This window comes from Dama dama, chromosome 8, assembly GCF_033118175.1.
Source record: "Dama dama isolate Ldn47 chromosome 8, ASM3311817v1, whole genome shotgun sequence".
Taxonomy (NCBI): domain Eukaryota; kingdom Metazoa; phylum Chordata; class Mammalia; order Artiodactyla; family Cervidae; genus Dama; species Dama dama.
In genome coordinates, this window is record NC_083688.1 from 3,167,127 (window position 1) to 3,286,412 (window position 119,286).

The following is a 119,286-nucleotide window of genomic DNA, read 5'->3' on the forward strand; positions in this document are numbered from 1 at the left end:
ACTCCTCCCTAGACTGCTGCCCTGCCCCTCCTGGGGGCACATGGGTAGCTGCTGGGTTCTCGCTCAAGATCAAGGATGGGCGTTCCCTACTGTGGGCTCCCTTGGGCCTAGAAGGGAACTGTCTGATGAGGACAGAACCAGTCCCTCTCCCGCTGCCTTCTGGCCTGCCCTGGGGTCAGTAAGGGAAGCGGGCATGGGCACTGGGACCATCCCTGGTGCAGGCAGGGGCCCTGGGGGAGGCAGGTGGACTCTGGCACAGGACTTGTGTCTTTCTTTTTTCTGACGGGGAGCTCTTGGTTCCCAAAGTTCACCCGCTTTAGGTTCCTTTTCACGCTGAGGTTTTTCTTCCTCCATCGCCTGCCTCCCTCCCATCTTCCCACCCAGTTCTATCCACCCCAACCCCAGGGGCCTCCACGGGTGGCCTGGCGCCCTCCGTAGTGCTAAGCAGACTCCCTTCTGGCCAGGCCACTGACTGTAGAGGGGCCACGGTGCTTGTCCGGGCTCCCTCTCTACCCCAGGCCTGCCCGGCGGGCCCCGGCGGGCGCCCGAGCTGAGGCAGTGACTGCGATGTGGACTGAACCTGCTTGAAGGGCCACTCGGGCTGGAGAAGCCGCTGGTGAAGTGGGAGGAGACTCCGGGTGCGGCGCCCCGTGTTCTGCCCGAGCTTGCTCTGGGACCTCAGCAACGTCCTTTCCTCTCTCGGGGCATCGGTCTTCCACGGGAGACATGAGCGTCTGGACCAACAGCAGCAGGGGCTCTGTGAACATGTGCTGAAGGAACGAACACACACCCCGCTGTGGACCAGTTCCGCTCCGGCACGCCCCGATTCTCTCCAGTCCCAGCTGCCTCCCCCGGGTCTGTCAGTCTTCTCTGCTGGGCTTCGGGTTCCCCGAATGCACAGCGCGGGAGGGGGAGCGTCTCTGGCTCGGTCACTCAGGGCAGAGGGAGGCCCAAGGAGGAAGGTTGCAGGGATGCACTCATGGGCCCTGGAGGTTAACTGGCTGGGTTTTGAGACTGATCACCTGTGTGAGCTCGGCAGCTTCCCTAAACGCTCTGGGCCTGACAGTGAAAATGAAGGCAATGCTAGTACCTACCTCACTGGGTTGTTATGAGGGTCAACTGAGACAATCCATGTAAAGCGCTCTGCACACGGTAAACACTTAATAAACGGTAGCGATTATTATTATATATTATGATCATCACACCTCTGTTCCTGCCATAGGATATCCTGTCCCCAAATCCTTCCTTCTGGTCCCAGGCCCAGTCTCTGTCCACACTGCCTGCCGATCCAGCGTTTGTTCACCCTGCTCTGGAACAATTATATTCAGGCCCCCATGTGGCATAACTTCAGGGGGGCGGGCCTTCATGTTACATGTTTCTGATGGCCGCTCCCGTGGCTGTGCAGGGCTCAGCCTGGATGGCTGCATGCGGCACATCCCATCGGATCTCCTAGGGGCAGAGAGGGTAAGCTGTCCGCTTCCCCCGGACCTGCTCTGCAGGTGCTTCCGCGGTGCCTGTGGGCTGGAGTACAGCCCCGGACAGCGGCTGGAGGGGCGGCCGGACACCAGGCTCTTGAGGCTGGAGAGCGTGGCAGGGTGGCTCCAGAGAGCTCCGGGCGGGCAATCAGACCCCCAGCACTGACCTGAAGCACAGGAGGCGCCCGGCCGGTTCAGCCCCAGGGCTCCGTACTGTGCTGGCTTGACTCTGCGGAGCTCTGGCCTCCATTCCTCGGGGAGGGGACAGTGTCTCCTTACAAGCCCCCCCTCTCCTTCCAGTACGAACGTCCTCAACTTAGCAAAGGCAGTGGCGGAGATTCCCCATCTCCAGAGCTCGTGGCGGGGCAGCTGGTGGAGTGGGGTAAGAGAGTGCTCCATGTAGGGGTCTGGGACTCTCCTGGGGTCAGACCAGCCCTGGGCAGGGCCCCTGGGTCTCACTGGCACAGTCAGGGCAGCCCAGTGGGCTGGCGCCCAGGCCGTGGCTGCAGAGAGGGGGGCTCTCAGCAGGGCTGGTAGCAGCAGGAAGGGGGGCCCCTTCAGACTGGTCCAGTCCTGCTGGCACTTGGGCTTGGCTGAGGTCAGGGGGTGTGGCTGCTTTGGGGGTGTCTCTGGACATGGGACCCTGGGTTTGCCCATCCTGATTGGTGGTCTGATCTGATGAAGAGGTGGCTGCCGCCCGGCGGGATTCCTCTGGGGGCAGGCTGCCTGGGGCCAGCAAGAGCCCCTTCTCGTCCCAGCTGGGCTTGGTGCGGATGCCCACGGCCTTCAGGATGACGTCCATCTGCCTGGCGTAGTCCAAGTGGCCACTGACCTGCAGGAAGGCAGGAAGTGAGCACCGCAGAGCCCAGACCTCCCAGGACCCCTGGGCCCCTCCCTGTGTCGTCAGCCAAGCCACCGCCAACACCGTAACTCCAACCCTCAATGATTCTCCAATCCAGAGTGAGTGGGAAGCCTCTGGGTTCAAGGCTGCTCTAGAATTTATTAAATAAAAATAAATGAAGCTTGAGAAGACTCTAGAGAGTCCCTTGGACAGCAGGGAGATCAAACCAGTCCATCCTAAAGAAAACCAACCCTGAATATTCATTGGAAGGAATGATGCTGAAGCTCCAATACTTTGGCCACCTGATTTGAAGAGCCAACTCACTGGAAAAGACTCTGATGCTGGGAAAGATTGAAGGCAGGAGAAGAACGGGTGGCAGAGGATGAGACGATTGGATGGCATCACTGACTCAATGGACATGAGTTTGAGCAAGTTCCACGAGTTGGTGATGGACTTGGAGGCCTGGTGTGCCGCGGTCCACAAACAGACATGACTAGGTGACTGAACAACAAAAGGAAGCTTCTCTACAGAGTCTGGGTCCTGTGGGGGCAGGAAAGACCCTCCTGACAGAAGTCTGGAGTGGAAGTCCCCATTCTCTGCCTGCAGCTTTAGGTTACAGTGGGAGGGCTCTGTGGCTCACCAGCTGAGGGATCATGGCCAAGGCCTGTATCCCTCTGCCCTCCACTTGCCTCCGCTGTAAAGTGGGGACAGTGACCAGAGGGCTGCTCTGAAGGTTCCCCCAGGAACAGTTCTGAAATCGAAGATAGAGCTACGGCTGGAAAGACTGCAAGATGCTTTCCACAGTTCACTCTCCTCCTTCCCCTTGGTCATAAGAACAACATGTGATAGCTGGGCATATTCTCCAGCCTCCCTGGCCGGTGAGTGTACTGTGGTGATGCGCTCTGGCCTATGAGATGAAGCACAGCATTATTCGGTGCTCCTTGGAAGTCTCTTTAAAAGGGGGAGTGGCTCTGCTTTCTCCCTATGTCCTCTTTCCTGCTGGCTGGAATGCAGACGGGATGGCCAGGGCTCCAGCAGCCATCGTGAGCCACGTAAGGATGGTAGAGTAGCAAGACAGAGAATTTTGGCCCCTGAAGGCTGTGGCGCCTCTACACCAGCCCTGAAATGCCTCTTCTGGCCTTTTCCTCTGTGGCAGCATCACCTCTTGTGTGTTTCATCTGGGCCTCTATATGGACAGAATCTTACACAAGGGTCAAGAAGTAACTGCTCCCTTCCTGACAGAAGAGACTTCTCTGTTTTTGTATTGGGATATTGTCAGCGAAAAACAGGGGTGTAACAGGAGTGCCGATGCCTAACCGTGATGATGGACAACACCTGATACACAGTGGGTCCTTAATACATTGGAGGAAATACATTTATTGGCTATACGCCTTTGACGGGTATTGGCTGCTAACTGCAGATGAAGCAACTGAGGCAGAGAGATAAAGGGACCCGCCCAGGGTCACACAGATGTCAGAGCTGGGCTCTGAATCCATTCTCTCTTCATGGAAAATCAAGTGTGTGGTGGGGAAGACCTTAAAAATCATTCTCGTTTTACAGATGAAAGAAGAGAAGCCCAGAGAGGGGCGGTGGTTTGCTTAAGGACAGGCAGCATGTGACAAGCGCAGCTATGTGCGGTGGTTGAGAAGCTGAATGTGGAAGCTGCTTCGCTCAAATCTTCTCCCTGAAACAGAGCCTCACGCTCTCCCCAGCCAGCTTAGGGGGCCTGCTTTAGTGCCAAAGGCAAGCACAAGACTGAAGAGGAAGGTTTTTGTTTAAGAAGAAGACAGGAAAACAGAGGGGGAGGCTTACTGGGAAAACCTGAAGAAACTACACAAAGGCTCGGCTGGTAGCATCAGCGTTTCCATTCGAATCACAAGTCACAGTGGGTTATTCCAATGACTTTTCAAGAACACAAAAGACAATTCCCCATACAGTTTTGTTATTTTCTCATAATAACCAGAACCTGCCTACTTCTTGCTCTTTTCTGTACAACTGCTTTTGAAGACCGTTCAGTGAAAACACACACATGCATACACACAGAAGAGGCCTCTCAGATCCCTGGGTTCAGGGTGGAGGTCGAGGTAGGGAGGCATCCTTTCCTAGAGGGTGGACATTAGTGGCTGCATGGTGCTAGGAAGCACCTAAGTTTGGAGTCAGAGAAATCGGGGTTCTAGACTTGGCTCTGTCTCTTACTAGTAACGAGGTGAGTCTGTACAATGTTCTGAATACCAGCTCCTCTATCAGTAAAAATGTCATGGAGGAGGGTCCATGATACCTCACACCTTGAATATCTGCTCAAAGAGTTTAAGAGCCTGAGACTTTGCAGGAACTATTCTGCTCCATATATGACCCAAAACACTTTTAAAAAAGGGACATTACCCAGTTAGAGTTAGTGACACCCATCTCATGGGAGTGGTGGGAAGAAATAACGCAAACCATAAGGCGCAGCTCCTGGTACACAGTCGGTACGCCATAAATACTAGTTCCTTTAGTTTTCTCGGAAGGAGAGACAGAAGGTAGGGAGTTAGCTGGGCTGATCCATTTGGGAACCCAAAATGGCTGCTGAAGCTCAAGCCATCACATCTGAATTCCAGCCAGCAGAAACCTGGACCCAGAGGGATAAACAAGGATGTTTATCCTCCTTATACCTTTTCAATGTTGGCAAAGGGCTGGTACTAGGGCTGAGTGGAGGCAGGCAGGACAGGAAGGAAAGGAGGTATTTGTGGCCACAGCCAATGCCAGATAGAAATTCCACTGTGCAACTGCCCCAGAATGCACAGCTCTGGCCTTTCTTGGCCACAGGTTGGTCCAGGCCTCAGCCAACCCTGGCCCCTGAGCTGCTATTCTGCAAAGACAGGGAGGGAGAAAGAACTGGCTAAGTTCCAATTTTACAGGGCGCCGGGGGCACAGGAGAGCAGAAGTGAGGTGGGTGGGAAAAGACTCTTCTGAGCAGCAGAATATTCTGCTGTGGCTGACGCTGGATAAAGTTTTCAGGACTTCCCTGGTGGTCCAGTGGCTGAGACTCCGCACTCCCAATGCAGCGGGCCCGGGTTCAATCCCTGCTCAGAGAAATAGATCCCACATGCCACAGATAAAAAATCCGGCATGCCACAGCCAAGATGGAAGACCCCGGGTGCTGCAATTAAGACTCGGAGCAGCAGAAAGACAAGGTTGCGGTCCAAGACCGCCTCCCTGGCCACCTTGACTGAGGTGTTCCTCCTGCCTGGAGACGCCTGAATGTCCCTGGGGTTGCGAAGCCAGGGGGCCTTCCCACGCTGGTTAGGGACCCTCTCAGGGGCTCCCCTGTGACAACACTCACAACATGCCATCATTCTCATCTGCCGGCTTCGGTCCGTGTTCTGATAGACTGTGTGGGGGAGGGCAGGAGCCGACACCCCACATCCAGCCCTGAACCTTGTAGATGCTCAGGCTTATCCACGTGGGGTGAGGGGGCCTCAGGGCTTCCTGCTTCCTGCCTTGAGAGACACCTCGACTTCCCAAACCAAAGCTGCTGCCATCTGCCCAACCATTTCCAAGACTATCAGACCCCTTGGGGGCGCCTTTACCTCTCAGGCCTCAGTTTCCTCTTCTGTAAAATGGGGCTAATAAAGATACATACATCATGTGGGCTGGTTGTGAGGACTCAATGAGATAATCCACGTCACAGGCTCAATGGCTGAGGGCTGGAGGTCACTGACAAGAAGCCACAGAAATGTGTGAACACAGGCAGCATGAACGCAGTGGTTAAGAGTTCCAGCTCGAGGTAGGTTCTGGGTTCACCTGGCTCTGCTACTCACACGCAGCATGCCCTCCTGCAGCCTCAGTTTCTGTACCTGTACAGTTCAGTTCAGTCGCTCAGTTGTGTCCGGCTCTTTGCGACCCCATGGACTGCAGCACGCCAGCCTTCCCTGTCCATCACCAACTCCTGGAGTTTACTCAAAACTCAAGTCCATTGAGTCAGTGATGCCATCCAGCCACCTCATGCTCTGTTGTCCCCTTCTCCTTCTGCCCTTAATCTTTCCCAGCATCAGGGTCTTTTCCAAGGAGTCAGTTCTCCACATTAGGTGGCCAAAATATTGGATTTTCAGATTCAGCATTAGTCCTTCCAATGAATATTCAGGACTGATTTCCTTTAGGATGGACTGGTTGGATCTCCTTACAGTCCAAGGGACTCTCAAGAGTCTTCTTTAGCACCACGGTTCAGAAGCATCAATTCTTCAGTGCTCAGCTTTCTTTATAGTCCAACTCTCATATCCATATGTGACTACTGGAAAAACCATAGCTTTGACTAGACGGACCTTTGTTGGCAAAGTAATGTCTCTGCTTTTTAATATGCTGTCTAGGTTGGTCATAGCTTTTCGTCCAAGGAGCAAGCCTCTTTTAATTTCATGGCTGCAGTCACCACCTGCAGTGATTTTAGAACCCAAGAACATAAAGTCTCTCACTGTTTCCATTGTTTCCCCATCTATTTGCCATGAAGTGATGGGACCAGATGCCATGATCTTTGTTTTCTGAATGTTGAGTTTTAAGCCAACTTTTTCACTCTCCTCTTTCACTTTCATCAAGAGGCTCTTTAGCTCCTTTTTGCTTTCTGCCATAAGGGTGGTATCATCTGCATATCTGAGGTTATTGATGTTTCTCCTGGCAATCTTGATTCCAGCTTGTGCTTCTTCCAGCCCAGCATGTCACATGATGTACTTTGCATATAAGTTAAATAAGCAGGGTGACAATATACAGCCTTGACATACTCCTTTTCCAATTTGGAACCAGTCTGTTGTTCCATGTCTGGTTCTAACTGTTGCTTCTTGACTTGCATACAGATTTCTCAGGAGACAGGTAAGGTGGTCTGGTATTTCCATCTCTTGAAGAGTTTTCCACAGTTTGCTGTGATCTACACAGTCAAAGGCTTTGGCATAATCAATAAACAGAAGTAGATGTTTTTCTGGAACTCTCTTGCTTTTTCTATGATGCAACAGATGTTGGCAATTTGATCTCCGGTTCTTCTGGCTTTTCTAAATCCAGCTTGAACAACTGGAATTTCATGGTTCACATACTGTTGAAGCCTGGCTTGGAGAATTTTGAGCACTACTTTGTTAGCGTGTGAGATGAGTGCAATTGTGCGGTAGTTTGAGCATTTTTTGGGATTGCCCTTCTTTGGGATTGGAATGAAAACTGACCTTTTCCAATCTTGTGGCCACTGCTGCATTTTCCAAATTTGCTGGTAAACTGAGGGCAGCACTTTCACAGCATTATCTTTTAGGATTTGAAATAGCTCAACTGGAATTTCATCACCTCCACTAGCTTTGTTCATAGTGATGCTTCCTAAGGCTCAGTTGACTTTGCATTCCAGGATGCCTGGCTCTAGGTGAGTGATTGTGGTTAGCTGGGTCATGAAGATCTTTTTTGTACAGTTCTTCTGTGTATTCTTGCCGCCTCTTCTTAATAACTTCTGCTTCTGTCAGGTCCATATCATTTCTGTCCTTTGTTGAGCCCATCTTTGCATGAAATGTTCCCTTGGTATCTCTAATTTTTTTGAAGAGATCTCTAGTCTTTCCCACCCTATTGTTTTCCTCTATTTCTTTGCATTGATACCTGTACAATGGGGTTATTAATCCTATTTCACTGGGCAGCTATGGGGATCAGTGACATAAGGTCTGCATCCCAGGCAGAGCAGTGTCTGGCGTGCTGGAGGTTGTTACTATTGCTGAGTGTCTATCCTTGTGCCCTGGTGCCTCGGTTGGTAAAGAATCTGCCTGCAAAGCAGAAGACCTGGCTTCGATCCCTGGGTTGGGAAGATCTGCTGGAGAAGGAAGTGGCAACCCACTCCAGTATTCTTGCCTGGGCAATCCCATGGACACAAGAGCCTGGCGGGCTACAGTCCAGGGGTCACAAAGAGTTGGATACGACTTAGTGACTAAACCACCGCCATTTTGTGCCAAGCCCTATGCTAAGTCCTAGAAGTCAACTGGCATTTCTTCTGGGACACCAAGATTCCAGAAACCCTTGACTGGGTCTCTGCCCCATAAGAAGCCTCATGAGGTAGTCCCTGGGGAGGCAGAAGCCCCCCACTTGCTACAATGCAGTCCCCACACAGGAGAGGCTGCAAGAGCGTCAGGCGGCCTGGCCTCTGCCTGCTTCATTCCCTAGAGATGCCCTCTGTCTCAGACAGAGCCTGACTCCAGCTCACCTCTGCTCAGGCTTGTCCTGAGGTCAGGAGCCTCTGCAGACCAGGTCTGTGTCACGTGACTGCCGCTGGGCTGACGCAGAGGGCTGTGCCCACGTGGGTCCTTAGGTCTCAGCCCTGAGCACGGGGTCGGCACTGCTTGCCAACATCAGCCATGAGGACTCTGCTGCCAGCAACCTCTCCTCCAGCAAGAATTTTCAAGGAAAATAGGAGGGCGGCACGAAGGCAAGCTAATTACCTCTAATTACCCAGAGGAGGAAAGCACTGCTTTCTGTGATGCGTCCTAATGCGATAAAGAGCTATTATTAGGCAGGAGCTGGGAGGCTGCCATGAAGGCATCTGAGCCTGGAGAGGAATCTCTGCAGCTGCTGGTCTCAGGGGCAGAAGTGAAGGTGGAGACGGGGGCAGGGGAGGCGAGAACTAGCGTTAAACGCGGGCCTCCTGCTCACCAAGCATCACGCACGCGCCCTGGAAGGCAAGGGGTAGCCCTTGTCTCCAGGATGCGGCACCTGAGGCACAGAGAGGTTAAGCCACCGGCCTAAGGTCACACAGCCAGCATAGCAGCAGCAGAGGCCGAATTCGGAGCCAGGCCTCTCTGGCATCAAGGGCAGTGCTCTTCCCACTAAACCCCATTCGGATGCTTCCCAGGGCAGAATCGGCCTCTTTCAAGGGCTCTGTAGCATTTCAAGGAAATTTTCATTGAAACGGAAATTTCAGCCATGCTTTTTCACATTTGGTTCCTGTGGCAGAGGGAGACCCCTGGCGTGGTGGGGCATCCCGTCAAACAGGACAGAGACCCCTGGACGCGGGCCAGGGGGTATCAGAGTCTGGCGGTCTCCTGGTCTGGTTGGCCAAGCTCTCCTCACTCCCCCAGGAAGGTGGATCGCACAGACTCCGGACCCGGTTTCAGAGACCGGATCTACTCTCCAGTTCTGTGAGTCTCTCATCTCAAGCCTTGCTCAGTCATGTCTGACTCAGCATAGCCTGCCAGGCTCCTGTGTCCACGGAATTCTCCAGGCAAGAATACTGGAGTGAGTTGTCATTCCTGACTGCAGGGAATATTTCCATCCCAGGGATTGAACCTGGGTCTCCTGCATTGCTGGCAGATTCTTTACGGTCTGAGTCGCCAGGGGAGCCCATTGTCTTAAGCCTCAGTTTTCCGGTCTGTGACTTGGGGATGCCCACATCCTACTCAACGGGATTCCTGTGAGGTTGATATCGCATGAAGCAAGTCTCTCAGGGGTAAAGATGATCTAAAGAGACGACTTTAGGGGTTGACGCTCCTGTCTGCCCTGGGGCGACTGCCTCCCGAACTAGGAGTGATCAGTGTCATGGGTGGATGAGTCTAAAAACTCTTCTAATTCTTGGACCGACATCCGCATCCAAAGCTGCCAGTTAGGAAGACACGGGGCTGATTCACTTGCCTTGCTCTGGTGGGTCAGCACTTGTGAGCCAGGGCCCTGGGAATCTGGGGGAGTGAAGATATGAGCCAGGCCAAGTTGGCCCCCGCGAGATGGTGGCAGCCGGGTGAGAGACACAGGGGTCCTCAGGGCAAGGTCATGGCCCATGAGCTTCGGGGCTGGCAGTGCCTGATAACGTTCTAGTTTTGTTTTTGTGCCAGAACCTCCCTTCAGTCCTCAGTTCCGCTTTAACAAACATGCAACCAGGGACTTCCCTGGCGGGTCCAGTGGTTAAGACGTCACCTTCCAGTGCAGTGGCTGTGGGTTCGACCCCTGGTCAGGGAGCCAAGATCCCACGTGCCTTGCAGCCAAAAAACCAAAAGCATAAAACAGAAGTAACACTGTAACAGATTTAACAAAGACTTTAAAAATTGTCCACATTAAAAAAAAAAAATCTTTAAAAAGCAAATTAAAAAAACCCCCAAACCTCATGCAACCTGGTGTGAGCTGTGCTGGTGGGGGTCAGGGTGCCTGGCTTCCCCCACCATGAGGTACAGCGTGTGTGTGTGTGTGTGTGTGTGTGTGTGTGTGTGTGTGTGTTGGGGGGTGTTGGGCCAGGCTGGCTTCCCCCACCATGAGGTACAGCGTGTGTGTGTGTGTGTGTGTGTGTGTGTGTTGGGCCAGGCTGCTGCTGAAGCTGAAGGGAGGAGCCAAGGTCGTCCAGGGTACCCCTCCCCAGGGGAGTTTTCAGATGCCCAGGGAGGGGCCTGGTCTGCCTGCTTTCAGACAGGGTGATGTGGCTGGCTCAAACCACGCTCATGCAGTACCTGGGGCAACTGGTTTATGCTTGGGAAATGCTTGGCAGTTGATAAATGGCAGCCGGCAGTGCAGTAACTGGAAACTGAAGCTCCCGTTCTCGCGGGACTTCCCCTGGAGGAGTTTGCTCGAGGATGTAACTGCAGCCCACGACCCTCCCCTTCCTGGCAGCCGGCGGCTCTCCCACTGGCTTCAGACTGGGCTCGAGTCCTGCTCCGCCGTGTTCTGCCGTGTGACCCCGGGCACGGCCTCAGCCTCTCAAAGCCTCAGTGAGCCCATCTGTCCAGTGGGCATATGGACGCTGCAAAAGGCTCAGGGCAGAGCTGGGCATCATGTCGGTACATGAAGCTACTATTAACTCTAGGTAGTGGGGGGACGAGGTTCCTTCAAGCCTGAAAAATGGATCTAGAAACCCAGATTAGGTTTGTGTGGCTGCTGGTGTGGGCCCCCCCTCCACATTTCCCAGCAAGAATGCTTTGGACCGTCTGCCCTGCTTAGTCTGAGATGTGGAAGAGTCCTTGGGGAGTGTGTTTAATATGCAGACGTGCAGGCTCCACACCTAGAGATTGATGGAGGAGGTCTGGGCCTCAGGGCTCTGGGATCCGCATTTTAAATAAACTCTCCAGATGAGTCTGAGGTCAGGGGCCTTGGGACACACTCTGCCTTCCAATGCAGGGGGTGTGGGCTCAGTATCTGGCGGGAGAGCCAACATCCTACATCCCTTGCAGCCAAAAATCCAAAAACATCAAACAGAAGCAATACTGTCACAAATTAAACACCTTCCTAGCTCCCTATCCCAAGGTTTTGTGGTGTGTGCTAAAGTCATTTCAGTCGTGTCTGACTCTGTGCAACGCTATGGACTGTAGCCTGCCAGGCTCCTCTGTCCATGGGATTCTCCAGGCAAGGATACTAGAGGCGTTTGCCACGCCCTCCTCCAGAGGATCTTCCCGACCCAGGGATCGAACCCACATATCTTACTTCTCTTGCACGGGCAGGCGGGTTCTTTACCACTAGTGGCACCTGGGAAGCCCACTCCACGGTTTCACAGCCTGGCAGGCAGGCGCTTCTCTTCTGGTCCAGCCTGAATGCTTCCACCTGTGCTCTCTGGTTGTTCTGGTTACTTTCCGGAGAAACAGACTGTCCTGACTAGTAATCCAGGCTCGGGGAGTGAGTGAGGGCCGTGGGAGGAGGAGTTGGGGGAGGAGTGGAAAGAGGGCAGTGATGTAGGGGCGAGAACATGGGCTTGGCAGGTTCAAATCCAGGTTATCAGTTGTATGATGGGAACTTTCCTAAGCCTCAGTTTCCTAATCTGTGAAATGGGGATAATGATGCCTGGCCCTGAGACCATGTGCAGGTTAGAGAGGATGTGTGCCAAGGGCCAGGGGCATTGCCCTGGCACAGGGATGGTGCCTGTGAACCGGAGTTACCTCTTCCCAAGTGAGTTCTGACAATCTCTCTCGTCTGGGGTGGACCGGGCCGGGGCCGGTGTCCCTGGGACGTGGGTCGCTGGGCTGGAGTAAGATGTGCGCCCTCCCCAACCCCCACAGTCGGCCCCAGGGGTCACGGGGGTACTCACCACCGAGGACAGGTCCACGTTCTCCACCCTCCTGTCCTGCAGCAGCACAGGCTGCAGGCCGGCCACGTGGAGCCGCACGGAGGACGTGCGGTAGACGAAGCTCAGCAGCCAGTCCGCCCTGCGGGGGGAGAGGACGCGGTGAGACGGGGTGGACATCAGCCTCAGGAGGGCCCGGCCGGGCCCCAGTGAGCCTGGCGGGGTGGGCGCTTCCGCGGGAAACCGGGGCTCCCTGCGCCCAGGGAGGGCGGGGGCAGCTGCAGGCACCGATGCTTTGGGAGCAGCGCCCGGCCTGGCAGCTCTGGGGAAGCCGCTTGGTTCCCTGCCGGCTCCCCCGGGGCAGAGAACAGCGCTGACAAGCAACAGACAGTTATCTGCTGAGTGGATGAACGCGGGAACTGCATGCCGTTCTCCAGAAATCGGCACGAGGCTGGGAGGGACGCTCTCGGCTGGCTGTGGGCTTCCAGTTCCCCGGGGTGGCTGAGCCGGGGCTCCCGGGGAGATCAAAGAGAGGCAGCAGGACATCTGTCTTGGGGAGAGGACCACGGGGGTCTAGGACACATGCTCTGCAGGCTGGGACTCTGGGTGTGGGGGCCCCCCTCCACCTGTCTGTGAACGGGAGGGACTGAGACAGGCCCGGCCTGCAGCCTCCCGCCCTCAGCCGCTAGGAGGCCAGGGTGACCCCCAGGTGGGTCACAGCCCTGCAACACTCCTCCTCCGCTCTTGGGGTGCTGTGAACCCCGCGCTCTGTACCCCATCACTCCTAGCCAGACATCCGCCCTGCACTCCGGAGAGAGGATAACCCCGGACCCGCTGCAGCCCGATTCTCCAGGTACACCGAGCCGTGTCCACAGAAGGCCTGGTCTACAGGGTCCATGGGTCAGCGTTCCCCTGCGAGCCCCTGTGCCCTGTCTGGGGTGAAGCTGGGCCCTGTCCCCCAGCAGGTCCATGCGTGTGGACACTTCTGTTCCCCCTCGGCCTCCAGGACTGGAACTCTACTTAGCACATCAGGCTGTCTTTTGTCCAGATAGTCTGACCCTGGTTTGCAGGGTCCCCCGAGTCCATTATTTTTGTGCGCTTGTTTGAAAGCAGGGCTCTTCCTCCCTGCCATGTGGGGCTGGTCAGCTGAGAGTCAGAGCTCCCTGCCCTGCCTGTCTGACCACAGGCGAGGCCCCAGAGCTGTCAGGACCCACGGTGTGGCGGGCTCTCTAGGCTCCTTGGTAGTTTTGACCCTTCGGGGTCTCTGACCACATGGGTGCCTGTGTGGTTACCACCCGGGATACCCCTGGAAGGACTGGGTCCAGAGTTGAGGGGCTCTCAACAGACCCTTGGGCTTCCTAGGTGGCGCTAGTGGTAAAGAACCCACGTCCCAGTGCAGGAGACATAAAGAGACGTGGGACCGATCCCTGGGTCAGGAAGATCCCCTGGAGGAGGGCATGGCCACCCACTCCAGTATTAGTGCCTGGAGACTCCCAAGGACAGAGGGGCCTGGTGGGCTACAGTTCATGGGGTCACAAAGAGTCGGACACGCCTGAGTGACTTGGCACACTCGCATGCAGGCAACAGACCCTCCTGCTGTGTCCCCGCCACCCCCTGACTCCATCGTCTGAATCACCTGCCAGGTCCCTCAAGCAGAAGCCAGCAGGACCACGTCCCAGGTCCCCCTTCCCCGCCACGGCCACCGATCACTGAATCCCCCCGCCCCGCTCCCCCAGGACCTTCTGCTCCAGCTCTGAAATCAGGCAGCCCCTCCCCTTCCTTAAACTCTCACCCGACCACGGCCCTGTCCTCTCAGAAGCTGACCTTGACTCCCACTGCCCACCAGCTTTCTTTTCTAGAAAGCTCCTTAACTCCCCCCAGAGAGCAATGCTTGCACATCCCAATGGTTAGCCTCATACTGAAGGCCCAAGAGAGTGTCCCTCAGAATGATGGCTAATGGGAGGAGGGAGTCTGATCCTAGTTGTTCTATCAACTAACCATGAGACACGTGCATCAAACACAGGGTGTGGGGAGGCCCCTGAAATGGTTCTGACATGGAAAGTCATAAACGAGAGACTTGCCTGGGGAACAGTGGGTGAGAACCACCTGCCAGTGTAGGGGACATGGGTTAGACCCCTGGTCTGGGGAGACCCCACATGCTGTGGAGCAACTGAGCCCGAGCACCACAGTACTGAGCATGAGCACCACGGTACTGAGCCCGAGCGCCACAGTACTGAGCCCGAGCACTACAGTACTGAGTCTGAGCACCACAGTACTGAGCCCGAGCACCACAGTACTGAGTCTGAGCACCACAGTACTGAGTCCGGGTGCCTGGAGCCCGTGCTCCCCGACAAGAGAGGCCACCGCAGTGAGAAGCCTGTGCCTCGCAACTAGAGGGTGGTCCCCACTCACCCCAACTGGAGAAAGCCCGTGCCTGGCAACAAAGACCCAGGGCAACCAAAAAGATAAAACAGAAAGAAGGTCATAAAGGGGCAAGGTCAGCGTCGTTCCTGCCCACGGTCCCTCTTAACTATGACCACACTCTACTTAACGATATTAACTGCACTTGTTTATACACATGTATGGATGATCCAAGGACAGAGGAGCCTGGCGGGCTACAGTCCACTGGGTCCCAAGAGTTGGACGTGACTTAGCGATGAAACAACGACAACAGACAGGGCAAGATCATGTGTTAGACGGTTCCACAGCCTTGAAACTGTGCTGAATGAAACCAGCGCTTTTGTTTTTTTCTGTGGTGTTTGCAGAGGCCTGCCAGACCCTCTGCACTTGGCGTCAGCCCCCGCCTGGGACCGCACGGAGCTAGTCCTGCCCTCTCAGCCACCGGCTGTGTGACCTCGGGCAAGCTGCTTGACCCCTCTGAGCCTTGTCTCGTCACTGTGAGTTACCTCGTGGGGAGGGCAGGAGTGTGCCCAGAAAGGGCGCACTGTGCACCCAGCACTCACACACGATGGGTGCAATGACACCCCTCGCTCTGGGCCCTCGCAGGCACCCTGGCCTCTCTTGCTGGGCCTACTCCTTCCGGCTCTGACGGGCTCCTAGCCACCCCTTCACCCTGAGCCTGCACGCGCCCCCTACCCGAGCCCTGCGACCGGACATCAGTGGCTGCCGTCCCTCCGGGCCTGCCACGCGCTCCCCTCACGGTGTCTGTCACATGCTCTGTGGGCCCGTCCCTCGGCCTTCTCCTTTCCTGGGCAGAGAGCTCGTTGAGGGCGGGACCGGGCCCTGGACCTGCATCCTGCCTCCCGAGTGGAGTCGTGAACCCCCTGGGGGGTGGGGAGCCCAGCAAGCCAGGCCTTCGTGGCCTCAGGGCTCCAGGCCAGGCGGACACACGGATCACACAGCTGGCCTCTGACTGGCACCCCGGGACCTGGGGAAGGCCGTGCCCTGGGTCCTCACAGGCCTGGAGCCACCCGTGGGCAGGGGTGCCCCCTCCCGCCACCCGCTCCTTCGAACATCAGCCCCTCCCACACGGCGCTGGAGCAGAGACCACGCGGGGAGCGCCCTGGAGCGGAGAATGAAACCCTCTCACTGCAGATGCCCCGGGGGCCAGGGAGGCGGGCTGACCTGAGTTCACATCCTGGCTCTGCTGTGCGGCCGTGGCATCTGACCCTCCCTGAGCTTCAGGTTCCTTGCAGCAGCACCACTCAGCCCGGTTGGCTTCCCGGGAGTGTGTGCAAGCAGGCGAAGAACTTCCAAGTTTCATTAATGTACGTTATAAATTTATAAATGTATATAGCTTGGTAGCTTTGGCCTGAAGCTCCCCTCACCCCCTCACTCACTCTCCATCTTAAGTAAGTTCACTGCAACTAGAGAGTCCTTGGGGGCCAAGAACGTGAATGCCTGGCTGGAGCTTAATTTAATCAAGAAACTACAGTCATTGTTTTGGTCTGGACATTCCTCCCCTCTTCTCTCCTTCTTCCTCTTCCTCCTCCTTTTTTCTCTCTGGAGAGATGGCTCAGGATCTCACAAAATAATGGAAACCCAAGCTTATTAGCCTCAGGTTCTCAACAGAACAGATGGGTTTAATAAGATTTTGCTGCTTTCATATTGCACACACGCAACTTTAATTCTTTCCCTTTGCTGTTTATGAAACACACCAAAAAAAAAAAAAAAAAAATCGTGTGCTGTGAATATGCCCATGTTGCTTACTGGGCACCTACAAACTGCCAGTCCTCATTCTACATAATCTCATTTAATCTTCCCAGAACTCCTGTGCAGGACGGCCTCTTATTCCCATTGTACAGGTAGGAATACTGAGCTTCAGGTTTGTTTGTCCAAAGCCATCTGAGAGGTGAAGGATGGAGCCGAGATTTTAACCAGGGACTGTTTGACATCAATATTGTGTCCATTCTTTTTCTTTTCTTATTTCTTAAACTGTCCTTACTGAAAAGCCTCTCTTATAAATATATATAAAAGCCTCTTTTATTAAGAAAGGTATACATATATACACATATGGAACTAAATCACTTTGCTATATACCCGAAAGTAATGCAAGACTGCAAGTCAACTATGTGTCAAGGGAAACAAGCCTCTTTTTTGAGCCCTCCTTCCAAGCCCTGTGCACTCTTCAGGGGCAGCCACTGCTATTCATGTCTCATGGTCCCTCAGGACCTCCCTGTTCATTTCCAGACATACAGATACATATATGCACACACAGAAACTTCTTCTTTTGAAAGTGGGTCAACAGAATGTATTGTTGCACTTGCTTTTTTAAAAATAAATTATGCCCCTTTTTGTGGTCATTTAGGTCACTGGGTCGCTTTTAATTTTTAATTATAAATGAAGCTGCAAGGATCCCCTTTGTGCATCCGTCTCTGTGCATGTGAGTATCTATTTATGCAGGATCACAGAAGCCAGAATCTCTGGGATCAGAAGACTGGCATATTAAAAATTTGGATAGATATTGCCAATTACCCCCAAAAAGGATTTGCTAAATTCAACTACCACCAACAGCATATAACAGTGCCCATTTCACCACATCTTCACCAACCCTGATTGTTTTTCATGTTTCAGATGTTCGATGATGTGATAGATGATAAATAGTATTTTACTTACTTTAGTTTGCATATATTTCATTAATAATGAGGTTGGATATCTTTTCAAAAGTTTATTGACTGCATTTATCCCATGTTTATGTGTAGATATCTTTTAGCCATTTTCTCTTTTTTCTTTTTTAATTTTTTTGGCCACACCATGTGGCATGTGGGATTTTAAGTATCCCAGTCAGGGACTGAACCCATGCTCCCTGCACTGGGAGTGAGGAGTCTTACCACTGGATGGCCAGAGATGTATCTGGCCATTTTCTAATTAGTTTTTTTTTTTTTTTTGATTTGATTGAGCTCTTTACATATTATGGCCCTTTATCTTTGTGTCTTTGTTCTTTCTACCATATTCTGATTCTAAGAACTCAGCTTAGAATAGGAGTGATAGGGTTTGGGGGAGAATGGATACATGTGTATGTGTGGCTGAGTCGTTCGTTGTTTACCTGAAACTACCAAAACAGTTTGTTCATCGGCTATACCCCAATACAAGATAAAAAGTTTAAAGTTTGAAAAGAAGAAAGAATATGAACGATAAAGCTATACTAATTGGTTGAACTCTGGGGTCCAGGTTAATGCCCTCTATCCATGGCTAAAGATCATCTTGATCTTTAGCTCTGGACATAGGCTAAGTTATCAAACTGATAAAGACTTTGCAGATCTGTTCTATTCAGTTGCAGGTTCCACTTGGGATGGTTGGGCTTAGATCAAAACTAAAGTTAACTGGCCTTGTGACTTAACTTCTCTGAGCCTCAGTTTTCTCACTTGTAAAATGGAATCAATAATACGAATCCCTTAGGGTTTTGGGGTAGGCTCTTCCCTTCCTCCCCAGTGTCTAGGGCACCACCTTGGCTGAAGCCCCTCAAGTCCTTCTCAAATCCCCGGCCAGGATGCCTCCTTTTCAGCCCCACAGCCATCAGCCTTTGTAGCCCTCAGCTCTTGCGGGAGGATCTGCCGTATGCTGTGGGTGCTGGGACCCCAAGGCTGCCATCCCTGCCCCGAGACATTGTTCTGAAAGCCTGGACAATCCCCACTCCCTTCCTACCAAATAATGCACATGAGGGACTTCCCTGGTGGTCTAGTGGGTTAAGAATCAGCCTTTTGATGCAGGGGACATGGGTTCGATCCCTGGTCAGAGCGAGGATCCCACATGCCACGGGGCAACTAAGCCCGCGTGCTGCAACTACTGAGCTCATGCACCATGACAAGAGAAGATTGCACACCGCAACGAAGACCCAGTGCCGCCAGAAAATAACAAATACAGCACACAATGCCTCATCAGCCAGCATTACAGACCTCCCGCTTGGGCCTCACTCTGTGCTTCTCAGCCTCAGCCCACTCACCCACACACCTCTTGCCCCAGATCACGTGACCAGCCTGGCCTCCCGAATCATCCTATAAACTGTCCCCAGACACCTGGGGACACTAGGTGCTCAGTCAGGGTTGTCACCTCCCCAGGAGCACGAGGTCTGGACAGACCTGCAGTAGCCATTGACGATCCTTCCAGAAACCACCTTCCGGAACGGCTCCCACTGCTTGGCTTCTCCATCCACAGGCGCGCCCAGCAGGACGACGTCCTCAACGATCCCTTGGCAATCTGGAGAGAGACCCCAGAAAAGGTCGTCAGCGCCCCTGGCCACAGCGGGTCCTGCGAGGGACTGTCCAACAGTGGTGGAAGAGATGGATATCACACCCACAGGCACACACATATGCACTCACTGCTGTTCAGCCGTGTCCGACAATTTGCCGTCCCATGGGCTGCAGCAGGCCAGGCTTCCCTGTCCTTGCAGGCGCAAACACATTCATGCATACAAACACGCAAACGCACACACATACTGCGGCTTCTGTTCACCGAGTTTCAGGCCCTGGGTCAAGCCCGCTGGTGCCTGATCTAGTCCTACAAAGCCCACACACCGAAACTCCCGAGCCTGTGCCCCACAGCAAGGGAAGACTGCCACAACCAGGACCCAGCGCAGCCAAAAAGTAATGAATGAATAATAAAGCACGCATCATCCCCGTTTCAGAGTGAAGGAAAACCAAAGACATTTTCAGCATCACATAGCCAGTGAGTAGCACAGTCCAAGTGGGGACCCACGTCTATTTCCAACATCTGTGAAGCTCACGACTGACCGTGGACTCAGATGGAGTGTTTCCCTTTAGAAGGGACTCGTGGTCCCTGGCTCATTGCATGTGCCAGGCAGGAGATACCACAGCCTCCCTCTGCAACAGGTCCCTGGGGGTCTGTACGGCCTGGCGGTAAGGCGGGAGTGCAGAGGAGAGGGGGGCGAAAGGGTCCCGGGACGTGGAGTGGACGCATCGGCACTGACCTAGCGGTCCAGGGTATTTCAGGCAAGGGCTCCCTGCAGTGCAGCCCGTGGATGAGGGCTGGCCCGTGGCTGTCCATCCTCTAAGTATAGATCAGAGAAGCAGTGTCTCTTTGATCTCCCTGCAGACTGGAAACCCACAGCTCACCCAGGGGCGTGTGAACCGCACTTTGAGAGGCGCCACTCTCCACCCCGAGACAGCTGTAGGTTCCTTCTGGCCTCGTCTCACTTGTTCATGTGCCTCCTCCTCTAACCTCTGGGTTCAGGGAGGGCGGGGCTCCGGCTTGCCTTAGTCACAGTTGTATGGCACAGTGCCTGGTCTATCCTCGGGGTTCAGAGGGTATGAATGAAAGAGTGGGTGAACACACAGCCATCCCCCGGGACAGCCAGTATCTGCACTTTGTAGTTGCAAAGCTCTGGGTTCAAATCCCAGCTTAGTGACTTCTGAGCTAGGTCACTTAATAAGGCTTAGTGGCTCTAAGCCTACTAGTGGCTTCTCTGAGCCTACAGTGGCTATGATACTGCCCTGAGGGTCTCTGGACTGCAAGGAGATCCAACTAGTCCATCCTAAAGGAGATCAGTCCTGAATATTCACGGGAAGGACTGATGCTGAAGCTGAAGCTCCGATACTTTGGCCACCTGATGCAAAGAACCGACTCACTGGAAAAGACCCTGATGCTGGAAAAGACTGAAGGTGGGAGGGGAAGGGCATGACAGAGGATGAGATGGTTGGATGGCATCACCAACTCAATGGACATGAGTTTGAGTAAACTCTGGGAGCTGGCGATGGACAGGGAGGACTGGCGTGCTGCAGGCCATGAGGTTGCAAAGAGTCGGACACGACTGAGCAACTGAACTGAACTGAGGGTCTTTATGGGGATGAAGTCATGGTGGGAAAAACCCGGGACAGAGAATGCACAGCGGAAGCTGGCGGGCCTCCTGCCTGCCTTGCGCCCCCACCTCCCAGCACGTAGCTCCTTCTTAGAGTCCTGAGCACCCCTACACTTGGGGAGTTACCTGCTCTGTGTTATTCTTGGGGAGTGGGCCCCAGAGGGACAACTCAGCCAGCCCCGCCTGTCTCCTACTGAGAGACACAGGGCAGGTGCTTCCCCTTCCTGGGCGCCCGTTTCTAACAGAGTGCGTGTTTTCCATTTGAGCTGCGTGTCAGAGTTTGAGCAACGGGTTCCAGGCTAATGGGAGTCTGAGAACCCCTGTGCTCCTCTGGCTCTGACAGATAAGATTCCCTGGCACAGAATCCTGACGTCACTCCCTGGCTTCCAGGGAGAGGATAATCTGGCAGAAAGATGAAACTTCAGGAAGCTGGCGGTTTGTGTTGAATGGTGAGGATGACTCAGATACTCTTCCACGTAAGGGCTATTTCAGGGGCTTGGGTTTCCAGCGAGGCTGCAGATTTTATTCTGAACCCTGCTCTTGGCTGATGAGGAAACACGGGGTCTCAGAGGGGAGGGGGTGTGCCGAAGGCCACATGGGCAGTGAGAACACAGCTGAGCCCAGAACCCAGCGCGGGGAGCTGCCAGGCCCTGGGCTCCCCTCCAGCAGCAGCAACCCAGAGCACAGCGATCGCGGGGGGTTATCATCGCCCCCACACTGCCAACCGCTGTGGGCCGAGGACCAACGGCGGAGCTCTGCGCTCTCTGGGCGCCCGCCGCTCAGGGCACCTGCCCGCTGAATCTTCATCTCAGGAGCTCTGCTGCCCCGGGGGCCATCACCTGGCAGGCTGGGACCCCTTGTGGCCAGCAAGCAGGGGGATTGCGGCATTCCCCACCAGGTCGCCTAGGGCGACCAGGATGCCGTGACTCCCATCCGACAGCTGTGACGACTGCAAAGAGGTAGCTGCCTTTTGCTGAACTGAGACTAGCAGCTGAAACTCATAAAACAGTTCAGAACACAGTCAAATCCAGCCAGGGTGGGCAGCAAGCTGGAGACATATTTATGTATCTCTGAAGCCACAGTCAGCTTCCAGTCTTGTTTTCGCTGACTTTTAAAGAGCTTCTCCATCTTTGGCTGCAAAGAATATAATCAGTCTGATTTTGGTGTTGACCATCTGGTGATGTCCACATGTAGAGTCTTCTCCTGTGTTGGTGGAAGAGGGTGTTTGCTATGACCAGTGCGTTCTCTTGGCAAAACTGTATTAGCCTTTGCCCTGCTTCATTCTGTACTCCAAGGCCAAATTTGCCTGTTACTCAATGTATTTCTTGACTTCCTACTTTTGCATTCCAGTCCCCTATAGTGAAAAGGACATCTTTTTTGGGTGTTAGTTCTAGAAGGTCTTGTAGGTCTTCATAGCACTGTTCAACTTCAGCCTCTTCAGCGTTACTGGTCGGGGCATAGACTTGAATTACCGTGATATTGAATGGTTTGCCTTGGAAATGGACAGAGATCATTCTGTTGTTTTTGAGATTGTATCCAAGTACTGTATTTTGGACTCTTTTGTTGACTATGATGGCTATTGCATTTCTTCTAAGGGATTCTTGCCCACAGTAGTAGAGATAATGGTCATCTGAGTTAAATTCACCCATTCCAGTCCATCTTAGTTTGCTGATTCCTAAAATGTCGATGTTTACTCTTGCCATCTCCTATTTGATCACTTCCAATTTGCCTTGATTCATGGACCTACCATTCCAGGTTCCTATGCAATATTGCTCTTTACAGCATCAGATCTTATTTCTATCACCAGTCACATCCACAACTGGATGTTGTTTTTGCTTTGGCTCCATCCCTTCATTCTTTCTCGAGTTATTTCTGCACTGATCTCCAGTAGCATATTGGGCACCTACCAACCTGGGGAGTTCCTCTTTCAGTGTCCTATCATTTTGCCTTTTCATACTATTCATGGGGTTCTCAAGGCAAGAATACTGAAGTGGTTTGCCATTCCCTTCTCCAGTGGACCACATTCTGTCAGACCTCTCCACCATGACCCGTCCGTCTTGGGTGGCCCCACAAGGCATGGCTTAGTTTCATTGAGTTAGACAAGGCTGTGGTCCGTGTGATCAGATTGGCTAGCTTTCTCTGATTGTGGTTTCAGTCTGTCTGCCCTCTGATGCCCTCTCTCAGCGCCTACCGTCTTACTGGGGTTTCTCTTACCAAGAGAGTTCCAGAAAAACATCTATTTCTGCTTTACTGACTATGCAAAAGCCTTTGACTGTGTGGATCACAATAAACTGTGGAAAATTCTGTAAGAGATGGGAATACCAGACCACTTGATGGGCCTCCTGAGAAACCTGTATGCAGGTTAGAACCGGACATGGAACAACAGACTGGTTCCAAATAGGAAAAGGAGTACGTCAAGGCTGTATATTGTCACCCTGCTTATTTAACTTATATGCAGAGTACATCATGAGAAATGCTGGGCTGGATGAAGCACAAGCAGGAATCAAGATTGCCAGGAGAAATATCAATAACCTCAGATATGCAGATGACACCACCCTTATGGCAGAAAGTGAAGAGGAACTAAAGAGCCTCTTGATGAAAGTGAAAGAGGAGAGTGAAAAAGTTGGCTTAAAATTCAACATTCAGAAAACTAAAATCATGGCATCCGGTCCCATCACTTCATGGCAAATAGATGGAGAAACAGTGGAAACAGTGTCAGACTTTATTTTGGGGGGCTCCAAAATCACTGCAGATGGTGATTGCAGCCATGAAATAAAAAGATGCTTACTCCTTGGAAGAAAAGTTATGACCAACCTAGACAGCATATTAAAAAGCAGAGACATTACTTTGCCAACAAAGGTCCGTATAGTCAAGGGTATGGTTTTTTTAGTAGTCATGTATGGATGTGAGAGTTGGACTGAAGAATTGATGCTTTTGAACTGTGGTGTTGGAGAAGACTCTTGAGAGTCCCTTGGACTGCAAGGAGATCCAACCAGTCCATCCTAAAGGAAATCAGTCCTGAATATTCATTGGAAGGAGTGATGCTGAAGCTAAAGTTCCAATAGTTTGGCCACCTGATATGAAGAGCCGACTCATTGGAAAAGACCCCGAGGCTGGGAAAGACTGAAGGTTGGAGGAGAAGGGGACAACAGAGGATGAGATGGTTGGATGGCATCACTGACTCAATGGACATGAGTTTGAGCAAACTCTGGGAGATGGTGAAGGACAAGGAAGCCTGGCGCGCTGCAGTCCTTGGGGTCACAGAGAGTTGGACACAACTGAGCGACTGAGCAACAACAGGGAATCACCTGGCAGAGGTGCTGTGCTCAGTAAGTACTTGTGGGATGAATGAAAGAAAGCCATGACTCGGCAGTATGAACCCTTTGTGGTGAGAATACATGCAAAAAGTTTTTTTTTTTTTACATTTTCTTCCTGGTACAGCTTCTTCTGAGAGGTGCCAGTCGAGGGTCTCTGTAGACTGGATAATGAAGAGCAAGTGCGGACTCTGCTGAAAGTAAATGTAAGAGTATTTAACCACTGCTCTCAGCCTTTTGGGCTTTCCTGGTGGCTCAGTCACTAAAGAATGCCCCTGCAATACAGGAGACATGAGTTCCATCCCTGGGGTGGGAAGATCCCCCAGAGGAGGGCACGGCAACCCAGTCCAGTATTCTTGCCTGGAGAATCCCACGGACGGAGGAGCCCGGCGAGCTACAGTCACAGGGTCGCAAAGAGTCGGACACGCCTGAAGCGACTGAGCAGTCAGGCATGCACCCGGCTCTTTAAGCCCTGGTGTCCAGGGCTCTGCTCCAGGGGAGCGGCTGCTCCTGCGACTGGCCGCGGTCTGCAGTGGGCAAGAACACGCACGGTCCGCCTGACCCTGCCCTGACTGAGCCGACCCTCCCTCAGTCTCCTCCCGGCTTCTGGCAGTGTGAGCCAGAGGCTCGTGGTGACCCTCCCGAGAAGCACCTGACATGAGCCATATTTACAGAATCCCTTGGGCTTGGCCTACATGATAGGAAGGCTCGGGATCTCCAGACCCTTCAGGGGCTTCGTGGTGTAGCTGAAGGGGCCCCAGCTCTGGGGGCAAAGATCCGGAGCGGATTTGAGGGCCTGCACAACTGCAAACCACTGATGGCTGATTAAACGCCGCCTGTCTCACACGGCGGGTGTCAGGATTCGAAGACTGTATCAGAGGGCTGTTGCAACTCACAGATTTTCTGGATTCAGGTAGTTTTTTGTCATTACATGCTTTCTCCACCAGGAGACGCTGGAAGAGTGACAAGTGCCCCATGCAGGGCTGGGAAACGTTTGCCAGCAGAAAGGGCCCAGAGGCGCAGAAGGCTGGGAATCGCCGCCAGTCTGGGAGAAGTTGCTTGACCTTGAGCACAAAAGAAATCTTCAAATGCTGGTTTTGCGTGAATTGAAGTCAGTTATTTAGTAACTTGGAGCCTTAGCTTCCTCATGTATAATGGAGATAATACAATAATACTGACTTCCCAGGGCTGGAGTGAGGTTGTTATATGCTCAGGGTGGTGCCTGGCACATGTCCGGCACTATTTTCCCCACGCAGACAATCAAGTTGGCAACGAGGCAGCAACGGTGGGCAGCAGGCACTGTTTTTGGGGATGGCTTCGCCATTACAGTACCAGCGCCTGCTTCTAGCCAGCTGCTAACTGCAGGTACCATTTGAGGAGTCAGTGGTGGGGAGTGGTGATGCCAGGCATGTGGTCGGAGGACGAAGCCTCCGGAGGGAAGCAGCTGTACACTACGGTTAAACACTCCCTCATTTACTTAAAAACATTTTTTTTTTTGGCCCCACCACTCAGCTTGTGGGATCTCAGTTACCCAACCAAGGATGGAACCCGCAACCCCGGCAGGGAAAGCACAGAGTCCTAACCACTAGACTGCCAGGAAAGTCCCAAAATTTAAAAAAAAAAATTATGGTAAAATACTCGTAACATAAAGAGTTTTCATCTTAACCATTTAAAAAATTTTTTGATGTGGATCTTTTAAAAAAGTCTTTACTGAATGTTACAATGTTGCTTCTGCTTTTTTATTTTTATTTTTTTAGCTGTGAGGCTGGTGGGATCTTAGTTTTCCGAGCAGGGATCCTAACCCCCTGCCCTGGAAGGCTAAGTCTTACGCACTGGTCCTCCAGGGAAGTTCCTTAACCATTTTTAAGAGTACAGTTCAGTAGCATTAAGAAGGGCCACACTGTTGTGCAACCATCTTTGCTTTTTATCACTCAGGATTTAGATAAATCAGCTTCTATCTTGTCAACTGCTCTTATGATGCCAGATTCCTGATATAACACTTTTACCACCTGATGCTCCTGGCAGTCTGAAGATTGTCTTAGCTTTTAAAAAAAAACAAAAAACAAAACAAACAACAAAAAACCCCCCAAGAGCTGAGAATGGCTAGTTCCTCACAACAGCAAGTATCCTTCTACTCTAAAGCCTTGGTCTTTAAAATCCTCTGTGTTGTTGTTCGGTCACCAAGTTGTGTCTGACCCTTTGCGACCCCATGGACTGCAGCACGACAGACCTCCTTGTCCTTCATTATCTCCTGGAGTTTGCTCAAACTCATGTCCATCAAGTTGGTGATGCCATCCAACCGTCTCATCCTCTGTCACCCGCTTCTCATCCTGCCTTCAATCTTTCCCAGCATCAGGGTCTTTTCCAATGAGTCAGTTCTTTGCATCAGGTGGCCAAAGAATTGGAGCTTTAGCATCAGCATCAGTCCTTCCAATGAATATTCAGGGTTGATTTCCTCTAGGATTGACTGGTTTGATCTCCTGGCTATCCAAGGGACTCCCACGAGTCTTCCCCAGCACCACAATTTGAAAGATCAATTCTTTGGCACTCAGCCTTCTTTAAGGTCCAACTCTCACATCTCAACATGGCTAATGGAAAAACCATAGCTTTGACTATATGGACCTTTGTCGGCAAAGTGATGTCTCTGCTTTTTAATATGCTGTCTAGGTTTCTCATAGCCTCTCTTCCAAGGAGCAAGCGTCTTTCAATTTCATGACTGTAGTCACCATCCGCAGTGATTTTGAGGCCCAAGAAAATAAAACCTGTCATTGCTTCTACTTTTCCCCCTTCTGTTTGCCATGAAGTGATGAGACCACATGCCACGATCTTAGTTTTCTGAATGTTGAATTTTAAGCCAGCTTTTTCACTCTCCTCTTTCACCTTCACGAATCCTCTCTTCCCTTCCCCTTCACTTTCTGCCATTAGAGTGGTAGTATCTGCATATCTGAGGTTGTTGATAAATTGAGTTTCTGTCAAACTAAACATTCTTAAAATGTACCAAGTAGGGCTAGAGTCCCACAGAGAATCCTTTTTGTACAGAGAAGGGACCCTGCGTCCCTGGGAGTAGCCACTCCCAGCTTCATCTCTGACATTCTGTCCTCCCACGCCCTGTGCTTTCGGAAAGTGAGGCAGGCCCTGGCGGTGCCTGCGGTCTCTCCAACCAGCCTCCTCTAGGAGCTACGCAGAAATCTCATCACATGCAGGAAAGGCCACATCACATGTTCCCACAGGCCGATCACAGTGTCAAGTAATGAGATCCTCCCGGGCTGCAAAGACCACAGTTTGAGAAGCAAAAAAGAAGGATGTTCTTCCTCCTGGCAGGGGGTCGTGTCTGCACGGAGCGATAAGGTGGGAAATGAAGAAGCAAGTTATCTCCTGATGGCGGGTCCAGAAAACAGACCTTGAAGAAAATGCTGTGAACCGCATCTAACACAAATGAAATCCATGCCAAAGACACACGTACACGCATGATAAACCCACAGACGGGGCCAAGGGGAGAGGGAGGGCAACCAGGAGCCGGACGGAAGGGAGATGAAGGCAAGCTTTGACCGTCCCCCTCCTCCCAACCCTTCAGTGGAATGAGGTTCACACTAGAAAGATACGTTAAAGGAGGCCTGTTTGGATGGATTATAGGGATTTGGGATGATTTCTTTATGGAAGGAGTAAGCCTTCATCTCTCCCTTTTGATTCCCGTCTCTTCTATTCGGCAAAGTGGTAAGGCTGTTACTAGCATCCGGGGGCCTGAAAAATTAATCTGCATGCCTGACCTCTTGTCGCTGTCCACCCGCCTCCTCAGGGGAAGCTGAAGTGGGGTCTGGCTGCAGACAAAGCAACTGGGAGATGCGATTCCATGGAAGGGAAAGAAATCACATCAAAGGCGATGTCTGCCATCCTGGAGATGAAAGAGCCAGTTGACTGCTTTGCATTTCAACTGGTATCTAGTGACAGCCCAGACGCAGTTTTCAGCTAAGTGAGAGTTTAGGAATTCAAGGGTCAGGGTGTTTAAGTGCATCTCAGCTGAATAAGGAACTCTTTTGTCTTGGTTTTATCCTTCATCTATCACAGGCAGTAATGTTGGTCTAACTTCATAGGAGCTGGGAGAGAAACTGGGGAGAGACATCTTGCTGCAAAGGTTTTTCCTTTGTTTTCTTTTTAAACGAAGTTCTGGTATTCTGTTTCTTAACCCCCCTTCTTTTCTTTATCATCATCGTCACAGCTTACCTAGGCTAAATGCTTTATACATATATTGTTTCATTTTCTTCTCATAACAATCCTAGGCGGTAAGCAGGACTACTCCCATTTTATGATGGGAAAAACTTGCCTCAGAGACACTAAGTAATTTGCCCAAAGTCCCACAATAAGGGGCAGAGTGGAATTCAGTTATTCCTACATTTTCTCTCCTGTTCTACTCTTCTTCCCTACTTCCCTAATCCTGAACCAAAACACGTGTCCTTTGATAACTGTGACATCTTCTAAAACTGAATATTAAAAACAGAACAACACAACTTGCCAAGATAAACAGTTCCAATTCAGTTGATTCAAGACACACACTAGCATGCTGGAGTTTGCTAGAAGACTAATATCCTGACGTGGGCACCTTGCCTTTGGAAGGTACATGGCCTTCGCTTTGCAAATCTTGGGAACTCCTGCCAAACCAAGTGGGTGGAACAGTCATGCAAAGAAAGAGGGGTCTGCATGAAGCATGACACACGGTGCAGTTTTTGGTGGGGGGTTCTGGCTGTCAGTCCACACCCTGGCGTGTGCACTTAATTCCCCATCAGAAAGGTTAAACTGAGCAAGAGGGCATAACTTAGAAACACAGTTGCTGGTCAGCTTTAGGCTGTGAGCCAGTATAAAACCAGCAGTTTCATTATCTATATGCATATATGTAAATAAAATGTCTTATATATTCTATTGGTTAGCTACTGCTGTGTAACAAATAATCCCCAGACTCAGTGACTTGAAGTAACCATTTGTTATGTCTCATGATCCTACCAATGGGCTATGCAGTTCTGCTGAACTTATCCTGGCATGCTCGATCCCACTGGGTTCAGTCACATGTCTATGACCAGCTAGTGGGTAGGCTGGGGGCTGGCTAAGATTATGTGGCTTTGCCTCAGGTGTCTTCCATCCTCCAGTGGGCTAGCTTTGACTTGTTCTTAAGGCAAGGGTGAAACTCATGTGCAAGGCCTTCTGAAGCTTAAGTTTAAAATGATGTCATTCTCTTTACTTACTTTTTTTTCAGCAAATACAATTCACAAGGCCAGCCCAGATTCAAAAGGTGGAGAAACTGACTGCACTTCTTGATGGGAAGAGCTTCAAGGTCATATTGAAAAAGATGTGAAAACAGGGAGGGGTGAAGTAGGGCCTTTCTTTTTTTTTTTTTGCAATCTACCGCAGATATACACAATAAATCTGAAACACTGAAAAGTACTGATAGCCCATGTGCAATAAGCAATGGGTTAAAAATCCCTGGTGATACCAGTACTAGCTGGATGTTTCTTTGAATTCTCACCTGGTGAGAAGAGGGGTGGGAGGAACCCAGGGTGGGATGATGCCCTGGTGCTGGAGTGGCCCAGCCAGGGTGTCGGCAAGTGCCTGTTTTCAGGGATGTTGTTTTGGGACCCTGAATGAAGGCAGGATCCACCTAGAGATCTGGAAAATAGGCCAAGGCAGAATCCTTTAGGCAAGATCAAGGTGGGGTATTCAAGCATTGATTTGATCAAGTGCAAGATCAAGCAACCAGGTCCAGAGGGCCAGTGGTCAGAGCTGCAGAGCGGGGTCTGGAGGCTTTTATTCAATTACGATAAAGGCAGCTAGTGGTTACAAGCATGGTCTTGGATTCCGGGAACCGTGCTAGATGTTCTGTCTATATTATCACAGTAATATTCACTGTTTTTGGAAGTAGAGTTCCTTGAGTAGTTACTGCAGCAAGGGTCTCTTCAAGGTAAACTTGCTCAGTCTTTGAAAATATCTTTCAGCTTCCACCTCAAATGATAGTTTAGCTGGATGTATATACAATTTTAGATTGACAGTTTTTTTTTCCTTTTCTGGTTTCTATTGTTTTGAGAAGTCTCATCGGTCTAGTTGAGGTTTCTTTGTAAGTATTATTTTAAGAAATTCATTTCAAAAGTAATTAAATAATTTCTTTTTATCTCTGGAGTTCACTATGATCTGTGTAGGTGTAACATATTTATTCTGCTCAAGACTCATGTTCCCTGAACCTTAAGAATCATGTCTGTCAGTCAACCTCAGTCAATAAATTGTATCTCTTTCCTATTCTCTCCTTTTAGGAGTTGGAATTAGGCAACTGTTGAACATTAACTTCTCTTTCCTATCCTCTATCTCTTTATCTCTCCACAACGCATTGTGAGTAATTTCTTCAAACCAATCTTCCAATTCATTATTTCCCTCTTTAAGTGTAAGTAAGTGTTGGTCACTCAGTCATGTCCAACTTTTGGCAATCCCATGGCAATCCCAGAGGAGCCCGCCAGGCTCCTCGGTCCATGAAATTCTCCAGGCAAGAATACTGGAGTGGGTTGCCATTTCCTTCTCCGGGGCTCCTGCAGGGAAATTAGAATGGTACGTCTCAAGTCCAAGGGAGCCCCCTGGGCATGTGCATCATCAGAGTGATCCTCTCCTTTGTAAAGCGCTTCTGACTGCCAGACTGTTGAAATGCGAGCCATTCAGATGCCATGGCCCTTCTGACCTTAACATATCTAACATGTAACCCGGAGATCTTTCCTTTGGGAAAGATTTCTCTTGAGCTTTGTCTAATCTGTTTAACTTTTCCACCAAAGTTTTAATTTCAATGACTATTTTTTTTCATTTCTAAAGTTTCATTGGTTTCATTTTAAAATCTCCCTGTACTTTTTTTTTTTTCCCAACGTCTTACTCTTTCTACTTATCCTTCAATGTTTTAACTTACGTCTTTGATGATTGTAAGCATGCTTATTTTTTGAGGGGGACACTCCTTCAGGCCATTCTATTAAATTAAGGATATAATCTTGATGTTTGTTTTTTCACACTTTTCCCATATGGTGTTTTTTGTTTTTTTTCATGTGTTTTTATAAATTTTATGGAACAAGATCTCATCTTTAAAGCTGCTTTTACAGGAATCTGTGTAGTTTGGATTGAGGACCTGTATGATAATGCCTGTGGCTGGGGGAACCTGGCTGTAAACCCACAGTGGTTATTACCATTCTGCTAGTGCTTACACCCTGGTGTCCACAGCATTGTCTATAGTTTAGCAAGCCTGAGTCCACTAAACTTCTGAGGTTCTCTGGACTCCAACGTCAGGTTCCCGTTCTGACAGCAGTGTTCATGTTTCCACTGGGTAATTTAGTTAAAGTGCCTAGATCTGGGTTCAAAATAACATTTCCCCGTGGCTGCTTCCTCTTACCTGCTCCCAAGCTTTATAACTCTTTATTCCATTTCTGAAACAGACGGCTCAGTGATTGCTGGTCAGGAACAGTTAGGGCAGAGATCACTGATAAAGCTGCTGGCAGTAATGTCTTTATGACCAATGCTGCCATATTCTTGCATGAACAGCCCTGCCAAGCTGCACAGCCTCAGATCCCAGAGTGGGCCCAGTTCTGGCAGCAGCCCGCCTCTTTCATTGACCCTGTGAGCATGCATGTCTACGGGCCTGAGTTCAAGTTCCCGGTGGGGAAACTGGAGGCATATCATAAACTTGGTCATTGTGCTTTCTCTTCTCTGCCAATGACTTTCTCCACACGGGTCTGTACAGGGCAGGGGCCTCCCAGGGCCTGCGATGCTGTGGAATTCTCAAAAACAACCCCATCTGGGTTCCCTTCCATCTTTTACAGAAAGTGCCACAGGAACCTGATCTTGTATAGGCTTTGGTCATTAAAGACAAAGGGGACACCACTAATGGACTAATGGGATTTGATTTTTCATTCTTTTCTTAAGAGAAGTTCTTTTTCAGAACATTTCCTCCTGATTTTCATCTGGGGAGGGGAAAAAGTTCACTGAAATGACAGCACATGTTGGGTAGCTGCTGCCAGGAAAGCCCAGTGATGCTTAGGAGGGCAGACCTTCCGCTCTGATGACATGAGCAGGGGTCCAATGGGGCCACGGGAGCTGGGCCAGGCCACACCTGGCCATCTCCTCATCTAGAAAGGGCTGGAGAATCGCTAACCTGCAGGGCTGTTGGGAAGACTCTAAGAGATGATGTCAGGAAACCCCTTTCCCAGCAGGTGCTCTGTAAACACTAGACCCTCCCCCTCTTTGTATTCCCACCCCCCCCCCCACCTTTTTTTTGGGCCACACCTTGCAGCTTGTGGGATCTTAGTTCCTTGACCAGGGATCAAACCCAGGCCTCCAGCAGTGAAAGCGTGGAGTCCTAAGTACTGGGCCGCCAGGGAGCTACCCCCCTCCTTTGTGTGTCTGCTGTCTAACACAGGAGGATGTGGCTGGCTGACACGGAAACCTCTCAGAAAGCGAGGGCAGGGAGGGGCTCAGTTCCGCACAAGCCCTCAAGGGAGGCCGCTGGCCGACCCGCCCGGCCGTTGCCTGCTGGAAGCCCGCTCTGCGCTGGGCTCGTGAGGTGCGTGCTCCACAAGTCACCGCCAGGCGGTGCTGTGGCAACCACAGACGCTCCAGGTGTCTCGGGACACTCTGCCAGGACCTTCCTGGAAAGCCGCCTGCACGAGTGGGGCTGACCACACCCCAGAGCACCTGCCGTGCCCCCGGGTCCCCGAGACGAGCCCCGAGAAGGCGGCTCCGGCCCTGACCCTGCCTTTCACTGGCTGTGCAGCCTGGACAAGCTGGGTGAATACTCAGCTGCACCATTAGAGAGACAGGTCCAAGGTCCCCCTGGGGCAGTGGAGAGGACCGTGCCATGGGTCACGGGGCCTGGGCCCACCCAGGTTGGCTGGGACCATCAAAGAGACACTTCATGGGAAGGACCTGGCAGGAACGATGACTCAGGCAGCTGGCTTCATTCAGTGTGGTTCAACAAGCCCTCACAGGACTTCCCTTGTGGTCCAGCGGCTAAGACTCAGCTCCCAATGCAGGGGGCTTAGGTTTGATCCCTTAGGTTTGATCAGGGAACTAGATCTCACGTGCGGCAACTAAGACCCAGTGCAGCCAAATAAATAAATATTAAAAAACAAACAAACAAAAAACCGCACAAGCCCTCTTATAGGGTATCTAAGGATGGGCCAAGGTTGAAGACTCTTGAGAGTCCCTTGAACTGCAGGGAGATCCAACCAGTCCATCCTAAAGGAAATCAATCCTGAATATTCATTGGAAGGACTCATGCTGAAGCTGAAACTCCAATACTTTGGCCACTTGATGCAAAGAGCTGACTCGTTTGAAAAGACCCTGATGCTGGGAAAGATTCAAGGTGGGAGAAGAAGGGGACAACAGAGGATGAGATGGTTGGATGGCATCACTGACTCGATGGACATGGGTTTGGGTAAGCTCTGGGAGCTGGTGATGGACAGGGAGGCCTGGCGTGCTGCAGTCCCTGGGGTTGCAAAGAGTCGGACACAACTGAGCAAATAAACTGACTCCCTTGCTTTCTAAGCTGTGAGCCATGTTCAACAACAGTCCCCTGAAGCCTCCATCCCAAGCAACTGCTAAATTACTAAATGTAAAATTACCCCAATGAGAGTCCGACTTAAGACTTGTCGCCTAATTAACATCCTTTCAAGTACCCAGGTGCTCAAAGCTGGAGAAATCCTTGTCTCCCTGTCTGAGTTTCTGCAGACACTCCCGCTACTGCCCTCCTGACAATTAGGCAGCACCCTGGAGAGGTCATTCCCAGCCACGGTGTGGTCTTCACGGTTCTGGGTCTGTAAACCTTTCCAGCGCGCAGAAGGCAGAGCCGTTTGAGGCTCTGATGGCTGATTAAGCCTGAACTTGAGCACTTAGCTCCTCAAAGGAGAGCACGAAACTCTCAGACAGAGTGAGGCAGGTTGAAAAGGAAGGTCTTACCACCAGCAGAGCTGCTATCTCCACGTCCCCTTATGGAAGTGAGAAATAGGATCAATGCTTTCTGCTTTTGCTCTGATGGCTAGGAAGTCAGTAGCTGAAGCCACAACTCTGTTGTAGCAGCTGCGTAATAACAGGAGAAAGTGCAACCACAGCAGTAACAGGGACAAAGACAGCACTTACTGAGTGCCTGCGACTTGCCAGCCCTTTTTGCTAAGTGCTTTACATATATTACCCTATTCAGTTCTTTCAATCATGAGCTGAAGGAGGTATTACTAGACCCATTTCACAGGCGAGGAGACTGAGGCAGGGACTAGGGACATGTGCTCAGTCGGTGGCAGAGCTGAGGTTCGGTCTAGGCCTGCCTGCAGGGTCCACTCTCCTGCATTTGAGCTTCTCGGCTGGCTTGTGTCTCCTCTTCACATCTGTGCTTTACATTTGGTCCTGATCTTTCACATTTATCCATGTTTCCTGAGAAAGCCTGCAGATCCAGGAGATGGGTTTTGCATAAATAAATAAATGCAGGTCTGAGTACCAGTGAACCAAAGATGGAAGAAACAAAGAAGAAAGAAGAACATTCTAGAGACCTGAAAAGTCAGAGTTCACACAGGGACATTTATGCTGGGGTGGCAGGGACGGGGGGACCCCCAACTCAACCTCTGTCATTAAAATCTGAACTGTGGGGAATACACCACCCACAGGCAGGAAGGTTCTAACCTTCTTTCTACAAAACAGGCCTGGCGATTTTCTAAAAGACAACCATTCTGGGGATATTGGCTGAGCAGGCTTGCTAGTCACTGACATCTTAGATTCAAGGGAAAAAGAAACCCTAACGGTTTCCATTACGGAATGCTGTGAACTGAGATAGCCCATTACTATGTAAATTGAGGAGACGGAGGTGCTTCCTTCCCCTGCTGGGATCCCCAAACCCCCAGAAGGGCTGCTCCTTCACTGCAGAGGGTCTGGATTCTTCAGTTATTATCAACCAGACTCACGCAAGGGACTCCTTTATACAAAATTCTCAGTGAGGGGGAGACTCGGGAGGGAGGAAAACTGAGAAAGGTCCCTGGGGTGGGGAAGTGTTCATGAGGCTGGGGTGGGCACCAGGGCTCACCATGGCCGGGAAAATTCCTGGAGGCCGCCCCTCCCTCTGCCTGCAGACAGAAGTTGGCAGATAATCTGTTTCCCAGGAGCTCGGACAGATAGCATGGACATCTGCTCCATTTGCAGGAAATCGACAATTGCTGGTGGACCGAAATGAATCAGCGGTCAGTTCCCAACGCTGTCTCTTGTGAATGTGCTTAATAGGGGCTCTGATCAGCTCCAGGTTCAAAATGGGTAAAATCTTGCTTCTGAAAAGTCTGAGAGCAGGCCTGGGGCCAGGCTGGACACCCAGCACTGAAGCCCTCGGGGTTCTATTGCAGTGCCAGTGGCCTCCCTGGAAATACATGGACACAAGCAGCCTTGACAGATTCTTTGAGCAGGGCCTAGTGTTCCACAGCCCACAAGCCACCGACTCTCGGATTAAACTGATTCCTTCCTACGTTCCTAACCAACCTGGGCAGAGTAGTAAGCTTCCTGTCACTGGGAGCAAGTAAGCAGATTCTAGTAGAGACTTCTGATGGATGATGTCAAGGGGATCCTATATGTGTAGGGGTCTGAATCAGATGATTTCAAATTGTCTGTTGGAATCCTGAGTCCAGGAGTCCCTAATTTCCGATGTTTATGGGATAAAATGAGCACCGAAGAACGGATGCTTTTGAACTGTGGTATTGGAGAAGACTCTTGAGAATCCCTTGGACAGCAAGGAGATCAAACCAGTCAATCCTCAAGGAAATCAACCTTGAATATTCATTGGAAGGACTGATGCTGAAGCTGAAACTCCAATACTTTGGCCACCTGATTCGAAGAACTGACTCACTGGAAAAGACCCTGATGTTGGGAAAGATTAAAGGCGGGAGGAGAAGTGGACGACAGAGGATGAGATGGTTGGATGGCAACACTGGCACAATGGACATGAGTTTGAGCAAGCCCCGGAGTTGGTGAAGGACAGGGAGGCCTGGCATGCTTATAGGCCACAGGGTTGTAAAGAGTCGGACACGACTGAGCGACTGGACAGTAACAAGAAGCGCCGTGTGGTCATGTCCGCCGTCCTAAAAGGCAGCTGAGCCAGCAGACCAGGTCCCGGGCCCCCCACGTGCACGTTAGTGTCCTCTCCTCTGTGCCAAGCCCCCTGCCAGGCGCTGGGGACACATGGGAGAATGAAATGGATGCAGTCCCTGCCCCCAGCCTCTTCACTGGCAAAAGAGAAGGATCTCTACCTGCATCTTAGGTCCGTTTGCACATTAAGGGAGAACTCACAGGACTTCCCTGGCAACCCAGTGGTTAAGATTCTGCCTTCCAATGTAGGGGCTGTGGGTTCGATATCTGGTCAGGGAGCTAAGATTCCACAATCTTGTGGCCAAAAATCCAAAACACAACACAGAAGCGATATTGTAACAAACTCAGTAAAGACTTTAAAAATTAAAAAAAAAAAAGTCTTAAAAAAAAAATAAAGGACAGAAAACATGCAAAGCACCTAGCAGGGTGCCCAGTACAGAGGGTGTGAAAGCCGCTCAGCTGTTTCTGACTCTCTGTGACCCGGTAGACTGTTGCCCGCCAGGCTCCTCTGTTCATGGAATTCTCCAGGCCAGAATACTGGAGTGGGTAGCCTTTCCCTTCTCCAGGGGATCTTCCCGACCTAGGGATCGAACCCGGATCTCTACATTGCAGGTGGATTCGTAACTGTCTGAGCCACCAGGGGAGACTTAGGTACAGAGCAGGCTCACTAAATGCTTGTGTTTAAGCCCCGAGCAAGCCCAGGAGGCCTCCGAGTCCCATTTAACTCCTCAGCCTGAAGCTTAGAGGTAGAGTGGTTTCGCCTAAGGGCACCTGGACAGTGATGCACAGGGCCTGGCTTTGCACTCAGGTCACGGTCTCGTGTATCTTGAAGTCTCGAGGAGAAGCAATTGGATGGAGCCAACTTACAGATGCAGGATGGAAGGGGAGCCAGGGCTGACGTCATGGATGGGCTCGGGTGTCCAGAGGGCGGCAGGCCCTGCGGGCTCTTATTGGCAGAGTAAAAATACAAACAGGCGAGCCAGCATATCCCGGGACGTCTTGCCAACGGTGTGGACAGGGCCGCTGGTCAGAGACAATGTGCAGGGTTGCTAATGAATTCCCTTCACATCTTTGGAGAATGAAGAGAAGCATCAGTGCATAAACAGCTGAAGCAGAACGATTTCTCCGTTCATGTGGCCACTTCCTGGCTCCGCTTCCATGAGTCAGTTTGAATTGAGCTCTCTTTCCACTTTTTTGAGGCCTTTGAAAGTGAATGCATAGGAACAGTCCACTGGATCTGGGGCCCAGGGTCTCTCGTGCTTGGCTGGTGGCCCTTCTTGGCATCAGGCCCCACACTCCACCCCTCCGGCCACCTGCTGGGGCCAGAAATACCCTTGGTCAGAGGATTAGTCACTTCCAAAGCAAATTCCTCCTGTCGGCGGGCAGATGGACCATTCACCTGGGAATTCTGGCTACGTTCCTCTCCTGCCCGAAGTTTGGCAGACGCATGTTCTGTCTTGTTTCTGAGCGGGCGGATCCTGCACACGCCGAGCACGTGCTGGCTGACCACGCCTGCCAGGAGGTCCAGGAGTGGAGCCGCCTGGGTTACTAGGAGCCTTGGATGACCCGCTGGCTGAGGTCTCGGGGTCGGTGGGGTCCACGTGCTGATGTAGCTCCAGCCTTTCCCCACCCAAAGGCCTTGGCACCGTTCTCTGCAGGCGGCAGTCATGGAGAACATGAAACACGGGCTTCACGTCCCATATCACCTGACAGGTAATCAACTGCTGACAGGTGCCGGGTGCCTCATATGTGCCAAGTCCTGTGCCAGGAGCTGGTGATACGGAGGTGAGCAACACAGACAGGGCCTGACCCAGAGCCCTGAGTGCAGGGTGAGGGGGAGGAAGCAGGAGGCGGCTGCAGGAGAGGGACCCGGACCGAGGGCCAGGGCCAGGCGCTGGGCGTCAGCCTCAGCCCTGCCACCTCCCAGCTCCGACTCTGGGGAGCCCTCTAACTCTCTGAGTCTCGGAGTCCTTGTCCACTGTCTATAGAATATGGTGAGTCAGATGCCTGCCCCATGAGGAGGTTGCAAGGATCCGAGTTAACAAAACTGACAACATCAAGCATCGGCACAGACATCCGTCCCATCCGCAGTGACGGACAGCAGAGCAGAGACTTCTCTGGGGGACCAGTGGTGAAGAATCTGCCTGCCAGTGAGGGGACATGGGTTCAATCCCTGGTCCAGGAAGACCCCATAGGCCCTGGAGAAACGAAGCCCGTGTGCCTCAGCTACGGAGCCCTCGCACCTAGAGTCCACACTCCTCCAGGGGAAGCTGCCACAGCCCCACGGAGAGCAGCCCCTGCTCACTGCAGCCTAGGAAGCCCGCGCTCAGCAACGAAGGCCCAGCGCAGCCCCAAACAAATAAGTGAACGTAAAACAAGAACCACCAGCGGAAACGAACAACAAATCCAACTGGAAGCGGCCCAAAATAATATAAATAGGAGCTCTGGAGTCAGGGAAAGTTACTGAAATCTTAGTTTCAGGCCACAGCACTCTACCTTTGTCTAAATCTCACTGTTCTCACCTGAAAAGTGGAAGCGGGATTGCTTATCGCGTGGGACTGCTGTGAGGGTTGAAGAGGATGTACGTAAATCCCCGAGCAAGAATGAGGCAGAGACCTGGGCCTTCATGAGCGGCAGCCATTGCGGCTACCACTGCTCTGACAGCCATTCCCATCTGTGGGCAGTCCTGCGTCTTCCCTGGTAGCACAGACAATAAAGAATCCGCCTGCAATGCGGGAGACCTGGGTTCGATCCCTGGGTTGGGAAGATCCCCTGGAGAAGGGAATGCCTACCCACTCCAGTATTCTGGCTTAGAGAATTCCGTGGACTGTACAGTTCCGCGGTTGCAAAGAGTCGGACACGACAGAGCAACTTTCACTCACTCACTCACTCACTCCGTTGTCAAGGCTTCCCAGGTGGCTCAGTGGTAAAGAACCTGCCTGCCAGTGCAGGAGCTGCAGGAGACTCAGGTTCAATTCCTGAATCAGGAAGACCTCCTGGAGAAGAAATGGCAACCCACTCTAGTCTTCCTGCCTGGGAAGCCCCTGGGACAGAGGAGCCTGGTGGGCTACAGCCCATGGCGTCGCAAGGAATTGGACACAGCTTAGCGAGTGGGCACACAGGCACACACTACGTCTCCAAGGCGTTTTTATCAGCTCAGGTCTGACTCTCTGGGCCCTGGGCTGGAGCCAGTCCCCATCACCACAGCTCAGAGTTTTGTCTGCCTGGAGCCCGCTCCCTGCCGGACTGGACCCAGCTCTATACTGGCTTCATCTCTGGTCCTCTGGTGGGTAACCTTCTGGGGGTCATCCCTGCTTCTGTCTGTGTGGGGGTCCCGTGGCTGAGCTCCTGGGTACCATCGATCACTGGCGCTCTCATCCCAACATCCTCAGGGCCTGCCACACCCTGCCTTCCCATCAAGGGGTTCTTCTATCCTGCAAACTATGAGGCAGGGTAGGGGAAGAGAGGAAAGTCCCTATTTTGGAGATACAGAAACTAATGTTTCAATTGAGAATTAATTAGAGGCCAGAATCCAAGTAAGGTCTTCCCGGCTGGAGCCCATGGTGGAAATACTCACTGGCCTTTCCTGGATGTTAGAAACGTCCATTTGCCTTGCTCTAGCTGACGAAACAAGAGTGAAAGTCATGTGTTAGTTCCAGGTGAAACTGAAGAGCTCGTGTGTAATTCACCACAATCTCGACCTCCTACTGAGGGAGCTTCCAGTGGCCTGGACGGCTGAGTGACCATAAAGATCAGAGCCCCAGCCTACCCACAGTGGACAGGACGCACAAGTGAGAAATGAACCTCTGCTGGACGACACCTCTAAGGATGTGGGGGTGTTTGTCACTGCAGCGTGACCTCACCTGTCCTGACTGATACAACGTGAATGCTATGTTAGACGCTTCACTTACAGAGCGTGCACTCTGTTGGCTTCATCTCAGGTACATGAGGCATAGAGGCTGCTCACACACAATCCCTGCCCTCAAGGGGTCCGCAGTCCAGACACCTATTTGAAAGGCAGCTGCCCAGACTGAACTTGATGGAGGGGCAGGGCCAGGTGAGGGGTGCCTTGGGAATGGCTGCATATCCCCTAAGCAGTAACCCCCTGCTGTTTGCACCGTCACTCAGAAAGGAAACGAAGCTGAGAGATGGTTAATGCCACAGGCAGCTTTTCCTGGGGGAGGGGGGAAAGGGATGGGCCGTGGCTGGGTGGGAGCAGAGGGCTGGGGGAGGCTGGCTGAAGGATGCTGTGCTCAGGGTGACTCTGGATTTATTGCTACAGCTCATTACTTGGTCTCAAGGGAATCCGGAAAACAATTAGTACATTCAATTGCATTAGAGTAATTCCCTTTTTACATTCCCCCAACTCAGATAATGACAGCTTTCCTGCAATTAGGAGAGGGTCTTCTCTGTGTAAAGATTAATTGGGTGTTAAATGAGTGGGGCTGCCTGAAACCAGACAGCCAAGCTGGAATGAATTAGACATGAAACAGCAGCTCCGGGCAAAGGGTGAATAATTCATTCATGACCACAGTCAGCTGCAGACTTGAAGGTGCCCACCAGTAACACAGGCCAGCACTTGGGAGGGGTGTCAAGGAAATGGAAGGAAGGCGGTTGCAGGAACAGAAAGGAACAGAACCTGGGGTCCCCGCTCTGAGGAGAGGCCGATTTTTCTCAACTCGGGCCACGGTTAAGGTCACCCGTGTGTGTGGTGTTCTAATCCTCTGAGCCAGCCCCACCTCGCCTTTTTTCTTTTTTTGGCCTCACTGTGCAGCTTGTGGGCTCTTAGTTTCTGACTGGGGCTCGGACCTGAGTCCTCAGCAGTGAAAGTGTATAGTCCTAACCACGGGAATTTCAAGCCAGCTCCCTCTTATAAAGCTTAAGACAGACCTCAGTATAATATAAATGCTCAATAAGAATCAGCAGGCTCTCATATAAAGCATTTGTGTGCACTACTGCATTTAACGCTTATAGCCTTGATGACAATACTATTATTATTCACGGTGTGGCCTGAGTCCCCTCGAGTTCAGAAAGGTGAGACTTGCCTCGTAGTGGGTGTAGGGTTCAAAGGGGATGCCCAGACTCCGGAGCCTGCATACTTGCAGCAGCTGAGCTGGGGTCTCTTGGTGGGGAACTGAGCCCAGAGGCCTGCACCTGTGCGGTCCTTCCAGCGCTGTTTGCCTCCCGTCTTTGACGGGTGGGGACTGGGTCAAAGTGAGGGTCGCTCTGCGACCCCAGGGACTGTATAGCCCACGGAATTCTCCAGGCCAGAATACTGGAGTGGGCAGCCTTTTCCCTTCTCTAGGGGATCTTCCCAACCCAGGGATCAAACCCACGACTGGGTGCTAAGTGGTAAAGCCCTGGAGACCAGAGGCTCGCTGGAAGGCTGGAGAGAGAACGTGGGGAGGAAAGGGGAAAGAGGAAGATGAGGGCCCCGCTCGACATGCAGGCACGGGAGCCTATTTTTGTGAGTGTGTGGCCACGTTTTCATTCATGTTGCGTCATGGTCCCGCTGGCCGTGGGTCCAGGCCCCCAGGGAGGCTGTGCAGCAGCAACCAGCCCTCTGGGTTCAGGGTCCCTCAGCCCCCCTCTGCAGGCGGGCATGTGTTGTTCCCAACTTCCCATTTCTATGAACCATCAGGAGTCCCCTTCCTGCTCTCTGGAAAGGAAGAGAGAAACTGGGGACACACAGGACTCTGAGGCCTGGTGTCAGGGGCTCGCCGTCTGCCTGGAGGCGCTGAGGGGCCGGCAGGGCAGAAGGGGTCAAAGGGCATGGCCTCCCCCCCTACCCCAGCGTGTCCCACCTCCCACACGGGAGCGCAGCTGCCGCCCACGTCTGGAAGCAGCCTCGGCCACCACGGGCAGGCCCGTTCTCGGAGAGTCTTGACCAAGGTCGAGGCAAAGGGCGGCCGGGGTGCTCTGTCGCCTCCTGTCCGGACACGGTGGGATGGGAAGTTACTAAGGAGGGAAAACCACCAGGCTGACGGAGACGAGTCTCGCTCAGAGACTTCTGGCTTCAAGATTTTCCTCTAGGAGGTGATCGGGTGGGGACAAAACCAGCTGTGCTTTTGACCACCGGGCTTCTATTCAGATTCGGTCAAATTTCTTGTTATTTGGGAAGTTTCCCATCCTAGTTCCTTCCACATTTAAAATCTGCCCTGGACACAGAGGACAATGCGGGCGGCAGAGGTCCTTGGGCCTGGCCGAGTTGCTGCTCTATGTGTGTGTGTTAACATGTGTGAATACATGGGAATGTGTGCATGGGTGTGTGTGGGTGTGAACCCCAGGCTGTCCGGGGCTGACACCCCCTGCAGTGCCTCCCTCTGCAGGACCTGCTCAGCTCTTCATTCGCCGCACAATTCAGAGGCCGAGCGTCTAAGCGGTCAGTACCAACGCCTCAGCCTGTGCCCCGCTCCTGTCCTAACCATGACCGCCTTCCAGCTCAGTCCCCCTCTCACAGGCTGCAAGAACACCAGACTCAACTTTCCCAGACACCCCGAGAACCCTTCCTTTGTCCTGCCGCCTGGCCCGCTGGAATCCCCTTCCCCCCGGGGTCTCTGGGGGACTCCCAACCAAACTCTCCTCTGCAAAGTACAGCAGTGTCAGGACTGAGGGTCCTGAAGCCCGACGCCCTGGGCTCAGACCCCGGCTCCGGCTCTCAGGACCCGAGTGGCTCCTCTGTGCAGCCTCATTCCGTTTTCTCATCCCTGGAGCAGGCGAATAACCATCCCCCAAGGGTTGCTGGGAGACTGAGACCCTTTGTGGTTAGCACACAGGGAGTCTGTACCCGGCTCTTGAGTACATCAGCCCACGCTGATTCCCTTGCCCAACGTCAAGATCCCCCACCTTCCCCAAGCTCTCAGAGCATGCTGGGTGCCAGGGAGATGGTGGGGCATAGGCAGACCTTGTCCACCTGGAGTTCGGGGTCTAACATGTGTGCCAGAAAGTAGATGTAAAATGACAAGCACCGTGGGCTTTCCTGGTGGCTCAGCTGGTAAAGAATCCACCTGCAGTGCAGGAGACCTGGGTTCCATCCCTGGGTCAGGAAGATCCCCTGGAGAAGGGAAAGGCTACCCACTCCAGTATTCTGGCCTGGAGAATTCCATGGACTGTATAGTCCATGGGGTCGCAAAGAGTTGGACACGACTGAGTGACTTTCACTTTCACTTTCTACCTACTCGACACTCACCATTGTTCCCCATGTGTAGTAGGCCCTCATGTTAAAGTTTAGAGGAACAGGTGTTTACTAATGGAACCTAATCTGTGGACAACACAGGTCCATCTAGTCAAAGCTATGGTTTTTCCAGTAGTCACGTATGGATGTGAGACTAGGACTATAAAGAAAGCTGAGCGCCAAAGAATTGATGCTTTTGAACTGTGGTGTTGGAGAAGACTCTTGACAGTCCCTTGGACAGCAAGGAGATCCAACCAGCCCATCCGAAAGGAAATCAGTCCTGAGTATTCACTGGAAGGACTCATGCTGAAGCTGAAACTCCAATACTTTGTCCACCTGATGCGAAGAACTGACTCATTTGAAAACACCGTGATGGTGGGAAAGATTGAAGGTGGGAGGAGAAGGGGATGACAGAGGATGAGATGGCTTGATGGCATCACCGACTTGATGCACATGAGTTTTGAGTAAACTCCGGGAGTTGGTGATAGACAGGGAAGCCTGGCATGCTGTAGTCCACGGGGTTGCAAAGAGTTGGACACGACTGAACAACTGAACTGAACCTGTGGAAGGTACTTTCACATTCATGGTCTCATTTTAATCTCTCGAAGAGCCTCCAAGGTGAGTGTACCAAACCCCACATCAGATGAGGAACCTGAGGCTCAGAGAGGTTAAGTGATTTTCCCGAGGTCCCACAGCTCATCAGTGACAAACCTGGGACCCAGATCCAGGTCTGCCTGATACCAAAGCCCCAGTTCTTACTGGTTGGCAGTGAAGATCCAAGGGAGGAAGCAGTGACCAGGAAACCGGCCGGAAGGAAGCTGCTTTGGGAGCCAGCCCTGCAAAGGCGGAGAGGCAGAACATCTTCCTTCCCCTGGTTTCCAGCCTCACTTGCCAGAGGCAGCTGATGGTCGATCTCACTTCTGATAGCCTCGGACAAATGGTCAATGGAAATGAATCCAATTTGTCCAGCCGGGGAATTGAAGAGTTGGCTTGTATTAATGTTCTGAAGCTAACAAGTACTGATGCTCACTGGAGCCAAAGGTATACATTTCTCCTCTGAATTGAGAATCGGTCCTGTTAATAAGACCACGTCATCCAGGTGGCCTTGTTCTTTGATTACCTGATGCAAAGAGTTGACTCACTGGAAGAGACCCTGATGCTGGGAAAGATCGAGGGCAGGAGAAGAAGGGGGAGGCAGAGGATGAGATGGTTGGATGGCATCACAGGCTCAATGGACTTGGATTTGAGCAAACTCCAGGAAACAGCAGAGCACAGAGGAGCCTGGCGTGCGGCAGTCCACAGGGGCACAAAGAGTCAGACACGACTGAGCGACTCAACAACTGCTGAGTACTGAGCTGCTCAGTACTGAGGAGTACTGAGTACATCTAGGTACTGAGGAGCCCGGCGGATGGTCTGCTGCATGGGTTGGGGGATGGATGACCAGGAAAGGAGCAAGATGATGATGGCACAGAGGATGACAACCTCCCGGAGGGGCGGGCAGCAACTGCAGAGAGCAGGGGTGGGTGCACGGCCCCCCTGCACTGGCAGAGACATCTCAGCCTGAAGGCCAGGACAGGATCAGGAGCCAGCACTGGGCCGGCAGCCAGACTGCCATGCTCTCTGCCCTTTGCCACTGCCCAGAGGTGACATGAACCTCCCGTTACAAGTGGAGAGATGGACTAGCGAGGCTGCATCCTTACCCAACCCAGGTTCCCCAGCTGGGCAGAGGCAGGACCCGGACCCAGGTCTCAGGCCTGCAAAGCCCACGCCCTCCTAACCCCAGAGTCAGAGTCCAAGTCACCATTTGGCAAATGTTTGCTCCCCTCCTCGTCCACTGTGGACAGAACGCACTGCTCCACCCTGCTGATCTGAGCTTCCTCGGTGGCTGAAAGGGTAAAGAATCTGCCTGCAATGTGGGAGACCCAAGTTCCATCCCTGGGTCAGGAAGAAGCCCCTGGAGAAGGGAATTCTCAGGCCACTCCAGTATTCTTCCCATGGACAGAGGGGCCTGGCGGGCTAGAGTCCATGGGGTCCCCAGGGCAGCCCCGGCTGACAGATCTGTCTCAAACCAGCGTTCAGTCCTGGAGGCCTCACCCACCCAGGGCTGGGGCAGGGGCAGCCAAGCTTTCCGCTGCCGGCACGTTGAAAGCATGTCATTGAATGGCATGCCGCGCTCCCACAGGTGTCCGTGGTGGGCAGAACGGTGCCCCCTCCCCCACCGAGTTATGCGCTCAGAACCTGTGAGTGGGACCTGACTTGGACAAAGTGTCTTTGCAGAAGTAATGACATCACACACAGGTAATTGGACCAGGTGGCTCAGTGGCAAAGAATCTGCCTGCCAGTGCAGGAGACGCAGGAGATGTGGGTTCAATCCCTGGGTCAAGAAAACCCCCTGAAGGAGGAAACGGCAACCCACTCCAGTATTCTTGCCTGGAGAATTCCATGGACAGAGGAGCCTGGCAGGCTACAGTCCATGGGGTCACAGAGTCAGGCACGACTGAGCACGCACGTGCATGCACCTGAGACGAGGTCATCCTGGATTTGAGCAGGTAGCCCTAAAGTCACTGAAACTGTCCTTCGGGGAGGAGAGAAGACAAAAAGGAGAAGGTGACGAAGACGAGGCCTGGGCGCAGCGTCGCATCTACAGCTACAGGCCGGGGCACGGCCAGCACTGGAGGAGGTGAGGCTCCCCCAAGCCTTCGGAGGGAACGCGGTCCTGCCAACACCCCAACTGCAGAGTCCTCCCACCCCCTCCTCCCCCACTGTAGAACCCATATCAGGATTTCCCAGGCGGTCCAGGGGTTAACGGTCTGCCTGCCAACACAGAGGACACAGGTTTGATTCCTGTTCTGGGAAGATCCCACATGCCTCAGGGCAACTAAGCCCGTCTCCACAGCTACTGAGCCTGCTCTAGAGCCCGAGCCCTGCAACAAGAGAAGCCGCCACAGTGAGAAGCCCACGCACGTCAATGAAGCCGCAGCCAGAGAAAGCCCGCATGCAGTAATGAGGACCCAGCACGGCCAAAATCAATAAATAAGTAAAAAAACAAAAAACAACAACACACATCAGAAAACTAGGGCCAGTCCTGTAGGACTATCTCACATTCACTCTAGTTTACATACGGAAGAAATAAACAATTTTCCAAGTAACCATGTTTTCTTTTTCAAACTATTTTAAGCTTTTAACTAAGATCTGGGAACACAGTCACAAGACTTCAGGCCCCCGATGTGGAACCTTCAGCCTGGGGGACGGACTCAGGGAGGCTTTTCACCTGTAACAAGCCAGCCTTACCTTTCTCCTGAGCCATCTCCTGCAGACAGAAGTAGATGACTCTGGCTCCCAGGCTGAAGCCGATCAGGGTGACAGGCCGCCGGCCCTGGGGGAGAAGGGACATGGGTGTGCACAGCAGTTCCAGAAAAGCAGCCCTGACGACGGCGGCCCTTGCACACTTGTCAGCAGCGGCCTTGCACGTCATGCATCGTGGCTGTGCCGCTCCTGACCCCGGCCTCGGATGTCTCCACCAGGAGAGGCGTTTACGCAGGAGGGCCCCTGCTTGCAAACCGGCCTCCTCCAAGGCTGACAGGCAGTGTTTCACTGGGTTCATTCCGCTTTGTCTCAAACCATCACCCAGTCTCTCCTTCCCCGTCTACCTGCATGCAGCAAACGACCGCAGTGAAGGGGGGCCCTTCTGGAGCTGGGAAAGGGGGCGGGAGGTACCCCCGATGCGATGGAGAAGGCAGCAAAGGGTGACGTGGCAGGGGGAGAAAACTGTTCTGCTCCTGGATAGGAAAGCGGGGTGTGAAATGTTGGCCTTAAACTGGGAGAGGAGACAGGAGACTGCTACGTATAGAATGGAAGGCTAATGAGAACCTACTGTATAGCACTGGGGGTGGGGTGGGGCAGAAGTACATTCTGTTTGTAGGACATACATTAAGTTAACCTTAACAATGCATCGAGAATCCCTTGGACTGCAAGGAGATCCAACCAGTCCATCCTAAAGGAGATCAGTTCTGGGTGTTCACTGGAAGGACTGATACTGAAGCTGAAGCTCCCATACTTTGGCCACCTCATGCGAAGAGCTGAGGCCTGGCGTGCCGTGGTTCATGGGGTCGAAAAGAGTCGGACACGACTGAGTGACTGAACTGAACTGAACTGAACTGAAGAATGCATTCCAACATATGGTAGGTGCAGACAAGCGCTCTTTGAGTCTGCTTATACAAGGTGGGAGAGTCAGATTCACGGAGTCAGAGATCCAGGGGCCAGGGTGGGGGGCGGAGGGGAGGGGGGTGGGACTTAGTGTTTCATGGGGTCAGAGTTTCAGTCTAGGAAGGTGAAAAAGTCAGGAGCTGGATGATGGTGAGAGTTACACAACAGTGCTGAGTGCCTCTGAACTGCAGAGTTACATGTGGTTAAAGTGGTATGTTTCATATTATGTGACTTTTACCACAATAATAATAATAATAATAAAAAAACGTAAAAAGGGATTCCCCTGGTAAGGCTTCCCTGGTGGCTCAGATGGTAAAGAGTCTGCCTGCAGTGCGGGAGACCCGGGTTTGAACCCTGGGTCAGGAAGATCCCCTAGAGGAAGGGAATGGCAACCCACTTCAGTACTCTTGCCTGGGAAATTCCATGGACAGAGGAGCCCGGTGGGTTATGGTCCATGGGGTCCCCTGGTGGTCCAGGGGTTAAGCATCCTTTCCAATGCAGCGAGCATAGCTTTGACCCCTGGTTGGAGAACTAAGATCCCACATGTCTCAGAGCAACGAAGTCTGTGCAACGCGACTGCTGAGTCTGCGCACCACAACCAGAGTCTGCGTGCCACGATGAAGGATCCCACAGGATACAATGAAGACCCGAGGCAGCCAAATAACAAAAAAACACGTAAAGAAAAAAACAGGGGGCTCCAAGTTAGATGCACAGAGGAATTTTCTGACTAAAGAACTTGTAGAAAGGGAGACCTGGATAAGAAGGTCAGGAGAGGGGTGTGACTACAGGTTCTACATACATGGAAGCAGACAGCAGGAGCAAGTGAGTTTCATTGGACCAGCCGGCCTCAGCACTCTACGCCTTTCCCTTGTTTCTGGGCAAATATGTGCATCCAATCCTTGCTGCCCCACCTCCATTTACTTCCACCGAAGTCTCTCCACTGAATCATATTCCAGCCTCTGCGGTCAAGGCTGCCAGTCACTGCCCAAGAGCCACTTTCCCTTCACCCTTGGTAGCAAAACTCCTGAGTTTTTCTCGCCCCCTTTCCCCCATAGCTACCCAGCCCCAAAACTAAGTTTCCCCAACTTCCCTGTAGCCAGGGCTGGCCTCAGGACTGAGTCCTGGCCAAGGGATGCGACGGGCTTAGCTTCCCCGAGGTGTGTGGGATCTTCCTGGCCTTTCACTTGTACCTTCCTGCCTCTGACTGTCTGGAATGTGGATGGAACCCTGATGGTTTTACGTGGTATCTGGACCACCGGAGACATGCTCAGAGGGTAGCTCCGCAGACATCTTCGAAGGAAGAGCTGACCCTGACCTCACCTGCAGAGGCCTCTGACACTCAGTCCTCACCTGGTTACTTGTTAGAGAGGCATAGCCTGTAATTCTTACTGGCCCGTCCCATGATACACTTTTGCAGGGGGCAGACACACCATACATGATTCGGGACCTTCACTGCCCAACCAGGGATGGAACCTGGGCCCCCTGCAGTGGAAGCGCAGAGTCTTAAGCCAGGGCAGTCCTCCTAGGACACTTTTGTGACTTGAGCTGGAGGAGCAGTGCAGACCCTTTAAAGCCACCGAGCTATCCCCACGTGGGCTCATCTTAGGGATGACATCCGCCCACCAGTCAGCTCCCCCGCTCCCTCCCACCTCCGCTCCAGCCAGTCCCGGGTACCTGCTGCCGGGAGAGCAGAATGTGGGCCAGGTGCTTGCCGACCTCCGCCGATCGATGGAGGCACACGCCCCAGGGGTTGTCAATGACGTTGGCGACACTGAGGAGTGAGGCAGGCCAGGTCAGGGCAGCCACGATGCCTGGGGAGCAGGGGTACTGGTGATGAAGGCAGTCGGGGTGAGGGTCGGGGGGTCCTTCTGGGGAAGTGACTGGCTGGCTACTGGATGCCCGAGCGAACGCCTGCAGTCTCTAACTTGGGATCTGTAAGTTTGCCAAGTGCTGTCAAACGGCTCAATAGCACAGAAAAAAATGGAAGCTCACACATTTCTGACATGTGGACTAGATCTCTTAGGTTCAAACATCTGCCATGGGTGAGATTCCAGAGATGGCCCCAGTCCATCACGCCACCCTGAATCCCTCCCACTTTGCCCATAACCCCGCCCCCGCCCCCTGCCCGTCCACACCAGGCTCCATCACGTGACTTGCTTTGGCCAATGAGACGCTACTGGACGAGAGGCCTGAAATGGACTTGTGCCTTTGGTGCACTTCTCCTGGGGGTGTGGGCTAGCCTGTGACCCCAGGAGGGGAGGAGAGACGAATGGGGCAGAGCCCGGTCACCCTGGTCGCCCCAGACAATGCCACATCGGTGGGTGGCCAGCTGACACACAGATGCATGAGCAGGCCCAGCAAAGATCAGCCACAGGAAGCCGCAGCACTCCTGAGCCGCTGTGATGAATGACCGCTATTTTAGGTCACTGGGTTATGGGGTGGCTTGTTACATGGCCGCTACTAACTGATACACCAGGAGATAATGTGATTGGCTGTTTACCTACTTCCTCCCTATGAAGACCATAGTGACCATGTCACAGACAGGGTCACCGAGGGGCTGGCACAGTGCCTGACTCCCTGGGGGCCTCAGGCAGGCAAAGGCACAGAACCAGTGTGGGGCTTGGGAGTGGTGGGCATGCCGCTGGTGTGGGAGAGGGAGGCTCACCAGACAACACCGTGTACTTCAGGGCCTCCTGGGCCACCATGTTGGCAAGGCCGCTGAGGATGGTCTCCAGGGCGTTGCCGAGCTCCATCAGGTACTTGGCTTCCCAGGCCAGGCAGTACTGCTCGCGGCTGCGGGCCAGGGCAGCCCAGGGGGCGCTGAAGGTGCCTGGGGAGAGCGTGGGCAGGTGGGGTCTCTCCTGTCTGGGCTGGAGGGGGCCCCCACTTTCCCTGACAGGCAGGGACAGAGGCCCACTCACCCTTGTGGGGGAGACGGGAGGACCACCCCTGCCCACGGGCAGCAGTTGACAGCAGAGCAGGTGTGCTCCCAGATGGAGCACAGGGCTGCCCTGTGAGCGGGCGGGCTGGGGTGAGACCCAGTTCCTGCGTTCCTCAGCAAGGTCGTTGGTGACCTTGAGCACCGGGGGGCCCCCATCCCCGGCTGAGCCTCGCTCTGCGGAGCAGTCCAGTGGGGAGATCACTACTTATCTCCTTTCACTGAGTAGCTATAAGAATTAAGTATTCCAATGATGATGCTTGTAAAGGGCTCTTGCCTTGCTCTCTGCAGTAACTCTGGCATCAAGGGGCTGAGGGCCTACAAGAGGAACACACGGGCCACACGGGCTCGCTCCCTGAACCAGCTGCCTCGCGTTCACACCACCTGGGGAACGCTCTGCAAACTGCAGGCAGAGGGCTTTGAGGCCAGCTCTGCCATGAGCTCCCTGGCTCCCCCGGCTTTTCTGAGCCTGAATTTTCTCACCGAGGGACTGGAAATGGGAGGGTGATGAGAGCACCACGTGCCCAGCGCCAAGCAGGAGATAACAATGACGCTGGCATCCCTCCCCCCTTCTGGTCCTCCCTCGGCCTTGAGGGTAGCGGCCCCCTCCAGCAGGACACTCAGGGCCCCCGTAACCTGGCCCTTGCCTTCCTCCCAGCCTCACTGTTCATCATGTTACCCTTTGGAAACACAAGCTTTTGATTCCATTCCTTTGTTCTGTTTCATTCCTACACAGACAGTAACCGGGGACCTAGACTACGCCAGGCCTGGAGCCTGACCCTGAGGATACAGACCCTGATCACTGCAGGAAATGTGCAGTGAGCAGGTACCAAGTGCTGGGCAGCTCTGCACTGAGGGTTTTCTCATGGAACTCTCTGATTTAATCCTCGACGTAGCTTGGGAAATGGAGCCCCACAATTACAGGGGATAATTTTATATTATTTTACAATGCAGGAGACTGAGCCACCCAGATAAGCCCTCAGCCCAGGGAGGGAGAGGACTGTGCAAACCTCACGGAGTCACTGGTTTGTGGGCCATGGGAGCACGGAAGAGCCCTGTGCATCTCTGCCTGTGGCCCAAGTGACCTTCCATCCTTATTTTTCTATGAGCTTCCAGCTCGCTTGCCTTATCTCCAGGGAATCTCCTCTGGCCCTCTGATGGGTCTCACACACCCTGCGCTTTCCTGCCCTGAGTTCTCATCATGGTCTATGATTATCCATTTATTTTTGCCTCATCTGGTGTCTGTCTCTCCCGCAGCCCGTCTGCCAAGCACTCGATTCGCAAAGTTTCACGAAAGCAGGATGAATGAAAGAAGGGAGGAGGCAGCTTCCCACTGCCTCCGGGTTCCAGCTCAGCCAGGTGTCTCGACCTGCCCAACCCAAAGCCCTCGTCCCTACCTGGGGGGGCTCTGCTGACAAAGACCCCTGCGGGGCTGCTCCCCCTCTCTGCAGGGACCCAGGCAGAGCTCTGCAGCAGCTCAGGGATTAACTGTCTCTAGTTACGGAGGAGAAGGAGGCCAGCCCTAGGAGAGGATGTGGGCAGATTGTGTGCGTGTGTGCATGCATGTGTCTGTGCGTGTATATACATGTATGCATGTGTGTACATGTATCACACAACAGTATGTACATGTAGGCATGTAAGTGTGTTCATGCGTGTGGACATGTATTTGCGCACACATGTGTGCATGTATGTGCAAACATGTATGTGCATGCACATGTGTGTACCTGTGCGTAAATATGTGCACGTGTATGTGTCTGCGCATGTATATACATGTATGCATGCACACATGTGTGTACATGTATTACACAACAGTGTGTACATGTAGGTGTGTAAGCGTGTACACGTGTGCAGGCATGTATTTGTGCACACGTATGTGCATGCACATGTGTGTGAATATGTGCATGCGCGCGCATATGTGTGTGTGCATGTGTGTGCGTGGTGGGCTGTGATGCTGGCCCAGGCTTTGGACCCAGCTGGGCAGCTTGCTGGTCCCAAGGCTCGCAGCAGGGCACACTGCCTTTCTGAGCCTTGGGTTCTGCAGGTGTCAGAATGGAAAGCGGGCATCTGACAAACGAGGGTCATGGGGATCACATGATAGGCTGCGTGAAAGCATTATGTAAACCATAAAGCGCTCTCCTGCATTCTCTCACCCTGTGGCCAAGAACATGGGCCACAGAGCCAGACAGAAAGCGGGTGAGCCATGCCTTAGTCCTGGACTAGCAAGGCCACTCTGGGCAGCCCTCATCAGCCTCGGTTTCCTCATCTGTAAAATGGGGGTGCTAATGATGCCCATCTTTGTGGCTTGACATGAGGGCCTACGTGAGCCAATGTGTGCAGAATGCCTGGCTCAGCGGCGAGCTACTAGGCCATTACCCTGATTACACACAATCCTGTTTAACAAAGGGGCAGACCTAGGAAACCCTGTTTGTTCCCATCACAGGCAGAAGCAAGCCTGTGAGGATATGAGACTTCCTTCCTGGCGTCAAGGAGGCAGGTGATATTTCCCTCCAGAACTTCGTCTATCTAGTTCGGCTGCATTTCTTATAACCGCCCCCTCTGCCGGGTTGCATACTGCACGAGGCTGCTGCAGGACAGCACTGAAGACAATCTCCTCCCCTCCACCCGCCCCAGATGAGCTTGACTTTGACCTGGAGCCAACTCACCCAGGGGGTAAAACCATAAAAGATTTGCTTTTCACATTGGTGAGAGCTGCAAATTCCTTCCCTTAGACTCTTCGTCCTTCCTTCCTATCGTGGTCTTTCCGTGGCACAGACAGGACCATGAAACAAACGAAGAGGAGCCCGTGAACCCTGGGTCGGGAGGCCCGGGGTGGAATCCTGGGTGCCACCTGCCTGCCATGTGACCCCTCTAGGTTTCCTCTTCATCCAGATCAGGGAAAGAAAAGCTCTGCCTCAGAGGGTCATGGGAGGTAATGAACATCAGGCTCCTGGCGAGTGGGTGAAGTGCCTGACTCAGGGCGCTAGGTGTGCCAATGCCAGAGGCTGCCGTGCAAGGACTGGCCGGGGTGAGCCTCACCAGTGAGACTCTGGGGCCCAGGAAAGCCTCTCAACAGAGCCTGGGCATTTTCTCGCCTGCTTCCTGCTATGTCATTCAGAAGAACTGTGGCTTCCCCCCTGGGAACCCACCAGGCTCTGAGTGTATCTGGTTGGGATGCTCCAACCTCCCGGGCCCACCCTGCTCGCTCCCTGGATGACAAACTGTTTGTCGAGCCTCACATGAGCATCTGCAACAGTGAGCCAGCAGGAAGCAGACCTTGGACTTTTACTCCTCAGGGCCACCCTGGCTGGAAGTCCCCCAGATCACACATGTTCAAATTACAGCAGCAAAGGGAAATAAGTAATGCTTGTGGAATGTCACTAAAAACCTCCTACAGGTTACCTTGTTTGATCTTTGTGAGTACCCTCAAAGGCAAGGATAATCTGCTTTGCCTCGTAAATGAAACAGGCAAGGCACAGACAGGTTAAGTAAATGGCCTGAGGTCACACAGCCAAGATATACTGATTTCTCACTTACATGCTAAAAGTCCTCTGTTAACCTCCATTTGTTCCGAGGAGAAGTCCAAACTCCCGGCCACAGCTCACAGGCTCCTGCGTGATTTGCCCCCACCCAAACTCCTGTCTTCCAGCCCCCTGCTCTAGCCATCCTGTGCTTCTTTTACACCACCAGGCCTCTCGACACGCTGCCCTTTCACTTGGTATTCATTGTTTTCTTTCTTTACCTCGCCAATTCCCAGCTAGTCCCTAGCCTAAAAAGTTACCTCTAGTGACTTTTCCCTCCCTCCCCAGAACACTCTGTGCTCCCCTATTGTGCCACGCACAATAATTCTCTGCTCAGTCATCTGTCTCCTGCCTTGGACCACATGTTCCCTGGGAGCAGAGGCCATGACTGCTGCTCACCACCAAACTCCTAGGGCCTGGCTCAGCGTCTGGCAGAGTGTGCTCTGTGAAGCCTGCTGAAAGGATGGACTGATGGGTGGATGTGTGCGTGGACGGATGGATAAATGAATGGATGGATGGGTAGATGGATGATGGATGATGGATGGATGGATAGACGGATTGATGGATGGATGGATGGAGAGATGGATGATGGATGTGGATGGGTGGGTAGATAGATGGGTGGATGGTTATATGGATGATGGATGAATGGATAGATAGATGAATGGATGGATGGATGACGGATGGGTAGATGGATGGATGGATAGATGGCCAGATGGATGTGGATGGGTGGGTAGACAAACAGATGATGGATGGATGGGAAGACTATGGGATGAAGTTATCTCACCACTCTGAGCTTCAGTCTCCTCCCCTGAAAAATGGGACTCTCCTACCCTCCCCCGCCAGAGACACACACTGGCCCACAGCAGCAGACCCAGCTCAGCCAGCACCCGCCCACTCCGCATCCTTCTCTGCCCCCGGTCCTCACGGTATTTTCCGGATGCCAGCCATCCCGTGATGGCGATGGTGATGTGCAGCTGCCTGCCTTCCGTCAGGGGCAGAAACGCGAACTCCTCAATGGCCCCAACACGCTTCTTCATCTTGTATCCTAAAGACCCAGGTACAAAAATGAGGATGGGGGTGACTGGGGACCCTGGGGAATGCTGGTCAGCGTGGCTCCGTGTACTCACACACTCACACCCTGCTCCTCAACAACCATCTCATTTTTGAACTCATTAATGATGCCATGATTGTCCCTAATTACAGATGAGAGTATGAGGCTTCCAAAGGCTGGTGAGCCCCCAAGTGGCAGAGCTGAGGTTGAAACTCAGAGCCCAAGTTTATAAACAACTGCTCTGTCCTGATTCAGTGGGTACTATATCTTTTTCCTGCCCATGGACTTCAGGAGTGGAGTGCACCCATCTTAGTAATAGTGGTGTGAGCTGACCAAGATTTTTTATTTTAAGATTTTTTAAAATGTAGACCATCTTTAAAGTCTTTATTGAACTTGTTACCACACTGCTTCTGTTTTATTAAGGTGTTTTTGGCCACAAGGCACATGGGATCTTCACTCCTGGACCAGGCATCAAACCCTTACCCCCTGCATTGGAAGGCAAAGTTCTTAACCACTGGACCACCAGGGAAGTTCCCATAACCAAGATTCTTAATGTGGGAAGCTACAGGCCACCTGGGGAGAGGAACAGGAAACTGTGTGATGAGGGGCCTGCTGACACATGTGACTTGGAAAGACTCCCTCCCTGCCCCCGCCCAGGTGATGCTGGTGGATGAAAAGTAGCCATGTGTCTCTTACACGGGGAAGGTCCAGCACCTCTGAGGCAGCCCGCCTGGAAACTTCCTGGATGGCAACAAGAGGTCCCGGACGACCCTCCCTACAGAGTCTACGCTGGGGGCAGTTTCCCAACCTCGGCCTTTCCCCTGACCTGTGCGGAAGCCTGACGCAAGTTCTGGAACTCAGAGAAGAGGAAAGCCACATCCTCTTCCTCCTCCTCCGTCTCCCAGGGAGTCCCCCTGGTGAGAATCTGGGCATGTCCCTTACGGGGCTGGGCCACCCGGGCCGCAGACCCCTCACAGCCGCCGTTCCTCTGGAGCCTTACCTGTCAGGCCGGCTCCAGCTGCGCCGAACAGCGAGGTCATGATGGCGATGCCGGCTGCTGAGCCCAGAGCCGCGGCCCCGGCGCTGCCGATGATGGTGGCGGCCCCAGCTGCGACGAGAGGAGCGGCCAGGCCCCCAGTGACGCCTGCAAGGACAGCCGCCCGTACGGGGGAGATGGGGGCGTGAACGCATGGCCTCCCGACATACACGTGAACACACTGCCTCTGCAAGCGGCAGGGAGGCAGCCCCCCCGGCTGATCCCCCTTGTAGTGGACACCAAGAGAAGGGATGCGGGGGAAGGCCTAGCGGTGCCGCCGAAGCACAGGATGGCTCGAGCAGGCGGCTGGGAGGCAGTGGTGTGCGGGGGACCCAGACCACACAGGAGCGCGTGAGCTGCGGCAAGCAGTCTGCGTTTCTCCCCAGAGCGAGTGGGAGAGGACAGAGGACTTTTAACACGCAAGAGAGCAAGCAGTCCATCGTGACTGTGCGCCCTCCAGCCCGTTTCTACCCTCGCCGGCCCGGCCACGTGTCACCAGCCCATCTTACCAATCGCAGTCCCGCCTCCCACGGTCGCCAGGCCTATCAGCAGGTAGCGCTTCCACTTCCTCCTGTTCTCCTTCTTCTTCCGGGATGCCTCGGCCGTCCTGCGGGACAAGAGGTTGCTCTCTAGGGCCAGTCGTGCCTGGGCAACATTGACACCACCCCTCCTCCTCAGCCCCCCAAACTAACATCCGTGCCGCGGGCTCTATCACGCAGAGCGAGGCACCAAGGTTACCCCAGGCCCATCCATCATCGACGGTCTTAAAAAGCTGAAAAGGTTCTAAAAACCCAGTATGTGGGATATGCTACTTACCGAGTCGATCCGTCCTAACAGGGTTGCAATTTGAATAATGAAAAGACAAAGAAGTAATAACAATGACAGCAAAAGAAACACAAAGGTATCTTTACACAGATGGACTCGGGACGAGTACCAGATAGTTACGGACTCCATCACCTCACTCTTCCCTTCCCCACCCCACACTCTGCCATCTGCGCCTATCTCCCTCTGTGATGTTTGGAAAGCAATTTCCCTTGAGAATAACCCTTTCAGACATGGGTTAGAGAAATGTCTGTGCTGAAGACCTTGGCTTTGGGGCAACAGCTAGAACCATCTGGACTTGAAATTTGAATGCGACAAAACGTAGCAAAAGGGAAGCAGTGATGGAAACTGGGGTCAGGTGACTCCTGAGAATCCTTCCCACCTCGAAGGCCAACTTTCCTGTCTGACGTTGGGCCCGCAGTGCTTTGGGGCAATAGGGAGCAGGACGGGAGACGGGAGTGGGGGGTGGGTGCAGAGATTACCAGGGTGAACTCTGAACTGAACCTGGAGTTTGGACAACAACTCAGTGTTGGAGCAATGGCAGATGACGGTGATAATGAAAGAAGGGTTAATATTTACCGAGGACTTTTAACATGACTGCCACTGTGCTTTGCACTTCGAATGGCTTATCTTATCCCAGAAGCAGTTTTCCTCTTTATTGTCCGCGTATCACAGACGAGCTAGGGGATAAGCGTCCCCGGCTTCTGAGTGGCAGTGGGGATCAGCTCAGGGAACGTCTGGCAAACAGCCGGACAGCTGGCCCTGCATGTGGGGACCCAAACGGAGGCTGCTCCCATGAAGCTCCATCTCCCAAAATTCAGTCCGCCCTTTCTACAAAAGGGGGATAAGAATGTCTCCCGCCTGAAGCTGTTGGTTTGTAAAGATTTTTAAATTCACTGAGGAATTTAAGTCTCCTGCTAAGTCTCCTCCTGCTCTGTCCTGAGACCAGCAACACTGTTGACCAAGATCACTCTGTCATCCTGGGACCCAGAACCAAGACAGTATGGACTACATTTAATTTAATTCATGCCTTCGATCGATAGACTTTTATGGAGTGTGGACAGCGGGCGGATACTTCTGTGTGTTGGCAAACAGGCTCACGCGGTCCTCAATCAGAACTGTTTCCTTCCCACCTCATGCCTCTTGAACCACGTGTACTAGCAACACAGTTCATCCTCCAGTTAGCGAGGAGAAGTGGGGTTTGAGATGGGCATTCAGAGACCTGCTGTGCATTTTGGTTATCAGCCCGCTCACCTCAACCAACTGTCCCCTAAGCTCCTCCTGGGGGTACAGCCCAGCTCTTCTCGGTTGCTTCACTACTGAGCGGAAACCAGTTCTCCATGACTGAAACGCGTGCCCCCAGATGCTCGGGAAGAGGCTGAGCTGCACGCGTCGACCATCACACGATGGTGATGAAGGGCCTGGGTTCTGCAGTCAGGTTTCAAACCCTGCACACTAGGCCTGGAGCCTCCCACTGCTGTGGTGGGCCATCACTGCTCTCCAGATGTTTGGTGAAGCCCTGCGCTGGTCCCCTCTAAGGAAAAATGATCCTTCTCTGCCCTGCTGGGCTGAGTGGCCCCATGACCCGCTTCAGCCAGTAGGGGGAAGGGCTCTGTGCCACTTCCTGCTAAGTCCCCTTCTGCTCTGCCCCGAGACCAGCAACACTGTTGACCAAGATCACTCTGTCATCCTGGGACCAGGTCAGTGTGGACTAAAGCCACAGCTGACCTGAAAGAAATGCACCTCTTTCTTGCTGTAAGCCATTGACACACGGAGGTCATTTGTTATTGCAGCAAAACCTAGCCTATCCTGACGGACAGAGCCACTTACTAACCTCGGGATTAGGTACAAATAACTCATCCTGTCTGAGTTTCCTCATTCATGAAGAGGGGATAATAATAGCCCTGAATTCCCAGGGGTATTGGGGGGGCTAAAGGAGAGAGTCCACACACGGTAACTGGTAAGCTGTAGTGATTCAGTGTGTTTATTGCTCTCATCGTTCTTTCCACGGTTACGATACTTTCCTCAACATAGGCTGGAGATATACTTTGGCCCTGAACTGCTGGCACCATCTGGGGCAAATGGGAAGGCTGGAAATGAGTTGCTTTCAGCAGAGTTCAAGGCCTGAGGAGGAATTCCAGCTGCTGGGAGAACATACAAGAGGAACACTAAGGGGTCACGAGCAGCTGGCTCTGCAGACCGACCAGCAGTATCTGGTTCAACAATTGCTGCCTGGGAAACACTCTGCAAACTGGGGGCAGAAAGGTTTCAGCCCTGCTCTGCCAGGAGCTCACCAGCTCACCCGATTTTTCTGAGCTTCAGTTTTCTCACTTTGGGACTGGAAATGATGATAGCCCCAGAAGGTGACCAACGTCAAGCAGGAGGATAATATAACCGTGACCGTCTGCCCGTTTCTCCCTCCCTCCTAGCTCCTCCTCTGCCTTGAGGATGGGGTCACCTCTCCAGCAGGACACTCAGGCCCCCTGTGACCTGCCCCTGCCCTCCTCACAGCCTCAGGGTTCATCAATTCACTTTACCCTCCAGAAACACTAAACTGCCTGCAGGCACACCTCCTAAGCCTCGGTCCTGCGTTCCTGCTGCCCCTTGGCTGCCAAGGACCTTCTCACCTTTCTTTGTCTGGATAAACACATTACTCACCGTCCCAGAGTCGTCTCCTCCAGGAAGCCTGCCCTGAGCCTCAAGGTTGCCTAACTGCTCCTACTCCAAACTTTCCTAACCCTCTGTACTGTATTAGTCTGGAATTCTAGACCATTGATTTTCAAAGGGTAGGTTCTGGATCAACCACATCAGATCCCCAGTGGGGAGTTGTTAAAAGCACTACTTCCTGGGTGAGGGAACTACTTGCAACAAGCTCTCTGGTTATCTCAAGTTTGAGAATCACAGGGGTGAACCTTCAGGACACAGATCAAACCTTTCCTGCACTCCACCCTCAGTGGCTGGCCCTGGGACTGGCACCAGGATGGGGCTCAGAAGATGCTCCTCGGAAAGAAAGATTTGGAGGTGAACATCTCACTGCAGTGATCTATTCCCCCGCTCATCATCCATGTCTATGAAAACCAGAGGGCACATACATTTTGGCTAAATAAAATATTTAGCCAGAGTTCAGGCCACTCACCATCAAGAATGAAACTTCCGGGATATTAGAACAAATCCCAGGGAGGTGCCTGCCTGACTGAATTTAAACAAGAGGAGATACTGGCTGTGAGTCACATCTACTATGCTCCCATGCTGGGAAGTGAGAATTCAGAGCACGACATTAAATCCAAACAAAGCCTTGTTCCTATTCCTGACTTTGCCTGCTAGTGAGGTGCCATGGCCATCTGTGCCATCACAGAGCCACTGGCCACACTCACGACCTGGGATGCCAGAAGTGACCTTGAGCTGGAATTCAGGCCAGCCTCCCAAAGACAGAAGCGAAAGTTGCTCAGTTGTGTCCGACTCTTTGCAACCCCATGGACATGGAATTCTCCAGGCCAGAATACTGGAGTGGGTGGCCTTTCCCTTCTCCAGGGGATCTTCCCAACCCAGGGATCGAACCCAGGTCTCCTGCATTGCTGGTGGATTCTTTACCAACTGAGCTGTCAGAAGCTGAAGCCAAAAGTGCAGATTGGGGCTAAATCCCAGGCTGAAGTCACAGCTACCTTGTGAGGAGCAGACAACCACACTGCTCATCTCACGGCCCCACAGAGAAATTTCCCTCATGGCCAGCTTATCTCCCGTGAGAGGGGGTTCCTTCCCCTTTTCTGTCCTTATCGTCACCCTTCTCGTTTTTTTCCCAGAATTATTTCTTTATGACCGCACTGGGTCTTCATTGCTGCGAGCGGGCTTTCTCTAGTTTCGGAGAGCGGGGGGCTACTCTCCAGATGCGGGGCGCAGCTTCTCACTGCAGCGGCTTCCCTTGCTGCGGACCCCAGGTGCGAGCTTCTAGGGGCACTGGCTTCAGTAGCTGCGCGGTACTTGCGGCTCTCGGGCCCTGGAGCGGGCTGAGTGAGGCACACGGGCTAAGTGAGGCACATGGGCTTAGCTGCTCCGCAGCACATGGAATCTTCCCACACCGAGGACAGAACCCGTGACCGCTACGTTGGCAGGTGGATTCTTATCCAACGTACCACCAGGGAAGTCCACCCTTTTCTTTTTTTTTTTTTAATTACTTTCTCCAGTCAACAGAGAGGGGGTGCTTATCTCTGGGGAGTCTAGAGATACATTCCGAGTAAAAGCTCAGAAAGCCCATAGAAGAATGATCTTTGCTGGCTTCTTCAGAACTAAGGAGGAAACTGGGGGTACCCAGCCACGCCCGGAGGGGATGCAGTGAGTGACGTTCAGACTGGGTAAGGAAGCTGAATCGGACGGTGTCTCCGATCACCTGGGCACCCTGGGCGAGTGATGTCACTCTCTGACCTTCTGTTCCTTCCTCTGCCAAAGCCTCAGGGGACTGCAGCGAAAATCCAACGAGCCGGTATCTTGTGCCGGCATCTAGAGAGCACTCAGTAAAGGTCAGATGTGGACCACGTTACTATGATGGGCTCGGCATCAACCTCCAGCCTGGCATTCACTGTTTACTACGTGCCAGGGACTGTTCCAAGCTTTTGATAAGAATGAATTAATTTAACCCTCTGGACACAGCCCTATGACGGAGATACGATCACTCTCCCTGTGCTAGAGACGAAGACACTCAGGCACAGAGAAGTGAAGTTGCCCAACCAGGAGGGGTGGCTCAGACGGCCGCAGGGCTCAGACAGGCCCCTAGAACAGAGAGGCATGACATCGCACCCTGAACCCCAGCTGCAAAGGATCGCCCCTGGGTGCCAAGAAGCTCACCTTGCAGAAACACAAAACCTCAGGGGTAAAAGACACCTACATGCAATTCGATCCTCTTCTTGGAAAGGTGAAAACACGGGTGCTGATGCCAGAGAGGGAAAGCAGTGGGCCCAGGGCCAGAAAGACTCAGCAGCAGAGTCAAACAGAGAACCAGGCTGCTTGGCTGACCAGTCCCTGGGCTTTCCCTGGGTCCCAGATTCTTTCTGAGACCACAGATGGAAACTAGAGGTCACCAAAGTCCCTAAAATTTAGTTTCAAAAATGACACCTGTGGAGTATTTCCCCAAGAAGGTGGCCCCACACTGACATAACAGCAATGTTGCTGCTCAGTCTCCAAGTTGTGTCTGACTCTTTGCGACCCCACAGACTGCAGCACGCCAGGCCTCCCTGTCCTTCACCATCTCCCAGAGCTTGCTCAAACTCATGTCTATTGAATCGGTGATGCCATCCAACCATCTCATCCGCTGTCATCCCCTTCTCCTCCCGCCCTCAATCGTTCCCAGCATCAGGGTCTTTTGCAGTGAGTCGGCTCTTCGTATCAGGTAGCCAAAGGACTGGAGCTTCAGCTTCAGCATCTGTCCTTCCAATGAATATTCAGAGTTGATTTCCTTAAGGATGGACTGGTTTGATCTCCTTGCTGTCCAGGGGACTCTCAAGAGTCTTCTTCAGCACAGTTCGAAAGCATCAATTCTTTTGGTATGGTAACAAATGCTGATATTTATCAACTAGTAACTTTGTGCAGAGCTTCCCAGGCCAATGCAGGAGATGTACGAGACATGGGTTCACTCGCTGGGTCATGAAGATCCCCTGGAGGAAGAGGGCATGGCAACCCCCTCTAGTGTTCTTGCCAGGAGAATCCCTATGGACAGAGGAGCCTGGCAGGCTATAGTCTGTGGGGTCACAAAGAGTCAGACACGACTTGGCAACTGAACACACACACACACAACTCTGCAAGGCCTGCTCGAAACACTGTACATGAGGAAACTTCACTTAAGCCCCACACGAACCCTTTGAAGAGGGTGCTATTATTATCCCTATTTGCATGTGAGGAAACTGAGGCTCAGAGAAATTAACTTGCCTAGGATCACATGGCTGGTAAGTGGCAGAGGTGGGCTGTTTCACAGCTCCTGATCTGGCATGACTGGTATTCTCGGAACAGAACCTCTGGGTAATACGCTTCTTTCTGACAACAGATTTCCAAACAATCCTTAAGAGTTTCTTTCATTTCAAGACATACTTGAAATGGTACAAATGTCCAACATATCCAAAGGTTCTGGGCAGCCCTTGTGACTATGGTCACTGGCCTGGGTCCAGGTCTTTCTTTACTGACACAGCTCTGGGAGTCAAAACAAGGCTATTTTGGGGTTATTTCAACAGATTAACTTTCCTTCTTTCTCAAGGAAACAACCCCCTCCCTTTGCCCTACAAACCCGGGGCAGGGGCAGGGCAGATCCAGTTCTGAGCTTGGCTTCAAAGCTAAATTCTCAGCTGGGTTGAACTGGCATAGTCTGGCTGCTCAAAGAAAGCCTTCGTGGCTGAACAAAACTCAAGGCTGGGAGATGTGCCTGGCTGCAAGGAGCACGCAGTTAGGCTGTGACTGGGACTGATCTATTACTCTGGGATCAGATCCTGCGTAGGGTGTTTGACAAAGAGCTGAGCTCTGGCCAAGTTTGCCAGGAAAATTTCCCTCAACACACACCTGACCATTCAGAGAGCAAAGCCCATCAGCCTTGGCAGGCATGGGGGCGTGTGGGGAAGGTAAGGACTCCTGGGTTTGGAACCCTTGCCGTGTGCCAGCCCTGAGCCAAGCACTTGATATTAGTTGTGTGTGTTTTCCACAAGGACCCTAGGAGGGTGTTATTCTCATTCCTATTCTGCAGATAAGAATATTACGGCTTAGAGAAAGGGGGGCCACCTGTCCAAGGTCAAAAAATAAACAGGTGTCAGAAGCCCGGCCACTCTGACCCCCGGACAAGGCGCCATAAGAACTGACGCGGTGGGCTGTCAGGGCCACAGGCTGTTAAAGGCACAGACTCAGGGCTCTGAGTGATCATCCGCTCGATCCCCCTGTCCTACAAACGAGGGTGGAGGCCAGAGAGGGCAAGTGACGTGCTAAGGTCACCAGCAAGTCTGGGCTGCACCGGGATTCTCCATTCAGGGCCTCTCAATGGGTGGACATCTCAGAAGTCCACTGGAGTGGAAATCCGAGATTCCAGATGGGCGGGAGGAGGGGCAAACTGGACTCTGCTATCTCAGAAGTGGAAGGCCTCTATTCCCGACAGGCGGGGCCAGGGCCACCGGGCTCCCTTACTCAGAGTCCTCCTCTTTGGTTTCCTTCAGGCTCTCGAGGAAGGTCTCTTCCAGGAGGTCCAGCTCCTCCAAGGGCGCTCGGAGGAGGGAGGCCATGTGGCAGATGAGGACGCGGGCCCGAGCATCGTAGTGTCCTCGAGAGAGACAGAAAGAGTAGGGGGTCAGTTCAGCTCCCAAGCACAGAGATGTTCACCGCAGTACGATGGATGACACCCAAACCCGAGACATGTCCCAGACGCAGGGCCCCCCGACAGCTGGTCCATTTAACAGAAGCACAGCTTCTGGGGCAGAGCAGTGTGTAACTATTACAAATGTGAACCAGAAGCAAGGTGGCATTTTTCACTGGCCAAATTAGCAAAGATCAAATGTTCACGTCCCAAAGCTGTTTAAGGAGGTGATGTCATGATTAAAACCAAATCCCATTCCACACTGACTGCAAGGCGCCTGGCCCACTCCACGATCTCACCTTCTAGAATGTTCCTGCTACAGGGCCTTTGCTCTTGAGCTGTTTCCACCACTTGGGAGGCTTGTTCCCCTGATCTTGTGGGTCTCCTTCTCCTCCTTCAAGTCTCTGTCCCAATGCCTCCTCAGAGTGGCCTTCCTGACCCCAACACACATCACTCTACCCCTCAGCCTTGTATATCGTTCCACACAGAGCTTGCCCAAGTCTGACATCATTTACTTTTGTTTTGTCTCTCCCCGTGAAGTATAAAGCCTGTATGTATAAACCTGTGTGTTCTCTAGTCCTTAGGAGAGCACCCGACGTAAAGAATAAATGTTCAGTTAATGACCCAGGTAGGGGTCATTCGCCTTCGCTCAGGTGGAAGTAGAAATTGTGAGAGTCATCTCACAAAGTTTCAAGCAGAGGACCCGGGGCCCAGGAGGAGCCCTCCACGAATACCGCAGAACCAGCCCCCTCTGCTGGGCGTCTGCAATGCTGCGTGGAGCTCTGCAGTCCTCCCCGGAACGAGGGGCCTCAGAGCGAGCTGCGGTCTGGCAGCACTAGTCCCATTGCCCTCAGCTGCCTCCCTGGATGCAGATCTGGCTGCATGCTGGGAAACAGCAGGTCACGTCTTGGGGTTACTGATCAGCTGATGTTCCAAGAATAAGGGAGCTCCCTGCTCCCTCCTAGGATCACAGACCATTGAACGTAGCTCATAACAGAGCTGTGGAAATTAATAAGCCTTGGCCACGGTGATTAATTGCTGGTGATGATAATCAGCCATTAATTCATATTCCACTGGTCAAGGCTGCTGTGATTCAGTCTCTGGAATATAAACTGCCAGGTGCCAGGTGATTAAAAGCTTCCAAGGTATTCTTGAGCAAGGGACTCTGGAATGTCAGCCTCGTGGAAAGGTCATATCAAGGACCTTGACAGCCAGACTGCTGGACTTGGAGCTGAGTTTCTACTTCAGGCAGGTGGTGAGTGGTGGGGGGGCGGGGGCGGTGGGCAGGAATCCCGGGCTACCCAGGACAACTTGCCAGGCAACTAACTGACTCCTTAAGGGCCAACCCATCCTGTCTCAATAAAGAGCCCAACCTGGGGCTCAGGCCAAAAGCCTGGGCATCATTCTTGATTTTTCTTGTTGCCCTTCCCCTGACACCCAGGCTACCAGCTAATACTGACAGCCGCCCCTCCAAAACGTACCCCGAGTCTGAGCGCAGCGCCCCATCTCTGCTGTCATGGCCACCGGGACAGCCACCTCACTTTCACCCTTGTCCCCACACTCTACTTGCCACATAGAGCTTGAAAGATAAAAGTCACAAATGTGGGAGGTTCTCTTTCCCGACTTGAAACTCCACAATGCACTTGGAATAAAATCCACATTTTTTCCCCCATGGTCTGCAAGGCTGTACACCATCTGACCCCTTCCTACCACCCTCTCCCACCTCACTTTCTACTGGTCCCTATTTCACGCACCAGGGTTTGTCCCACCAAGAAGACAAGCTCATTCCTGCCCCAGGGCCTTTGCACTTGTTCTAACTAGCAAACCCCTGGTCTCAGAAGGTCTGGGGCACTCATGACTGGAAGCAGCAGTATGATGAAGACTCCTTCTCCTGCGACCTCTGCAGGGACGGAAACCAGCATCCATGGTACTCCTGAAAATGCCGGGTGCCACCCGACAGGCTTGCAGTCGTGACTGCTAATCCTCCCAGTTGTGAAATTAAGAGACACCTGCTCCTTGGAAGAAAAGCTACGACACATGTAGACAGCATATTAAAAAGTAGAGACATTACTTTGCCAACAAAGGTCTGTCTAGTCAAAGCAAGGGTTTTTCCAGTAGTCATGTATGGATGTGAGAGTTGGACCATAAAGAAAGCTGAGCACCAAAGAATTGATGCTTTTGAACTGTGGTGTTGGAGAAGACTCTTGAGAGTCCCTTGGACTGCAAGGAGATCCAACCAGTCCATCCTAAAGGAAATCAGTCCTGAATATTCATTGGAAGGACTGAGGCAGAAGCTGAAGCCCCAATACTTTGTCCACCTGATGTGAAGAACTGACTCCTTGGAAAAGACCCTGATGCTGGGAAAAGTCTGAAGGCAAAAGGGGAAGTGGGTGGTAGAGGAAGAGATGGTTGGATGGCATCACCGACTCAATGGACATGAATCTGAGCAAACTCCAGGAGATAGTGAAGGACAGGGAAGCCTGGCATGCTGCAGTCCATGGGGTTGCAGAGTCAGAAGTAACTTAGCAACTCAACAATACCATGCCAGGCATAGCCCAAGGCTATGGGCCACAGGCACACATACATATGACCCTGCACCCAGGCAGTCTATTCTCTGGAAAATCTTGGAGGGGGACATGAACTCTGCCCTGAGCCGAGCCGGAGTAACACCAGCCTTCAGCTGCTGGGCAGCCCCAGTGCCCACCCCAGTCTCCACCCTTGGAGTCCAGCTGGTCCCTCTGGCCTAGGAGGAGCAAGGGACAAGTCCAAAGTCACCCAGAGTGTCTGGACAGACCCAGGGTTAGAACTCACACCCCTGGGCTCCTTCTCTCACCCTTATCTCAACAGAGAAGCTACTGTACTTTGAACTTCACCGTCTAACACCGTGCTGTGCACTAAAGGGTGAACAGCACCCATGCAGCGTGGCACTCAATGCCAGGTGCACCCCAGGCACCATGATAAGCCCCACCTTCCCTGCATAGCCACAGGTGCCTCCTTGGGGGTACAACCCCCACCGCCAAGCATTGAACCAGCCCCTGCTCCCAGCATGGCTGGCTCTGAGTTCGGGAGCTGGAGTGACCAGCCTGGGGTTGACCTTGCCTCCCCGTGGAGAGCAGCGGCATCCCAGACCTTTGGGAAGAGACCACTGCCAAGCCCTTCCCTTGGAGGCGGGGTGGCGCTGCCCTCAAGACCAAAGGAAAGGAACTCAGGCAGTTGCCACACAGGCTGGCATTTGAAGGTTCATCTGATTACCTTTAGAGCTAAACGGCTTCAGACAAGTTTCTTGACCTCTCTGAGCCTCAGTTTCCTCATCTGTACCATGGGGGCAAGACTATCTTTTTAGTCTGGCTTTTGTTGAGACGCAATGAGAAGACACATGTGATGAACCTGGCCAGCACCTAGGATGCAGTAAGTGGTCAAGTGTGAAAGCGAAAGTGTTAGTTGCTCAGTCATGTCGGACTCTCCGTGGCCCCACAGATTGTAACCCACCATGCTCCTCTGTCCGTGGGGTTTTCCAGGCCAAGAACACTGGAGTGGGTTGCCATTCCCTTCTCCAGGGGATCTTCCCGACCCAGGGATCGAACCAAGGTCTCCTCAACTGCAGGAGGATTCTTCACTGTCTGAGCCACGACGTGGCTCTATAAATTAGTCCTCAGATAAAGGTGGCTGGAAAGTGAAAGTGTTCATCACTTCATCTTGTTCAGGTCTTTGCCACCCCACGGACTGTGGTCAAGAAGGGGTGGCTGACAGTACCCTTTTCATGATAAATCGTCGTGTTTCCTAGATCCTTAGATGCTAGGAAGCAAGGACTGCTGGGGTGAGGCTGTGAGCTGCTGAGTCAGCCTGGGGACCTGTCTCACCACTCCCTTAGGGTCCGAGGTCACTCTCAGGCCACGTTCACACAACCACTTACCCAGCCCACCGCACTGCCATCCCTCGATGGACCAATTTTTCTTTTTCTTCTTTTCGCTGTGCTGTGTGGCTCGAGGGGTCTTAGTTCTCCAACCAGGGATTGAACCTGGGTCCCAGCAGTGAAAGCGCTGAGTCCTAACCACTTAACTGCCAGGGAACTCCCCCAACTCTTCTCTTCTTGTTTTCTATTTATTTATTTACTTGGGCTGAGTCTTAGCTGTGGCATCCGGCATATAGGATCGCGTTTCCTTGATCAGGGATCGAACCCAGTCCCCCTACATTGGGAGTGTGGATTCCTTGCCACTGGACCACCACGGAAGGCCTCCCCCTAACTTTTCTAATTGTACATGTTACATAGCATTCGGAATATCAATACCCAGTTTCACCCTCGGTGAATTTTTTTCATACAAAGAAACCACACCTACCTCCAGTCTCATGCCCCCCGGGCCCCCACACTGGGTGCTGGGCTGAGTTTCAAGTCAGGGTGTTCACACTGGTGGGGAGAGCGTGGCTGGAGGGTGGGGCTTCTAAGATGCACCCTGACTCAGGGCAGGACTTGACCTCAGATGGTTCCGGGTATGACTCCTGCCTATTCTCGGCTCGTTCTGGGGGGACAGTGAAGGACGCTTGGCAACAAATGTAGTTCAAGGCCAGTGGTCGTGGGAGCTGAGGGGGCTCTTCTGAGACCTTCCTCCAGCTCCACCTTCTTAGATGCCGGCCTGTCTGGCCGCTCCTCCGGACCCTGCCACATGGGGTGCTCGCTCTTGATTCTGGCCTCATCGAATCCCCTTAAAGGCAGCTGTAAGGACGAGGGCTCTATCATTTCATCCTCTCATGGGAAGGAGAACACCAGTCAAGAGTGCATGCTGGGGATCTTCCCTGGTGGGTCCAGTGGTTAAGACTCCAAGCTTCTACTGCCGGGGGCATGGGTTTGATCCCGGGTTGGGGAACTAAGATCCCACATGCTGCATGGCCAAAGATAGGAGTAGACTCTGGAACCACAATGCCTGGCTTCAACTCCTGCCCTCCTTCTCCCCAGCGGTGTGTCCTCAGGCAGCAGATTTCCCTTTCTGGGCCGCCGCGGCCTCGTCAGCACAATGAGGGGGCAGGGGGCAGCAGCATCTACCTCCCAGTGCGGTTGAGGGGTTGAAATAAATTATAAAGCGCTCTGCTCAGGGCTGGCCCACAGTAGGCACTCCATGAGCATTGGCCCTGGGGAGAATTCCTCCCGGCGCCCAGCAGACGGCTTGGCACGCACAGTGGGGCTCAGTTCTTAGTGGCTGAACGGGTGAATCAGTTCAATACTGATAACAAGCTTGCCGAATCTTGAGAATCCTGACGGAGACCCTGGCCACCAGGTGATAATGTGTGCATTCCAACACGATCGAAGACGACCTCTCAGGCTTTTCTGATTCATCGGCGAGGTCAGCTTTGCAGTTCAGTCATAAAGACAGGGTCAGAAAGCGGAGCTGAGTTTACAGTGAAGGTGGTTCTGTCTCCCGCGGCTGCACCTCCTTGGGTCCCAGCGCCCGGAGCTAACGCTATCTTCGGATTCAGGGTACAGAGGGCGAGAACCATGATTCAGCTATGTCTCTGGCTCATAATTCACCATGAGACTCGCTGCCTTAAATGGAATTTGAAACTTATTTTGAAATTTCACCTCTGGTTACCTAACCTCCTGAGCCTAATTTCCTCTCAATGGCGATAACAGTTATCTATTCTAGCAGTTGATCTAAGGATTATATATTATACAATGCAGTCATTCACCATCTGTGTGCATGACCCAGGAGAGCAACCGGGTAACTTTTATCTGTTTGTTTATTTGTGTAGGCTGCATCGCACCTTAGTTGCGGCATTCAGGGTCTCTGAGGCATCACGTGGCCTCTCTAGCTGCTGGGTGTGGGCTCAGTTGCCCTGCAGCATGTGGGATCTTAGTTCCCAGACTAGGGATTGAACCCACGAGTCATGCATTGCAAGGCAGGTTCTTAACCACTGGACCACCAGGGAAGTTCCTAGCTCACTTATAAAGACCACCACCTACTAGTAAACCAGCCCCACCTGGCCACCTGTGGGTCCTGGACCAATGGTTCTCCACCGGGGACGATTCTGCGCCCCACCCCCCACCCCCACCCCAAGAACATCTGGTAAAGTATGGAAACATTTCTGGTTGTTCCAAGTCAGGGAGTGCTATTGGTGTCCTGTGAGAAGAGGCCAGGGATGTGGCTAAACCTCCCACAAGACACAGCGGGGCCCACAACAAAGATTTATCCAGTCCCCAATGTCTGCAGTGCCACCACTGTGAAAACTCGGCTTAGTGAGCTCAGATTCACTTTAACCTTCAACACATAGAAGGCTTATTCTTCCAGCCAGGTGGGCCAGAGGCTTCGTGGGTTGTTACTGGGTGAGGAGAAGAAAATGGTTAGTGTGCAAAGAAATTCCACCCTACTGCTGCCAAGACAGCGTCGTTCCATGACTAAGATCCCAACATCGTCAGTAAAGGTCAACCTTCCAGGAAGTTCTGAGACGTGCAGCTTTTCGTGTTGATTTCTTGGGCTGATTCTGTGACTAATCACCCTGCCTCACACCCAGAGAGAAACGCAGCCACACAGACAGACAGCTTTCTTCTGTGCTGTCTGTCCTACCCCCTCAGTCTCTGCAGAAAAAGATGGCTTAACCCTACAGTTCAGACAAACCACCTTGCTAGTGTCTAAGCTTGTGGTCTAAGGAAAGACCATCCATTCTTCCTTCTATCCATCCATTCTACTATCCCTCCATCCAGCCAACAAACACTAAATGCCCACCATCTGTCCATCAGCATTGCAGACGCTGGGAAACAACGGTGAAGAAGCCAGACAACAGCCCTACCGTCATGGCGCTTACGAGAAAGGCCTTGAACAACTGGCCCAACTATGACACTGACCTTCTCCTTATAAGATCCTTGACTGTGTTCTTAGGACCAAAGACAGTTTTGTTTTGCTTTGAAGTAGCACTGAGCTCTCGCCTCTTTGTATTTGAAATTAAAGTTCAGAGAAGTTAGGTGACTTGACATCACAAGTGACTTGGAGACAGGATGAGAGTCCAGGTTGCCCGGTTCCCAGGAGTTTCCCATTTCCCCACGACCACCACGGCCCTGCAGCACTCAGGGCCCGCGTCCTGTGTGCCCCTCTGTTCTCAGCACTTGACCTGGGTTATTCCACTCAATCCTCATCACCGCCCTATGAGGGAAAGAGTACTGTGGTTCCCATCCGATGCCCAAGGAAACTGAGGCAGAGACACTCAGCAACTTGCCAATGAATTTAACACCAGGCAGGCAGACCCCCCAACGCTCCCAGGTCTTGGTCCTTCAGCTCAGTTCAGTCGCTCAGTCGGGTCCGACTCTTTGCAACCCATGGACCGCAGCACGCCAGGCTTCCCTGTCCATCACCAACTCCTGGAGCTTGCTCAAACTCATTTCCATGGAGTCGGTGATGCCATCCAGCCACCTCATCCTCTGTCGTCTTGGTCCTTGGTTCTTCATTAATAAGGACAGAGCTGGGCATGACAACAGTAGCCACCACCACCCTGGGCGTCATTTTCTCAACCACAGGCTTCCGCTTTACCCTGACGGCACTTTGCCGACAATGTGCTGTTTTATTTGTTGGTTTTCTGTTTGTTTTTTACAAATTGAAGGTCTATGGCAACCCTGCATCCAGTGTCTATCAGTGCCAATTTTTTCCAACAGTATTTTAAAATTAAAGTTTGTCCATTGGATTTTTTCAGTTCAGTTCAGTCGCTCAGTTGTGTCCGACTCTTTGTGACCCCATTTTAGACATGGTGTTATTACACACTTAATAGGCTACAGTATAGTGTAAATATAACTTTTAGATGCACCAAGAAACCACAAGTAGTCATGTGACTTGCTTCATTGTGGCGGCTGGAGCTGAACCTGCCATCTCTCTGAGGCCCACCTGTGTCTGATGAGGGCCATCTGGATGGTTTGAGGGGCTACCTACCTCTGCCTTCTGGGGAACTTTTGAGCTCTTCCACCTGCTCCCATGGGGAGTCCTGGTGTGTCACTGACCCTGCTCCTATTTGTAGACGCCAGCATCTGGAGGGGCTTTGAGACAAACCAAAGGCACCCCTCAGATGCTGTCAGAGACTGGTATGCTTTAGACATGCGTGCTCAGTTGCTGAGTCATCTCTGACTCTTTGTGACCCCATGGACCTCTCTGTCCACGGAATTTTCCAGGCAAGAATACTGGAGTGGGTTGCCATTTCCTCCCCCAGGGGACCTTCCCAACTCAGGGATTGAATCTGCATCTCCTGAGTCTCCTGCCTTGGCAAGCAGGTTCTCTACCACTGCACCACCTGGGAAGCCGGCATAGACATGAGGGATTATTATATTCCTGTGGGGATGCCTCTGCATGCCTCCAACTCCTAGGGGTAAAATCTGAGAAGGTTTTTGTTAACAGCACTTATTTTAGAATCTCGGCTCTGCCACTTAACAGCTTAGGCCAGTGACTTTACCTCTCTGAGCCTCAGTTCGCTCATCCGTGAAGTGGGAATGTCTACATGAAAGGATGGTGATGAGGGTACTGTGAAACAATGTTTGACAAGGACCAGGTACAGTCACCAGCATGAACAGGTGCTTAGCAAGTGGTGGTTACTCTCAAGAGAAATTTAAAAGGCAATGCCAGTCTGAAACTACAATACTTTGGCCATCTGATGCAAAGAACTGACTCATTTGAATAGACCCTGATGCTGGGAAAGATTGAGGGCAGGAGGAGAAGGGGATGACAGAGGATGAGATGGTTGGATGGCATCACCGACTCGATGGACATCAGTCTGAGTAAACTCTGGGAGTTGGTGATGGACAGGGAGGCCCAGCGTGCTGCAGTCCATGGGGTCACAAAGAGTCGGACACGACTGAGCGACTGAACTGAACTGAGCTGAATGCCAGTTTAGAGGCTGCCTACGAGAACGCCCTGGGAGGGCCTGAAGTACCAGATGACAATAGTACAGACAGGCCACTTCAAACCCACGCTAACTATTCTGTGAGAGCCCGGCCAAAGTCACCCACAGCAAAGGGCGGTGAGGTAAGGTGTCCTGGGTGCTCACGGGTGCTCAGAAGGGCTGTGATTGGCAGGTGCAGGCAGGTGGCGGGCTAAGATACACATGGGTCTGGGAGACGGAAGGGAGAGTTCGGCACACACAGGAGCTGCTTCCCCCCGTGATAAGGCCACGGGACAGAGAGCTGGCCCGGGAGGCCGGAGACCTGGTTCCTACCGGAAGGCCACCTGCCACTGTGTGCTTCTGGGAAAGTCCCTCTCCCTCTGGGGGGCTCAGTTGCTGGAAATATGAGTCTCACCCAAGAGGGCCCTGACCCGCAAGATGGGAACAAAGGCCCCCAGTACCCCTCAGGGGACAGGGAGGACTCCAAGTCTGCATGGCCCCCGGCAGCCACCTGGGCTCACAGCAAGGGCTCGGGACCTGGTGCTCTGCCCTTATCATGACGATCACGTGAGCGTGTGTGTGTGCGTGTGTGTGTGTGTGTGTGTGTGTGTGTGTGTGTGTGTGTGTGTGTGTGTGACCGGCTACCCTGCTCTCCAGAAACCTGTGCCCCAGACCTCTGGGCAAACCACCCCTCATGCCAAGAGTGTCCAGGACGATTGAATATTATTACTCTTCCCTCATTGCAGTTTGCAAAAATAAAAGGGATTCCGCTGAGGATTCTCAGACCAACTCCACCACATCCTCAGACCACAGCTCAGCCACAAGGCCTCATCAGCTAAACAGAAGCATTTCTTCAGGGACTGCCCTGGTGGTCCAGTGGGTAAGAACCTGTGCTCCCAATGCAGGGGGCCTGCGTTCGATCCCTGGTTGTGGAACCAGATCCTGCATGCTGCAGCTAAGACGCCCCTGTGCAGCGAAGATCATGAGAGTCCCAGGTAAGACCCAGTGCTGGGCTGTGCTGCACTCAGCTGTGTCTGACTCTTTGCGACCGCCAGGCTCCTCTGTTCCTGGGGATTCTCCAGGCAAGAATACTGGAGTGGGTTGCCATACCCTCCTCTAGGAGATCTTCCCAACCCAAGGACTGAACCCAGGTCTCCCAGTGCAGCCAAAATAAATAAATAATCTTTTTTTAGAAGAAGACGTGTTACTTCAGGCTGTGCCCCACTGAAAGTAGGGGCTGGGCCAGATCACCCTTGGGTGATCCCCATTCAGCGCTGAGATACGGAGTTAAAACTTTCGCGTGGCTGGAAAAGGGCTGGGCTTTGAGCTTTAGAGCTGCGCTTCTCAGACTGTAAACGCCACGGGAACCGCCCAGGACCCTGTGGATGTGCAGAGCTTGTGCGGCTCCAGGCCCCGTGGCCCTCCTCTGAGCGCTCTCTCCTGCCCACGCTCCTGCGTGTGCTACACCTACTAGTGAAATTCTGTTCTCCTTCCTCCTCCTCTTACCCCTGCAATCCCCCACGAGCCAGAGTTTCAGTGGGGACTCGGGGAAACTTCTCCTATTTTTAAAAAGTGTTTATTTGGCTGAGTTGGTCTTAGTTGTGGGATGTGGGGTCTTCTGTTGAGGTGTGCAGGCTCTCTAGTTATGGCAAGTGGGCTTAGCTGCCCCATGGCATGTGGGATCTTAGTTCCCTGACCAGGGATTGAAGACATGTCCCCTCCATCACAAGGCCAATTCTTAACCACTGGACCACCAGGGAAGTCCCTGAAACATCCCTTTATTACATGGTGCGGAAGCTGTTAGAATGTCATTTTCAATTCTGTGTTCCTTCTCCCTGATGTCAGCAGAATAGATCTTGGAGGGCAAGAGCCAGGCTCCAGAGCTACTGAGAAGGTGAGACTGGAGGGTGTGGTGAGGAATCAGTAAAACCGCAAGAAGCATCACGCCGCTGGCGCTTGGCGTGAAAGGAGAGCTCCCCAGGCCCCCGCGCTATTGGCTTCCTTCTCCTTTCTTGCACTGAAAAGGCCACAGCATGGGACCATAGGGGCAACACCCAGCCCTGGCTTCCCTGGCTGAGGTGCAGACACGTGCCCACAATTTACAGAACTTAGAAACTATCAACTCACCATCCTTGAGTGAGAAGCTCAGAAGGTCCTGAGGGAAAAGTAACAGGAATTAGCAATAGGTAGATATGTAACCAGCCTGCTCATTGGACATATATTTACTGACTCTTAACAATAGGTGGGAAAACAAGGCAGACAAAACACCTTTGCCTCACATTTGAGTGGCAAGCCAGACAAACAAGCAAGCACATAACCAAATACATGTGTAAGAATTTCAGGGAGTCAGATGAAGGCGGGGAAGGGCTGTTTCAAATCTGCTCTGTTGGCACCGAGAGCCTGGGTCAAGTGTCTGCCTGCTTCAAATGCACACAGAGCAGGCAGGTGAGTGACATGCCCAAGGACACACAGCAAAGTTGATGCTTTCGAAAAGAGGCACCGCAGCTTAATGGTCAGGAGCACGGGCTTTGGAGTCAGATGGCCGAGGTTCAAACCAGCTGTGTGACCTTGAACAAGTTACTAAACCTCTCTGTGCCTCAATTTCCTCGTCTATAAAATGGGGATGATCACTTTACCTACCTAATAAAATGGCTTTGAGAATTAAATGAGTTCATATGAGTAAAGGTACTAGCATATAAGAAGCACTGTTTAAGTAATAAATCAATAGTAAATATTCAATAATGATAATTCAACACTAGCTATGATTGTCATATCATCAGATATTATGATGCAATATTTAATCTTTGAACTCCCCCCACACAACAAGAAGTGATATTCAGGCTGACTCTGAGGGGAAGATGCCTACTTTCCCCAGCAGCTGCTACCTGGGCAGTGGGTGTACCTGAGTGACCACCAGTGGGTCATCCTTCAAGACGGGGTCCTTCAACAACACCTGAGCAAACACGTCTGCTCCTTCACCTCCCAGACCACTGGCAAAAGCAGTCATGGTAGGCAAGACGGCTTCAGACAGGTCCAGCCACTTCACCAGGCCAGCCACAAAGTCCGTGCAGAAGGACCTGCAAGACAAACCCAGCTGAGACCCTGGACCACGCAACTCACAAGATGAGACACATTAAGGGATGTGAAGAGCTGGCATCTACAAAAACCATGGCAACTGTGGCCCACGGAATATACGGAGAGCCAAACCCGATTTCAGGAGAGTGGACCTGAGCTCACTCCACCAACACTTTGACCACAGGAGCTGATAAACCACAGGAATGAGGGCAATGAGCAGTTAGTTCCTGACCAAACACCCTGAGCCCAGCCTGCCCTGAGGGCTGTGAAATCAAAAATGAGCAAGACGGGTCTTGGATGAGAAGCTCATCAACGGGTAGAGACCCAGATGGAACTAACTGACCTAGCGCCGTGGGATACGCTAGGACAGAGGCAGGAATCCAGCCCTGATGAGCCCAGAGAGGAGGCCCCGAATCCACCTGGGAGGTGAGGGGCAGCGACCAGAAAAGGCTTCGTGTAGATGGAGACCTCCTGCTGTTGGAAACGGCCACGGACAGGCTTTCTAGAAACACATCGGCTGCCACAGAAGTGGACAAAGTGCGGAGGAAGTCTGTCCTCGCACTGTGCCCACCACCAGCGTGGGGATCTCTGTCCATGGTGAGTATTTCAGCTGAGTCCCGTGGGGTCCCTGAGTGGGGGATGGATGGGGTACTCCAGGGCAGAAGGGACCCCAGGAGATGCAGGAAGCCCACAGCATCTTGGGGGGACTTCCCTGGTGGTTCAGACAGTAAAGAATCTGCTTGCAATGCAGAAGACCCAGGTTTGATCCCTGGGTGGGGAAGATCCCCTGGAGAAGGGAATGGCTACCCACTCCAGTATTCTTGCCTGGAGAATTCCATGGACAGAGGAGCCTGGTGGGCTACAGTCCACGAGGTCTCAAAGCGTCAGACGTGACTGAGTGACTAACACTTTTTCACTTTCGTGGCATCTTGGGGACACTGGCAGAGCCCACATCAGGCTTTGATTCCAAGCTACCACTGGGATGTGGAGCAGGAGAATCAGACAGGAGGTGATTAGACAAGTTCTGAGAAAAGGTTTCCCAGAAACAAGCTGAGTTCCCTGGTTGTGGGGGTGACCTTAGGAGGCACCCCACTGGCCCCGCTTGGCTCTGGTCTCCATGGATCCCAGGCAGCGCACCCAACCCACTCCTCAGAGCCACTGCCGCCAAAGCCCGAGCAGACAGGTCTCTGCAGGGTGGGCCGTGCGGGTGGGCGCAGGACTCAGGTGCAAATCCTGGGAACACCACCGTTTTGGTCCAGCTCCCCAGGAAGTAGCTCTGAAATGATTACTGGGGATTCCCCGGGGTCAACACCTGTGGATGGGCAGGGAGGATGAAGAACTTGGTGGGCGGGAGGGAGCTGAGATCCAGTCTCAACAGAAGTCTCAGCTGACCCTGTGGGGAGATCTGAAGATGGGGTGACCCCTGGGAGCTGCCCCCAGTGGGGCGAGAGGGCTGGGCCTTCACCCTCACGTCAGAGAGTCATCGGACAACAGCTGCCCCAGGAAGCGGGCAGAACCCTGGGCAGGGTGGCTCTCTGCAGCTGAGGCAGGCCCAGGCCACACGGGCAGCCCCCGCAGTGGCCGGGGGAAACGTCCCTCACTGCTGAGTGAGGCTGTGAAAGTAACTTGGCCTCTCTGTGCCTTGGTTTCCGTATCTGCAAAGGGGTGTAACAGACCAACTTCGTAAAACTGCTTGAGGATTAAATGAGAAGCTACATATAAAGTACCCCAAGCAAGGCCTGGCATGCAGTAGATAATTAATGTTGGTCAGCATCACTATTTTATTTAAAATTAAAGGAAAAAAAATTTATTCATTTGGCTGCACTGGGTCTTAGCTGCAGCGTGTGGGATCTGGTTCCCTGACCAGGGGTTGAACCTGATCCCCCTGCGTTGGAAGCGCAGAGTCTTAGCCACTGGACCACCAGGGAAGTCCCAGCTTCACTATTTTATTTACAAGGTGACCAAGGGAGGCAGTGAAGAGGGCTGAGCTGGGCTCTGAAATCTGACCCCGGGGAGAGCCCGGCTCCCTCGGTGACTGGCTTCACGGCCTACTTCACTCCTCCTAGCTTTGTCTTCCTCTGTTGTAAAGTGAGGATGATGACAGGGCTGCCTCAGAGATTGGCCGGAAAGATTAAATCACAAGATAAAAGCACCTGGCACACGATAACCCTCAATAAATGTCAGCTACTGCTATTACAATCATTATGATTTACCCCGCTGGAATTACTGGAATTACCCTGGGGTGATGTGTGGGTGTGAATGGGGGGGCAGGGATGACTAAGTGAATCAAGTATTATTTATGCATCAACATGTATGCAGAAAGGGCTTGGGGCTGAGGGCAGCGGCGTGGCCTGGCCCTATGTCCACGGAGAAAGTCTTGGATGTAGAGAAGCATCTCATCACAAGAGTGGAAGGGTAAAGAACATGAACTCTGATTCAAATCCAGCTTTGCCATGAGCTATGTGATCTTGGGAAGTTACTTAGCCTCTCTGTGCCTTGGAAACACTGGCGAGAAGGATGAAACCCATTTCATAGGGTTGTTGAAAGGATTAGCTAAGTTAATAGGTGTCATGCGCTTAGAACAAGACTGGCACATGCAAAGCCCTATTTGGTGTTTCTTTGGATAAAAAATGAATGAGAATATACGCAAAGTGCCAGTGTAGCAATCTTTAAATAGGAAAATAGCACTGCTCAGCCACCAGGGAAGCCCTGTAGAATGGCAGGGTCTTGGTAAATGCTTCTCATGTGGTTGGTGAAGAATACTGGGGTGGGTAGTCATTCCCTTCTCCAGAGGATCTTTCCGACCCAGGGATTGAACTTGGTCTACTGCATTGCAGGCAGACTCTTCACCATCTGAGCCACCAGGGAAGCCCCAGTCAAAACATATCAAAACAATCAATGGCAACATAATTCATGGCGATCGCAGAGCAACTATCCGCCAGCCCCTGTACCTGGTGCTCCATACACATGGGCTCGCTGACTTCCGGATACAACCCCACAAGGGCGGGAAGCACTATTTTTACCTCCATTTGAGAAAAAAGGACGATACTCAGACCCACAGAGGTTAAGTGACAGCTCCAGGGTTCAAGCCCCCAAGTCTCAGGCTCCAGAGGCCATGCGGGACCACTGCAGAGACCGCCCCCTCCCCAGTGTGTCTTGGGCCTTAAGACGACCGAGATCAACCGTGTGGAAAGAGGCGCACGTGCAGCCCACTGCAGTATCCTTGCCTGGAGAATCCACGGACAGAGGAGCCTGGCGGGCTACACAGGACCACAGAGAGTCGGACAGGACTGAAGTGACTCAACACGCACACACGCTCAGCTTTCAGGAAGGAAGCATCCCCGAGGCAACTGCTTCCGGCTCAGCCACAGACACGCGCGTGCTTAAGACCAGACTTGGGTCTGGGGGGCAGTGGGCACACCCTCCCAGGTGGTGCCCAGCACAGGTCTGGCACACAGTTCAGGTTCATAAATATTTCTTTATGTGAACAAAGTACGCAAAGCTCTTCCCCGGCGTATCTACCGGCTTATCAGGTAGGGATTTATCAGATCAGGGAAGCTTCTGGGAAGATAAGAGCTTCCTAAGTATGGCAGAGGTATGGGCTGGAGCAGGAAGAGAGCTGGACCCTTGCAGGAGTTGGACCCTTGCTTGCTCGGGAACAGAATACCCAACGAGATACATTCTAACCTCCAGAAAGAAAGAAGGAAAGAAAGAAAGAAACCAGGACTTTCCTGGTGGCTCAGACAGTAAAGCGTCTGCTTTCAATGCGGGGGACCTGGGTTCAATCCCTGGGTTGGGAAGATCTCCTGAAGAAGGAAATGGCAACCACTCCAGTACTCTAGCCTGGAAAATCCCATGGATAGAGGAACCTGGCAGGACCTGGGGTCGCAAAGAGTCAGACACGACTGAGCGACTTCACTTTCCTTACTTTCTGTGCCAGGCTCTGCAGGGGCCATCCACACATTCCTTCCCCAGGACTACCCTCTCTGATGGATGGCCGATTCTTAGCAGCAGTGATTCCCCAGCCCCTTCTTCTGGGCCAGCAGAAGCCCCCTCCCATGATGGAGACACAGAATGATAAGTAGTTTTTCTGTGCCTCACTTGAAGGCAAGGCTAGTGTATCTGACTGGCTCTAACCAGTGACATAAAGGGGGAAGCCTTCGCAGGGTATCCTGGGAAAGAGCTCCTCTTTAATGAGAGAGACTTGCAGAGCATCCTTGTCCTCCCCTTTCTTGCCTTGAGTCTTATTCTGGAGGGTGTGATGTACGGCACTGCAGCAGCTGTTCTGTGATCAGGAGAGGGAGGCCAAGAGAACTACAGAGAAGCCAACCCAAAGGCTTTTTGAGCTGCTGTATCAACCCTGGAACTCTCTTCCTTTTGATTTCTCATCAAGTGAGACAAACCTCTTATTATTTAAATCTCTTTTAGTACAGTGTCCTGTTACTTACATCCCAATACTCCCTGACTGGTAGGGTAAGTTCTAGTTCATCTTATAGATAAGGAAACTGACCAAATAAAGTAAGTCACAGAGATAGTAAGCATTAACATTTACTGAGTGCCTACTGTGGGCCAAACACTGTGCTACATGCTTTACCCACATTATCTCATTTGATTCTGGTAACTACCCTGCAGGGTGGGCATTATTGCCCCCTTCTACAGATGAAGACACTGATGCTTCAGTTCAGCTCAGTTCACTCGCTCAGTTGTGTCCGACTCTTCGCGACCCCCTAAATCGCAGCCCGCCAGGCCTCCCTGTCCATCACAAACTCCCGGAGTTTACTCAAACTCATGCCCATCGAGTCGGTGATGCCATCCAGCCATCTCATCCTCTGTCATCCCCTTCTCCTCCTGCCCCCAATCCCTCCCAGCATCTCTTTTCCAATGAGTCAACTCTTTGCATGAGGTGGCCAAAATATTGGAGTTTCAGCTTCAGCATCAGTCCTTCCAATGAACACCCAGGACTGATCTCCTTCAGGATGGACTGGTTGGATCTCCTTGCAGTCCAAGGGACTCTCAAGAGTCCTCTCCAACACCACAGTTCAAAAGCATCAATCTTTCGGCACTCAGCTTTCTTCACAGTCCAACTCTCACATCTGTACATGACCACTGGAAAAACCATAGCCTTGACCAGACGGACCTTTGTTGGCAAAGTAATGTCTCTGCTTTTTAATATGCTATCTAGGTTGGTCATAACTTTCCTTCCAAGGAGTAAGCGTCTTTTAATTTCATGGCTGCAATCACCATCTGCAGTGATTTTGGAGCCCAAAAAAATAAAGTCTGACACTGTTTCCACTGTCTCCCCATCTATTTCCCACGAGGTGATGGGACCAGATGCCATGATCTTGGTTTTCTGAATGTTAAACTTTAAGCCAACTTTTTCACTCTCCTCTTTCACTTTCATCAACAGGCTTTTCAGTTCCTCTTCACTCTCTGCCTTAAGGGTGGTGTCATCTGCATATCTCAGGTTATTGATATTTCTCCCGGCAAACTTGATTCCAGCTTGTGCTTCTTCCAGCCCAGCGTTTCTCATGATGTACTCTGCATGTAAGTTAAATAAGCAGGGTGACAATATACAGCCTTGACGTACTCCTTTTCCTATTTGGAACCAGTTTGTTGTTCCATGTCCAGTTCTAACTGTTGCTTGCTGACCTGCATACAGGTTTCTCAAGAGGCAGGTCAGGTGGTCTGGTATTCCCATCTCCTTCAGAATTTTCCACAGTTTATTGTGACCCACACAGTCGAAGGCTTTGGCATAGTCAATAAAGCAGAAATAGATGTTTTTCTGGAACTCTCTTGCTTTTTCAATGATCCAGCGGATATTGGCAATTTGACCTCTGCCTTTTCTAAAACCAGCTTGGACATCTGGAAGTTCTCGGTTCACGTATTGCTGAAGCCTGGCTTGGAGAATTTTGAGCATTACTTTACTAGCATGTGAGATGAGTGCAATTGTGCAATAGTTTGAGCATTCTTTGGGATTGCCTTTCTTAGGGATTGGAATGAAAACTGACCTTTTCCAGTCCTGTGGCCACTGCTGAGTTTTCCAAATTTGCTGGCATATTGAGTGCAGCACTTTCATAGCATCATCTTTCAGGATTTGAAACAGCTCAACTGGAATTCCATCACATCCACTAGCTTTGTTCGTAGTGATGCTTTCTAAGGCCCACCTGACTTCACATTCCAGGATGTCTGGCTCTAGGTGAGTGATCACACCACTGTGATTATCTGGGTCATGAAGATCTTTTTTGTACAGTTCTTCTGTGTATTCTTGCCACCTCTTCTTAATATCTTCTGCTTCTGTTAGGTCCATACCATTTCTGTCCTTTATTGAGCCCATTTTTGCATGAAATGTTCCCTTGGTATCTCTAATATTCTTGAAGAGATCTCTAGTCTTTCCCATTCTGTTGTTTTCCTCTATTTCTTTGCATTGATCACTGAGGAAGTCTTTCTTATCTCTCCTGACTATTCTTTGGAACTCTGCATTCAAGTGGGAATATCTTTCCTTTTCTCCTTTGCTTTTTGCTTCTCTTCTTTTCACAGCTATTTTTAAGCCCTCCTCAGACAACCATTTTGCCTTTTTGCATTTCTTTTCCATGGGGATGGTCTTGATCCCTGTCTCCTGTACAATGTCACGAACCTCCGTCCATAGCTCATCAGGCTCTCTATCAGATCTAGTCCCTTAAATCTATTTCTCACTTCCACTGTATATTCATAAGGGATTTGATTTAGGTCATACCTGAATGGTCTAGTGGTTTTCCCCACTTTCTTCAATTTAAGTCTGAATTTGGCAATATGGAGTTCATGATCTGAGCCACAGTCAGCTCCAGGTCTTATTTTTGCTGACTGTATAGAGCTTCTCCATCTTCGGCTGCAAAGGATATAATCAATCTGATTTCGGTGTTGGCCATCTGGTGATGTCCATGTGTAGAGTCTTCTCTTGTGTTGTTGGACTGATGCTTAGGGAAGCTAAATAACCTGCCAGGGGTCACATGTCATCGGAAAGTGGCAGGGATAGGATTTGAACCCAGATCTAAGTCCAAATCCCGTGGTTTGTCTCCTGTGCTAACAGAGTCTGTATTTCTCCACTCCTTCCTTCCACAAATCTTTACTGTCTTTGCTCCACCAAGATGTGTGCAAGGCAATGGGAACTCGGAGATGAACAGGGCAGTTCCTGCCCTCCAGGGACAGGTCGGGGGTTGCCCGGATGGGCAGAGCTACAGTGCAGTGTGACGGCGGTCATGGTGACAGGTCCCTGGACAGACAGGCGGAGACGCATCCCGTCAGGGAGGTTGGGAGGGTCTGGGAAGGCTTCCTGGAGGTGACCCCCATGGACATGAATACGCGCAAGTGTTTGTTCTGGTGAGAATGACAAAGATTTAAAAAAAAAAAAAGCCCAGCTAAGACTCAAGGCACAGAGGAGTTTACTCACAGGGGTCCATGCTGGGACTGAGGGGGCGCGGTTCTTGAAGAAATGCAGATGCGAAAACTTCTTGCCATTTCCTGTCCCCCACAACCCACCACTTCCTGTTTTAGCAACACTATCTGCGTCCTCTGAGGCCCTCCGCCCAGTTTGGGGCCTCCGTCTGCCCCTCCACAGCACCCGAGCTGCCCTCAACACCAGAAAAGGCCGCCTCACCTTTGTTCATCCACCTCCGGATCACTGTCCTGGCTTCTCCAAACAGCTTCACCAGCTTTCCAACAACCGGCCCTCCAAACTCTCCCCCCTGTAAATCCCTGAAGGCCAAGCCCATGCTCTTAGCCACTCTGCTATTCCAACTCTGAACACCAAGTCTCACTGAACTTATCCCCCATCGTGGCACTTAGCCCATCCGTTTGCTCTTAAAACTAGTCATCTGGGGACTTCCCTGGTGGTCCAGTGGTTAAGAATCTGCCTTCCAATGCAGGGGACACAGTTCGATTCCTAGTCCTGGAATATTCCACATGCCAGGGCTTCCCCGGTGGCTCAGCTGGTAAAGAATCTGCCTGCAATGCAGGGGACCTGGGTTTGATCCCTGGGTCGGGGAGATCCCCTGGAGAAGGGAAAGGCTACCCACTCCAGTATGCTGGCCTGGAGAATTCCATGGTCTATAAAGTCCCTGGGGTCTCAAAGAGTTGGACACGACTGAGTAACTTTCCCTTTCACTTTGGGGAATGAAGCCCGCACACTGCAACTACTGAAGACGGCACGCCCTAGAGCCTGTCCTCGGCGATAGGAGAAGCCGAGGCAATGCACACCGCCGTTAGGGAATAGCCCCCGCTCCCCGCAACTAGAGAAAGCCCAGGCGTAGTAACGAAGACTGGGCACAGTCATAAATAAATAAATAACTAAACAAAAATGAAAACGAAACAAAACACGAAAACCCAGGCACCTGGTTTTAGCCCCCTGACTGTCAGCACCAGGAGGACAGGAGCCAGGCCTTGCTTTCTTTTGCTTTCTCCACAGGGCCTTGCACAATCCTCAGTACACAGTAGGTGCTCATTGAATGCACAGACATCTTGTCCCGCTATCAGGGGGCGTCCTCCTTGAGTGCGGGGCAGAGGAGGCCCTGTTGATCTTATTCACGTACACTTTCCATGTGCTTCAAGCAGTGCCTGGTCAAACAGGTGCTCCTTAAATGCCTTGTGAAGGTACAAATGAGTGGGTACCGAATGAGGGAGTGCCCGTCCTCCTACGATGCTGCGAGTTCCTTAAAGGCAAGGACAACGGCTTTCTCCTCTTTGTACCGTCTGGTAGCACCTGGAAGGCTGCCTGGCTGCCAGAAATCCTCTCCTTGAACAGCACGACCATCCCTCTGTGAGACAGAAGCACTCACCTTTGCTCGGGCTCTGGAAAGAGCTCGGACAAGGAGATGCCGCAGAGGGCAGCGTAGGTGAAGCGGTTGGCCTCGGTCAGCTCCCGGCGCGCGGGCGGACGTGGCTCCCCCTCCACACCCGGCTCAGCCGCCCGGGGCAGCCTCAGGCCCGACCCGTCTCTTGCGGCCATTTCCAGTCCTGCAGGGAAAAACCCCAGTGAGAAACTGCTTTCAGCAGGTTGGCAAAGCCTCCTTCAACAGGACACAGAAACTACCCATCATAAAAGAAAAAATGGATAAATCAGCCCTCATTCAAATGATAAACTTCTAGTTATCATCTTTAAGAGACTGGAAGGTAGCTGTGGGGGAGGGGGGAAGGGGGAGATATTTTCTTTCTTTTTTTTTAATACATTTTTTTCCCATTTATTTTTTATTAGTTGGAGGCTAATTACTTTACAATATTGTAGTGGTTTTTGCCATACACTGACATGAATCAGCCATGGATTTACATGTATTCCCCATCCCGATGCCCCCTCCCACCTCCCTCTCCACCTGATCCCTCTGGGTCTTCCCAGTGCACCAGCCCCGAGCACTTGTCTCATGCATCCAACCTGGGCTGGTGATCTGTTTCACTCTTGATAATATACATGTTTCGATGCTGTTCTCTCTAAACATCCCACCCTCGCCTTCTCCCCTGGAGTCCAAAAGTCTGTTCTGTACATCTGTGTCTCTTTTTCTGTTTTGCATATAGGGTTATCGTTACCATCTTTCTAAATTCCATATATATGCATTAGTATACTGTATTGGTCTTTATTTTTCTGGCTTACTTCACTCTGTATAATGGGCTCCAGTTTCATCCATCTCATTAGAACTGATTCAAATGAATTCTTTTTAATGGCTGAGTAATATTCCATGGTGTATATGTACCACAGCTTCCTTATCCATTCGTCTGCTGATGGGCATCTAGGTTGCTTCCATGTCCTGGCTATTATAAACAGTGCTGCGATGAACACTGGGGTGCACGTGTCTCTTTCAGATCTGGTTTCCTACGTGTGTATGCCCAGAAGTGGGATTGCTGGGTCATATGGCAGTTCTATTTCCAGTTTTTTAAGGAATCTCCACACTGTTTTCCATAGCGGCTGTACTAGTTTGCATTCCCACCAACAGTGTAAGAGGGTTCCCTTTTCTCCACACCCTCTCCAGCATTTATTGCTTGTAGACTTTTGGATAGCAGCCATCCTGACTGGTGTGTAATGGTACCTCGTTGTGGTTTTGATTTGCATTTCTCTGATGATGAGTGACGTTGAGCATCTTTTCATTTGTTTGTTAGCCATCTGTATGTCTTCTTTGGAGAAATGTCTGTTTAGTTCTTTGGCCCATTTTTTGACTGGGTCATTTATTTTTCTGGAATTGAGCTGCAGGAGTTGCTTGTATATTTTTGAGATTAAACCTTTGTCTGTTTCTTCATTTGCTATTATTTTCTCCCAATCTGAGGGCTGTCTTTTCACCTTGCTTACAGTTTTCTTTGTTGTGCAAAAGCTTTTAATTAAGTCCCATTTGTTTAGTTTTGCTTTTATTTCCAATATTCTGGGAGGTGGGTCATAGAGGATCCTGCTGTGACTTATGTCAGAGAGTATTTTGCTTATGTTCTCCTCTAGGAGTTTTATAGTTACATTTAGATCTTTAATCCATTTTGAGTTTATTTTTGTGTATGGTGTTAGAAAGTGTTCTAGTTTCATTCTTTTACAAGTGGTTGACCAGTTTTCCCAGCACCACTTGTTAAAGAGGTTGTTTTTTTTCCATTGTATGTTCTTGCCTCCTTTGTCGAAGATAAGGTGTCCATAGGTTCGTGGATTTATCTCTGGGCTTTCTATTCTGTTCCATTGATCTATATTTCTGTCTTTGTGCCAGTACCATACTGTCTTGATGACTGTGGCTTTGTAGTATAGTCTGAAGTCAGGCAGGTTGATTCCTCCAGTTCCCTTCTTCTTTCTCAAGATTACTTTGGCTATTCGAGGTTTTTTGTATTTCCATACAAATTGTGAAATTATTTGTTCTAGTTCTGTGAAAAATACTGTTGGTAACTTGATAGGGACTGCATTGAATCTATAGATTGCTTTGGGTAGTATAGTCATTTTGACAATATTGATTCTTCCAATCCATGAACACGGTATGTTTCTCCATCTGTTTGTGTCCTCTTTGATTTCTTTCATCAGTGTTTTATAGTTTTCTATGTATAGGTCTTTTGTTTCTTTAGGTATATATACTCCTAAGTATTTTATTCTTTTTGTTGCAATGGTGAATGGTATTGTTTCCTTAATTTCTCTTTCTGTTTTCTCATTGTTAGTGTATAGGAATGCAAGGGATTTCTGTGTGTTAATTTTATATCCTGCAACTTTACTATATTCATTGATTAGCTCTAGTAATTTTCTGGTAGAGTCTTTAGGGTTTTCTATGTAGAGGGTCATGTCATCTGCAAACAGAGAGAGTTTCACTTCTTCTTTTCCTATCTGGATTCCTTTTACTTCTTTTTCTGCTCTGATTGCTGTGGCCAAAACTTCCAAAACTATGTTGAATAGTAGTGGTGAGAGTGGGCACCCTTGTCTTGTTCCTGATTTTAGGGGAAATGCTTTCAATTTTTCACCATTGAGGATAATGTTTGCTGTGGGTTTGTCACATATAGCTTTTATTATGTTGAGGTATGTTCCTTCTATTCCTGATTTCTGGAGAGTTTTAATCATAAATGGATGTTGAATTTTGTCAAAGGCTTTTTCTGCATCTATTAAGATAATCATATGGTTTTTATCTTTCAATTTGTTAATGTGGTGTATTACATTGATTGATTTGCGGATATTAAAGAATCCTTGCATTCCTGGGATAAAGCCCACTTGGTCATGATGTATGATTTTTTTAATATGTTGTTGGATTCTGTTTGCTAGAATTTTGTTAAGGATTTTTGCATCTATGTTCATCAGTGATACTGGCCTGTAGTTTTCTTTTTTTGTGGCATCTTTGTCTGGTTTTGGAATGAGGGTGATGGTGGCCTCATAGAATGAGTTTGGAAGTTTACCTTCTTCTGCAATTTTCTGGAAGAGTTTGAGTAAGATAGGTGTTAGCTCTTCTCTAAATTTTTGGTAGAATTCAGCTGTGAAGCTATCTGGTCCTGGGCTTTTGTTTGCTGGAAGGTTTCTGATTACAGTTTCAATTCCCTTGCTTGTGATGGGTCTGTTAAGATCTTCTATTTCTTTCTGGTTCAGTTTTGGAAAGTTATACTTTTCTAAGAATTTGTCCATTTCTTCCAAGTTGTCCATTTTATTGGCATAGAGCTGCTGGTAGTAGTCTCTTATGATCCTTTGTATTTCAGTGTTGTCTGTTGTGATCTCTCCATTTTCATTTCTAATTTTGTTAATTTGGTTCTTCTCTCTTTGTTTCTTAATGAGTCTTGCTAATGGTTTGTCAATTTTATTTTTTCAAAAAACCAGATTTAGCTTTGTTGATTTTTGCTATGGTCTCTTTAGTTTCTTTTGCATTTATTTTTGCCCTAATTTTTAAGATTTCTTTCCTTCTACTAACCCTGGGGTTCTTCATTTCTTCCTTCTCTAGTTGCTTTAGGTGTAGAGTTAGGTTATTTATTTGACTTTTTTCTTGTTTCTTGAGGTAAGCCTGTAATGCTATGAACCTTCCCCTTAGCACTGCTTTTACAGTGTCCCATAGGTTTTGGGTTGTTGTGTTTTCATTTTGTTTCTATGCATATTTTGATTTCTTTTTTGATTTCTTGTATGATTTGTTCATTATTCAGAAGCCTCCATATTATTATTATTAGCCTCCATATGTTTGAATTTTTAATAATTTTTTTCTGTAATTGAGATCTAATCTTACTGCACTGTGGTCAGAAAAGATGACTGGAATGATTTCAATTTTTTTGAATTTCCCAAGGCTAGATTTATGGCCCAGGATGTGATCTATTCTGGAGAAGGTTCCGTGTGTGCTTGAGAAAAAGGTGAAATTGATTGTTCTGGGGTGAAATGTCCTATAGATATCAATTAGGTCTAGCTGGTCCATTGTGTCATTTAAGGTTTGCGTTTCCTTGTTAATTTTCTGTTTAGTTGATCTATCCATAGTTGTGAGTGGGGTATTAAAGTCTCCCACTATTATTGTGTTACTATTAATTTCCTCTTTCATACTCGTTAGCGTTTGCCGTACATATTGCGGTGCTCCTATGTTGGGTGCATATATATTTATAATTGCTTTATCTTCTTCTTGGATTGATCCTTTGATCATTATGTATGTCCTTCTTTGTCTCTTTTCACAGCCTTTATTTGAAAGTCTATTTTATCTGATATGAGTATTGCAACTCCTGCTTTCTTTTGGTCTCCGTTTGCGTGAAATATTTTTTTTCTAGCCCTTTACTTTTAGTCTGTATGTGTCCTTTGTTTTGAGGTGGGTCTCTTGTAGACAGCATATATAGGGGTCTTGTTTTTGTATCCATTCAGCCAGTCTTTGTCTTTTGGTTGGGGCATTCAACCCATTTACATTTAAGGTAATTATTGATAGGTATGGTCCCGTTGCCATTTACTTTGTTGTTTTAGGTTCATGTTTATACAACCTTTCTGTGTTTCCTGTCTAGAGAAGATCCTTTAACATTTGTTGAAGAGCTGGTTTTGTGGTGCTGAATTCTCTCAGCTTTTGCTTGTCTGTAAAGCTTTTGAATTCTCCTTCATATCTGAATGAGATCCTTGTTGGGTACAGCAATCTAGGTTGTAGGTTATTCTCTTTCATTACTTTAGGTATGTCCTGACATTCCCTTCTGGTCTGAAGGGTTTCTATTGATAGATCAGCCATTATCCTTATGGGAATCCCTTTGTGTATTATTTGTTGTTTCTCCCTTGCTGCTTTTAATATTTGTTCTTTGTGTTTGATCTTTGTTAATTTGATAAATATGTGTCTTGGGGTGTTTCACCTTGGGTTTACCCTGTTTGGGACTCTCTGGGTTTCTTGGACCTGTGTAACTATTTCCTTACCCATTTTAGGGAAGTTTTCAGCTATTATCTCCTCGAGTATTTTCTCATGGCCTTTCTTTTTGTCTTCTTCTTCTGGGACTCCTATGATTCGAATGTTGGGGTGTTTCACATTGTCCCAGAGGTCCCTGAGGTTGTCCTCATTTCTTTTGATTCTTTTTTCTTTTTTCCTCTCTGCTTCATTTATTTCCACCATTTTATCCTCTACCTCACTTATCCTATCTTCTGTCTCTGTTATTCTACTGTTGGTTCCCTCCAGAGTGTTTTTGATCTCATTTATTGCACTATTCATTTTTAATTGACTCTTTTTTATTTCTTATTAAACATTTCTTGCATCTTCTCAATCTTTGTCTCCAGGCTATTTATCTGTAACTCCATTTTGTTTTCAAGATTTTGGATCATTTTTATTATCATTATTCTAAATTCTTTTCAGGTAGATTCCCTATCGCCTCCTCTTTTGTTTGACTTGGTGGGCATTTTTCATGTTCCTTTACCTGTTGGGTATTTCTCTGCCTTTTCATCTTGTTTAGATTGCTGTGTCTGGAGTGGGCTTTCTATATTCTGGTGGTCTGTGGTTCCTTTTCATTGTGGAGGTTTCACCCAGTGGGTGGGGTTCGATGATTGGCTTGTCAAGGTTTCCTGGTTAGGGAAGCTTGTGTCGGTGTTCTGGTGGGTGGAACTGGATTTCTTCTCTCTGGAGTGCAATGGAGTGTCCAGTAGTGAGTTTTGAGATGGGTTTATGTGTTAGGTGTGACTTTGGGCAGCCTGTATGTTGACGCTCAGGGCCATGTTCCTGCGTTGCTGGAGAATTTGCATGGTATGTCTTGCTCTGAAACTTACTGGCTCTTGGGTGGTGGTTGGTTTCAGTGTAGGTATGGAGGCTTTTGGATGGTCTCTTATTACTTAATGTTCCCTGTAGTCAGGAGTTTTCTGGTGTTCTCAGGTTTTGGGCTTAAGTCTCCTGCCTCTGGATTTCAGTCTTATTCTTCCAGTAGTCTCAAGACTTCTCCAACTATACAGCACTGATAATAAAACTTCTAGGTTAATGGTGAAAAGATTCTCCACTGTGAGGGACACCCAGAGAGGTTCACAGAGTTACATGAAGAAGAGGAGAGGGAGGAGGGAGATAGAGATGAGCAGGAGGAGAAAAAGGGGGGACTCAAGAGGAGAGAGACAGATCTACGCAGTTCTCTGTTCCCTAAGTGTTCTCCGTAGCCCAGACACCCACCAAGATTCACAGAATTGGATTGAGAAGAGAAGGGGGAGGGAGGAAATAGAGGTGATCTGGGGGAGAAAAAGGTGAGTCAAAAGGGGGAAAGAGTAATCATCACACTCCTGAGTAAAAATGGGTACTGAATATTGGATTCTTAAATGTCCAAAATTTATATCACATACTGAAAAACAAAGATTAAAAATCTAGAGTAGAGGTTAGACTCTTAAAAATACAATATTAAAAACAAAAACACAAAAAAGTTTAGAAATATATATGAAGTTCGGTTTAAAAATAGGGCCTCTTTTTTCCAATTAAAAAACTAGTAAAAATATATGAAAATGAAAATGAAAGTAAAGGAGTAATGGAGGAGTAATAGGGAATTTTAAAAGAAAATAAAAGAGAAAAAATTAAAAAATAAAGAAAAGAAAAAAAAAAGTAAAAACATATCTAGGAATTTCTCTGGAGCTGTTGCGGTCAGTGTGGGTTCGGTTCAGTTTCAGATAGCTCCTCGTTCCAGCTTACACTTCTCAATATCTACAGGGCCCTTCCGGTGTACTCGGTGTTACCTACAGGGATTTTAATCTGTTGCACCGGTCCCTTCTGAAGCGGTTCCCTTTGTTTATTTGGCTTCTGTTTGCCGGTCTCTTCAGTGTCTAATTTCCGCCCTGACACAGGCGGGTGGAGGTGATCTCTTGTTCAGGTTTGCTTGTTCAGTCCTGCTGCGGGGAGGGAGGGGCGCTGCAGGCAGATATCGCTGTGTGTGGGGAGCACTCACAGCTTTCCGGCCACACTGGGTTTGCCCCGCTTACGGGTGTGTGCGCTTGCCCCGCTCACGGGTGTGTGCTTCCCCGTCCACACTGCTCAGGCTCCCGGCTGCTCTATATGGAGCAGGCCCTGCGTGGCGTGCGGTTCCAGTTTTCGGGTACTCCACAAAAGCGTGGACTCGGTTGGGCCTGCGTTTTGTGCCTTCCCCGGCCTGAGCAGCTCAGGCAGCCAGGAGCTTGACGAGCGCACTCTCCCGGGGTGCAGTGCGCCTTATCCCCTCCGCGATCCCTGCCTCAGTATCCACGCACGCCAGAGGCGTGCGCCTTGTGTCTGTTCTGGGGAGCTGGTCTCTAGCCGCAAACCTCCCGGCGGATGTCGGCCACCCAGAATCTCAGGAAGTCTTTGGTTAGAAACTGGAGGCCTGTTTGCAGTTTGGTAAGGGTGCCATCTCTGGGGCCGAGTTTGCCCCTTTCCCCTCCCTCCGTCTCCTGCCTCCAGCGGGGATGGGCCGGTCCGCAGCCAGCTAGTTCTTCTCTGGGATCACTCAGTCCCTTTGTTCTGCGAACGGCCAGCAGTGTGTTCGGGCCGGTTAACTTTCTCTCTCTCTTGCTATCCCACAGTTTAAGTTGCTATCTCACGTTAGCTCCCTCCGATTGCCCTCAGGGCATTTGGGCCCGGTCCTTACCCTAAGCAATGCCGCCCGCTCCTCTCTGTTCTGCCCCCACTTGCTGGTGGCGGATGTGGGCATCTGGGGTACTTTTCTGCAGGGAGTTGCTTTTAGGCATGTAACCTGTGGGTTTTATTTATTTTTCCTCCCAGTTAGGTTGCCCTCCGAGATTGGAAAACTTCCCCCAGACCCGCCAGTGAGAGGGTTTCCTGGTGTTTGGAAACTTCCTCTGTTACGACTCCCTTCCCGGGACGGGTCTTCGTCCCTAGCTCTTTTGTCTCTCTTTTTATCTTTTATATTTTGTCCTACCTCCTTTCGAAGATGATGGGCTGCTTTTCTGGGCACCTGATGTCCTCTGCTAGCGGTCAGAAGTTGTTTTGTGAAGTTAGCTCAGCGTTCAAATGTTCTTTCGATGAGTTTGTAGGGGAGAAAGTGGTCTCCCCATCCTATTCCTCCACCATCTTAGCTCAGGTCTCCAGGAGATATTTTCAAATGTGTTTATCACAAAGGCTTAGTATCCCCAGAATAATAACAACTCTTCCAAGTCACTAAGAAAAAGAAACAAAGCAAATTTAAGATCAGCAAAAGACCTGAATAGGTACTTCACAAAAGATATCATGTATCTTCACAAAAGTGGTCTATAAGCACACACAGAGGTGTTCAACATCATCATGTATCAGAGAAACGGAAATAAAAACCCTGGTTAGACACGGCTACTCACCCATGAGAATGGCTAAACTTAAAAACCTGACTACACCAAGTGTTGCTAAAGATAAAAGACAGACAGGACCTGCAAACATACTGGCAGGACTGTAAATAAGCCACTGAGGACACGGAAATTAAAAACTCCAGTGAGGGACGTCCTTGGTGGTCCAGCAGCTTGGACTCCACTCCCCCAGGGCAGGGGGCCTGGGTTCAGTCCCTGGTTGGGGAACTAGATCCCACATGCTGCAACCAAGGGCTCGAATGCTGAAACTAAAGATCCTGCAACTAACACCTGACCCAGCCAAACAAATTTTAAAAGGAAAAAAAGCCTGAGTCTAATGAGACACTACCAATCGCCTATCAGAATGGTTAAAACTGAAACAGACCTATAATACTAGAGAATAAGGAGCAAACAGAACTTTCATACACAACTGGTGAAAATGTAACTTGTTACAACCATGGGCAAAATGGTCTCACTTTATCCACTAAAGCTAAACAAATGTCTTCCCTACACCCCAGCAATTCCACTCCTGAGAAATGAGGGCTTATGTCCCCCAAAAGACATGTACATGAATGCTCAGAGAAACTTCACTCATCATAGTCCTAAATGAAACCACCCACATGTTCACCCACAGTAGAATGGACAGCCTATGTCTATTCATACCATGGAACGCTATACAGCAGCTAAAAAGAACAAAGTCTGAGTCACAGACTTCAACATGCGTGAATCTTAATGATAAGCAGACAGTCATTCACTAGAGTATATACTGTAGAATTACGTTTATGTGAACCTGAAGAATAGGTCAAACCAATCTATAGTGAGGAGGGTCAGAAGAGGGGTTGCCACTGGGAGGAATATTGGCTCAGAAGGGATATAGGAAGGCTTCTAGGTGATGACAATATTCTATATCTTGACCCAGGTGTTGATTACACTGGTATAAATGTATTTTAAAATCCACTGAACTGTGTACTTAAGATGTGTGTATTTGGGGCACTTCTCCGGTGGTCCAGTGGTTAAGCATCTGCTTTCCAATGCAGGAGACGTGAGTCCGACCCCTGATTGGGGAACCAAGACCCCACATTCTGCAGGGTAACTAAGCCCACACTCCGCAACTACTGAGCCCGAGCTCTTGGGAGTCCACGTGGCACCCGAGAGAAGGCTGCATGCCACGAAAACCCAGTGCAGCCACGAAAAGGGGCAGGGAGGGAGAAAGGTCTCCCTGCCCTCCTTCTGCCCCTCATTTACTCCGTTCTTCTCTTCCAGGGGCTGAAGTGGATGGAGGGAAGGCAGGGTGGGGACAAACCAAGCCAAGCCAGGCCTCCAAGCGTCCTGGGAAGGGGGTACCGGGAAGGGTGGCCAGCTGTGACCACAGGTACTGTGGATGCAAAGGCAGGCCCAGGACCAGACAGACGGTGTGAGCCCAAGGGGCTCCTTCTCACAGGCGTGGGACTCTGGGAAACTCAGTCTTTCTGCACTTAGATTCCTTCACCTACAAATGGACTATGATAGTAGGTGTCTGGAAGATCTGTGCAAGCAACAACACCGCCATGCAAGTCAGCATCTATACGGCACTGAAAAGAGAGCTTGGCACCGGGCTCATACTACATAAATGCTAAAGAAATAAATGTGTAAAATAATCAATAAATACACACTCAGCACAGTGCCTGGCACACAGCAAAGGTGCATAAATAAGAGGAAGAGGCAACAAAATGGAGCTGTTGCTGGATGCCAGGCCCCAGGACTGCAGTTTTAACGCACATGGTCTCAGCTGGCTCTACAAGACAGGTACTAACACAGTGTTGAGTTTCTCCCTGTTCCTGGGGGAACAGGCTCAGAGGAGAAGGATCTGGACCTGGTCATGTGCCAGAAAAAGGCAGAAAAGGACCCAAAGCTAGACATCTTAGCCAGGCACATCACCCACCATCTCTTGTTATTTTCTGTTTTGCACCATCTCTGTTTTAAACATTCATCTTATTGCCCCGAGATTTCTAGTCTAATATCCATATGCCATACTGAATTTGGCCCATAAATTCATTCTCATCTAGCTGAGCAATAAAATCTTTTGTTCTCAAAATATTACATCTATGGAGGGATTATTAAAAAGTTAGTCGGCAACTAATATTGCATCCGTTTTTCAAAATAACTCTGAGCTAGTTAAAAGCCACAGACCAACATCTGGACAGCAGGTAACAGTTTGCAAAACACTTTAAATCCCTTTAATTCTTACAATTACCATGGAAGGTTAAGTAGCATGTGAGGCATTATGATTCTGTAAGCTCAGAGAGGTCAAGTGATTTCCCCAGGGTCACACAATAAGTATGTGATGAAAATCAAGCCAGACTTTGGCTCCAAACCTCATGTTCTCTACTTTGCATCAGGCACAGGGATTCTCCTCCCCTTATGTCAGATGGAGAAACTGAGGCCCAGAGAGGTTAAGACCTTGTCCAATGTCACCCAGCAAGACTGGCCTCCAGTGGTTGCTCCAGGAACCCAAGTTCGAGATCTGTTTGTAGCGGATTTCCCTGGCTCCTTGTAGTCCTAGGGGCTCTCAAGAGTCTTCTCCAACACCAGAGTTCAAAAGCATCAATTCTTCAGCACTTAGCCTTCTTTACGGTCCAACTCTCACATCCATACATGACTACTGGAAAAACCTTAGTTTTGACTAGACAGATCTTTGTCGGCAAAGTAATGTCTCTGCTTTTTAATATGCTGTCTAGGTTGGTCATAGCTTTTCAAGGAGAGCAAACCAGTCCATCCTAAAGGAAATCAGTCCTGAATATTCACTGGAAGGACTGATGCTGAAGCTGAAATTCCAATACTTTGGCCCCCTAAAGCGAAGAACTGACTCATTGAAAAAGACCCTGATGCTGGGAAAGATTGAAGGCAGAAGGAGAAGGGGACGACGGAGGGTAAAATGGTTGGATGACATCACTGACTCAATGGACATGAGTTTGAGCAAGCTCTGGGAATTGGTGATGGACAGGGAAGCCTGGCGTGCTGCAGTCCATGGGGTCGCAAAGAGTTGGACACGACTGAGTGACTGAACTGAACTCCCTGGCTCAGATAATCAGCACAGACCATGGCAGTGGACAAAGGAGACAGCAACAAACCATGAACTAAGACCATGACCAAGGCAGTGCCTGGCCTTGATGTCAGCAGACTTGGCAATTCCGACTACCTTTAATCAATACCACCAAGTGCCGTTTGGAGACTGCAGTAATTGCTGCTCTTACCCAGAGGAGCCCAAGATGGTATTTTATTGGGCTTGTATTTGGGAAAGCCCATGTTAGTTCTCAGCTCAAGAAGAAACAGCCTTCTAATCAGAGAATCCTAAGCTGGCCTGCCTCTAACCACGGGGGAAGGAGTGTGTGCTGAGTGCACGAAGAACTCAGCTCAGGCCAAATTCATCCATTCATCCATTCGTTCATTCATTCGTTCAACAAAATACACTCATGACGCCCCTATAAACCCATTCTCTGCAAAATAGGCCAGGCGGCCTTGTCATACATAGCGGTCATGTCACTCACCTGCTGAAAGTCCTCCGGAGGCCTCCCATCGCCCCAGCATGAAGGCCAGTCCTTTCATGGAAGTCTACACAGTCCTGATCTGGCCTCTGCCCACCTCTAAACCCCAGCTTGTACACCCCATGACCACCTTGTTCACTGCACTATAGCCACACTGGCTGTCTTTTCACTCTTCAAATATGCAAGCTGGTCCTCCCCCTGGGCCTTTGCATCTGCTGTCCTCCCAGCCCAGGACACTTTACATTTGTCCTTCACATCATTCTGGCTTCAGCCCAAATGTCACCTCCTCTGAGAAGCCTTCCCTGATCCCCCAGGCCAAGCTACTCTGCTTCTCTAACCCAGCACCCCTGTTCTATTTCTGTAATACTTATTTCCATCTTAAGTAATATATTTTTAGATTATTTGTTGACTTGTGTACATAAGTAGAATGTAAACTTCTCGAGGCAGGCCCCTGGTTGTTTTTTCACTGCTGTACCCCTAGCTTTCTGAGCCAGCCGTGGATGTATGGTAGGTGTTCAATCGCTACTTGCTGGATGAATGAAGAAGGGTATATGATGCAGCATGCCCTGTTCTGGGCAGCCTTGGGGCAGATCACGGGACAAAACTGACAAATTCCTTGCCCTCAAGGGGCTCACATTCAGGTTGGAGACAGGCAACACTACACTGATACGGCATAGTTATAATAGTTTAAGTAACTTGCCCATGGTCACATAGTTACTAAGTGGTGGAACTGAGATTTTTTCACTCAGAGGAACTGAATGCAGGATCCATGCTCTTAACAGTCCACTAAATAAGTAATAAGTGAAAGTAACTCTATGGACTGTAGCCTGCCAGACTCCTCTGTCCATGGGATTCTCCAGGCAAGGATACTGGAGTGGGTAGACATTGCCTTCTCCAGGGGATCTTCCCCACCTGAGGAGTGAACCCAGGTCTCCTGCATTACAAGTGGATTCTTTCCCATCTGAGTCACCAGGGAAGCCCAATAAGTAAGTGAGTAAATAAATAGATAAATATTCAGTTGGGCAGTGACTGTCAGGGGAGAGCAACCAGGGTGAGGGGAGAATGAAGTGATGAGGAAGGAGGGGGTGACGATGGTATCAGATGAAAGGGACCGTTCCAGCAGAGGCCTGCAGGAGATAAGACGGACGGGAGAAGATAATCTAGGGGAAACAGGAGAGTGGTGGAGACAAGACAGGTAAACAGACGAAGACCAACCAGTGGGATAAATGCTGCGGCAGAGGGAACAGACAAGACAGACAGACAGACAGAGGAGAGCCCAGAGCTGGCTTCCCGGAGAAGGTGCCCTCGGACGGGTGGGGTCAGTGGGTAGAGAATGTTCCCGGCAGAGGAGACGTGTCAGTCCCAAAATGAGAAGAGAGAAGATGCTTTTGAAGAACCAAAAGGATGCTCAGTGTAGGCAGGGCTTGGACAATGGGTGCGTGTAGTGGTGGGGAGGGAAGAAATGAGGCTGGAGGGAAAGCTGCCAGGGGCTACACCCTGTGGAACCAAGTCCGCCTGGCTGAGGAGTCCAACCTAACCGTGAAGGCCGGGGCCACGTGCAGAGCTGAGTGAGGGCGCACTGGACCTCTTAGTGGTATTTCTGCAACTGCCTGTGAGTCTATATTCAATTAAAAAGAAAAAAGCAGTGGGACATTGCTATAGAGTTTGAGAACTTTGATGGCAACCCACTCCAGTACTCTTGCCTGGAAAATCCCATGGTCAGAGGAGCCTGATAGGCTACCGTCCATGGGGTTGCAAAAGAATCGGACACGACAGAGCAACTTAACTAAGTTCAAATAAACCCAAAATAAATATTCACCTCCACTCCAAATCAATCAGTTAATTTACCAAACACGTACCAGATAAGTACAATAAATATGTACAGGTGCTGTCTTACACGCTGGGGACCCAGCAGTGACTAAGACACACAGACAACCACCTTCCACCATGGAGATGCCCTGCAGCAGGGAGTCAGACAATACGTAAACTCAAAACATTTAAATTAAGATCATTCTATTTGACACAACGAGTTTGAAAGAAAATGGAAAGAAAACACTGAAAAAGAAAGATCATTTTAAATAACAACGAGGGTTCTGAAGAGAAAGAAACCTTATATAATACTTACCCAGATTTCAAGAAGCAACCTTGGGTTTCCCTTCTCTCTAAGTCTGAAAACAGGCTGTCCAGCTTCTTGGAAGTTCTTCGGAGAAATACGCAAATTGCCCTAGAGGAACAAACCAGAAAAACCAGCCCGTGGGTCCATAGGGTGTGGGACCCTGAGGAGGCCCTGTGGGCAAGAGGGAGGTGAGCCCCAGGGCTGGGGAGCCCTGACCCTACTTTTGGCCTTTGCCCCCCAGGTCTGTAGGCATCGATCATTCATCGAGTGCAGCTCTGGCTCTTGGCGTGAATTGTCGGTTCTACGTCTTCATACCCTGAGCCATGGGTGCTGCACCCACTCCCTGGTTAGCCTGGCGGTAGAGGGCTGGCACTGGATCTCCTCCGTATCAGTATTTCAGTGCCCAACTGTTTGTGTGCCCCAGAGTAAGTGTTCAGAAATTAAATGTGACATGAACGAATAAATGAACTAGTTTTTTAGGCATAAGCAAAAGCTAGATTTTCCTGGTTATTCTCTCTGGAAAGGCACTCTTCTTCTTACCCTCCCCTCGAGCATCAGATGAGGAAGGCAGATGGACCAAGGGCCCAGCATCTGGAATTACCCAGAGACGTCCCAGAGCCCAGCGGGAGAGGAGAGAAGGTGTTTCTGAAGAACCAAAAAGATGCTCAGCGATCCAAACAATGCTCAGCCCAAAGATGCCCAAAGATGCTCAGCGACCCAAACTTCAAATAATCTGAGCTTCATCCTAATGGGCCATTTTCTTTTTTTTTTCCTTTCTTTCTTTTTTTTTTTTTCATTAGTTGGAGGCTAATTACTTCACAACATTTCAGTGGGTTTTGTCATACATTGATATGAATCAGCCATAGATTTACACGTATTCCCCATCCCGATCCCCCTCCCACCTCCCTCTCCACCCGATTCCTCTGGGTCTTCCCAGTGCACCAGGCCGGAGCACTTGTCTCATGCATCCCACCTGGGCTGGTGATCTGTTTCACCATAGATAATATACATGCTGTTCTTTCAAAACATCCCACCCTCACCTTCTCCCACAGAGTCCAAAAGTCTGTTCTGTATTTCTGTGTCTCTTTTTCTGTTTTGCATATAGGGTTATCGTTACCATCTTTCTAAATTCCATATATATGTGTTAGTATGCTGTAATGTTCTTTATCTTTCTGGCTTACTTCACTCTGTATAAGGGGCTCCAGTTTCATCCATCTCATTAGGACTGATTCAAATGAATTCTTTTTAACGGCTGAGTAATATTCCATGGTGTATATGTACCACAGCTTCCAGAGGAGAACATAGGCAAAACACTCTCCGACATAAATCACAGCAAGATCCTCTATGACCCACCTCCCAGAATATTGGAAATAAAAGCAAAACTAAACAAATGGGACCTAATGAAACTTAAAAGCTTTTGCACTACAAAGGAAACTATAAGTAAGGTGAAAAGACAGCCCTCAGATTGGGAGAAAATAATAGCAACTGAAGAAACAGACAAAGGATTAATCTCAAAAATATACAAGCAACTCCTGCAGCTCAATTCCAGAAAAATAAATGACCCAATCAAAAAATGGGCCAAAGAACTAAACAGACATTTCTCCAAAGAAGACATACAGATGGCTAACAAACACATGAAAAGATGCTCAACATCACTCATCATCAGAGAAATGCAAATCAAAACCACAACGAGGTACCATTACACACCAGTCAGGATGGCTGCTATCCAAAAGTCTACAAGCAATAAATGCTGGAGAGGGTGTGGAGAAAAGGGAACCCTCTTACACTGTTGGTGGGAATGCAAACTAGTACAGCCGCTATGGAAAACAGTGTGGAGATTTCTTAAAAAACTGGAAATAGAACTGCCATATGACCCAGCAATCCCACTTCTGGGCATACACATGTAGGAAACCAGATCTGAAAGAGACACGTGCACCCCAGTGTTCATCGCAGCACTGTTTATAATAGCCAGGACATGGAAGCAACCTAGATGCCCATCAGCAGATGAATGGATAATGGGCCATTTTCTATGTTCAAGGAACCAGAATATTTTCTGCCTCTTCAAGCTTCTGTAAGTTCTCTTTTTTTAAAAAAAAATTTTTGGCCATGCCGCGTGGCATGCAGAACCTTAGTTCCCGGACCAGGGATTGAACCCAAGGCCCCTGCAGTGGAAGGGCAGACTCTTAACCCTCCAAAGGGTTTTTAATCAATTAACAGTGATAAAACCCTTCCCCTGGATGTTACCTTCCAAGGCACAAGAATGTAGTATGACTATGAACCAGGAGATTCAAGCCATAAGTCCAACCATATTAAAAAGATAGACAAGTAAAATGCCTAGAAGAACAGTCATCACAGGGATCTCTGGATGGTTGCATACCAGAGACTTTTCTGGACTTTCCCAGTGTCACAGAGATGTATTGCTTTTGAACTCTGAAGGCAGTTATTTTGTTTATGTCTCTACCTGCATGGAGGGGACTGTGGGACTTACATCAGGGTGGTTGACAGTGACCGTCTGTACACTGGGGTGGAGTGGGGCGGGTGAGGGGTGGTGGCTGAAGATTCTGTATGATTTTAATCTTTTCTTTATATGTTTAAATTTTATGAATTTTCAATAATGACTGTGTATTGATGATAAGACCAGAATGAACAGATTAAAAAAAAATTTTTTTTGATGGGGACCATCTTAAAGTCTATGAATTTGTTACAATACTGCTTCTGTTTTATGTTTTGATTTTTTGGCCTGGAGGCATGCGGAATCTTAGCTCCTCAGCCAAGGACTGAACCCACACCCCCTGCATTGGAAGTAGAGGTCTTAACCACTGGACTGCCAGGGAAGTCCCCAATAGATTATGATTTTAAACCATAATATGGGGTGCTGATGTCAGCTCAGACTGGCATCTCTCCCAGCTCTATGTTCAGTGATGCTGGGAGCCTGAAATGAGCCACAGAGGGGCTATTTCCATCACAGAACCTGGCAAGCGCCACAAACGAAGGGAATCCATTTCCAGGGAGATGGTTAACAGTACACGATGGGATACACAATATGATGCTAGTTATGTCTTTAAAAAATGTTTCACAGAGCAAAAAGATCACAAGGCAATACATCAAAATGTTAATGATCCTGACGTGCACACTACCATATGTAAGTGAAAGTCACTCAGTCGTGTCCAACTGTGAACAGTCCATGGAATTCTCCAGGCCAGAATACTAGAGTGGGTAGCCTTTCCCTTCTCCACGGGATCTTCCCAACCCAGGGGTCGAACCCAGGTCTCCTGGGTGGATTCTTTACCAACATCCACACTGCCGTATGTAAAACAGACAGCTAATGGGAAGCTGCTATGTAACATAGGGAGCCCAGCCTGGCCCTCTCGGACGACCTAGAAGGGTGGGAGGGAGGTTTGAGAGGGAGGGGGATATATATACATAAACACTTACGGTTGATTCGAGTTGTTGTACGGAAGAAGCCAACATGACATTGTCAAGCAATTATCCTCCACTTAAAAAAAAGTGTTAATGATTCTTTTCTCTCGGTGGCAGGGCTGTGGGCCTAGAAGTAATTGGCTTTTATTCTATTTTCCTGGATTTCTAACATTTTTCTGTTGCAAGCTTATTAGAGCTTTTTAAAGAAAATATTTACCCATTTATCTGGCTGAGTCAGGTCTTAGCCGCGGCACACAGGGTCTCCCACTGTGGCGTGTGGACTCTATTTGTGGGGCAGAGGTTCCAGAGCACATGGGATGTGCAGGTGGGCTTAGTCGCTCTGGGGCTTGTGGGATGTTGGGTCCTAACTGGGGATTGATTCTGAGTCCTTTGCATTCCAAGGTGGATTCTTTACCACTGGGCCATCAGGGAAGTCTCTATTAGAGCTTTAATAATTAAAAAAAATTTTTAAAATTAAAAATTGTTGTGTTTTTGATCACTAGAAGGGGAATGCTTTATCTCACAAAGCCCTGGCTCCACGAGGCCCAGCTGAGCCAGCAGGGGTGAGGTCACAATTAAGTCCCATTCCTTTGACCAGCAGGTCTTGGTCTTGTAATCAACAAGATGGACAAGGGCCATCCGTGATGGTGGGATGGAGGAGCCCAGGGCTCCAAGAAGGCCATGGACTGGCCAGTCGGATGGGATGGGACCCAAACTCTTTCAATCGAGGGAGTATGGTGGCTGCTGAGGTTGGAGGCGGGAGGTGCCACCCAAACTGTGTATGCTGGTCCTCAGCGGCCTCCACTCCTTGGTCTGGTTAGGGATCAGGATCCAGTCCAGTCCAAAGCTGAATTGAGAGTCTCAAGTATGTCTGGGAACCTGGACCGATTCTGAGAGAGATGGCGAAAGGGTGCGGGACTCCTGCGGTGAGGAACAGACCCCGCTGATCAGGGCCGGAGGTGCCTCTGCGCCCGGGGCCACCTCGTGCGCCTGGGGCCCGTCCAGCAGCACCCTGGGCTCAGCTCATCCCCGATGCAGGGAGTAAGTCCCGACTCCCTGGGGATCTTGTCCCCGCCCAGGTGACATGAAGGTCCCAAGGAACCCTGAGAAAGGTCCACCTCTGCCCTAGGAGAGCCCCGTCGCTCAGGGGAACAACACGCCCATGGCAAGGTGCCCAGGGAGGACACTGGTCCACGGCTGGACTCACGGCCCGGGGGTGGGATGGATGCGGCCAGTCTGGAACGGGAACTCGTTCTGATGCACCACGATCATGACTTCTGTCTTATGGGTCATATTATCAGTCACCAAAGAAAACACAGGCTGGGTTATTTTTGTTGGTAGTAGGGGGAGATGGCCATTCCCAAACATCTGCCCTGGGTTCTATAGGCACCCACGGGAGGTACTCGACCCACATTTCTTGGTGGACGCCATAAATGATGCCGTGGGATTTCTTCTTGCAGTGGCAAAAATCCCAAAGTTAGCACTTAGGAGAAAAATCAGATGTGGTCAATATCATCCTTGAAAGTCCTTTGTTGTTGCTGTTTAGTCTCTCAGTCGTGTCTGACTCTTTGCGACCCCATGGACTATAGCCTACCAGGCTCCTCTGTCCATGGGATTCTCCAGGCAAGAATACTGGAGTGGGTTGCCATTTCCTCCTGCCGGAGATCTTTCTGACCTAGGGATCAAACCTGAGTCTTGGGCATTGGCGCTGAGCCACCAGGGAAGCCCTGAAAGTCCTTTAAATCATCATTAAAACCCCAAGGCCTTTGGACTTCGCTGGTGGGCCACTGGTTAAGACTGTACTTCCACAGCTGGGGGCACTAGTTCAATCCACGGTTCGGGAAGTCCTGCATCACCTAGTCTTTAGAAGATGCCATGCAAGAATGAACTTTTGTTTTACTTAAACGCAAGCCAACTGTGGCCTTTTTTTTTTTTTTTAAACTTTGATGTGTGTGTGTTGGCAGGGGGGTTGGAGGGTAGGGGAGCCGGGAGCAGCTGGGATGTGATGTTCTTTTTCTCTCTTTCTTCCTCTTTTTCTGAGTTAAGTGGCCACAGGTGAATTTTTACATGAGTCTGCAGTACAGTGAAATAACCATCAGTAGGGCTTCCCTGGTGGTCCAGTGGCTGAAACTCCATACTCTCAATGCAGGGGGCCCGGGTTCCATCCTGGGTTGGGGAACAAAGATCCAACGTTCTGTGCCATGACTAAGAATTTGCATGCTGCAACGAAAGATCCTGCCTGCTGCAACTAAAACCCCATGCAGCCAAATTAATAAATAAATGAATAATATATATACCTATTTTAAAAATAACCATTACTAGAGAAATAAATACAGTGTCAGAAGAAGGCTGAGGACTAATTATTCTGGACCCAAGGAGAAGGAAAAGCACTGGGCCAAAGAAATCCTTTGCAACAAACAGAGCTTACAGCACTGTTCTTAAGCCAGAAATTCTGAAGACTGTAGTTCAAAGTGGACACACACACACAGACACAGACACACACACACACACAGACACACAGACACACACACACACACACAACAAGACAATCTTGACATGGTCCTAGAACTGGGGATCCTAGGCAGGCCCAGCTTACTCCCCACTCTAAGCATTTTAGGAGACAAACCCATTCATTTTACACCTCTATCGGGAAGTTAAACTGGAGGTCGGTGGTAACTGCACCATCTCAGGAGATGTCCAGGCAACAGTTTCAACACAGAAGAGCCCGCAGGGCTTTGGACAATCCCAGCACAGACTGGAAGAAGAAAGAGGGCGTTGGCATGGAGAGCAAGCTCCCAGACCCCGCTGGCTTCGGGAGAGCCTGGAGGAGGGGTGGGGTGCTGGGGCAGGGCGGGCAGGGGGACAGTGTGCTCGAGGGCGGACGCCCAGGCTGTCGGACGTTTTGTCCTCATTTATCATGGCCCCCTTCTTCCCTGACTCCCAGCAGAGTACAAGCTGCCACCATCTCTCTGGCAGGAGCCTCCTCTCCCACCTCGTTCTGCCCTTACCCCTAGCTATCCAGCCCACAGCATCTAGAAAGCTGCATTCAAACTAGAGTCAGATCACGTCCCTTCCCTGCTCCAAACCTCCAGCACTCCCTTCTCACCCAGAGCCGCGGGCCATGTGCAGCCGACCCGGCTCCTCCCGGTTCCTCCACTTATTTGGCTGCAGACACACCGTCCTCGTGGCCGCCAGGGGACCCCACCAGCCATGCGCCCACCTCAAGGCCTTTGCACTGGCTGTTCCCTTTGCCGGAAATGGTCTGCCCCTAGATAACCACACGGTCAGCTCCCTTCTCTCCTTCTGGTCTTGGCTTAAGTCTCACAGCTCAGGGAAACCACACCACCCCTTCTCATCCCAATCCCTGTCAACTGGCTCCTCTGCCTGGGCCAAAGCATGCCTCACTATCTGACACCCTATATCCTTTCCTCATTTACGTTTACTGCTTACTGTCTATCTCCCTCTGCCCACGCGGAACATAGTAGGAACCGATAAACATTTGCTGAATGAAGGGTGTTTCCACTAGGGATAACTAAAATATAATTTAAGAGGCAAATCTGCCTGGTAAGGCAGGGGGAGAAATGGCAATGTCTGCAGTGGTTCATTTGACTCGCTGGTTTTCAAACTGGTCCACAGGGTCCCAGGGACCTGTCTCACTCTGAGGGGCAAGAGAAGACACAGGGGCAGCCATCCATGCCCACCTTCAAATTGTAACAGTAAATGATCCAACAATGCTGCTTCTGGTCACATACCCAAAAGCATTGAAAGCATAGTCTCAAAAAGGTATTTGTACACCTATATTCATAGCAGCATTTTTCACAACAGCTAAAAGGCGGAGCAGAGTACATCAGGCAAAATGCCCGGCTGGATAAAGCACAAGCTGGAATCAAGATTGCCAGGAGAAATACCAACAACCTTAGATATGCAGATGATACCACTCTAATGTCAGAAAGCAGAGAGGAACTAAAGAGCCTTTAATTTAGAGGAACTAAAGAGGAGAGTGAAAAAGCTGGTTTGAAACTCAACATTAAAAAAACTAAGATCATGGCATCTGGTCCCATTATTTCATGGCAAATAGAAGGGGGGAAAGTGGAAGCAGTGACAGATTTTATTTTCTTGGGCTCCAGAATCACTATGGATGGTGACTGCAGCTATGATATTAAAAGACTCTGGTTCCTTGGGAAAAAAGCTCTAACAAACCTAGACCATGTATTAGAAAGCAGAGACATCACTTTGCTGACAAAAATCAGTATACTCAGGGCTGTGGTTTTTCCACTCATGGATGTGACAGTTGGATCATAAAGGAGGCTGAGCACCTAAGAATTGCTGCTTTCTAACTGTAGTGCTGGAGAAGGCTCTTGAGAGTCTCTTGGACTGCAAGGAGATCAGACCAGCCAATCCTAAAGAAATCAATCCTGAATACTAATTGGAAGGACTGATGCTGAAGCTAAAATTCCAATACTCTGGCCACCTGATGCAACGAGCTAACTCCTCACTGGAAAAGACCCTGATGCTGGGAAAGATTAAAGGCAGGAGGAGAAGGGGGCAACAGAGGATGAGATGGTTGGATGGCATCACTGACTGAACGGACAAGAATTCGAGCAAACTCCTGGAGGTACTGAAGGGCAGAGGTACCTGGCATGATATAGTCCATAGGGTCTCAATGAGTTGGACATGACTCAGTGTCTGAACAACAACAAAAAAAGGTGGAGGCGAGCCAAGCGGTCATTGGTGGATGAAAGGATAAACAAAATGCGTTATATACATGCAATGGAACATTATTCAGCCTTAAAAGAGAGAAGGAAATTCTAACACGCTGCAACATGGATAACCCTTGAGGACATTACGCTGAATGAAATCGGCCAGTCCCATAAAGACAAACACTGTATAGCTCCATTTATATGAGCTATTTAGCGTAACCAACATCATAGAGATAGAATGTAAAGTAGGGGTGGCAAGGGGTTGGGGAGGGAGAGGGGAAGTTGTTGTTCAGTGTAAAGAGTTTCAGATTAGCAAGCTGAAATGGTCTGGAGATTGATTGCAAAAGAACGTGATTATTCCTAACGGTACTGAACTGCACACTTAAAAATGGTTAGGATGGTGAATTTTATGTTCTGTGTATCTCATCACAATTAATTTTTTTAATTAAAAAATTATAACTATTAGTACTTGGTAAATGTTAGCCATGTACCACTCTTTTCCATCTCATTTCCTCCCAGTAATTCTATAAGGCAGATGCTATTATCTCTCTTTTACAGATGGAGAAAGAGGTCCTGAGAAATAAATGGAAAGGTCACTGCATAAGTGATGTGGGATTTAAACCGTGTACCTGGGTCTTGGCTCAAGGACAGCCTACCCTGTTCCTCTTTGGTCTACTTTATACACTGAGGTGGCCCAAAAGATTTCAAACGCAATTTGAAAACTGCCAAATTAGGATCTCACTAGATCTATCTTGAACCGGGCAGGACCTATGGGGCCTGTATGCAACAGACCCTCTCCCCCATGTCCTCTATTCGCCTCTTGTTTATGGAAAAGCTATAGTTTCCCAGGTCTCCCCGGAGCCAAGAATTAATGATCGAAAGGACTGTGTCATGACCAAAGTAGCAGTTTGGCCAGGAGAAGTGGTAATTTAAACAGTGAATCAGTCACATGGCAGTCAAAGAATCTTTAGCTCTTCCCTGAAGTCCTTAGGTAACAGTATCTGATACACATTCCCTGAGTTGTTTTACAGATGATAAAACCCCTATCAAATGGAAGGATTTAATTACTCGATGACCATGAGAACATAGCCCCCAGACCTCCTGCAGCCTGAGGATTGCTATGTTAACCCCTGTGATACCACCCTGTTACCACACCATCAGCCTGTCAGAGACTTGTGCACAAACTGACCACACACCTCTGACTCCCCTCCTTCAGCTGGTCTTTAAAGCTGCTTCCCTGAAAAAGAAAATGCTTCCCTGTGAATTGACGCAGCCACTATGGAAAACCATACGGAGGCTCCTTAAAACCAAAAACAGAGTTGCCATATGATCCAGCAATCTCACTCACAGGTATATATCCAGAATAAGCTATGATTTAAAAAGATAATACAAAAAAAATAATAATAATAATAAATAAAAAAAAATAATAATAAAAATAATAATAATAAAAAAATAAAATAAAATAAAAATAAAAAGATAATGCACCCCAATGTTATAGCAGAATTATCTACAATAGCCTAGACAAGGAAGCAACCTAAATGCTCATCAACAGATGACTGGATAAAGAAGATGCATTAAATGTACACAATGGAATCCTACTGAGCCATAAAAAAGAATGAAATAATGCCATTTACAGCAACATGGATGACCTAGAGACTATCATACTAGGTGAAGTCAGTCAGTCAGAGAAAGACAAATACTCCATGATATCACTTGTATGTAGAATCTCAAATATGACACAAGTGAACTTCTCTATGAAACAGAAACAGACTCACAGACACAGATAAACAAGGTCCTACTGTATAAAACAGGGAACTATATTCAGTATCCTGCAGCAAACCAGAACGGAAAAGAATATGAAAAATAATTATGTGTGTGTATGTATAATTGAATCACTGAGCTCTACACCAGAAACTAACAACACTCTAAATCGACTATGCATCAGAACAAAAACAAAACGCTGCCCTGAAACCCATCAGGGAATTTGGGTTTTTTGAGAATGGCTGCCCTGAACTCCTGATCTGCCACCGTACAATAAATGCTGCACTTTTTCCTTCATCATAACAGGTCTCAGTAGATTGACAGTAGACTGGTCTATGCGAGTGAACAGATCCAAGTTTGGTTCAGTCACGACCCCACTTTTCAACTTTATTTCCCTCCACTTCCCTTCTTCTAGCCAGCTTTCTCCCAAGCTGAACCACCTGCTCCTTCCAGCCTACGCTGGGTTTCCCACCCCGGGACGCAGCTCAAGCTGTTTTTTTCTTGGTGTGGATCCTCATCTCCAAATAATGCCCTTCTTCAAAGTGAAAGTGAAAGCCTTAGTCGCTCAGTCGTGCCTGACTCTTTGTGACCCCATGGACTGTAGCCTAGCAGGCTCCTCTGTCCATGGAATTCTTCAGGCAGGAAGACAGGAGTGGGTTGCCACACCCTTCTCCAGGGAATATTCCCCACCCAGAGATCAAACCCAGGTCTCCAGCACTGCAGGCAGATTCTTTACCATCTAAGCTACCAGAGAAGCCCCCTTCTTCAGAAGCACAGCTTAAACATAAAATCAGGGACTTCCCTGGTGGTCTAGTGGCTGGGAGTTCCACCTGCCAAGGCAGGAGACACAGGTTTGATCCCTTCTCCAGGAAGATCCGACATACTGAGGAACAACTAAGCCTGCGTGCCACAACCACTGAGCCTGCACACAACTACTGAAGTCCGTGCTCTACAACCAGAGACACCACCGCAATAAGAAGCCCACGCACCACAGCCAGAGAGCAGCCCCTGCTCGCTGCAGCCAGAGAGAGCCCGCAGGCAGCGACAAAGACCCAATGCAACCATAAATTAAAATAAAAAAAAAATCAGTGAAGATCTCCTGCAGACTTACTCTCCTGATCCCATTTCAGCCTCACCACTACCTTACGAGGAAGAGCCTAATACTGTCCCCATCTTACAGATGAGAAAACTGAGGCTCATAGAGGAGAGGGCCACACAGCTGGCAAATGGCAGGACCAGGATATACCCTCCCCAGGTGCATGTGACTTGAGACCCAAATCCATCTCCATTTTACAAAGGGGTCTCAGGGGCTGCCAGGAGGCTTCTTGGATTTGTCCAGCCAGCCACCTCTGAAGCGCTCCTTATGCTTTCCCTGGGGGGCCTCCCCTCCTCTCAGGCATGAAGGCTGGTTGCCTACGTGCCTGTCTCCCCAACCAGGATGGTCGGCGGGGAGTGGATGGTGCCCAGGACACCTGTGCTTTCCCACCTCCTCAGCAGAGCTCCTCCTTCTGCAGGTGTAAGAGATCAGGTGCCCCCAATGCCCCCTCGCACCAGACCCTGTGTGACTTTTCTTAATTGACTTGCCACAACTTGGCAGTGGATGATAGGTTTATTTCTTTGTGGTCTGTCTCCCTCACTAGAGAAAGCTCCGTGAGGGCAGGGGCTTGTGTGTTACGTTCCCTGATGTCTCCTAGAACAGTGCCTGGCAGAGCAGGTGAGAGAATGGATGAATGAACACCTACCCTCACAGCTAAGAAGTGACTTTTGTCATTTTTCTTTTTTGATGAAGGACAATAGAATTTTAGATAAAGCAAGTCCACATATGCACTCAAGAGCTACTCCCAAAGAGATTTCATTACTGAGCATCTCAGAGCAAACTCGGAGCAGTCCCAGGAATCATGAGGGTTACAGTTGGAGGTGGAGGAGTGTGACTGGGTGGTAGCTGAGATTAATCCCAGTGATATCTTACACAATTATACACAAGTATAATTACACTTTGACACAAACCTCCCACATACCTGGGGAAGTCTTGTGGCCTGGGGAACCTGGAATGCCAGTCAAGGTTGGGATCAGATCTGATGGATGAGGTGTTAACCTGGAAAAAGGGAGATGAAGGAGGAGAAGCAGTTTAGAAGACCCTGTGCAAAGGCCCTGAGGCAGGAGGCAGCAGCGTGCCTGAGCACAGAGGGCTACTGATAAAGTGGTCTGTGACACAGCTGGAGGAGGAGGCCAGGTGTAGGTGGGGCCCAGGCGGCAGGGCCTTATGGACCATGCTGAGGTTTCTGTTCTTTACCCTAAGAAAGCAGGAAGCCACAGAAGGGTTTTGAGCAGAGGGTGGTACAATCGGACGGGTCTGGCTGTCAAGAGGAGGGTGGCAAAGTGGCAAGTGGGTTCGATACCCTTTCTAGCCCCTTTCTGCTTGTTGTAACATAGTCAAGGCAGCGAGCCCCCCCCGCCCCCCAAATTCATCTGCTACCGCAGTTTAAAATGTACAGCAATGGTTACAAAACCATCAGGTCATAAAGGACAGAGTGAGGATAAACCACCTAATGACGTTTCTCAGGTCCCACGTGTGGGCCCGGAGGCTGGTCCAGCCACTTCTAGCCTCGTGGTACCAGCGCAGGGAAAGACGATTTCAGGCTCACGAGAAACTCTCCAGGCTGTGACCTTGATGAACCTCCCTCCCCACCACCCCAACCAGGGCAGCATGCGTCTTGTTGACCGCTGTACCCCCGGCGTCTAAACGGTGCCATTCTGGCACATGCTCAGCCACGGCAACCAAGGCAGCCAACTGTGCCATCCCACCACTCCTGGGCCTTGGAAAGGCCCCCACGGTGGCAGCCTTTGTGGCTTTGGCCTCTTTCGTCCCCATGACAACCCTGGGGGCAGGCATTTCACAGGTGAGGCAACCGAGGCACAGACAGGTCACTCAGCTTGTTTGGGATGACTCCGGAAGCTGCAGACTGGGGGCCTGAGCCACCTCTGTGTGATGGAGTACATGTGACCGCAAGGGTTCAGAAAGCTGAAATGCGGACCGTGACACGCGCTCTATTTCCTGAGACAGCAGAGCAGGAAAGCTCAGGCTCCCAGCCTTCAACTTGGCCACCCTCCCTCTGCCTCTTACATTTCTTTACGGAGAGCTCTCACAGGTTATCCACAGGGCCACTAGAGTCTCTAAATAAACACTGTAAATAAACACCACACCCCGGCTGACGCCTGATTCGGGAAGGCCTCCGATGTGGGCCACACCCTGCACCCTGCTCACGACTTCCGAAGCCTTTCCTTTCAGCACAGCACCACCAAAGCCGTGAAGTATCGTGACTCCCGCCGTATGCAGAGAAAACAGGCCAGAGAGGTAGAATGACGCACCCAAGATCACACAGCTAGGTTTCCAGACTCTGAGGTCAGTTCAGGCCCGCTCTCTGCCCACCCAGCTCCTCCTCCCCAAATCCCTGGAGGCTGGGTTGGGGGAGCTCAGGCTGGCAAACCATCCCAAACAAGGCCGGGCAGGGCCAGAGACTCAGAGGACTCGGGGCTGTGAGCTTTCACCTCTTCCTGCTCTCTTCTCAGACTTCCCCACGGGGAAGGTGCAGTGCTCCCTCTTCATCCCTCCTCCAGCTCAGACTAAAGGGCAGGGTTTATTCCACTCTCTGGCATGTACCCCCCCCCCCCAACAACTGCTCCCCCACCTCCCCCAGGGCAGCTCTTGTCTCGCTGACTGCTGTATTCTCAGTGCCTAAACCGTACCCAGTCAACGTTGGATATATATTTGGTTCCATATATATTTGGTGGACTCCCCCAAAGCTTAAAGGGCTTCCTGTTTCTGCCCCAAAATGAACGCCGAGTTAGTGAACAGAGAACTCACTGTTGACTCCTACGCCGTGTCAGGCAGTGGTGTCCAGACCAAGCGGAGTCTAGCCGGGCTGTGGTCCTGCCTTCCTGCGCCACCCTGAGCAGGGCAGAGAGGAGACCGGAGGGGTGCGTGTGTGTGTGAAGCCCTCCTCTGTGCCAGGCTCTTATAACCCAGGTTCTCATCCTGACCTCCTTCCCAGTGGTCTTGGGGGAATTCCCTCCTCTCTCTGAGCCTCAGCTTACCCAGGTGTAGAATCGCCCCCCCAAAGTTAGTAAATCAGTAGCAGAAATTCATCCTTCCTCTAACGACAGGGGTCAGGAGGACGCCCCCGGGCTCCCTGTGACCCCGGGGCCTTTTCTTCTCACTTTCTCCTCCCTCCCCGCGCCTGGGGTAATTCTCAGTTTAAGTGTCTGCTGAGAGCTCAACGGGCTGCAGGGACAAGAGGGGGCGGTGAGGCGCGCCCGAGGGGCCGGTCAGCCAAGGGGAAGCCCGGCGACCCCGGGTGACCTTGGGTTGGGCAAGCCCTGCCCCCTCCCTGGCCCGGACCAGAGTCCTCATTTACCAGGGGAGGCCCGGCCTCAGCTTCCCCATCTGGGGCCAGGGCGTGTGGCTCTAAGCTCACTTCCGGCTCGGAAGGAAAGCAATAAGCCGCCCGGCGACCTCGACTCCCGGCCGGTGGGCGCCGGGCCGCCGCCGCGCACTTGGCACCGAGGGCCGCGTCGGGGGCGGGGGCGGGCAACGGGCCCGCGGGCCGGGCGGCGCGGGGCGGGGGCTCCCGCGGCCGGGAGCGCGCCCCTTACCTGGAGGTGGCTGCGCGGCGAAGGCCAGGGGGCCGGGCTGATCCGGCCCCGCCCCGCGCGCGGGTCCGGCAGGTCCCGCCGCCCAGCGCCCCGCCCCGCGCGCTCCCGGTGCTTCCGGGCTCCGGCCCCGGCGTGTGTCCTGGGGCACCCGGCTCAGGCAGTGCTACCCGCCAACCCCGCGCGAAACTCCTTCCGTGGGCCCGTGCGCCCTCGGGGACGCCGCGCGGCGCCCTCGCGGGTTTGGCGCTGCGGAAACTGCTTGCCGGACTTTCGGTCCCCCCACGCGGAGAGCCGCGCGGCCTCCCGGGGTGGGGGCGGGGGGCGTCGTCAAAAGCAGATGATGTGAAATCAAAGAGCCGGCCACGGACACAGCCTTCCTGCCTGGTTAGACAGCCCTGTGAAGTTCACAGTGTTGAGATCTATCCATGCTGTCTAGTTTCCTTTCCGTTTCTTTGCCTTTGAGGTTCCCCTGCCTGGCGCTGCAAAGATTGCAGGCGGGAGGAGAAGGGGACGACAGAGGATGAGATGGTTGGATGGCATCACCGACTCCATGGACATGAGTTTGAGTGAACTCTGGGAGTTGGTGATGGACGGGGAGGCCTGGCGTGCTGCGGTCCCCGGGGTCGCAAAGAGTCGGACACGACTGAGCGACTGGACTGAACTGAACTGCCTGGTGCTGCGCCCTGACTCTCCACGCCGGTGCCCCCCCACGCCCCCACCTTTAGGGTGGCATCTGTGAGTCTTCCCTGTCCACCCAGCACGTCCAGCCAGAGAACAAATAGCTCTGAACACCTACAGTGTGCCAGGTACTGTTTAAGTGCCTGGGGAATCCCGCTCCAGGCTTCCGGGCCTGTTCTATGTCAATTGTAGTGCTTCTCACTCTGTGAAACTGTTTTGGTTTGTCTTCTCGTTTCTGTTTATTGCCTGCCGTCCCCACTAGAATTTAAAAGCCAAGAGAGTCAGTCCTCTGCTGTGTGTCCGGCCCCAGGGACTGGGAATGATTCTGAACCCAGTAGTTGGTTCAGAATCATGTAATGAACGCGTGAGTGGATCTTATTCCTCTAGCAATCCTGTGAATTCTCATCACACCTGTTCTACAGGAAAGGAAACTGAGGCCCAGGCCAAGGTTGTGCAGAAGCCACAGTGATCTCGGGTGGCCTCGGCCTGCAGTGGCTTGAAGCGGGGCTTGGGTTCCCAGACCAGAGATTGAGGTCAGGTCCCCACGGTGAAAGCACCAGATCCTAGCCACTAGGTCGGCCAGTGGCCAGTGACAAGGCCCTGGCCCTTTGGCTGTGCAGAAAAGAATTCCCACAAAGATAGAAAGTAGTTAAACAAGTGAGGTGTTTATTAGGAGGAAAAAAAGAGTACAATATTCAGAAAGAGTTGCTAAGTTGCATCCTTGTGGTAGTTTGAATTACTTTTATGGGGCATTTCTTCTGGATTTTCTTTGGCCAATCATTTTGATTTGCCTGATTCTGAGTCTGTATTTGGTGTATTTCAGGATCCTCCCTGAGGCTTTCCTGGTAGCTCAGATGGTAAAGAGTCTGCCTGCAATGTGACAGATGTGGGTTCCTTCCTTGGGTCGGGAAGACCCCCTGGAGAAGGGAATGGCTACCTACTTCCAGAATTCTTGCCTGGGAAACCCCATGGACAGAGGAGCCTGGCAGGCTACGGTCCATGGTAGCCTGGAATGACTGAGCAAGTATCACTTTCACTTTCAGGACCCTCCCATGTGTCAGTGCTCATCTCTTAGCGAAGGTGGATTCTGGTGAAGAGGCTTATGGATACTTGACATCACTTCCTATGAGGTGATGCCCCCTCCCTTTTTGACCTCCAGGGAGCCTTTCTGTGCATGAGTGGTCAGGGAGTTCTCCTTGACTGAGAATGAGGACTATATGGTCTTTTATCTCTTCATCTGGGCAGGGCCCAGCCTCCTCCATCATCCTACTGTTCCACAGGGGAGAAACCGTTCAGCCTAGGGCCTGTCTGTCTCCTGCCTCTGCAGCACTAGTGATGAGCCGGAGTAAATCACTGTGGTCACAAGGTGCTGTTCCTCCAGGTGAAGACAGCCCAGTGCTGTGAACGGAAAAGGCACTGATCAGGGTCAGAGACCAGCTTCCAAGAAGCCTGTGACTCATGCATCTTGTGGAATGTTCTAGGCTTCTGTCTGCTCATCTCACTGGCCACTCAGGACAAAGAATAGCAGCTCTCCCTTCCTATGAGGCCATTGTGAGGGTCAAATGGGTGTGCACTCTTCAGGGGCATAGGAGGTATATCTCTGGGCACACGAGCCTTGCCGGTTGCAGAATTAATAACTACATGGACGTGAACAAGGACAGAAAGCCTCCAGCCAGCCCTCCGGGGCTCAATGTCTTTTTTAACCAGATTGGCTTTGTGGTTCCAGGCACCACTCTGCCCAGCAGCCTTGCCCTATCTGTCATTCAAGAGAGAGCCTGTGTCAGACGCTCTTGACTATAGACGTCGGAGCAGCTGCAGCTTTGAGCAGTACCCACCCCGACCCCAGTTTCCTCCTCACCCCAACAGTGAACGGCACATGGGACCTAACCCAGAAGGAAAGACAGGAAGAAAATGCAGAGAAAGTACATTGTCCCTCTGGTGTATGCCCTGGAGGTTTTTGAGGTTTGCTGTTGAAAAATTTACTTTCCTCCTCTTAAAATGAGGATCATTACGGTTCCTACAAGGGCTGTCACGAGCATGGAATGAGGCTATGCAGGTGGAGCGCTTTGAAGGCCGCCTGGCACGCAGGACACGCCCAGTACACATCAGCTGCTCGCATTCCCAGTAAAGATACCCCTACCGGGGCTGGCACGTGCCTGGTGTGCCAGGGGCTCAAACTCCACACTCCCAATGCACGGGGGCCCTGGGTTCGATCCCTGGCCAGGGAACTAGATCCCACATGGCCACAACTGAGAGTTCGCATGCTGCAACTAAAGATCCCACATGCCACAAGCAAGACCCGGTTCAGCCAAGATACCTATCAGTTCCTCCCAAAGGAACGTTTAGGGAGTTGTGCTGGAAGGAAGAGTCTTTTCACCCCCCCTTTAATTAATTCAGCCTGAGTTTACTGAGTAGCTGGCGGGGTTCTAGGCATTGCAGAGACAGCAAGGAAAGAACCAAAGTGTCTCCAACAAGTCATGGAGCTGACAGTCTAGTTTGTGGGGAAAGGGAGATGGACAACCGAACAAATAATGCATCATGTCGTGTGGTTGCTACGAAGACACAGTAAGGCAGGGTGAGGAACCCTGGGAGAGGGTTGCAGAGGTCAGGAGGCTTGCTGGTGTCTGACACAGACAGGGCATCCCAGGCGGACAGCAACTGCAAGCTGTGGAGACGGGGAAGGCGGCTGACTCTTCAAAGGAGAAGGAGTGGAGGGATTGGAGGGAATGGATGAGCTTAGAGAGGCGATGGGGGCCGTTTCACTGTGAGCTTTCTTTAACACATGATTTAATTTAATTTACTTCTTTACCCCTGGCTGCGCTGGGTCTCCGTTGCTGCACGCGCTGCTCTCTGTGGTGAGTGGGGGCCACCCTCTAGTCACGGTGGGCTGGCTTCCGGCTGCAGTTGCCTCTCCTCTTGCAGATCACGGGCTCCAGGGCACTTGGACTTCAGTAGCTGCCGCATATGGGCTCAGCAGTTGTGATCCTGGGCTCCAGAGCACAGGCTCAATAGTTGTGGCTCACGGGCCTAGCCATTCCGCAGCATGTGGGATCCTCCTGATCGGGGATCGAACCCGTGTCTCCTGCATTGGCAGGCGGATTCTTTACCACTGAGCCACCAGGGAAGCCCCGCTGTGAGCTTTTTAGAAAGGCTAATGTGTGACCTAGGGTTGCCAGATTTAGCAAATGAAAAGACAGGATACCCGGTTACACTGGAATTTCAGATATACAGGAAATAGATACTTTTTAAGTATAAATATGTCCCCATATTTCCCAGGACATACTTATACTAAAAAGTTATTCATTGGGTATCTGAAATTCCATTGTGACTGGGTGTCCTCTATTTTGTGTAAAGACCCTACTTGCGCCCTACCGCTAGAGATTCCGATTCTGCTGGTCTGGGGTTAGGCCAGGCCTATGTATTGTTCACAAGCTCACTAGGTATTTCTGATGTGTGCCCAGGAGCTGCTGATACACGGCCTCATTCATGAATTTTATTCGGTGAGAAATGGGTAGTTGTAGAGGGTTTGGGTCAGTGATGTGACATGATTTCACGTTTTCAAAGGATTCTGCTGGCTTCTGGAGGTGGATAAGAGTGGATAAGAGTGGACACAGGTGAGTGGTTAGGAGACTTGCAATGGTCCAGGCCAGGGACCTGTATTTATTGAGTGCTTACTACAGACTAGGCGCTGCAAAACGCTGTAAATGTATATCTTGGAGCCACAGGTTCCTGGGTACTGCCCCACGCTGGCCCAATTTAGAATTTCTCAGGTGTGTGGAAGCCTGGAAGTTATATTTTAAAAAGTTCTCTGGGTGATCAGTCAGGTTTGGAGCAACCAGATGATTGCATCTGATTCTCCCAGAAATTATAGAAATTGCCATGGATATTGTTCAGAGACCATTATCCTTGTGGCTAGCTCTTCATGTCCCATGTATAATTTCTATCATTTAATCCTATGCAGTTTATACTGTTATTAGCCCTACTTGACAGAGGAAGGAACTGAAGCTTGGGGGTGTTAAATAACTCCGGCAGAGGCATCAAGTTACACGGTCGCAGAGCCAGGATTTGATCCCAGATCTGATCGGTTCTGTTATCCTGCCATCCCATAGGGTCAAACATCAATACAGGTTCACAAATATTTAGATGAGTTTTAAAGGATGGCTCCCCAGTAGAACGAGACTCCTTCACTATGTTCCACTGATGTCTGTCCTTCCAGGATGTGGGTGGGGGCTGGCCTGGCATGAGTGTCTGTTGGATGGTACTGAATTCTGGGGGTGATGTCGCTGAAAGCAGCCCCGTATCCCTTCCTGTAGAATATCCATATGATGCTGTCGTGTTGAACTTGAGACTGAATGACAGAAGATCATTTATGGTCACTTCTTTCCTAATGACGCTCAGAAATAAACAGGGGTGCCTTGGGGAAGGACTGAGCATGCCTGCAGAGGAGAGTCAGGGTGGAGGGTGCTGTGGGTGGTTTCTGGTTACCATGGATACTGCTGCATTGCTGGCTAATCTCTGTTTGTGTTTCTAAGGCGTCTTTGACCCAAAGAACTAAACATCTTTCTGTTAATGGGACCATCAGCTAGAATTGGCTAAGCTGAATGGCAGTCATTTAGGGTCAAAGTCACTTGGGTTAATATTTTCCCCCACTGTTCTTGTGTGTTAGGTAATGCTTTTGTAGTTCTCTGCTTTATCTTTTACACGGAGGCATGACCCCTACTTGCTTCTCATCTAAGAATGTTTGCACTTGCCCCTGATCTAATGTTTTCTTGTGCATGAGACTCTTATCACTGGTAGTACATGAGGTATCTTCAGCCAGTACATGAACTTGTGTTAAATCACCTTGAGTCCTGCATGAGAAAGTTATTCCCTTCAATCCTTATCCTACTGAGAACACAGTTTGATACTATTGAATCTTTTTGTTGTTGTTGAGGTACAATTTTTATTTGTTTCTCATAAACTAATAAGCAAGGCCATTATTTAAATCATTTTTCTTTGTGACTTACAGGTTCACAAACAAAAGTTATGTATATTTCTTTTTTAAAAGTAACTTTATTGGATATCTTTGACATAAAATTATATATATTTAAGGTATACGACTTGATGCTTTGATATATGTATACCTTGTGAAAAGATCACTCCATTCAAGCTAAATAATTTAATCCATCATGCCTACATAATTTATGTGTGTGTTGAGAAGATTTGGTTTAATATGTATCCTCTTAGCAAATTTTAAGTATACGATGCAATATTGTTGCCTGTATGGGCTTCCCTGGTGGCTCAGCCGGTAAAAAAATCCGTCTGCAACGTGGGAGAC

General features: G+C 50.8%; 1 protein-coding gene and 1 non-coding gene across 5 annotated transcripts; both read right to left on the reverse strand.

The window, feature by feature from the left end:
• Nucleotides 1-1,160: 1,160 nt before the first annotated feature.
• TMCO4 (transmembrane and coiled-coil domains 4) lies at nucleotides 1,161-113,359 on the reverse strand. Of its 4 annotated transcripts, none has more exons than XM_061148059.1 (18): nucleotides 113,292-113,353; nucleotides 112,504-112,587; nucleotides 110,657-110,733; nucleotides 98,767-98,865; nucleotides 92,721-92,959; nucleotides 84,770-84,947; nucleotides 75,787-75,961; nucleotides 75,012-75,039; nucleotides 63,875-64,007; nucleotides 56,413-56,510; nucleotides 55,868-56,011; nucleotides 54,742-54,861; nucleotides 50,026-50,190; nucleotides 49,035-49,171; nucleotides 46,446-46,530; nucleotides 18,811-18,928; nucleotides 12,296-12,413; nucleotides 1,161-2,307 (listed from the first exon to the last, which is right to left on the reverse strand). In XM_061148059.1, the coding sequence occupies exons 6-18, from the start codon at nucleotides 84,937-84,939 to the stop codon at nucleotides 1,900-1,902; spliced, it is 1,899 nt and encodes a 632-aa protein (XP_061004042.1). In that variant the 5' UTR covers nucleotides 84,940-84,947; nucleotides 92,721-92,959; nucleotides 98,767-98,865; nucleotides 110,657-110,733; nucleotides 112,504-112,587; nucleotides 113,292-113,353; the 3' UTR covers nucleotides 1,161-1,899. The 4 variants fall into 4 exon arrangements, with proteins under 4 accessions (XP_061004042.1, XP_061004043.1, XP_061004044.1 ...); XM_061148060.1 differs by lacking the exon at nucleotides 113,292-113,353 and adding an exon at nucleotides 113,054-113,173; XM_061148061.1 differs by lacking the exon at nucleotides 112,504-112,587 and having other exon boundaries at nucleotides 113,292-113,359.
• TRNAG-UCC (transfer RNA glycine (anticodon UCC)) lies at nucleotides 77,815-77,887 on the reverse strand. The gene has a single exon. It is a non-coding gene; the product is annotated as a tRNA-Gly (tRNA).
• Nucleotides 113,360-119,286: the final 5,927 nt, after the last annotated feature.

Excerpts from the sequence above, each read along its gene's own strand:
- TMCO4 (XM_061148061.1), bottom strand. The coding sequence starts at position 84,939 with ATGGCCGCAAGAGACGGGTCGGGCCTGAGGCTGCCCCGGGCGGCTGAG. Across the intron at positions 64,008-75,011 it reads GAGCTTCTCACTCAAGGATG|GACACTACGATGCTCGGGCC; the intron begins GTGAGTTGATAG and ends GTCTCTCTCGAG. Across the intron at positions 2,308-12,295 it reads ACGTGGACCTGTCCTCGGTG|GTCAGTGGCCACTTGGACTA; the intron begins GTGAGTACCCCC and ends GCCTTCCTGCAG.